General features: G+C 41.6%; 3 protein-coding genes across 11 annotated transcripts; 2 read left to right on the top strand and 1 right to left on the bottom strand.

The window, feature by feature from the left end:
* Nucleotides 1-47,289: 47,289 nt before the first annotated feature.
* ccdc93 (CCC complex scaffolding subunit CCDC93) lies at nt 47,290-95,790 on the bottom strand. The gene is made up of 23 exons (XM_033617314.2): nt 95,633-95,790; nt 95,083-95,196; nt 94,736-94,830; nt 87,283-87,394; nt 87,033-87,131; nt 84,204-84,260; nt 83,742-83,842; nt 69,687-69,723; nt 68,545-68,643; nt 66,870-66,920; nt 66,424-66,510; nt 61,664-61,780; nt 61,229-61,291; nt 55,456-55,529; nt 54,958-55,039; nt 54,770-54,844; nt 54,537-54,608; nt 53,629-53,737; nt 53,441-53,523; nt 52,290-52,327; nt 51,856-51,940; nt 51,445-51,558; nt 47,290-48,146 (listed from the first exon to the last, which is right to left on the bottom strand). The coding sequence occupies exons 1-23, from the start codon at nt 95,717-95,719 to the stop codon at nt 48,090-48,092; spliced, it is 1,908 nt and encodes a 635-aa protein (XP_033473205.1). The 5' UTR covers nt 95,720-95,790; the 3' UTR covers nt 47,290-48,089.
* Nucleotides 95,791-98,452: 2,662 nt separating this feature from the next.
* LOC117248342 (U3 small nucleolar RNA-associated protein 14 homolog A) lies at nt 98,453-101,153 on the top strand. Its single transcript, XM_033613345.2, has one exon. It carries the CDS (start codon nt 98,528-98,530, stop codon nt 100,874-100,876), a length of 2,349 nt encoding a protein of 782 aa, XP_033469236.1. The 5' UTR covers nt 98,453-98,527; the 3' UTR covers nt 100,877-101,153.
* Nucleotides 101,154-108,329: 7,176 nt separating this feature from the next.
* Nucleotides 108,330-122,731, top strand: insig2 (insulin induced gene 2). Of its 9 annotated transcripts, none has more exons than XM_078174256.1 (9): nt 108,341-108,485; nt 110,421-110,441; nt 110,539-110,592; nt 111,673-111,802; nt 112,398-112,570; nt 117,762-117,886; nt 118,207-118,373; nt 120,418-120,517; nt 120,729-122,731. In XM_078174256.1, exons 4-9 carry the CDS (start codon nt 111,681-111,683, stop codon nt 120,768-120,770), a joined length of 729 nt encoding a protein of 242 aa, XP_078030382.1. In that variant the 5' UTR covers nt 108,341-108,485; nt 110,421-110,441; nt 110,539-110,592; nt 111,673-111,680; the 3' UTR covers nt 120,771-122,731. The 9 variants fall into 9 exon arrangements, with proteins under 9 accessions (XP_033474195.1, XP_033474193.1, XP_078030380.1 ...); XM_078174253.1 differs by having other exon boundaries at nt 108,342-108,485; nt 111,590-111,802; XM_078174254.1 differs by lacking the exon at nt 110,421-110,441 and having other exon boundaries at nt 108,331-108,485; nt 110,502-110,592.
* Nucleotides 122,732-144,179: the final 21,448 nt, after the last annotated feature.

Below are 144,179 nucleotides of genomic sequence, written 5' to 3'. Positions count from 1 at the left end.
GAATGCAATCCAGTATAACATCTATACCATGATTTTTTCCCTGAAGCTTATACATTTTCGGTTATTGTTGACATCGTCTAGAAAGTGGTGACTCTACTTTGTTTATTATTGAGGTCATAGTGAATGGTGGTGGTGTACTGAGGTGGCCTCCTAATTTTGTCTAATTGAGGGGGACAAATATTAGGAACACTTTTAAATATATTGCAGTCCAGTACACCAACACCACCCACTACGACCTCAACAATAAGGTGGAATAATCACCTTTCTGACAAAAGCTGAAAAAGTAAAAGCTTTGTAACAATCAATGTGTGGCAGAGCTGTTGTACTGGATTGTACTAGATTGCACAGGTGTACCGAATAAAGTGGCCAGTAAGCCCCACATTTACACCACCAATCCATGCCTGCTCTGGATCTCCCTGCAGCCCCTGGTTGCTCAACAGCCTCAGCCCCTGAGACCATGCTGATCGAAAGTCATTAAAAGCTTTTCTCTATGTCAAGGGGCGTGGCCGCTATGGCGCCGCCCTCGCCACCAAATACGTTTGGCTTTTTGATGGCTTCAGTGACCTCATATCCTCACGAAATTGATACACAGGTCAAAAATGGCGAGCTCTTACATCTGATAGGGGCGTCGCCCATGGGGGGGGACAAAGTGCCTCTATAGTCCCCCTTGAAATTTTCAAAAACCCCTCTCCATAGGGGTTTTCTTGGAGTAGGAAGATGAAACGTCACACCACGTCAGGGTTAACTTACTTTGACTTTTCACATAACCGCTTCAGTAATGTGTGCTGCTGGCCCCCCGCAGTGGGGCAGGAGAGCGAGGGCCTGATCACAGCTGCTTGCAGCTTTAATTATTATTGTTATTGTTATTGTTATTGTTATTTATTGCCGTTTCTGGTATTTTTTTACTTATTTTGCATGCCTAGTTTTTTAAGTTTTAAGTTTTTAAGTTTAAATTTTGAAATCTTTAATCTGACTCTTTCCTCTTGACTGCTGTAACACTGGAATTTTGAAGAAAGCGCGGGGGGCAGAGGAGCATGTGAGGGTAGGGGGGGCAAGGGCAAGGGATAGGAAGAGTACAGACAGAAGTGAATACTATGAAGAGGGAAGCATGGACGCACACGAGGATGGTGATGATGATGATTAGCCTGCGAATGTATTACATATTGCAGTGGAATGCAAGAAGTTTAATTTCGAATGGGCAGGAACTTAAAAGATTTGTGGATGCATTTAAAGATAAACCAGAGATGCTGTGTATTCAGGAGACTTGGCTTAAGCCTTGTTTAGACTTTGTGGTGCCAGGATATGAAAGTATCAGACAGGATAGACATGAGAAGTCAGGAGGGGGGTGTGCAACGTTCGTAAGGTCAGATGTACAGTATCAGCAGGTGGAAATCAAGTCTTCACTAGAGTGTGTTGTAGTAAGGGTGTGGGAGAAGGATAGATGGGTGAATATTTTGAATGCAATTAATGCACACAACCCTCTGGGGGCAGCAGTGCAAGAGATGGTAATGGGAGCACTGTGGAGGAATTTATGGACAGATGTGTGAATGATAGCAGGCCTACTAGGTTTGAGATAAGAACGTGGGCAGTGTCATGTATAGGCTTAGCTCTAGCATCTAGTGAGTGGGCAAGGGTGGGAGAATGGATTCCATGGACAGGTACACATTGGGCAGTGATCACTTTCCTATTTTGTTGAGATCTGGGAAAACATTGTTAATTGAAGAGCAGATGAGGCCAGATTATTTTGACTACAGCAAGGCAGACTGGAAGAAATTTGCAGAGAAGTGTGATCAGGTCCTTGATAGTAAAGGGGGAAGGAACAATAGTGGAGTAATAGTCTTTGTGAAATGTTATTGCATAAAGCATATGAGTGTATCCCTATTAAGAAAAACCCCACTGCAAAAGTAAGCGTCCCATGGTGGAATAAAGAATGTAATAAAGCAGTCAGAGGTAGGAATCGAGCATATAGAGCTCTGAGAAAGGGCACGACAGAGAGTAATATGATAGAGTATAAAAGGTTGAGAGTCAAGGCAAGAAGAGTGATTAAGTCTGCCAAAAAGGAGTGCTGGAGGAAGTACTATGGAGGGTTAGGGGTAGACACTTCAGTGGGAGAAGTATGGGCAGCAGTTCACCGAATGTCAGGGGTAGTGAGGCAGAAGAGAATGCCAGTGTTAGAGAAGGAAGGGGTGGTTGCTACAAGTGATGTAGAGAAAGCAAAGATGTGTGAAAATAAGTTTAAGGCTGTCCATAGTGGTACGAACATTGGGGAGGAGGGTATAAGGAAAAGGAATGAGACATTGAGACACCACATATTCAAACTCAAAGTGGATGATGAAAATACTGATGCTGTCAATTTGTACTTCTCCATGACAGGGCTGTGCAAAGCTATAAAGAATGGGGGAAGGACAGCACCAGGAAAAGATGGGTTAAGTTTTGAAATATTTAAGAATTTAGGAGTGTTAGTTTTGGAGGTAATACTTGCTCTCATTAACAACATATGGAAGGAAGGAATTCTTCCTGCAGCCTGGAAGCAAGCAATAGTGGTCCCAATTTTAAAACCGGGGAAGGATGCAGCGAAGCCAGTGTCGTACAGACCTATTGCACTTACTGTAGTAATATGCAAAATAATGGAGAGAATGGTGACTGATAGGTTAACGTATAAATTGGAGAAGGAGGGGTGGTTCACTCCAAAGCAAAGTGGGTTTCGTAGAGATAGGAGCACTATGGACTCGGTGCTTTCACTTGAGTCTGATATAAAGAAGGCCATGGTAAATAAAGAGGGACTGATAGCAATGTTTTTAGATATCGAAAAAGCTTATGATATGTTGTGGAAGGAGTGGCTAATTGTGAAATTGTATGATGCAGGAATACAAGGACGCTTACTAAACTGGATCCAGGACTTTCTTAAGAACAGGGAAATTCAGGTGAGGGTGGGAGGGGCTCTATCTAGCAGCACAGGCATTGAGAATGGAACACCACAGGGAAGCGTAATTAGTCCAGTACTGTTCAATATTATGATTAATGACATTTTTAAAGATATTGGGCCTGGGTTTGGTCTCTCTCTGTTCGCAGATGATGGAGCAGTGTGGAAAAGTGGGAGGAACATAAAACACATAACTGAGAGAATGCAAGGAGCGATAAATAAAATAGTTGACTGGGGAAGCAGGTGGGGCTTTAAAGGGACATTGTGTAACATTTTCAGTTGTTTATTGGCAAAAATTGATGTCTGCATTCATAAATATGTCATCACTGGTGTACTATTACCTCCACCAATAATCTGACTTATTCTCATAAAAGGAGAATTTAGGACTTGTTTGTACATTGTGCGGGTAAGTCGTCTGTGGGGTTCCATTACGTTTTGCCATCTTGAGAATACACCCGCCAGCAAGGGACATACAGCACCGCCTTCTGCATTTTCGTTGAGAGCCAGGCCAGCGCTGCGTGACTGAGGAGCCGAAGGAGAGGAGCAAGAGGCGCTTCGCTACTACCCTGGCAAATTTGAAACACAGTCCCACTCTTTGAGCATAATGCAGGATCATGCATATGCAGCATCATGGGAGACGGAATCCTTGTCACCAAGAAAGCGCAAAAGGGAATAGAAAAGGCAACGTGAGCGGCGAATTAAAAAAACGAAGGCCCACATCGGGGTAGCCTTTCCCAGGTGGAGAGAGCTGCTGAAGGAGAATGGTAATGCAATCACAGGCCAGCGCCGCTGTTGGCTGTTAGCCGCTGTTAGCGACCAGTCGCTAACAGCCTCATCCCTCTCCTCGCATCACTGCGCCGCTGTTAGCCGCTGTTAGCGCTGGCCTGTGATTGTATTACCTTTCTCCTTCAGCAGCTCTCTCCACCTGGGAAAGGCAACCCCAATGCTGACCCTTGTTTTTTTAATTCGCCGGTCACACTGCCTTTTTGATTCCCTTTTCCACTTTCTTGGCGACGAGGATCCTGCATTATGCTCAAAGAGTGGGACTTTGTTATGCGGCAGCAGTGCCGCTGGCCACTAACAGCTGTTAGCAGCGCAGTAATGCAAGGAGAGGGATGAGGTGTGTGAGGTTGAGCCACTTGTCAGTTGTCAAAGGACAAGACGTGATTGGTTTGTTTCAATTTACATCCGCCCCAACAGTCCTACGTTGTAAACACAGCCAGCATGGTGAGGAGGGGGTTTGTCAACTCGCGTCGCGTGTGTCTGTGTAGGAGCCTGAATGAATACTCCATGTAGTATCGGATGACATGGTTTCATCAGTGTTATCATAGCTTTTTGGTACACAGCAGCTACAGTTGTTGCAATACATGTTTGAAACAGTGAGGCGCTAGAGTGCGCCATCTGTTTGAATGCAATATATGATTTCAACGTTAGATGGGAGAAATTCCTACACACTGTGGCTTTAAGATATCAACAGAAAAAACAAAGCATGTTGTGTTTGGTAATAAGAAAACTAAATGCCAATGTTTATCTATGTATGGACAGGCAATTGAGAGGGTAAAAGTATTTAAATTCTTGGGAGTACATTTTGATGAAAGAATCACATGGGGAAAACATATTGACAGTATTGTAGGTAAATGTGAAAAGGTTATTAATGTGATGAGGTCTCTCTCTGGAAGTACTTGGGGTGTTGGCAGAGACACGCAAATACTAATACAGGGTCCGACGTTAAGGTTTTTTCCTACTTGCCCTGCCGGGCAAGTACTTCTCAAATCTACTTGCCCCATCTAAATTCTTACTTGCCCTGCTTAAGAGGTTCTTTTTCTGGCTGTGTGGTGCATATTTTCGCTCATGACATATCTTACGTCAGCAGAGACGCTCAGCCAATGGAGGCAGCAGCACATAAAAAAGCAGCACACTGCAACTGGCCCCTCCGAGGACAGAAACAGGAGAGGAAATACAGGCCTGGAGTTAAGATATTTTTAGGGCAAGGCCACTTTGGCCTTTGATAAATACAAATTTATTGGGGCGTCACAGCCAAAATGTGAGGCACCAAGGCCAAAACCAATGGCGCAATAACAATATGTGCTAACTACATTGAATGAAGACAAAACAATATATGTGTTGAAAAACAGTACTGAGTTTATTAAAACTGGATGTGCATGACTGGGGATATATCTCGTTTCTTGTTGTTTTGATTCATGTCCCTTATTTTTTAAGTCTTTGAAATCTCTTTATTCTTTTGTTATCTCCTAGTTATTAAGAAATTATTATTAGAAGAAGATTCTTTATTGTCCTTTCTCAGCACATTACATATATTTGACCTCTGCATTTGACCCATCCTACTGTATACACTAGGAGCAGTGGGCAGCCGCAGTGCAGCGTCCGGGTACCAACTCCAGTTCTTTTGCCAGTGCCAGTGGTCAGGGTCACTGACAGGAGTATTCACCTAACATAGCCTACATATCTTTAATTATATAATTATTTATATGTCTCTATTGTAGGATTCACCTTAAGCAGAACACAAACCCCCATCCCCCAATACGCTTCACTCCTGAACCAGACGCCAGCACAGCAGATCAAAGAGGGACATCAGACAGCCAGGATTGTCACCTAGCTGCTAAACGACACTTGGGGAGCAGCCGGGCGGAGAACAAAAGAGTCCCTCAGAAGGACACTCCCTGCTGTGTGTGAAGGCAACATGTGGTATCCCAATTTGCTTGCTATCAAAATGGAACAGGAATATAAAATAAGACAAAGGACAACTAAATTCCAGTGATGGATCAACTCAACATACCTTCTGGACTCAGTGTGGTCACAATTACCAACTCAGCATAACACTAACAACTAACATCCTTCCCTTCCCCCTACAAACTAAGAAACTGTCTTGAAGAAACTGTAGATTCAGCTTAACACAGTCTCATGTCTTTTGTCTCTTGTTGTTTGAATGTTTGCTATGTGTAAATGTACTATAGGTGATTTAGACTCATCTAGAACGTTTGTAATGTGTGTTAAAATTTGATAATCCATATCTCCACAACCACTAATAGGAAACATATAATGTTTGGTGCCATTCTGATCCCCTGAACGCCAGGATATCATATTTTCAATCAGTTTCACTGTACTGGAACAATGTAATATTTTATGAGTGCTTTCATAATCTGCTAAGAAAACTATTCAGACACATTTACACATCTGGAGCTATGCTCACCAGGGGGGGAACCACCCAAAGACACTGCCCTTAAAGACTGGACATCTCCCCTGATTCACCAGGTGCCTCTGAGCAACTCCAGCCCCCAATGTTCCCTATAAATGATCTCCCATGAGACACTGAAGTTGGTTAATTTTTGGACAAGAAACCCTTTCTGTTTTCTCCTACCTCGGACCAATCTCAACAGCTTCATCTCTGCAGCTCCAACTTGGACTCAGGCCTCTCTAAAGCAGCAACTGCAGCTCACAGGAATTGCAGGTATAACTTCTTTTCTGCTAACCGGGTGAATGTCAGAAAACGAGACCAAACCTCGGTCCTGAATTCCCCGCCACAACTGCTGTTATCTGGGAAGGTCACTAGTTCCTTGGTTTCTGTTGCACATGTTTGCTGTTAACTCCAGTTTGCATTCGTCTTAATTATTTTGTCATAAGTGTATTAGTGTAGTGTTGTGTTTTTCCGTTTGTAATAAATGTTATGTGTAGAAAAGTCAGTCTTTTGTTTTCTATAGCTTGCATTCAGTCATTTTACGTCTCTGAGCCTGTTGTGTTTTACTGATTAAATTTAATTATTCCCTAAAGGTCATAATTCTAGCATCACAGTTACTTTGGCTGATCACCAATAGAAATTGTGTTAGTGTTGTTAAGTTAACTCTGAAGCTATCTTGGTGGACAAATAGTTAAAATTGGGTTTTCATTGCAATGCTGATTTGTGCTGAATTATGAGTTTCAAATAAGAGCTAATTTTTCTTACACTATGTATATTTTTACATAAATCCCCAATATTTTATTTGACTTTAAAAAAATCCTCTTCCTTCATTTAATTTGACAATGTTTATAGTATTGTATTATATGTATTAATTCTCTACAGGATCTTGTATGTTCTTTAATGTGTGTTCAATTTATTAAAAGAAAAAAACAAAAAAACATTTTGGTGAACCCTGCAGCAAAGTGAACCCTCTTCCTCAGAGAGGATCTTGGCCTCCCAGTTTGTTCCTGGCGGCAGAGCAGAGTGAACTGTCTTTCTTTTCAGAGGATCTTTGTCCCATGAGAGCAGGCAGTGTAAACAACTTTCGCTGGCGATTTGACAGTCACTAGAAGCACATTATGACCCTTTGTAAAAGTTTCTGTGTGGTACCTGTGTTGTACATGAGCTAACATTAGCGGCTAAGGACTGAGAGGCTGTCCGGTATGTGTATGTGTCTGTCTGAGGAGTGTCAGTACATTAACTTGTTAGCCGTAGCCTTGCTGTTTGTCATGTTAATGTTAAAAAAAACAGGACATGCTACACTGGCCATATGGGTAGGAGGGGGATTACGGCACTGGCCATTTGGCCGTGGTATCGTTCCTGCCCTGTGATTAGAAAAAAAAGAAAAAAAAATCTGAGTCGGTGCTGCTTGTCCAATCGGGCATGTCTGCGCAGGGTCTGCTGGCCCGCCGGCTATTTTTATTTGCCCCGGGCATTCTGGCAACCGTTAATGTCGGACCCTGTAATATATAGAGCAATGGTAAGATCAAGACTAGATTATGGATGTTTCTGCTATGGTACTGCAGCCAAAACAGCTCTAAAGCGTCTTGATGTAGTGCAAGCAAAGGCATTGAAGGTGTGCTGTGGGGCCCTCCGCACCACCCCAATCCCAGCCTTACTGGTTGAAATGGAAGAGACTCCACTGGGAATTCGGAGGACAAAGCTGGCAATGCAATACATAAGTAAACTAAGGGGATATAAAGGGGAGAATCCAGCAAAATCAGTCCTGGAGGATGCATGGGAGTGGGGAGGAGGAAGTGTCAAAAAGGAGTGCTTCATTTTTAAGATCAGTAAGGAAATGGAGGGGCCGGGGCTGGGGGAGGTGGGGGTTGCCCCTGTAGTGCACTGGCCAGTTATACCGCCTTGGTTATTACCATCACCGGAGATAGACCTCAGCATATTGGAATCAATAAAAAGAAACGGAAGTACAGCTTATAGTGACCTGGTGGCAAACAGATTAGAAAGCTCCTGGCAACATCGTCTTCATATTTACACAGACAAGTCCCAAGATTCAGAAACAGGGAAGTCAGGTTTTGCCTTTCGTATTCCAAGTCTGGGCATAGTAGTGAGCAGGAGACTGTCGGAGGGGGTTTCAGTCTTCACAACAGAGTTGATGGCCATAATATGGGCATTGGAGTGGGTGGAGGAGGTGCAGCCAGGGCAGGTTGTTATATGCTCAGACTCTACTGCTGTTTTAATGACTTTAGGGGAAGGCAAGTTGGGAGTCCGGTCAGACCTGGTGGTGCAGCTGTTGTTACAGCTATATAAAACTGAGAAGGCAGGAGGGGAGGTTGCGTTTCTCTGGGTGCCAGCCCATGTGGGGGTAGAGGGGAACGAGATGGCAGATGGGGCAGCTAAAAGGGCATTGAGGAGGGAGGTGGATGTGAAGGTGGCCATAGGAGTGAAGGAGTATAGGTCCATTATCAGAAGAAGAATTACAGCGGGGTGGCAAGAGCAGTGGGAAAAGGAAAAAAAGGGGAGACATTACTTTAGTATTCAGAACAATGTTAAAAAGGGGCAGAACTACTTGGGGTCAGAAAGGAGGCATACAGTGACCATGACAAGGCTGAGACTGGGGCACTGTGGGCTGGCCTGGGACCTGTTAAAGATTGGAAAACACAAAGACGGACTCTGTGAAGCCTGCAAGAAACAACAAACTGTGAGGCATGTCCTCATGGAGTGCAGCCAGTACACAGAAGAGCAAAAGAGGATGTATGAAGCAGTGTCAGGCCAGCCTGAAAGGGATGTTACATTAAAGGGCCTTCTGAATCCCACTGAAAACCAGCCAAGGGCTGTGAAAGCAGTCCTTGAGTTCATTGCCGCTACAGGATTATACTTGTGAAAATGGAATTAAGTGCATTACAGACTCGACCCGTGGGAGGCAGCAATGTGCCACAAGGCATCTAGACTGCTGGAAAGAAGAAGAAGAAGAAGAAGAAGAAGAAGAAGAAGAAGAAGAAGAAGACCTGTATCCCAAACACACACCATGTGAAACTGTACTTGGGCAACTGTGCACTCAATGGATATGGACTAGTTGATGTTTATGGATTTAGCTACCTAGTAGTATATAAAAATTAAAAAATTTTCCACCTTTACCAGGTGCAACATTATGGATGTTTACACATTAATGCACCACTTAGTATAGGCGTACCCTGTTTTATGTATTTTTCTGAAATGGGCCATTCTGCACAACCAGGGTTTCGGCAGGTATCAGACAATTAAAATTATTGCTTTTTAAGACATTTTGGTGATAATTCATAGCGAAATTTGAAACTGGTATTGGACAACTAATCTTTTTCTTAGTCATGAATTGCAGGTAAGTATAAAAATTAGTTTATTTGTGGCAGCTAGGGGTGTAAATATAGACGGGCCCATGGTGTGAGCCCATAGAAAGAGAGTGGGCCGTCTAACAATATGAAAACAGGCAGGAGTCAGATTGCCTCCTTAGAAATATGCCCATGTTTAAAGAAAAACTGACATTAAATTAAAATGGTGCTATTTGCTATATATGCCTTTAAAAAGGCAAACCCATCTCCATCATAGTTTTATTTGTTTGGTAAAGTAGTAAGCAGCAATCCATAAGAAAATACGTTTTAAAATGAATGATGAAAAATGAGAAATGAATCATTTCTTATTTTCTTTGGTATTTTTTGTCATATACATTTATGCAATGATGATAATTTCTGGGTAATAAGTGTGTTGGTGTTATCCAATATCAGGTCTCTATTTGATCATGTGAAAATAAGATTATACAGTAGCTAGTTTAGGTGGATAACTAGTAACTAGTGTGCACCAGGGCCCATCATAATAGCCTACCCATTCTCATTCCGAAGTCGTCAAATACCACTGCTTTGTCATTGATTTCGGTGTCATACACTGACACTAAAGTCATACGCTGACAGTCAGCATCAGTTTGCAACGCGGTTGGACGGAACCTTTCACGGTGTTATGATTCTCCACTGGTTGGCTGGGCAGCACCTGTTGTGGCAGGATGATTCGCCACAGGACAGCATCACTGTGAAACACTGCCGGTAACCATGTAATATAAGGAGCTGGAAAGTCCATATAGGGTGGGAGTGAGAGGTGGTTGATCGGTTCAACAAACCCGGGACTTTCACACAGGAGCCCAGTGTTCATTTGGTGTTTGTGCCTAAACCTGACCACATGTTAAATGCACTGCTGTTGAAACATTAAGTTTCTACGCTACATACAGTAATAATGTGCAAATGTAATGTATCTGTGGTTTGCACGAACAATGGCAAATTTTCTTTTAGTTACTGGGCTGGTATTCAGAGGCAGAGGTAGATTTTATGTAGTGTTGGGATTCACTGGACCATAGATGATTTGTCATTTGTTAAACTCTAAACTGGACATGTGAAGGCTTCTTCTCTGGGGTCTTGCCATCTGAAATGGTGACCGAGACCACATGTTCTTTGTTCATCAAACAAAGGACAGTGTAAGATATGGCCCAGTTGTGGAAGAAGGGGTCGGAGTCAAGCTTCACCTGGTTTTTCCATTTATTGAAGACACCATCTAAAGTGCAGGCACAGATGTGCGCAAATGTGCATTTGTAGCAAAAAGAAATGGCCAAAATACAAAAATAACAAAACAAAACGAAAGAAAAACTAAAAAATTACTCAAACTAGTGTTGTGTCGGTCGCGAACGTGTCGTTCAAAAGAATGAATCTTTTAAGTGAACGTACTGAACTGCATCACTTCCAGAACTGATTCGTTCCTTTCTCAGTTCAGTTGAGCTCTCAGCAGCGAGCGTACAGGCCGGGACTGGAACTGCCGATTCAGTCGGCGGAGACAGCCAGGCTGCAGGGAGAGAGGGACTGCCTCTCAGGGATACACTTTCATGGGGACCGTTTTCTCCAAGCTAACGGCTAATGTAGCCAGGAGTCAAGCCACATAAACATATACACACACCTCCCCGTTGTTTTAACAGATTTAGTTTCCAGATAAAAAAACTTAAAACGTTAGGCTGGCAGCAGTAATGAGAAGAGTGAGACTCACCAGTCAGAGCAGAGCAGCAGCTGCAGCAATGGAGACTGGGGGTGTGGTATGTTCAAGTGTAATAGGCACTTTATTGATCCCGGAGAGAAATAACTTTTTTTTAACTTTTCTAAATTGCCACAGCAAGCAACAACTCACGTACAGTATAACAAAGCATGTAACAAGTAGTGAATAAAACCCGCAGTTTGGGAAAGCGCGTGGCTGAGACTGTCAGATCCTCTCATTAAGAGGTAACTGTGCAAAAGTGTGCATGTTAAGTGACCGTGATCCGCAGTACGTTCGGTAAACGGATAACTCACTGAAAGCACTGGTACTGTAGCATGCCACGTTCGTTCAGTCACAGTGCGACTGAACGTACTGCACAGTGAGTGCAGTGCACGTGAGCCCTCAGCCCAATTTGCCGAGTAGACCAGTTAAAAAACCCTCATTCTAAACAGTGTTCATTTACGATAGCCTACTATATATAGGACAGGACACTTAAAACATCATGATTTATAAACGAGTTTATTTTTACAAACGTGTTTGTCAAAGCAACACAGCGCTCCTGGCCGTCTCCACTCCCGGAACTGAAACATGAATCGTTCAGTCGTGTATCAATTCAGTGAGTCAGAGTCGCAGGCTCCTCCCACCAAGCATTGAATGATTCGGTGAACGAATCTTTTGAACGAATCTTTTTAGTGAACTGATTCTAGTGATTCAGTAACATCTAAAGAACTGCCGTGCCCAACACTAACTCAAACTATCAAAAAGGTAACTGAAGTCAAACAAACAGAAGAAAACGACCAATACTAGGCCCCAGGCTATGGAGCCCTAGTATATGTTGCCTCTCACTAGGCTCAAACTGCACTGCCATCAGAGGAGCTTCTTCCTTTGCTTTTATACCAGAAGCTCCTCCTACAATACAAACCAAAGTAAGTTCAAATCAATCAACCAACATGCTACATTCATCCATTGCAACAATCCTGTAGATATCCACATTTCATCCCCTATAACCTGGCACAGATAAATAATAATTCATTTAGACCCATAAACAAGCCTTTATGCTGTATCATTTATCCTGGCTTCATATGAGCAGAGGAAATCTCCACTTGTCGCTACATTTATACAATGTAAAATGCCATAAGCTTGTGCTAATAATGTTAGCATATTGTAATTGTTTGGAAAACGTGTTTAGTATAACAGTTGTTTTGTCTGTGAACCTTGTGAGTTGTAATGGACCCAGATTATGTAACCTAACCTTTGTTTTATGTCGCTGTTGTCCTTGGTTTTATATGAGAAAAGGAAAAGATCGGCGGGAACTGGGCTAATTTTTACAATGTAACATGCCATAGGCTTGTGCTAATAATGTGAGCATGTTGTATTTGTGGGGAAAATGTGTCCAGATAAAGACAAGTGATTGCTAGTGAAGCTGATTTGTGCACTTGTTTGTGAAATTGTCTCTATTAAGCCATATTTATTGTGTGTTTTGGGTGTGTTTTGAATCAACTAAACTTCACAGCACTTCACAGAAACCTCTGCCACCAACTAGTGTTTTGGAGGTGTAACTGCAGAGTGACACAGGCACACCACCGCACAAGTATAAATGCACACAACGGCATATGCAACGTGTGTAGGCTACGGCGTAGGGTCTTCCACACAACTATAAATCCCCCTTAAGTGAGAGTCCGGCCCATAGACCCAGTTTTCAAACTTGACTGTGTCACAGTGACATGCGACTCTGTGATTCCACCAAGTCGACTTAAGGAGAAGTTTAGACTCTCCATCCCTCTCTTGCCCAAAACCTCTGAAGGGAGTTCTTGCTCCTGGGCCCTTCTCCCAGTCTCTCACCTCTGCATGCTCACAACAGGAGCTGCAGCTTTGCTCTGAATGGGGCCTGCTTCCAGCAGACACAGAACCTGAATATCAGACAAGTTAGTGTGCCAAACACAAGGTTTGCAATTCATTCTCCAGCGACAAGGAGAACCAAACCGAGTTAGCACCAAACTTTTAACTCTGCAAGGATACCCAGTGACATCTTTGGAACAAGGACACAACAAGGACTGCATGTGGAACCCCAGTAGTGGGGCGGCATAGCTAAATTATCGTTCATTTTGTGATGAAAGCACAAAATTTGGTACATGTGTTGGTGGACATATTTCAAACAAATCTGGATATTGGGGCATCGCAAAAACAATATGGGCCTCAGTAGAAAAGTAAATTCTAGGTGGCTGTACCTACACTAGTTGCCAACGGTTGCCAACTGCTAGTAACGAAAGAAGAAGAGGAAAAACTTCGAGGCAACAACAACTTGGATTTCACGGACCCGTAAGTTTCTTTAGTGGGGCGGCATAGCTATAAAATTGTTCATTTTTGTGATAAAAGCACCAAATTTGGCAGAAGTGTTGACAAATATATTTAGAACAAATCTGGGTATTGGGGCATCAGAAACTCTGTCATACTTTGTCATACTTCTCTTTGACAGAACCAGCACCTGCACCAAGGTAGATGATGCAAGAAGGAAGCTCTTTCCACGGAAAAACTCAGTACAGCAGTGCTGGTTCTGTCAAAGAGAAGTATGACAAACCTCTCAATAATGCTCATTGCATCATCTGGGATGTCCTTTGGTCCACTTGCCAGCATCAGTAGTGCATCTGTCAGTTGTGGCAGCGACTTCCATGTTGACCATGCTGCCTGTCAAAGCATGGAACATTGGAAGGGCACATGACATCTCTGGTCCGAGACATGCAGCCATTTGGTGGGCTCTTGCCTGTACCGAATGAAACTTTAACTGGTCTCTAAATTATATTTGTGGTGCTGAAAACATGGTAACAGCAGCTTGGGGGGGTGGGGGGGGGGGGGGGGGGGTGACCAAAGTGTTCTATTCCAGTATATTAAGCTATAAATGTACCAAATTTGGCGCTTTTATCGCAAAAATGAACAATTTTTTTAGCTATGCCGCCCAATTTATAAGTTTGTTAGCAGAATTATACAAAAACTGCCTGACCGATTTTCACAAAATTCGGTGGAGGGATGTAATACATGCCAACTTAAAATACATTAAATTTTGGTGTTGATCCAACTCAGGGGGCGTGTCCACGGGCCACCCACACATGCCCGCCCATTCACCTCCATTCATTTTTTGGATGAGGATTATGTGAAAACGTTCCAACCGATTTTCACAAAATTTGGTGGAGGCATGTAGCATGGTCCAACTTAGAAGCCATTACATTTTGGAGTGGATCCAATTAACGGGACGGGTCCATGGGCAGGTAGGATTCAATTGCCTGCTGTGGCCACCAGGGGGTGAGTTTCTGATGCCCCAGTATCCAGATTTGTTCTAAATATATTTGTCAACACATCTGCCAAATTTGGTGCTTTTATCACAAAATTGAACGATTCTAGAAAAATATTGAGCTATGCTGCCCCACTAAGGAGCAACACAGGAAGACAAGCCAAAGAGGAGGCCGTAAACTGTGAATGAGAAGCTAATAAAACATTTTAAAAAGCTCTTGTTCTGTTCTATTACATTTTTATAAAGCTTTTTCCACTTTAATATGCCTCTAAATTATATTTGTGGCACTAAAAACATGAAACAGCACCTATAGGATAGCCAAACCATTCCATGCCAGTAACCACTGGCAGCCATTTTTGGTTGGTTGATTGGTCGGTCGGTCGGTCCACAAAGCTTTTCTTGAATAATTCAAAAAGTACTTGACCAAAAATGTTCGAAATTTGCATACTGCAAGTAGAGACCATGAGTAACTATGCCAGAAAAAATGACCAGGATTCATTCATAGGTGGCGCTATACTAAGCATTTCAAAATGAAAATTTTGCTTTTCTTGAGGTTGTGTGTATGAATGTTGTGTGGATGCATGCATGTATGAGGTCGCAGCTATTGCGAATTTACGCTTGTTCTTAATTTAATGTGAACTGTGAGTGTGTCTAACTGTATTTTTCTTAATTTAATACATATGTACATTTTTAAAATATTGTAATTAATCATTTAAATATTTTGATTAATTTTATTGAATAAATGGTTGCTACGGCAACTAGGGTGCGTTTTTGCGATGCCCCAATATCCAGATTTGTTTGAAATATATCCACCAACACATGTACCAGATTTTGTGCTTTCATCACAAAATGAACGATTGTTGTGATATATTGAGCTAAGCCACCCCACTACAGTTCTTTCCAGCCTTCCACTGCCAGCTAACAAAAGCAGCATGCCACAGCATCATCTCTTTCTTCCCTCCATCCAAGGATTGGTAATGTAACCACCGGGTGTAGCATCATTACAGTTGTACAGGAGCAAGACTGTTTGACGTTGTCAACTGTGATTTAATGCTGTTCAGTGAGTTATTATTGCAATTGTTTGCAGTTGGGTTATTGGTTAGTTGGCTTCACCAAAGCTAAATGATGTTAGTTTTTTCTTTCCTTTCAGCTGACTTTTCAGGGCCTCTTTGTAGGTATTTGGCTGTGGCTGACTTTCTTGCGGCCTCCTTATGGTTCCCATATACTCACTTACAAATTGGCTTTCAACAGCGCAACACCCAAAGAGGGAACTCACACTTCCCACTTCTTTTCCATTGTCTTTGTCCTGACTGACCACACAGTCAGGCAAAAGCTTCCCTGGTCTGAAGGCATCTTTTATTTGGCCATCTTGTAGTTTGTGGTTGTCAGCCATTTTGTTTGTAGGCCAGATGGCCGGCCCCCTCTCCCTCTCCCTCTCCCCCTTTCTCCCCCTCTAGCTCATTGGCTGTAGACACTGGTCTGATTTAAATAGACCAGGAAAAGGCTTTTGACTGGGTTGAACACCAATATTTATGGCAAACTTTAGCTGCTTTCGGGTTCAACCCAGGTTTTATAGCCAAGATCCAGGTTCTGTATAGTGACACTGCGAGTGTTCTGAAAATCAATGGAGGTCTGAGTGCTCCTTTCAGTGTTCAGAGGGGGGTCAGACAGGGCTGCTCTCTGTCCGGCATGCTCTACTCTCTGGCCATCGAGCCTCTGCTCCATAAACTGAGGAATGATCTGACTGGTATTTGTTTTCCTGACTGTGATGCCTCTTTTAAACTGTTGGCGTACGCTGATGATGTCATTGTCCTGGTTAACACACAGAAAGATATTGATGTGTTAGTGAACACTGTTAATCTGTTTGGTTGCATATCCTCTGCTAAAGTAAACTGGGGGAAGTGTGAGGCTGTCATGGTGGGGGATCGGCTGAGGGATCGGCTCAGGTTATCTGGAGGTCTGGTCTGGAACAAAGGAGGACTAAAATACCTGGGAGTTTTTTGGGCAATGAAATGTTTTTACAGAAAAACTGGGACAATGTCTTAGAAAAGGTCAAAGGTCGGCTCATGAAATGAAAATGGCTTTTACCTAAAATGTCCTACAGAGGGCGTGTTCTTGTAATCAGCAATTTGGTCTCTTCTGCTCTGTGGCACCGGTTGGCCTGCGTTGATCCCCCAGCTTCTCTTCTGCCACAGGCCCAAAGGGTTTTGGTTGATTTTTTCTGGGGCAGGCTGCACTGGGTACCTCTGTGCATGCTGTTTCTTCCTAAGGAGGAGGGTGGACAAGGTCTGGTCCATCTGGCCAGTAGGGGCGCTGCCTTCCGCCTTCAGTTTATTTAGAGACTGCTCACTGGGCCCACAGACCTGGGGTTTGTCTCTGTTTCTGATGGACCCCAAGAAGTTGGACACTTCGTCCCTGCCAGCCTTTTCTAGAAGTGTTTTCTCAGTGTGGACTTTGCTGAGGAAGCAGAGGCAGGAGTGGTATGACTCTCTGCACTGGCTCCTACAGGAGCCTGTACTGTTTGGAGGACTTTTGGATTGTCCAGGCTGGGGTGGGCCTACTCTTTCCAGACTGCTTCACACTGCAGGAGTTTCTACTCTGGCGCAGGTGGTGGAGCTGGCGGGACCTCGATTGGATGATCCCGTTGGACTGGCTGCTCGGATGGGAGTGAGATCTACACGGGTCATAAATCAGTTACTGAAACATTGGAAACAGAAGCTGACAGGACATCAATGCCTTCTGTAAACTGACTTTTGTGATGGCGCGTTGCTGCCAAATTGTACGGACTCCTATCCCGCCATTGGTCTGTTTCCAGATTTTAAAAATTGTTCTGGTCCTTTACTCTGTTGACCCTGTGGGAGCTTCTTTGGAGGAAAGACTCTGTATAAGTTGATGGTTAAAACTTTGAACCAGAATAAACTGAATGGATGCAGTGACACCCTGTGGAGGACTTATCTGGACTTAGACCCTGACATCAAACCAGCATGGAGGTCTTTGTATAAATCTCCTTTAACAAAGAAGCATGCGGACCTGCAGTGGAGGATCCTACATGGCATTGTAGCAGCTGTTACTAATGCTGCTGTGGAGGAGAAATGCCCCTTCCGTAGCCAAAGAGAGACGGTGTTTCACTGTTTCTCAGAGTGCATGTAATAAGGCTGAAGTGTTTTTGCAGTATCTATGCATGCTTTTATGTTTTTATTGTGTATGATTTTATTTGTTTTTTAGTGTTATTAATTGCATGTTTTTATTATTTTCATGGTTGCAGTTTTTTTTATAGTTGTTTTACTGTTGGATTTTATTGATGCATGCTGGAGTTTGAATCTCTTACCTGCCTTATTTACTTGATTAAGATGTGCTGCACCTGTGCAGCCGCACTTGATGTGATTGACAGTTGACACGACCACTAAGAGCGCCAATCAGTGGCTGAGGGGAGGGCCAAAACCCCAGAAAAACTTTGAAGAACAGAGAGGTGAGTGAGAGGCGAAAGAAGACACAGAGAGGAAGGACGCAGAGAACAGCAGACGGGGCGAGGGTGGAAAGGCAGGCAGCAGGACAGGATTCCTGACGGGAAGCGCTCAGCGGGACGAGGTGTCCAGCGTGGAGGAACCGGAAGCCGACGTCGAGTGCTGACGCGGTGGCCAGGATCGAGAGCCGACATCTGGGTCGCGACAGAGGGGTTCCCCCGGATGAGGAGTGGCCACCTGAGAGCCGACGGTAGTGTCCGCCAACGCTGCATCACTCCAGCCTGGGTAGTTAGCTCTGCTACAGCCCAGGAAATACGTGAGTACACTAGTCCGTGGCGGCACTAGCCTGACTTACGAGGACATTTAAAGCCCACAGTGTTTGCACCTGTCACATAAAAACCGCACACTGAGACCTGTATAGTTTACCAGTGTATTTTATGTACTTTTATTCATGGACTTTTAACACACATCTTAACCTTGGGTTAAACCGCCTTTTTGAAAAGACTTTGTTTATGGTAATAAACCCAAGTTGTTGTACCTGCTACACCTGTTTGGTTATTTTAAAGCTCTGCTCTTCCTGATTTTACGAACCTGTTTTTAGAGTCCTAGGCTCATTAATTCTAGGTGGCATTGTCGGCCCTTTTTACTTATTTTATCTTAGTTTATTGTATTTTAGTGTTTGAATTAGTGAAATTCTTTTAGGCTTTTTACATTTACCATTTTAGCAATCTTATCTTAGTTTATTGCATTTTAGTGTTTTAATTAGTTGAATATTCTTTTAGGCTTTTACCCCAAGACGCTGTGCTTGGGCACTTTTTACATTTGGCGTTGTCGGCAGGATTAGGACTTCGAGCAGAGTTTTAGAAAACCTACAGAAATAACTGTGTAAAAATGATGATGCCTGTATACCCTTGTGCCCCTTGGCTGCCCAAGTTTAAAGGGCCAAGCGATGATGTAAAATACAATGATTGGAAAGAGCAAATACAAGGGTTACTGGGCTCACAAGAGTTAGCAGAAGCCAGGAAGGTGGAAATTGTGTTGGGTGCATTAGCTGGGGAAGCTAAACTGCAGGTTAGTGTTTTAGAAGGAGATGAGAGGGATCGGGTACAGAAAATCTTTGTGTATTTGGACTCACTTTACGGAGATATAACTCCCACCCCAGTGCTGAGGTCTCCGTTTTTTAGCTGTGTCCAAAGGCTTGATGAAATGGTGCCTTCATATATTCTGAGGTTACGCGAGCTACATTGCAGGTTGCGGCGACATGACCCAGATGGTGCCCCCTCCGATACAGTGCTGCAAGACCAACTGCTGCTGGGTCTACGTGAAGGCCCCCTGGCTCAGGCCCTTAAGATCTACGCCCGCCGCAATCCCGAGGAAACTTTTGCTGCACTGAGACAGGAGGCGCTGTTGCTAGATGCGGAACATGGGAACCTACAACCGGAGGTAACATGTGCATCTGTGAATAACCCCCGTGTGCCAGCTCACTCACAGGACGCCAGCTGGAAAGAGACCCTGAAACGAGAGATCATGGAAGATGTAAAATTGCAAATGACTGGGCTCACTCAGGAATTGCTGAAAGAGATTAAACCGCTCCTCCAGCCAGCCAGCGTTCCACCACAGCCTCCAACACAACCTGAGAGGGAACAAAGACGACCAACCCCACAGACAAACCACTGGGATGAGCAAGGTAGGCCTATTTTCCACCATTGTAGACAAGCAGGCCACATTGCTAGATTTTGTAGGTCAGCTGCCCCACAGCCGGCTTTAAACTAGCCGTCCCTGCTGCTGAGGTCCAGGGGGCAGGGGCTGGAAGTACACCAGAAAAGACTAGGGCCACAGAGGCATTTATTGGGAAATGTCCAGCGATAGGAGTACAAGTTGAAGGAGTCAAACTGTCAGGACTGTTAGAGACGGGGTCTCAGGTCACGTTAACGCAGGAAAGTCTCTTTGAGCAGCATTTCTCCCAGGCTAAGCTTGGTAAGACCCCTATAGTCTTTCAGTTACGAGCAGCTAACGGCCTAGAGATTCCTTACACAAGCTATGCTGTGTTAGATATGGTAGTGGAAGGTGTGGAGATACCTGGACGGGGAATTGTGATTGTAAAGGATGAACACTGCACACACCCACTCATAATTGGAATGAATGTTGTGACTGTCTGCTGGAATGCCCTTTTTAAATGGTCTGATAAGTCTGCTTCCCCCCCAAAGAAGTTGAAAAACCGGCAAATATGGAAGGATGCATTTGCTGAATGTCGACGCATTGAGGTCACCATGGCAGAGGATGGGCTGTTGGGATATGTACGGCCAACTGGCCGACGCACCATTAAAGTCCCCCCAAAGAGCGAGATGCTGGTGTGGGGTCGGGCTCGGACAGGCCCAGGAGGAGTGGACTACTGTGCCCTAGTGGAAGCCCTGCCTGAAACCAACAACGTAGGAGTAGCCAGGACACTAGCCGTGGTGAGAAATGGCAGAGTGCCTGTGAGTGTTTGTAACCCACATCCCTACTGTTTGACTCTAGGTCGGTACCAGAAGCTTGGCAAGCTGTACCACGTAAATGATGCTGACGTGCATGGCTCTCGTGACCTGAACCTGGCCCTTGGGGATGGCGATGTTGTAGAAGTGACATTGGTGGATTTGGCAGCTGACCAAGAGAATCAAGAGCTGCCAAAGGAGGTGAGTGATCTCACTAATCGACCTGATCTGTCTGAGAAACAACAGGAGGAGCTATGCACCCTGTTGTTGAAGTGGAAGAAGGTGTTTGCACTACACGATGAGGATTTTGGACGTACAGACCTGATACAGCACCGCATTCACACTGGTGACGCTCCCCCTGTCAGAGAACGGTATCAGCCTCTTCCTCCTGCCATGTATAAGGAGATGAAATCCCTACTCGCAGGTATGCTTGAGAAAGGAGTCATCAGAGAGAGCTGTAGCCCATGGGCTGCGCCCATAGTTTTGGTGAGGAAGGAAGACAGCAGTTGGAGGTTTTGTGTCGATTATAGGAAGCTAAATGCAGTAACCCATAAAGATGCATTTCCCCTGCCCAGGATTGAAGAGACGCTGACCAATCTGACACGAGTGGAGTGGTTTTCCACTCTCGACCTAGCCAGCGGCTACTGGCAGGTTGAGATGGACCCCAAAGATCGAGAGAAGACAGCTTTTACCACACCACTCGGGCTCTTTGAGTTTGAGCGCATGCCATTTGGTCTGTGCAATGCGCCAGCTACTTTCCAATGATTGATGCAACAGTGTTTAAGTGGTCAACTGTCTGAATCTGTGATGGTGTACTTGGATGACATCATAATATACTCTCCCATCTGCAACATCTAGATCAGGTGTTCCATAGGCTGTGGCAGCATGGTTTGAAACTGCGGCTGGACAAGTGTAAACTGCTGCAACAAGAAGTGAAGTTCTTGGGCCATGTAGTGGATCAGAAAGGGGTGAGACCAGACCCGAATAAGATCTCAGCTGTGCTAGACTGGCCTGTTCCTACCACCATAAGGCAAGTACGAGCTTTTCCAGGCCTAGCTGGCTACTATAGACGATTTGTGTCTGGCTTTGCTAAAATTGCACATCCCCTGAACCAACTACTGACAGGCGTTCCCATTGACAAAAAGTCTGAAAGCCGTAAAGTACAGTGGTCTCCTGAGTGTCAGGCATCTTTCAATGAACTCAAAATGGTCTTAACACAAGCACCTGTTTTGGCGTATGCAGATTATGCGCAACCATTCATCGTCTACACAGATGCAAGTAATCAGGGGTTAGGAGCAGTCCTGGCCCAGGTTCAAGAAGGACAAGAACGAGTGATAGTCTATGCCAGCCGCAGCCTACACCCGACTGAGCGGAATGATGCTAATTATAGCTCTTTCAAATTGGAACTTCTAGCCCTTAAGTGGGCAGTGACGGAAAAATTTAAGGACTATTTGACTGGTGCACGGTTTACTGTGTACGCCGATAACAACCCTGTTGCTCACCTGCAGACGGCTAACCTGGGCGCGGTGGAACAATGCTGGGTGGCACAGCTTGCTTCCTTTGACTATGACATCAAGTACCGCCCAGGAAAAAGTAATACTAATGCAGATGCACTGTCCAGATTCCCAGCTAATCCCTTACCCACAGAGGTGTCAGGCCGAGAGCTGGAAATGGAAGCTGCCACGGCAGCTGTGGAATTGGCCCCTGAGGGAGGTGAAGAGGAGTGGGCCAGTGGTGAGTGGGAGGTGGCACAGGCTGGTGACGTGAACATACAAACTGTCAAGAGGTATGTGGACACACAGGTAACCCCCCATAGTTCGGAGCGCCAGTCATTGTCACCCATAGTCCAGAAACTGTTACAACAGTGGAAAAGAACAAGAACAATCAAGGGCAAATTACTGTGTCGTAAAACGATAGGTCCACACAGTCATGAAGTGTGTTTCCAGATTGTGTGCTTGAGTGCCAGGAGCCAAGAAGTCTAGAAGAGTGTCCATGAAGCGGCCGCCCATGCCGGTGTGGAGAGGACCTTATCTCGGATCCGTCAACGGTTCTACTGGCCTGGTATGGAGGGGGAGGTACGTCGTTTCCACCAGGGTTGTGTCGCCTGCAGCCTGACCTGTTTACCCACTTTGCTTGGGCTATCCCCACACATGACCAAACTGCTTCAACCACAGTAAAAGCCCTTTGGACCCATGTAATACAGCCCTTCGGTTGCCCTGCATGGTTTCATTCCGATCAGGGTCCAAATTTCAAATCGGCACTAATGAAGCAACTTTGTGATACCTATGGTATAACTAAAAGCCGTACCACGCCATACCACCCTGTCGGTAATGGCCATACAGAACGTTTTAATCAGATCCTGTTAAACATGCTCCGCTCCCTTGAGACCGCTAAGCAAAACCGATGGCCTGAGTATTTGCTTGAACTGGTACATGCATACAATAACACCACACACAGTGCCACTGGTTATACCCCCTCCTTCCTCATGTTCGGGAGACATCTGCGCCTCCCAGTTGATGTAGGGCTAGGTGTAGGCCCCCAGCAGACGAGGCATGATACAGTTGGGTGGGTACAAGAGCACCAGCAGAGGTTATCTGTAGCGTATAATCTGGCTAGGCAGAAGATGGATAGTGCAGCCTCCCGAAACAAACAACAGTATGACAGGAAGGCAAAAGCTTTTCCATTGTTACCGGGGGAGAGAGTTTGGATACGGGACAGAAACAGACAAGGGAGGGGAAAACTGTGTACGTGGTGGAATCCCGAACCATTTGTTATTTTGGAACAGGTGGGGGACACAGAGGTGGTATATAGGGTTCTCTTCCTGATTTTACGAACCTGTTTTTAGAGTCCTAGGCTCATTAATCCTAGGTGGCGTTGTCGGCCCTTTTTACTTATTTTATCTTAGTTTATTGTATTTTAGTGTTTGAATTAGTGAAATTCTTTTAGGCTTTTTACATGTGCCCATTTTAGTAATCTTATCTTAGTTTATTGCATTTTAGTGTTTTAATTAGTTGAATATTCTTTTAGGCTTTTACCCCAAGACGCTGTGCTTGGGCACTTTTTACATGCACTCATCTGACTGCTCTGTTTGTGTTGTTGGAAACCCTTTTTAGCAGATATGGAGAAATTTTTATCAAGCAGGTTTTTGTGGTTTTAAATACACTCATCAAGAGAAGAACAAATGTCAGATATTGAACTTTGTTTTAGGACAGGCAAAGATGGCGGTGTATGTGAGCTGCAGGAGGAAGGTTGAGGAAGAGAAGAATATTGATGTGGTTCCTGTTTTTGTCAGAATGATGAAGTCCAGTCTTTACAGAGCTGCTCATGACCTGGAGAGTTTCCAGCTGATTTGGGGTTATGGGGGGGTGCTCTGCTCTGTAATGGATGGACAGTTGAGTTTTGGACTTGTGCTGATGTAATTTTGATACCTATGTAATAATATTATGTGTTAATGTAATGTATCATGTTTTTTTACAGTGTACATAGTGGTAAATAAATGTTGGGTTTAAAAATCCTCTCTCTCTCTCTCTCTCTCTCTCTCTCTCTTCCTGCTGGCCTGCTGCCAAATTTGACCCGTTCAAATTTCATCATCTAAAAGACCCAGAGCAGACAGCGAGGAAGAGACACAAAAACGTAACAACATTGTCATTCCTGATGTTGCAGGAGTGTCTGAGAAACACAGGAGGATTTTCAACAAACACCACATCCCTGTACACTTTAAACCCAGTAACACACTGTGACAGAAACTTGTCCATCCCAAGGACAAAACACCCAGACATAAGCAGAGTAATGTAGTGTATGCAGTTCAGTGCAGCCAGGAATATACCGATTTATATTCAGACTGAGAGGAGAAATTTCTGGAAAACAGCTGAGGGGCAACACATTTGTAACTTGCGAGTATGATCACATTTTTGATTCCACAAACACAAAAAATTATATCTATGCGTTCAGGAGAAGTGTATCTCTCTCACCATCACGTTATTTTGACGATTGGAACAACGGTTTGGGAATAGGAAGAACTAGTAGATCGAGGAGTTAGATTTCCACTAAAACAGCTCTCCTCTGTGTGTTCTGTGTGCCTGTCTCTCTCTCTCTGTGCTCTGCCAGGTGTGCCTCGTTAATCACCATAGCAACAGTTGCTGACACACAAACACAGGCCTGTGGGTGTGTGCATGTCTCACAATCTCAGAAGCAGAGATTAGGGCAGCAGAATCTCCATTTTAAATAGTATCTAAACATTATATATCAGTGTTTTCCATCAGCCTTTATTAATTATACTACTGTTGCTACTGTTGTGATTATGACTGTTGTTGGGATTCACAGGACATTTGGTAAAATCTAAACTGGAGATTTAAAGGCTTTTTCCTCTGCATGCTCTTTGTCTTCAAACAAAGAGAGCTAGGTGACAACTATCTCCACAGGAGGTCTCACCTCACACCTCCAGTGAGACACAAGTCTCACAACTTGATTGGACAGGACTTTTACAGTGACATATGACTCTGTGATGTCAGAGGCATGTAGAAGTTCTGCTTCCTCCAAGCCTTTTCTCTCTCTTGCTCCAGCTGTTGAACAGTGGACACCTCTTTCCGGCTGGGCCTGGAACAGCAGAGGCCCAGACCCTTGCTCCTTGCCCCAAACCACTAAAGGGAGGGCAATTGATCATAGACTCTCTTGCAAACACAAGGTTTGCAACTAGCTTTCCAGCAACAAGGAACTAAGTGAGTTAGCACCCAGCGTCTAACTCTGCTAAACCCTGAGCGACCAGCTTCCTCGGAGTTTCACCTTTGGAATAAAGGACCCAACAAAGACTGCAGCTGGAACCATCTTCCCAGCCTTTTTCTGACGGCTAAGAAAGCAGTACACCAACAAGTGACTCTTTCTCCCATCCACTCAAGGATCGGTAATGTAACAACTGGGTATAGCTTATCACAGCTTTACAGGCTAAGCAAGACTGTTTAACTTGTTGTATGTGATTTAATGCTGTCATTGAGTTATTGTTGTGATTGGTTGCAGTTAGGTCATTGATGAGTTGGCTTCGCCAAAACTAAGTGTTTAGTTTGCTAATACTGTTCACAAACAGATTCTTGCATGCAACTAAACAATCTCTGCACTAATCTATACTGTTTGCAACACAAATCACATTCACATAGACTCATTAACAAATAGGCTTTCAACAGAGCTACACCCAAACAGGCATCTCAAAGTTCCCGCTTCTTTTCCCTTGTCTTTGTCCTGACCACACAGTCAGACAAACACCTCCCCTGACCTGAAGCTAGCCTTGATTCGGCCATTTTGGTAGTTCTCTGTTGTCAGCCATTTTGTTTTGTGGTGCCCCACGAGGTGATTTAATGTTAATTAAGTCACATTATTTAACATGATTATTAATTATTAATAATAATTATTAATTATTTCTGATAGCCAATTAAATCCCTACATATTTGGTGCCTCTTGGTGAGACCTAATATATTGATCCCAACATATTTGGTGCCGCTGTGTGAAGCCTAATGTGTTGACCCCAACACTGTTAAATTGATCAGTGACAAATAAGGGTTGGCAAGTTCAGCAATTCAGAAATATCTTCAAAAATAGTTTTAAAAGCATGCATCAGATTTGTTAAAATGTACATTCTGTATTTTTGTTGGTTTTATGTCATTTGAAATGACATTTGCACCATTTTTTATGAAAAGTAAGACTGAATGCTCCTGAAAATGTCAAATGGTGTAACCACAAAACAATGATAAATATTAAATATTTTATCCACCTACAGTAGATTTAAGTGTACTTAAAAAAAATCTTTATTTCAAAAGCATTAAACTGAAATAAGATTTTTGGAGTATTTCTATATTTAAATTTTAATGCATTTTGGCAATACTGAGCAGGACATTTCCTAAAAACACCCCTTTTTTTCTAAACGCGTGACAAATTATGTAAAATTTGTTAAAAAAAAAAAAAAACACATTATTGCACTGCAAAAGTGGATTACATTTATTCCACATTTTACTCCAAATTTATTTTCCTGTATATAATCATATTTTTATGAAAAAATACCAGTTACACCAAATGACACTGGGTTGTGTCAATTGGTGTAACGTATACGTGTAATGATACACTGCCTGACCATGTTCCTTCTACAGTCAAACACCATTGTTTGTTGAAGAAATTGACACTGAAAATCAAATATGACAGTCAACAAGGTTAAGTGAACTTGTTTTTTTCATGTTATTTCAGTTCAGAAAAAAGAACATCTGACAACAGTGAGCTAATTTCTTCTACTGTAAATTCTTTGCTGAGAAAACATTTTACAATCATGTTTCATTTTAAAATTTAACTCATGTTTTGTATCTTAAGTTCTGATAAGAAAAAAGTCACCTGACAACAACTCATAAGGGTGAACTGGTCTACTATTGTGAATATGGTTGATAAAAATTTAATGAGAGAGAAAGTTCAGAAAAAAGGACATCTGTCAACAATTAGCTAATTTGTTCTACTGTAAATTCTTTGCTAACAACAATCATTAGGGGCCGGGCAGCCTAAGCTGCCAGGACCCTATTGTTATCCTGCATCTTCTTCTTCTTCTTCTTCTTCTTCTTCTTCTTCTTCTTCTTCCGAGGAAATCCTACTTCCCATGCGCGAAAAATCACCAAACTTTGCACAAAGGTCCAGTCCCATGCCAGATTGCCTCAGCTGCAAAAACAGGCCAATAGTCCTAATGGTGGCGCTACAGCAAGCCTCTAAAGTTCAAAATTTTGAAAATTCACAACAAATCAACCATATGTGCTACAGATTTGCAACTTTCACCAAAATGTAGCCCCAATACTGAAGAAACTTTTGTACATTTAAATCTATTGCAAATTATGAAGTCCATCACTCTGTTTTTTTCAAAACCTGTAAAACTTATATCTCCTCCCACAAGTTTTGCTCAATTGACACCAAACTTGCTACAGAGCATCTTCAGACTGTCCTACACAAACAATCCACACAGATTTTTGATTTATCAAAAATTGAGCCTACAGTGCATCAAAATGTTTGACTGTAAACGGTATTGTAAACATACACTTGCAAATTCTTGCTAAATACATTTTCAATGTTCATTAAAAAAATGACAAAATTTTGGAGTCATGGTAGATGATGTTTGGAAAATATCAGAATTTTATCTCAAAAACTGATTTTTTTTTTTTTTTTTACAGCATTTTGAATTTTGCTCTAATGCGAACAATTGGAGTCAATGCAAAAATGGCATTTTTAAACATCAGTTTTTCCCTTATGGAGCCAATAAATCATTGTTAAAAACAAATTACCAACATCTCCATGCTGTCTAGATGCAATTTTTGTATTTTCGGATTTTTGTCTTAATAACTGAATTTTTGACAGCCGTTTGAAATCTGCCTTTACACACTAACAGCTGCTGTCTTGCACACAGGTGACTGGCTTAGTCAATTTGTGAAGCTACATGTGACATTTCCGTTTGCCAATTAGCTCAGTGAGAGAGGATGGTTCTTGGTGTTGAAGATTGTGAGTTCAAGCCTCAGCTTGTGCAACATTTCCATATGAGAAATCTACCCAAACTTTTCATAAAGGTCCAGTCCCATGCCAGATGTCCTCAACTGGAAACACAAGACAATAGTCCTGATGGTGGCGCTACAGCAAGCCTCTAAATTTCAAAACTTTGAAAATTCATAACAAATCAACCATATGTGCTACAGCTTTGGAACTTTCACTTTGAAAGTGAAATGGAAAGCTTTTCCATGGCATGGATGGCTACTGTCTGGCACCCTGATGCTTGGCTTAGTCAATTTGTGAAGCCACACATGAACTGTCACTTGCCAATTAGCTCAGTGAGATAGAAGACGGACCTCAGTCTCAGAAGTTGTGAGTTCAAGCCTCAGCAAAGGCAGAACGGACATTCTAATGCGAAAGTCCTATGTTCAGGCATCATGCTATGTGGATTAGAGACTGCTAAGGTTAAAATAATTATGATCCAGGTAGTTTCGCGGTTAATGTGTCATTGTGGTTGTTTGTGCTGTTTTGAGACCAACAACAGGATACACTAGAGTTTTATTTTAATGAGAATTTAAACTACACATAGGGCCTAACATTTCCCAATAATGGTATAAGTGTTTTTTTCTGCTTAGCCTAATTTTATTTTATTTGTGCAGTTTTGCTGCTGAAAGGTAATGTTGATTTCCTTTTAAAATGAAGCTGTAATGGTGCATTTACAATTTTACAAATAGGCCTATCTCTGCTATGAATAATTTCATTATTGATTGGCATTCCAGTTATTTTCTATATTAAATGTTTGTCTATAAAATTATGTAAAATTCATATTACCTTTCCCCAATTCCAATCTGGCATCCACAAACATCTCACTTTGTCTGACTAAAGGTCCATCAGTGTTGGAGTTACCTTCGCAGATTTGAGGATATCCTCCTCCAACTCTGATGCCTGAAACAGTCAATCCATCATGAAATAGTTGTGGATTAATGTTTATTATGTGTTTGACTTATTGATTTATTGACTAATCATTGCAGCTGTAGAATTCCTATAATGAGATAGAAGAAGTTTTAAACATATACCGCAGAGTTGTCTCTTGCTAATTAGCTCAGTGAGATAGAGCATAGTCTCTTATGCTTAGAATGCCACCTTTTTTTCATCTTCCTACACTCTACTTGTTGCTCAGAATTGCCTAATTTTGCCTAAATTGCCCGGCCCCGACCATTGCTGAGCAGCAGCTATAATTTAATTTTAAAATTTAATTCATGTTTCATGTTTTGTATTTTAAATTCTGATAAGGGAATAAGTGACGTGACAACAACAACTCGTAAGGACGTAATTGGCCCTTGCTGCAGAATTAGCATTCATTTGCATTAGCACTCTATGACGAGCCACTTTTTCCTTGTTAGAAACTGGCATCTAATTGATTTCATTTATTTAGTTTGATTACTTTAGTTTTCTATAAATGTATCATATATTAGTAATTAAATAGCAGAAATGTAAATAATTGTATTTTACAGACAGAAATTTTAATGTTTGAGTAACACTTCTACTTTAAATGAATTATTGGATTTTTAGGTATTCTAAAGCTACTGTACAAGTTCAAAAGTAGTTTTTTTTATAATACATCTTTAATTAGCATCATAAACTACTGATATCTAACAAATTACTATCATAAACTGCTGATATTTGACATAATTGGCCTATAACAGAAAGGCTCTTAATAGGAGTCAAATGGTGTAACCGGTTACACCATTTGACATTTCATTTTAAAATCAAATTTGACAGGCATTACCATGGACACCTGTGTAAGCACATGGCCTTAGTCTCAATATTTAAACATAATTTTTAAAGTAAATATTCATTTTAATGATTTTTATGGATTATTAATGTTTTTCTAGGGTCATACCATTTGACATGTAAACTTACCAAACCTGACCAGAGTCTGAAAACGTCAATTTATTAGTAATTTTAGGAGATTCTAACCTTGTCATGCAGCAGTTGTGATCATCAGGGGTCCTTCTCTGTAATACCATTTCCTGTCACATGGCCTTCTTTACAGTATTAACAAAACGGCCTCTTAAATGGTAGTTACACCACTTGACACTTCATGTAGTTTACCTGACTTTCATGATTCCCCAAATTAAATTTCATATTTAGAACAATCGTGTTCCATTACCTTTATTGAATATAAAAAAGTAATAATTTAAAAATCATGCCTAACTAGTTGATATGGTGTTTTATTGAGAATTTAGTGTTTTTAAGCAAGTTTAATTATTTGGTGCAAGTTTTTATGGTTACACCACTCAGACATTTTTGCCATTATCCTCTTATATATTCTCTCAAAATGTATTAAAAGCAGAAATTTTATACTGGATCCACACAAAATTAAAGTCTGTAAGTTAATCATACATTTATTTTCAAATTTTAACCCTTTAACCCAATCTGACTAAACCATATGGACACAAAAAAAGTAGCGTCACGTCATTGACCCAAATACATATTGTAACATACTGTAATATTATACACACATACTGCTCAGTAATTGTAGCACATGTAGTAGACAGCATGACTGAAACCCTTACCACTTTTCTGACTATTCCTACTACTTCACCACCTTCTTAGACATTAAAGCAAACATTGCAGTGTAGCGTCAGCTTTTCAAGTACCTTGAAATATTCAACAGTATTGGTCTCATTCAACTATTCATTGACATTCATACACATTAAAACCAGCTTTGCAGTGTAGCATAAGCTTTTCATAAGACCTTCAAATATTCTTCACATTCATACATGCATGGTGTTCAACCTTTCAAGCTAGCATTGCAGTGTAGCGTAAGCTTTTCAAACAGCCTTCAAATATTCCTCATCATTCATGTGTGCATTGCATTATTCAACGTTTCAAGCAAGCATTGCAGTGTAGTGTAAGCTTTTCAGCACTCGCATTCACACCCACAATTTTTTCAGAAATTGCATTCTCTAGTTTGCTAATGCTGTTCACAGACAGATGCTTGCACACAACTAAACAATCTCTGCACTGATCCAGACCGTTTGCAACACAAGACTCATAGACTCATTAACAAATAGGCTTTCAACAGAGCTACACCCAAAGAGGCAACTCAAAGTTCCCGCTTCTTTTCCTTTGTCTTTGTCCTGACCACACGGTCAGACAAACACCTCCCCGGACCTGAAGCCAGCTTTGATTCGGCCATCTTGTAGTTCTCTTATCAGCCAGTTTGTTTTGTAGGCCAAACCCGCCTCTCTCTCTCTCTCTCTCTCTCTCTCTCTCTCTCTCTCTCTCTCTCTCTCTCCTCTCTCTCTCTAACTCACTCACTCACTCGCTCACTCACTCACACACTCTCACACACACACACACACACACACACACACACACACACACACATGCACACACACCAAGGTTGTATATAGTTTGTTGTTTGTTGAATTTGTATGTTTGGTTTTGCTTTGCTACTTTATGAATAAATATAATTCTTTGGAAACATACCTGCTGTCTGTTTAATTAATTATTAGTCAAAATTCCAAATGAATAGTTTAGCGTATTTTATGAGACTGATATCTTTAACTGGCTATCATTTTCCCTTTCTGGGAATGGTGCCCCACAAGGTGATTTTAATGTTAATTAAGTCACATTATTTAACATAATTATTAATTATTATAAATAATTATTGATTATTTCCGATAGCCAATTTACAACATTAATGGTGCCTCTTGGTGAGGCCTAATATTGTTGATCCCTACATAATTGGTGCCTCCGTGCGATGCCCTAATTTATGTTCCCTACAGCATATTTTTTCAATCTATCTTCTATCTAATATATAATGGAATGACACTAAATATACGATATTAACAACATAACCCATACATTGACGTGCTGACGTATTGCGGTAAGTGAGTTGTGTCATTTCCGGTGTTTCTGTGACAGCATCTCTGTACTGCTCTGGTGGATTCTACTAGCCTGCTTTCTCACTTCAGTTGCTTTAACGCTGCTTTAACGTCTACTTCAAGTCATAACCCACACTGGTTCTGTTTAAGCACTTATAGCTCTCCTTCTTTCTACGACTTTCTCAATAATCTCTTAGCTGTTGTTTGCACGCTCTTAGCCTTGTTAGCTACTTTAGCTTAGCCATGGCTTCTCCTTCTCCTGCTCTTTCTTGCCCGGTGTGCCAAATGTTCAGTTATGCCTCTGCCTCCTTTAGCGACAGTGGTAATTGTAATAAGTGTAGCTTATTTGCTGCGTTGGAGGCGAGGCTTAGTGAATTAGAAGTGCAGCTCCGCACCATGGAAAACGATTCAGTAGCTGCGGTAGTTAGCCAGCCCCCTGTAGCCGGTGCGGAGCCACATAGCATAGCCTTAGCCTCTGCTAACTGTCCTCCGGCAACTCCCGTTCAGCCGGGAGGTTGGGTTACGGTTCGCCAGAAGCACAGCTCCAAGCCGAAGCCCACGGCTCACCACCAGCCTGTTCACGTATCCAACCGCTTTTCCCCACTCAGCGACACACCCGCTGAGGATAAAACTCTGGTTATTGGCAGCTCTATTCTGAGAAACGTGAAGTTAGCAACACCAGCGGCCATAGCCAAATGTATCCCTGGGGCCAGAGAGGGCGACATTGAATCAAATTTAAAACTGCTGGCTAAAGCTAAACGTAGATTCAGTAGGATTGTTATTCACGTCGGCGGCAATGATACCCGGTTACGCCAATTGGAGGTCACTAAAATTAATATTGCCTCGGTGTGTGAATATGTAAAAACGATGTCGGACTCCGTAGTTTTCTCTGGACCCCTCCTAAATCTGACCAGTGATGACATGTTTAGCCGCATGTCATCATTTAACCGCTGGCTGTCCAGGTGGTGTCCAGCAAACGATGTGGGTTTTATTAATAATTGGCAAACTTTCTGGGGAAAACCTGGTCTTATTAGGAGAGACGGCATTCACCCCACTTTGGATGAAGCTGCTCTCATTTCTAGGAACCTGGCAAATTTTATTAGTAATTTAAATCCCTGACAACCCAGAGTTGAGACCAGGACAGAGAGTTGCAGTCCTAAACGCCTCTCTGAGCTTCTAGTTCAGTTACCCAGCCATAGTTTTCATAGTTTTATACAAACGATGTCTGTCCCCCGACCACCTAAATTATTTAAATCTAAAATTAAACAAAGAGGAATTGTGCATAACAACCTCATAAAAATTAAAACCTCTTCTGTGACAGAAAGACAAAACAGGAGAATTAAATGCGGACTGTTAAATATCAGGTCTCTATCGTCTAAAGCAGTGTTAGTAAACGAATTAATATCAGATAATCATATTGATTTACTCAGTCTCACTGAAACCTGGCTGTGTCCAGATGAATATGTTTGTCTTAATGAGTCCACTCCTCCCAGTCATAATAATACCCACATTCCTCGAGGCAGCGGCCGAGGAGGGGGAGTTGCAGCCATTTTTAACTCTAGTCTGTTAATCAGCCCTAAACCTAAACTAGATTATAATTCATTTGAAAGCCTCGTTCTTAGTCTTTTACATCCGGCCTGGAAAACCTCGCAGCCACTTTTATTTGTTATAGTGTACCGTGCTCCTGGCCCGTATTCTGAATTTGTATCTGAATTCTCAGAGTTTTTATCCAGTCTAGTTCTTAAATCAGATAAAGTTATTATTGTAGGCGATTTTAACATTCATGTCGACGTTGATAATGACTCCCTGGCTACCGCGTTTATCTCATTATTAGACTCCATTGGCTTCAGTCAGGGTGTACATGAATCCACTCATTGTTTTAACCATACCCTCGATCTAGTTCTGACGTATGGAATTGAAATTGATAACCTAAAAGTCTTTCCACAGAATCCCTCGCTATCGGATCATTATCTGATTACTTTTGATTTCTTTTTACTCGATTACACGCCACTCAGCAACAGTTACTATACTAGATGTTTATCAGATAGTGCTGTCGCAAAATTTAAGGAAAAGATTACTTCGTCGTTAAATTCAATACCAATACCTTCAGTAACAGAGGTTTCCCATGCCGACTTTAACCTCTCCCAAATTGATCATTTTGTTGATAGCGCCGTAGGCTCAATGTGAACAACGCTCGACTCTGTAGCTCCTCTTAAAAAGAAGTTGACAAAGCAAAGAAAGTTTGCTCCTTGGTATAACTCTCAAACCCGTAGGTTAAAACAAATATCGCGAAAATTTGAAAGGAATTGGCGATTAACCAAACTGGAAGAATCTCGTTTAATCTGGACAGACAGTCTCAAAACTTATAAGAGGGGCCTCCGCAATGCCAGAGCAAACTATTACTCAGCATTAATAGAAGAAAACAAGAACAACCCCAGGTTTCTTTTCAGCACTGTAGCCAGGCTGACTGAGAGTCAAAGCTCTATTGAGCCTTGTATTCCTTTAGCCCTTAGCAGTAATGATTTTATGAGCTTTTTTAATGACAAAATTCTAACTATTAGAGGCAAAATTCATGACCTCCTGCCCTCAGATGGTAGGCCTACCTATCTAACCTCAAACACAGCTGTAGAACCTAATATATATTTAGATTGCTTCTCCCCAATTTCTCTACAAGAATTGACCGCAGTGATTTCTTCATCTAAATCATCAACGTGTCTCTTAGACCCCATCCCAACTAGGCTACTTAAGGAGGTCTTTCCTTTAGTTAACACTCATATATTAGATATGATCAATATATCCTTATTAACAGGCTATGTACCACAGTCTTTTAAGGTAGCTGTAATTAAACCTCTCCTAAAAAAGCCCACCCTGGATCCAGAGGTGTTAGCCAACTATAGACCAATATCTAATCTTCCCTTTATGTCAAAGATCCTTGAGAAAGTAGTCGCAGACCAGCTGTGTGATTTTCTCCATGATAATAATTTATTTGAGGAATTTCAGTCAGGATTTAGAGTGCATCATAGCACTGAGACAGCACTAGTTAAAATTACAAATGACCTTCTGATTGCTTCAGACAAAGGACTTGTCTCTGTACTTGTTTTATTAGATCTTAGTGCGGCGTTTGACACAATTGACCATCAAATTCTACTGCAGAGACTGGATCACTTAATTGGCCTAAAAGGTTCAGCACTAAGCTGGTTTAAATCTTATTTATCTGATTGTTTTCAGTTTGTTGACGTTCGTAATGAATCATCCTTACGTACCAAAGTTTGTTTTGGGGTTCCGCAAGGTTCTGTGCTCGGACCAATCCTATTTACTCTATATATGCTTCCTTTAGGTAACATCATTAGAAATCACTCTATAAATTTCCATTGTTATGCGGATGATACACAGTTGTATTTATCGATGAAGCCAGAAGAAAGTAATCAATTAACTAAACTCCATAACTGCCTTAAAGACATAAAAACTTGGATGAGCACCAATTTCCTGATGTTAAATTCAGACAAAACTGAAGTTATTGTTCTTGGCCCCAAACAACTCAGAGACTCTTTATCTGATGACATAGTTTCTCTAGATGGCATTGCTCTGGCCTCTAGCACTACCGTAAGAAACCTCGGAGTAATATTTGATCAAGATTTGTCTTTTAATTCTCATTTAAAACAAACCTCACGGACTGCATTTTTTCATCTGCGTAATATTGCGAAAATTAGGCCTATCCTGACCCGAAAAGATGCAGAAAAATTGGTCCACGCTTTTGTTACCTCAAGGCTGGATTACTGTAACTCTCTATTATCAGGTAGCTCTAGTAAGTCCTTAAAAACTCTCCAGCTAATTCAGAATGCAGCAGCACGTGTACTAACAGGAACTAAGAAACGAGATCATATTTCTCCTGTTTTAGCTTCTCTGCACTGGCTCCCTGTAAAATCCAGAATTGAATTTAAAATCCTACTGTTAACTTATAAAGCTCTAAATGGTCAAGCTCCGTCATATCTTAGAGAGCTCATAGTGCCATATTATCCCACCAGAACACTGCGCTCTGAGAACGCAGGGTTACTCGTGGTCCCTAAAGTCTCCAAAAGTAGATCAGGAGCTAGAGCCTTCAGCTATCAGGCTCCTCTCCTGTGGAATCATCTTCCTGTTACGGTCCGGGAGGCAGACAACGTCTCCACATTTAAGACTAGACTTAAGACTTTCCTCTTTGATAAAGCTTATAGTTAGGGCTGGCTCAGGCTTGCCCTGTACCAGCCCCTAGTTAGGCTGACTTAGGCCTAGTCTGCCGGAGGACCCCCTATAATACACCGGGCTCCCTCTCTCTCTCTCTCTCTCTCTCTCTCTCTCTCTCTCTCTCACTCTCATCCTATTACTGCATCTTGCTAACTCGGCCATTGTGGATGTCACTAACTCGGCTTCTTCTCCGGAGCCTTTGTGCTCCACTGTCTCTCAGATTAACTCATATCACAGCGGTGCCTGGACAGCGTGATGTGTGTGGTTGTGCTGCTGCCGTGGTCCTGCCAGATGCCTCCTGCTGCTGCTGCCATCATTAGTCATTAGTCATACTTCTACTGTTATTATACACATATGACTAATGTCACACAAGTATACTGTCAGATATTAATACATACTTTCAACATATTGTACCACAGTAGCCAGAACTATAACTATAATATTATTACTTTCAATAATGTTGTTGTAAGCTACTGTCATTACCTGCATCTCTCTCTCTCTCTCTCTGCCTCATTGTGTCATATGGATTACTGTTAATTTATTATGCTGATCTGTTCTGTACGACATCTATTGCACGTCTGTCCGTCCTGGAAGAGGGATCCCTCCTCAGTTGCTCTTCCTGAGGTTTCTACCGTTTTTTTTCCCCGTTAAAGGGGTTTTTTTGGGGGAGTTTTTCCTTATCCACTGTGAGGGTCATAAGGACAGAGGGATGTTGTATGCTGTAAAGCCCTGTGAGGCAAATTGTGATTTGTGATATTGGGCTTTATAAATAAAATTGATTGATTGACTGATTGATTGAGTGAATATTCATCCTTTTTTTTAAAAAAAAAGAAAAATATTGTAAATTTATTATCTTTGCAGGATTACTTTATCCATAACAGCGCAGTTCAACCGTTTGTTTGAGGATGGCTTTATACAGTGAAAAATCATACTTGTGAAATTATTTCAGCATATTTAAAATCCCCCCAGCCATTAACGATTACCACTGGGACCACTGAAGCCTTTACTCCTCACATCTTTTCTAGCTCCTCTTTCAGTTCTTGGTATTGTTCCTTCTTCCTGATGTTGCTGTCACTTGGAATTGCTACATCTATCACAACTGCCTTCAAGCTAGCAGTTAAAGGTCCAGACTAGATATGTGTACCTGCCCTGACCGGAATTTGAACCCCAGCATATATAAACCGTCTATACCTGAGGCACTGGAGAATGCCAAGCAAAGGTTCACAGCTCTGGCTATCTGCCTAAAGAGATACACAAGAGAAGAAGAAGCCAGGAGAATTAATAGGATGTTCTTCACAGAACCATCCAAAGTGTACTCTCAGTGGCAAGGTAACAACATGAGTATAGATCTACCCAGGGCTGAAACTGAACAATACTGGAAGAGCATATGGGAGAAGGAGGCATCACATACACTGATGCTAAGTGGCTAGTGGATCCAAGAGCAGACCACAGCAATCTCCCATCACCAAGAGCAAGTTACCATTACGACAGCAGACATCCAAGAAAGAGTATCAGGTATGAAGAGCTGGACAGCACTGGGCCCTGACATGATCCACACCTACTGGCTAAAGAAACTAACTGCACCCCATGAATACGTGGCAGGACAAATGAGCCAGCTTCTGGTGGATGGGACCCATCCAGAGTGGATGACACAAGGACGGACAGAAGGGTGCAGTTCCATCTAACTACCGGAGATGGTAGTTACCATGGGAGCCAGCGACCAGCTACTGGTCAATAGAACAGTCACCCAAGACTGCAAGACCAGGCAGACCAACCAACCAAAGCCTATGACTCAATGCCACACACATGGATACTAGAATGTTTGGAAATGTAGAATAGAAATAGAAGTAGAAATAGAAAGAACTTTATTTATCCAGAAGTGAAGTGGTTAATCTACCAGAGGGCAGTATTGAAGAGTGGCTCCAGCAGATTCCAGGTACAACATCTGAGGTCTCTGTCCAGAAGAGTGCAGTCCTAACAACAGCTAAGATACTGCACAGAACCCTCAAACTCCCAGGCCTCTCTCTCTTTTATATTTATATATGCTGAAATAATTTCATAAGTATGATTTTTCAATGTGTAAAGCCATGCTCAAACAAACGGTTGACCAGCGCTTTTATGGTGAAAGTAATTCTGCAAAGATCATACAATGACAATGTTTATTTTTTTTATTTTTATTTTTTTTAAAAAGGATGAATATTCACTGTTGTTAATATTGTATACTTAATGGCATTCCATTATACATTAGATGGAAAAAAATATCAGTATGATTTTTCACCATTTCTGAGATGTTTTCAAAGCACTGTAATGGTAAACATTTAGAATGAATATGTGGGAAAAATACTAGTACTACTAATACTACTTATTCCATGGCAACAAATTGATATATGCATGTGTACCAACATATTTTAAGTGTTATAACAGTATGTGGTGAACTGGTTCAAAATCTACTTACAAGACAGGAAGTTTTCTGTCTCCATTGGTGATTTCTCCTCCAACAAAATGGACATTACATGTGGGGTACCCAAGGGTCAATTCTTGGACCACTGCTGTTTAACCTCTATATGCTTCCACTTTCACGTCATATGTAAACACAACTTAAATTATCATAATTACACAGACGATTCACAACTTTACACTTTTTTTACACCCTGCCTGAGACAGTGAAAGATGCCACATCAGTGACCATTTTTAAAAACAGGTTAAAAACGTTTCTTTTTACGACAGCGTTTGGTTAGTTGTGTGCATGTGTGTGTGTGTGTGTATGTGCGCACATGTGCGTGTTTGAGTGTGTGTGTGTGTGTAGAGATATGTGTTTGTGATTGATACGGTTTTCATTTGTTTACTCTGCACTTTGTGGTTATATTGTAATTATTTGTTATATGTTCTGTAAAAAACAGAAAAAAAATCCTATGTAGGCCTAATATAATCAAAAATATTATACTTGTAAAAATAGTCTCCAGACTCTGCTATCCTGAAATTTAACTGGAAAAACAAAACACCTAGAATTAGACTAGCCACCCTACAAAAATCCAAAACTATGGAGCTTTTTGAAATTTTCTTCATTACCTCACCGCCTACCAACTCCAGTACATTCACAAATGGATGGATCATAATCAATTCCACTACTCCTGGATAGACATAGAGCAAACATTTTGTAAGGAAATCTGTATCTCAGACCTGCCTTTCATAAGCTGCTCCATCACACATCATCCATGTTTCAAAAACCCAACAATAGCTACAACTCTGACAGCCTGCTGGGAATGTCACAAAATAACCAACAGCATAATGTCACCTACCAAACACACCCTCATCTAGAACAATCCTGACTTCAGGATGAACAGAAAACCACTTCTCGGCATGAATCAGTAAAGGTATCACGCACCTTAAACATATCTTCCATAACAACACTTTGGTCTCATTTCCTCATTTGGTTCATTAGTGTGGCATTGGGGAGAATCACTTTCTAGAATTTATTCTAGGGATGCACCGAATATTCAGTAACCGAATATATTCGGCTGAATATTGCAAAAAACACACATTCAGTATTCGGTGGAATAAGTGAAAAGCAAGGCCGAATAATAGCGGCGTGTTTTGATAACGCAGGCGCGGTGACGGACGGAGTAAAATGTCAGCAGTGTGGCGATATTTTATGCCGTCCGTCACCGCACTCGCATTTGCGACTAAAAATAGTTTTGTGCGAGCAAAATAAATCATTCAGCATGCTGTGTGAGTACAGATTTCAACCAGCAGCAAAAGCGAAAGGCGAATCCCGCCGGTTGTGGGTTGAACGGGGGTCACAGACACAGACAGGAATGTATTTCTGTCTGCTTCATGGCGCAAGATAAGGCTTACCGGCGACGGAGAAGTCCGGCTCCAATAATGTCCTCTTCTTGGCGTCATGACTGCCCAGAAGTACCTGAACAGCTGAGCCGTGGCGGCACACAGGTATGTGATGTGTCAGAGGAGAAACGAGCCGTTCACATTTCTCTCTTTGTGGCAGGTAACGGCCCACAAACCTCACCACACTTTAGGGACTGTTCATTACTTATGAAGGGACTGTTCTTTACTTGTCAGGGGAGGAGGGTGGCTGGTTGATTTTTATTTTATTTATTTATTTTATTTCAATCCCCCATGTTAATCACTTATTGATGCTGTTTTTGAAGTATGAATAAGTCAATAGGTAATTTATTCCTTTGAAATATCATTGATATATTATAGAAAAGGGATTTATCTTTTTATAAATGACAAAAGGCACATCTGCCTCATTTTCGCTGTGGTATCGTCATACTACTCAGAACCATGATATTTTCACTGGTATCGCACAGTGGGTCCCAATTTTGGTACCATGACAACACTAATCTGGAGGGTTCATCTGCAAAAACTAATGAAAAACTAAACAACAGTATTCGGTACTCGGTATTCGGCAAAGCGTTTAATTTTATCCGGCTTCAGCTTTGGCCACAAATTTTCATTTCGGTGCATCCCTAATTTATTCAGCTTAAATCCTCAGTTAAATAAAAAATCAACATTAGCTCTTCCAATTTAGATATCCCCTCCACTAACATCGGACCTGATTAACATTTCTACCAGAAAAAAAAACTACTGTCCAAAATTTACAAGATAATATCCACACCTGATCATTACATATCCACCCCCTCAGACAAATGGGAACATGACCTGCAGATCACCCCTGGTGCTGACTTCTGGATCCAAATATGCCTAAACATCTTCTCTATGTCCACTAATACAAAACACACAACTGATACAAAATGATTCATTGAGTAGCATACACCAGGGGTGAAATTAAACTCGTAGAGTCCGGTACTTCGTAACTCTTAAGGTAAAAGAAAGTAAATCAAGAGAACTTCTGTTAAATGACAGATTCCATTCTATAGTAAGAGTTTCCAGGTGCTTGCTCACCTTGTCCTTTCAATCAATCAATCAATCAATCAATCAATCAATCAATCAATTAATTTTATTTATAAAGCCCAATATCACAAATCACAATTTGCCTCACAGGGCTTTACAGCATACGACATCCCTCTGTCCTTATGACCCTCACAGCTGATCAGGAAAAACTCCCCAAAAACCCTTTAACGGGGGAAAAAAAAAAAAACAGTAGAAACCTCAGGAAGAGCAACTGAGGAGGGATCCCTCTTCCAGGACGGACAGACGTGCAATAGATGTCGTACAGAACAGATCAGCATGATAAATTAACAGTAATCCGTATGACACAATGAGACAGAGAGAGAGAGAGACAGAGAGAGAGAGAGAGAGAGATGCAGGTAATGACAGTAGCTTACAACAACATTATTGAAAGTAGGGTGTCCCTCATGTGCAGCTTCCAGAGGCTTCGCAGGCGAGTGCCATAGTCCTCAACCTCTGCTTCTTGCTTCTTTGCTCCAGCACTGAAAATCAGGAGCAGCACGAAGCCAGGCAGCAGCAGCAAGGAAACATTCATAGTGAAACACATCAGACACCTGCCAGCAGACCAAGCAGCAATGTCCTACAAACAGTCCTGGGTCCAGCGGGTGTGTCCCTCCAGCAGGTCCCGGTTAGGCCTCCTCTACTGAACTCAGAATACATTTGAGTGCCACTCTCTTCTCTACTCATCCCCCTCTACACACACTTCCTGCTTTATCTCCTCAATGCCTCTTTCGACAGTGAGGCACTGACTGACAGTGACATAGTCAGATACTCAACTGTACACTATCATTATCAGTAATGTATCAGTAATCCTACAAACAACAGCCTCAACACATGGGATGTTCTCTGAAGCTGCTGCAGAAGCAGCCTGTTGTATCTTCTCCAGTGTTAACCTGCTGTAACCGATCCACTTTATAGTTAAGTAACCACTCCAGTACAGGGAAAAGTACAATCATGTACACTTTGGCACTTTATTGTTTGGCTGCAGCTTGCGTACATGAACATGTTTTTATGTTGCCCATCAGGCCTCTGACGGCTGAGAGACATGCAAACTGTTTGTTCAGTATCACAATCAGTAAAATTGGAGAGCGAGCTGAGCTGATAGTGGGAGCACAAACACACTCATGATACACACATACAAATACTAGTTTGGGGATCTTGTGGGAAGTAACCTCAACTTAGTCACACCTTTACATTTTCACCAGTTTCTGGCCTGACAGATACAACACATGGCTACAGGTATGCAGACACCTGATACCTGAACCCATATGTGATGTCATGTCAAAACCATGTTCATAAATGTGACACCCTAACAGCCTCCACTTAAGAGAATCAGCAAGGTCCAACACTGATGTTGACTCAATCAAAGGTCCAGTTCATCCCAGAAGCGTTGGGAAAACCATTTCTTTATGAAGCTGACTTGTTGCACATCTGTCCATTCTGGAAGATGGATCCCCCTCATTCTGAGGTTTCTACCATTTATTTTCCCTATTAAAGGTTTTTTTGGGGAGTTTTTCCTTATCCACTGTGAGGGTCCAAGGACAGAGGGATGTTGTATGCTGAAACGCCCTGTAAAGTGAGCCTGGTCTCACTTCAAAGACGTCAAAATCCGATGCTTGGGCAGTGACTTTTGCGTCAGAAACCAACGAAAAAAGGTGTTCTTTAACATCAGCATGATACGCAGCTGGTCGCCATTAGCCTATAGTTTAATGGTGCCCAGCGGCATCAAGGGGAAACGCGGTGGGACCAATGGCGATTTTGAGGGGTGGCCTGGGGTGGCCGGGGCCACCCCTGAAAACTCATTGGCCACCCCTGTGGCCACCCCAGATCTGATAGGTAGTTGGTCAAGTCCGTCAACAAAAGAAACAAGAGAAATGCTGCCAATCAATGATGACAGGTAGTCAGCTGATTTAGGGCCAGTTTTACATTTTTAACTAACACAGTAATGGTCGTACTGAGGCTGTGAGAGCTGATTTCTGCTCAGCGGACATTTGGCCAATGGCCATACAGGTCTGATAGGTGAGCCATCAGCCATGAGATGAGCACGCCGCATCTGCTGCTGCTGCTGCTAATGAAACAGGAGGATGGTCACAGTGACAACGTCAACTGCAGAACTGCTTGATAAAAACGGCACGCTGAGTCAAAGCCAACGTTTCAATTTATGCCTTCATCAGGGCCCTGGACATGAATACTGTCTGGGTTGAAAACCACTTTTTGCACATTTTCATACAGTGCTGTAGCATTGTTTCGACCTCTCATTGTTCCGACCTCTCATTAGTCCGACGTCCCGTTGTTCCGATATGTGATTATTACTGTATTTGTGTACCATAGAGGATCAGCAACGCAACAAAAGTAGGCTACTGGTCGAGATACAAGTGTCATAGAGAGGAGAGAATGAAACACCATAACCTCCTGTTATTAACTCTGGGGTCGGGGTTGTGTGGCGAGCTTCCCACGGTGCTGAATGGCTCCCGGCGGGCGTATTTCGGCCTTGATGGTGCGCCGCGACCAGCTCTGGGTCAGCTGGGAAAGGCTTGAGGCGAAGCAGGCTCACGGCTTATGTGTTTGCCACTTTCTTTTTCATTTTAACCCACACCATGATCTTTTCCTGACCCTAACCAAGTGGTTTTTGTGCCTAAACCTAACCAGACCTTAACCACAGGGCATCATGATGATTTCGGAACAACGGGACTTTGGAACAATGGGTTTAATATGGTCGGAACAATGGGATGTCGGAACAATGGGCTGTCGGAAAAATGGGCAGACCCCTTTTCGTACATCATAAGGCATCCTATATAATGACATTATTCAGTCATCAGGCCTTCACCTGTGTCACCTGTATTGTTACCTATGTCTGCTTTATAATTTAGGCCCCATCTTGTGGTTAAATAAAAACACACCTGGCAAAGAACAAACCAAAAAAATCAGATTCCAGTATCTCCAACAAATTATATCTAAGCTAAATAGTACCATGAACTAAGCATGTAAAGAACAACAAATATTCCTTTTTTCCTTACAAGCTTATTTTATCTTTTGCTTACAGATAAACTTTTTAATAAGGCCTGTCTTTAAGTATTAAGCTTTGATTTGAATTTTTTGGTTTGTTCTGTTGCCTGGATTGCTGTGTTTTTATGTAACCACAAGATGGTGCCTCAATTAGTAGAGCAAACACAGGTAACAATACAGGTGACACAGATGATGAGCTGATGACTAATTAATGTTATTCTATAGGATGAGTTACGAGCAGTTGAATATTGCTACCCTAATCTAACTTGTGAAGAGATGAGGACTTTAATCCACTATAAGGAAATGGCTCTTAGAATATCTGTACCCTATCCTGAACATAATTACTGATTAAAAATCGACATGTTAAAATAACCAGAGATTCCTGAGGGCTGTGATAGGTGGAAATGGAATTTTAAAAAAAAAGGCTCTTTTTTTTTTTCAAATATTTTTTTACCTGCATAGACACCTTTATTTGACAGTTATGAGACAGGAAATCACGGGAGAGAGAGGGGATGTGACATGCAGCAATGGTCCTCCGGCCAGGATTCGAACCGGGGTTGGCTGCGTATGTGGCATTATACTTCGCTATGCCATGGCCACCCCACACTAGCTTTGTGTCCCATCTTGGCCACCCCAGTAAAAATGTTCTGGATATGCCACTGGGCAGGACAAGGACAAAAGTTAAGGCGGCGAAAGTCCAAGAGAGGCGGAAGGGGTAGTGGATGGGTCCAACAAACACCAACGTTCACCCAACGTTCTAAAGCCAAACCCTGTTCTTTTTTTCTAAACCTGACCACTTCCTTTTGTTGCCTAAACTTAACCATGTGCTTTTGTCCAAAAAAACCACTGACATTCACCATAAAGAGCGGTGTTTGTGTCATGTAAGATTCTGAAGCCAAACCCTATTCTTTTTTCCTAACCACGCACTTTTGTGGCCTAAACCTAACCACGTTTTTGTTGCCTAAAGCCAACCATGTGTTTGTCGTTGAAGGAAAAAAAACATCAATTTGCGGTGTTGTAGCGACAGTGCGTTTATTTTGAAAGAGACTGTATGTAAACCTTAAATCTGTGAAAACGGAAGTGTATCTTGAAAAGGGAGAACTTGACACGGTGTCCCAGAACGTCAACAACATGTGGATATAGAAAGTCCATGATCAAAACGTCAATAGGTCTATGTGACGAGATCGGAGCGAGAATGTGTTGGTAAAGTCTGTTTCTGCTGCAGTGATTTGGAACCTTAATGTTTTACAACTGTCCATCATGAGTCTGACAATGTTAGAGGAGTGCAACTCTGACTCTAAGGAGGACCATCTGGATGTATGCATGTATCATCTGATACAGTGGCAGGCTCCAGAGCAGCTACTTAATGGATCTTGTTTTGTCAATAGATGATGGTGCTTGTAGTTAACAAGCTTTTTTGTTTTCACCACTTAATGTTTACACTGAAGCCTTGAGACCTGTTCCATGAAGCATGCTAATAAAGTGGCAAGGAGGGCACGCAATTCCTTGTCTCCCCAGCTGGTCATCTTCAGGTGTTTCCCTCTTGCTACTAGCTGCTCATTCCTGCTATCAGCTGTTGGTCCACCGCCAGTGGGTTGCACGTGCAACATCATCATCAGCTCCTCCCACAAGTCATCAACAGCCAGGTAGCCTACTAGACTCACCTACCTGTAGTCCAGACCTGAACATGTGTGGAGCATTATGAAGCACAAAATACAGCAATGGAGACCTCGTACTGTTGAGCTGCTTAAGTCGTAAATCAAGCAAAAATGGGAAAGAATTTCATTTTCAAAATTTCAACAATTAGTGTCCCCAGTTCCAAAACACAGTGTTGTTAATATGTGATACAGTGGGAAACATGTCTCTGTCACAACATTTCTGTAACATGTTGCAGGCATCAAATTAAGAACGAGTGTAAAAACAAAACAAAATGAGACACAATTAAGTTTATGAGTTTGAACATTAAATATCATGTCTTTGGACTGGCAGAAAGCAGAGTTAAAAGCTGAGCCACTTATTTCATCCCAACTGAATTTTAATGACAGCAAATTAAGACTTTGAGCATGTCTTCAAAAAATAAAATAAATAAAATAAATATAATATGGCTGCTGCAGTTTAATAGCGTATTAATAGGTAATGTGACGTGATGTTATGTGATGCATTAATGTGTCTAATATACAGAAAATATAGAAACATTTTTTTTCTTAACGATGTTCATATATTTTAATGTAATTCGCTGTATCCCATAAAAGCAGCCCATTGCACCGCGGAAATCTTTGAAAATATTAAAAGTATTCATAAATCATTGCATAATGTATCCACGTAGATTAATTTTTTATTAACACAGACAACCCTGCAATTCTGTGGATTTACTCTTTGATGATCCTTTCTGATTTATGCCCAGGGAAAACCACAAAAATGGGCAAGTCTTTTCAGAGCCAGAGTCACTTTTCTCACAGCCCAACAAACTGTTGTCCTGCTGATGTGATCAGTATCTCTGATGTCATAAAGAAAACAGCCGCTGCTGAAGAGACCAAGGGCAATGCATAAAATTTGCTCCGATGATAATGCAAATCCACGATGTGTAATATTTGATATATCTGGGTGACACAGATTGTTAAGATAAATGATAGAGTGTGAGGTGAAATTGTATCTTTCACATAGACACTCCTCAGAGAAGACATCCAAACGGGGTCTAATCACCTTCTCCTGACGCAACAGCCCCCGAATAAATTCTGCCTCAACATCCACAACTTCATTCACTAAAGGACATGCAATGTTTCTCTTTCCTACTACACGCTCAGCGGGTGATCAGCCCCAGGCTTAGATGAAGCAAACCTGCCAGCCAGCAGGTTTGCTTCACAGAGTATGTTGCCATAGTAACTGACTCAGGGTTACGCTGAAATGGCTTTGTGAAACGAAAAAGTCAGAGTTTGCCTCATCGCAGGCTTAACATACTCAGAGTTTTCACCAGTCCTGCTTTCTGAAATAGGGCCCTGGTGTGACATTTAAAAACTGTCATGTTGTTGTTGACTCTGCTGGGTTAACCACCATCTAATTCACCATGACTGTGAAATGTTAGATTTTAAGAAATTATGGTCATATTCTTTGGCTGGCATACACTTTGCATGATTTTGTTGGACTGGTGAGAATACAGTTCACTGTTGGAACAGATGTTTATTTTGCCACCTTGTACATCTGCAACAGGAGATTTGAAGAGCTTTGATACATAGGATGTTTCCTTTCAAGAGTCATCATATGAGTTTTGACAACAGTCTGGTGACATGTGATGCACTGTCTTTAGTCAGCACACAGTGTCTGACAGACCACATCTTACCTGAAATGAGTAACAGTGAAGGCATTTCAATTTTTATTCATGAAACAGTAGTTGTTGGATAGTGACAAAGGCAGATCTAAGAATGATGTGAATTCAAACTTAAGAGGCACATAAGAATAGCATTATTGGCAAAGAACTTAATATACAAAGAGCAATATTTAAAGCTGCAATAGGAAACTCCATACATCGAATGTGATGATGGAGTGGGGATAGGTCTCTGTTCTCTGAGTGAAAGCTCCACTTTATGATCAACATGAGAACAGGGGGATGTTTTACAGCTAGCACAGCTGCCTAGACAGCTCTAAAAGGTGGAAAGTAAATGTTAGTCAAGTTATCATTAGATCTGACATTTAAGCTCCTTTTGGTTCAGTCCCTAAGTGCAACATTTATCATTCATTCATTAAACACACTGTTATGATTTACAGGATTATTATGGGGCTCCTACATATTGTTCTTTTGAAAATTCAACAATTTTTGAGAGGACAGACTGACTCGATGCTAAGAAAGTGAGGTACAGTCATTTGTGATCACTGTGGTGAAGCTTAAGGTTCAGCCAACATATGTGAAGCACTTATGAGCCTCTTTTGACTTAATCAATTTAAAGCCAGTTCTGTTTTTCAGTTGGCAGGATTTAGCACATGTAATGAGCACCCTCTCGCAGGGTTTTAGATGCAAGTCATAAAGAAGAATGATGAAACAAAGTCTGGAATGTTAATAAAACTCCATACATTTAAAATTAATCTGTGATCAATTTGTCATCATCATACAGATGACATATTTCCTTTCAATCAACAACAGTTTAGCAACAGCGGTTCCAGGGTTACGAGGCTCCTTTCGCTCTGAGTTTGGACAACAACATTTCATTTTTCCGGCACTCCTGGTGACACACACACACACACACACACAAAAAAAAAAAAGACATTCATCATTACTGTTACATCATGTTACATCACCATATGTCATACACAGACTTTTATCTCAGGTCAACAAACCAACAGAAATGAGGCAATGCTTAATTTTTTAAGTAGTGTGATAATAATCACGATACATGTTGGCTGATATCTGCTCACCAATAAATTTTGTGCTCACTCACATTTTCACCAGTGGAGTCAGACTGCTAGACAGTACAGAGAACAGGCAGTGATGTCATGGTGCATTGCATTCTGAGCAGTAAGCTTGTTAGAAAATATCGCAAGTTATGAACTTTCAGAGATGTGCAATAATCCAACTTTGATCTTCTTTTCCCCTCTCTTTATCTCTGCCTCTGTGTCTCTCAGGCAGCAGCAACTTTATCATCAGTGCTCAGGGTTTCAATTATTCAGCTTTTGAGCAGGAAAATCTGTTTAAGTGTGACATAGTTAAATCTCTCCGGTCATAATGTCCAGTAAAAATATTTCTCTCTGCTAATATGTAGGCCTAATAATGTGTCCTAACGGCAGGCAAGTGCCTCTCTGTCCACACTGAATCTTTTAAATATGCAATTCTGTTTTGTCATGTAAACAAACCACTGTACCGGTCAGGCTGTGCGCTCATGGAAACAAACCACACAGGATATCAGCTGTGCGCATGTGACCATACTTCAGATGTAACCACTTAAAAGATAGGTGAATACTTAATGTCTTTCTGTCATTTGTACTTTTTAAACACAAATATTGTTTTATATTGTGATAATTCCTGGAAATGACATTCAATATAACCACCAGCAAGTAGGCTGTCAGTGATGGTCATTACAGGAAACTTTCAGCTCTGGTTTGTGGGTTTACGGTTCATCTTTAGGTCATAAATTAACACACATTTATGTGCCAGGCGGAGAAAAGTTATGACAGTTTGTAATGCAGAAAACATTTACTATTCCACTGAGTTTTCAAGCTGGATAAGATATAGACTTAACCCTGTTGTCTAATACCAGTCAGGCTCTATTGTAGTTGCTGTGTTCTAGAGTCCTTCAATGCTTTGTGTTGCTCACTACAGCTCATGTCATGATCCTTTTCTCTACAGCAGAGCTAACATTACTCAACACCATTAGCCTAGGTTTTGACGATGTGCTATAACATTACCATGCAGGGATTTGCGACCTCAAGAACTACAGCTCCAGTTTTTACCAGTGGCTAAACAATCAAATACTGTTTGGACAAAGTGTTAGATCCTTTTTGTTTAACAGGAAACAGCCACAAAATTGTTATCACAAAACCTAGCAGAATCCAAATAAACAGTAATTTAAGCGTGTATAGAGCCAGCATATTTTCACATGTGAATTAAAGGTTTATTAGACCAAACCAGAGTTAAAGATTTTCAGAAGTGTGGAAAGTCAAACCAAGATGACTTCTGTGAGTTTTATTTTGTTTCTGTCAACTTTGAATTAAGTTTGTTTTCTGCTGAAAGGAAATTACTGATTATTTAAAAGGAGTCTGGTGGGTTTGACGATGGCAATTTTGGGGCTCTTTAACAAAAAGGTCTGGCTCTGTAGGGACCCTTTAATAATGTTGTCAGACACTTAGAATAACAATCTGAGCCAGTCAGAGGCAAAAACAAGTACTTTTAGTGGATGTACACTGACGGTGCAAACATGCCTTGAGTGTTTCCTTAGCATGGTCGCTGCTCTATCAGTATACTGGACCAACTTCAAAAAATGTTGCTCCCATTAGTCACTTAAACACAGAAACATGGGAAAATATAGGCCAGGTTAAAAATACCCTTTAACTCTGGATTCGTAAGTTAATTTGTCCTGCAGACACACAGCAACTCTTCAGCATGGTAGCAAACATTTTGTTTTTCCCCTCGGCGTAAAAGGATGTGACGTTTTGTGGGCATTTCCATAAATACAGACTGTATCTATGGTAATAATCCAGCTATTTTTGTATGTCCTAATCAGACGTTGCACTAGACTTTTTCGTCGCCGGTCATTTTGACCGACAGGGTCATAAAAATCCGGTCATAATCTATTTTTACCGGTCATTTTAATTTTCGTTTTTAAATGATAATAAAGATATTCAAAGACATTTAGTTTTCATTCGTTCATTTTTAATAAATCCAACAAGCAAGTTATAAAGTGTGCATTAATAAGGACATGAACGAAAAGATGAACAGACATCCACACACTCGTGCCATTAGGCTTTCGCCCTGGACACACCGGACGGCACTAACGCGGCACTAACGTGTCACTAACGCGTCCAGTGTGTCCAGGGCGTTATGTAGTTATGTCTGTAGGCTCGGTGACACAAAATTAAAATTGTAATGAAATGATTAGGGTATTGAAAAATGTGTTCGGTTATGCACTGTTGTGTTATTTTAAATACCTCAGTGCGTGCTGTTGTTTTATTTTGAAAATTGGCCGGATTCTCTCGTCTTTTCTGTGTCCGACTTCCTGTTTGGTACGATCCGCTCTATCCAGCTTGACAGAAGCGCTCGCGGCTCGCATGAAAAATAGACCAGATGCCGAACTGAAGCGCTGCCTCCGTGGGCACGCCGCTCCGCTCTGCTCAGCGGCTTGTGTGGACAGTCAGATAGGTTAACATGGGCGCCGATTGAAAACTGCCTCCGCTGCTGGGCGCCGTGCCTCGGTTCTGCGTCCGGTGTGTCCAGGCCGTTATGTCAACAATGCTACATGAAGCAGATGAATGACTTTTTCCTCTGCAGTGTGAAAACGCCAGCCACTTAAACCAATGACTGTGCACTCCATCGCCAAGTGGGCAGGGGTGGTAATTGCAACCGGTCAAAATGACTGACGGCCTTCAGATTTTCCGGTCATTGATGTAAAAAAACGGTCAATGACTGAGAATATCCGGTTAACGCGACCCCTAGTCCTAATATACAACACTTCTGTTTCAAAGAGTCTGCACCAGTCTACCTACCATATCGCATTGTACTTAAATTGTTAAAATGTTAGAGCGGTGTTGATTCAATGTTATGATGATTTTGGAGGCTGCAGTTTATATTGTGTTACAATAAGTGTGTCCACCCCATTCAAATCAATAAGCTAACCAATATATATAGAATATATCCTTAAAATATGTTAAGTGATTGGTTGCCCTCTACTTTTATTATAAAAGGTGTGCTCTTGGAAGTGTGAAACAGTGTGACTTTAAACAGCCTCTCATTGTACCTTTTAGTAACCTAACCTTCTTTCATTCTTCCATATCTAATGAAGCACAGCTAATACTTATCTTTTTTCTCACCTCTTTAAAGTCCTTGACAGTTTTGAAGTAAAGCCTCTGCTTGTCCAGCAGCTCCAGGTACTCGTCATTCAGCTGATCTCTCCTCATTTTGTTTTCCTGCTTCTTCTTCTCCATCTGGAAAAGCAGATGAGCAGGAAGCAGGTGTCACACACATGCTGCAGCAGCTTGTAAAAAACTGATGAAAAGACTGTTAGAATTTGGTCTCTAGATGATTCCATTTTATTATGCTAGAACAATTGTTTCATCATGTGACTGCTCGAGTTGCTCCGTTCCATTCAGCAATGTCACAATCTTCCCACATCTCAGCATTTGACCCGTTGAGTACAGTAACCACAGAAATAATAGCCAATTTATAAAATACATTAAAACCCAAGTAGTACCAAACGGAATTATTCTTTAATAGAGTTGTACCTTGATGCGACTCTGTTTGATTCCCTCCACTATTTGCTCCATCTGTCTAAGGAACTGCTCCTTTGCTGCTGAAGACGACATGGCCCTGGACCATAGCACAGCAGGTTAGAGCTTATTCACTCAACGGAGCTGAGAAACACACTGATGTATTTTATGTGATCGCGTAGCAGAGACAGTCAGTGTATCATATTACAAACATACAGTAGACACACCAGTATTTTATATTTTGTCTGCATGTATTTTCTTTTCATTTTAACCATGTTAACTTTGAAAAAAGCCTCCTGAGGACAGGTTTTGTAAATTAGGGTTTTGCTACAAATGCTAAACACAGCACATCTGATTCTTGTGCATAAATGTACAGTTCTAATGCTACTGGCATGTTCATATCAAATAAAACAAAAGAAACTACAGCAGACAAGTGTATTCATACTTACTGCTGGAAGTTGTCGTGAATGGAATTCAGCAGATTGACCTACAGAGATGAGAGAGATTCCCTCATAAATATTAAGAACACACATTTGTCTGCTGGTGACTTTCACCTTAAAAGGGGCAATAAGCGGAAATTCATCATTTCATGATTGAAGGAATTAAAAAATCGCTATGTGAAGAACTAGAGGTGTAATTTCATCTGGAGTATAGCATGACGTCGCACACCCTCTCTCTGTGTTGATCTCCAGCCCTTTGTTTACAAGCTGGTCCGGCTGCACGTTCATGTACGTTCATGTGAATCGGTGCCTCCTCCCTCCTCTCGGAGCCCTTGGCCCTCCCTCCCTATAAAAGGCTACAGCCAGTGAGCAATGGAAGCGCATATTTTCGAAGCGAAATGGCAGAGAACGGAACAAAACGTTCACCTGAAGACGACCAGGATCCGACATTACCTCTAAAGAAACAACGGTCATGGCGAAGAAGTTGTCGGATAAAGAAAGGGACAGAACTCGTATTAACATTGGCCTTGCATTTCCAAGGTGGAGAGCACTGCGAGAGCTAAAGGGGCTACAATCTGACTCGGAGCTAGCTCTTCTTCTCCTGGACAGGTAACAGTAAACAGTAACAAGTAACAACATAAAGTCAAATGTCTGTTTTAATTAATGTTACAGTAACGTTAGCCACATGTTGCTATGTCGATTCAGTTAAATTTAATGTTACAATCGTAGCATGGGTTAATATCCGGAGCTTGAGTTATTAGCGGCTCGGTCCCAGCAATGGGTCAGGCGTTACGGTTGTGTTAGGTGAGTAGCCCGGCAGCCCAGCTAACATTTGCAATTAGCATTGTAAAATGTAGCCAGGCTGAAACATCGCTCTCACTCACAAAGAGGAGGAGGAACGTTAGCGTTAGCTCCCGGAGAGCAGAGGTAGAGGGAGAGGGAGGTGTGGCTCATGACACACTTTGTTTTGGTCTACAGGCAGTGCACAACAGCAAACCTAGCGGTGAAACGATTTTGCTTTTTGCCCCTTTAAATTTGTAAAGTAGATAGATAGTCAAATAGGTCAGAGTTGTTAAAGTCACAGACAAATCTAGATTTAAAGCCAAATTCAAGCAGAATTTGGGATTACAATGGGAATGACGACTGCTGTGGTGATTTACCTCCTTCTCCAGATAAACTTTCTTGTCGTCTAACGTGTTATACAGTGTGAAGAACTGCTTGGTCTCTTTATGTGTTGCAGAAACTGGAGGGCACAACAAGAATTAGCAGAGATTTAATGTCTTTGTTTTGGCTTTTTGCAGACATTGATCACAACCCTGGTTAGACCAGATATTAAGGAGGATCCCACCTTGGCTGTAGAGTTCAATAAATCTCTTCTGGTACTGGGTCAGCTCAGCCCGGCTCGGCACCTCGTCAATCTTCCTCTGCAGGATGGCAATCTCACGGTTCCTCCGAGCCTGAACAGAGTGAAGTCCTGAGTGATCTCCATGTTCAGGCCCCACAGGGGAGCCTTGTCACCAGAACAGGGCAAAATAACTGTGAAACCATTTAATGCTGAATGTCTATGTGCTGTCTTGTGAAGGGTTTCATGCCTTGGTCAATATATGATTTATCCAAAAATCTTTTTAGTAATTTGACATCATGTCAGGGGCTCTAATACTCCTTTTCCACCAAAATTAGCATGTGGATGTGGTCTTTTTCAAACATGTAAAAACAGGATCAACCCCTTTCCCATTACCAGTAGACTAGTATGTCTTTCAGTAATTTTTTTTTTTTTTTTTAACTGGTGTGTCACGATCAAACGTCATGGACAGGCCAAAGAACAGGTTAGTAAACAGTAGAAAGCAGCATGGAGACCAGTGAAAATGTTATGGTTGTTTCTTCTTTTTATATATTTATTACTTATTTAGTCTCTCTTTCAAACTCTGTGCGGACTCATTTGGAACAATGTTTGAGTGCTGCTTTGGCAGAGATGGATGGTATTTTGTGGTGACCTCTCATAGCATCTCGTCAGTAAATGGGGTAAAATTAGTGTGTTCACTCAGGTGTTGTATGTCCGTCACAGATAATATTTGACGGAATTACTTCCATCTCTCAAGGACATTGAAATCTTCCAAGATATGTAAACCAGCAGGAAACCCTGCAGTATTTGTCTTGTTCTTATCTGTAGTCTGTTATCTGCTGCCGTGACCTCGTTACCAACAGAAATCACTCCAGTTCCATCTAATCTGGTGTAATGTTATGTTAAGTAGTTACCATGAGCAGACGGATCTTCAGTAGTTTCTCTCTGTCTGTGTTGTACTGTTTGTCTATCAGCTGGTTCCTCTCCTACGAAAAGAAAAAGAAAGGAGGAGAAAGTTAAATTATTACAAAACCAAGGGGAAGCTACACTCATTAAGAATCTGTACATGTTTTAATGTGTATAAGACAAATGCTAAAATACAAGTTGCATTAGTGAATGTAGAACAGAATTCTAACCAGATACGAACCTTCTCCTCCTCTGTATTTTGTCCTGATGCTGTCTTAAGTTCCTCAATGTTCTGCTGCAGACGGGCCATCTCTTCCTGGACTCACATTTAACAGAAAATTAGTACCCATTTACTGTCAAGCAGGATTTCAAAACTCATTGGATATAGATTCCCGGTCTGTTTATGTGTGTGTGTGTTGATGTACTCACTCTGCAGTGTGTGCGGAACTCTTGCTCCTGCTGCTTCAGGTTCTCATTCATTGTCACCAGAGCCCTCAGCTTCTCCAGCAAGCTGTTCAACAGAGCAAAACATAATTAGATGGACTGTCCCATTAATCAAAGATCAGAGGTTTCTTTCCTGAAATGGCCTGTGTGTACAGCCAATATTGCTCAAGTGTCCATAAGCAAGATGGTCAACATCTCAGAGGGCACAGCACTTGGCCTGATCCCAACTTTCGACCCAAATTCGGACTGTATAACTGAATGATGTAAAATTATTTTATAACACTGAGAGCTCAATGATTCTTTGAACTCTTAAACTGCAGAGATTCCAGGGTCTTAAACAATTCTAAAGACAAGCAGGCAGCTGTTGGGGATGGAGGAGGAAATAAACCCTGAGGACTGACACTAATCACAGAGGGAGATCCACTGTGTCATGAGGATTAAATGACACAAAGAAGTCAGAGATAATTAGCCTCCACCACTCACCTGCTGTCAGCCTGCTCCTCCACCTCATCTAAAGACTTCAGCTCTTTCTCCAGTTTCTCCGACTGCTCTGTAGCCTGGGGAGACACACAAATGCTTTTGTTTGGCAAAAAACCCTCCAAAAAACTGGTAAACAGACCACCTGCACTTGTATAGTGCCTTTCTAGTCTTTGGACCACTTAAGGGGCTGTAACACAACATGTCACATTCACCCATACACACACAAATTCATACACTGGTCACTCGCACACTGATGGAAGAGCCATCAGGAGCATTTTGAGGTTCAGTATCCTGCTCAAGGATACTTCAACATGTGGACTGGAGGAGCTGGGGATTGACTGCTGATATTCTGAATAGTGGACAACCCGCTCTGCTCGTCCTTCACGTTCAGTTATAAATAGTTCCATGTGTCTGCCAATATAATACAGATGATAACAAATATGAAACTGTCTCGTGGGCTTCAGATATTTTAAGATGGGATCAACCTTTAGGTCTCCCTTAGGAGAAATACAGTTTCTCACATAAGTGAGTACACCCCTCCCATTCTTGCAAATATTTCATTATATCTTTTCATGGGACAACACTATAGAAATGACACTTTGATATAACTGAAAGTAGTCAGTGTACAGCTTGTATAGTAGTATAGATTTACCTTCCTCTGAAAATTACTCAAAACACAGCCATCAACATCTAAACAGCTGGCAACATAAGTGAGTACACCCCACAGTGAACATGTCCAAATTGTGCCTAAAGTGTCAATATTTTGTGTGCCAACCATTATTATCTAGTACTGCCTTAACCCTTTTGGGCATGGAATTCACCAGAGCTCACAGGTTGCTTCAGGAATCCTCTCCCACTCCTCCATGATGACATCATGGAGCAGATGGATGTGAAGACACCTTGCACTCCTCCACCTTCAGCTTGAGGATGCCCCACAGGTGCACAGGTGAGTTTAGGGCTGGATACATACTTGGCCAGTCCATCACCTTCAGCTTCCTCAGCAAGGCAGTTGTCATCTACTAAGTGTGTTTTGGGTCATTATCATGTTGGAAAACTCCATTGCGACTCAGTTTCCGAAGAGGGGCGATCATGCTCTGCTTGGAATTCATGTTTCCCTAAATGAACCGAGCTCCCCAGAGCCGGCAGCACTCATGCAGCCCCAAACCATGATGCTGCCACCACTATACTTGACTGTAGGCAAGGGACAGTTGTCTTGGTGCTCTTTCAGCATGTGTGGCACCTTGGTGAAGAGCACCAAGACAACTGTATGTATCCAGCCCTAAACTCACCTGTGCACCTGTGGGGCATCCTCAAGCTGAAGGTGGAGGAGTGCAAGGTGTCTTCACATCCATCTGCTCCATGATGTCATCATGGAGGAGTGGGAGAGGATTCCTGAAGCAACCTGTGAGCTCTGGTGAATTCCATGCCCAAAAGGGTTAAGGCAGTACTAGATAATAATGGTTGGCACACATAATATTGACACTTTAGGCACAATTTGGACATGTTCACTGTGGGGTGTACTCACTTATGTTGCCAGCTGTTTAGATGTTGATGGCTGTGTTTTGAATAATTTTCAGAGGAAGGTAAATCTATACTACTATACAAGCTGTACACTGACTACTTTAAGTTATATCAAAGTGTCATTTCTATAGTGTTGTCCCATGAAAAGATATAATAAAATATTTCCAAAAATGGGAGGGATGTACTCACTTATGTGAGATACTGTATGCCTTTGGCATTTATGAGAAACAGGCGACATATCAGCACACACAGCCTCTTCATATACACTAGATATATTCATATACACATTGAACAAAAACTAAAATGCAAAACTTCTGTTTTTGCTCCCATTCTTCACAGACTTAAGTTAAACATCTAAGACATATTTTATATGCACTCAGTAAATATATTTCGCCCCAAATTTGGCCACGAATTTGTTAAAATCTGTGTTAGTGAACACTTCTTCTTTTTCATGATAATCTATTCACCTGGCAGGTGTGACATATCAAGATCCTGATTAAGCTGCATCATTACTACACAGGTGTGCCTTGGGATGGTCACAATAATAGGATACTCTAAAATATGCAGTTTGGTCGCACAACACAATGCCACAGATGTCCCAAGTTTTGAGGGAGAGTGCCATTGGCTGACTACAGGGATGTCCACCAGAGCTGTTGCCCATGAAGTGAATGGTCATTTCACTACCCTAAGCTGTCTCCAGTGTTGTTTCTCTGAATTTACAATAACACCACAGTTAATCAATTTTGTTTATTCTGTGGGCCCACTACAGCCAAATGTACATTAGCCTACAAACGTTAGCTACGGTGGCTTAGCAGTGTTCACTTAGCTGATGTTACTTGCTCCATGATCAGTTTTTTTTCCAAATTTTACAGTTTGCCACTACTGTTGGAACAGTTGAGAACTGCACAGGTTCTTCCTGATGTTGTTAAAAGTAATGCTACATAGAAACACCACCCTTTAAACTGAAAGACCATAACCTCTAGGTTTTATAGGAGTGATCTGGAGTATAGCATGACCTCACACACCCTCTCTCTGTGTTGATCTCCAGCCCACTGTTTACAAGCCGGTCCGGCTGCGCGTTCATGTACGTTCATGTGAATGTGTTACGGTTCTGTTAGGTGAGTAGCCCGGCAGCCCAGCTAACATTTGCAATTAGCATTGTAAAATGTAGCCCGGCGGGCAGCCTGCTGGCTGTGTTTAGTTATTTCCCTGCCTACTTCAATGATGATGGTACCTGTAATAAATGCAATATATTTGCTGAAATGGAGGCGAGGCTCAGTGACGAGAAGAGCTGGTAGAAGCGCTCCATAGCTGCAAGCTACTCCAGTAGCCGTAGTAGCTCTAGTGCTAACTCTGGGAGCTAACGCTAACATTCCTCTCTTCTTCGTGAGCCGGGAGCGCTCACGGTCTCACAGAGAAGAGTAGGAACGTTAGCATGGCAGCCGACTAGTGCTAACGCTAACAGGAAAGCAGGGAAATAGCTAAACACAGCAGAGACCGAGACATCACTAACTGCTAAACTAAGCCAAACTAAGTTGGCTGTTTAGGTTTTATTTCCTCGCGCCTGTGGCGAGTGAATCTGCCTGCAGTGAAAGCGGGGCTAACCGGTGCTTCCTCCTCAGGCTCCACTTCACTCAGCTGCCAGCACAGCCAGCTAGCGGGGGCTAACCGGTGCTTCCTCCTCAGGCTCCACTTCACTCAGCTGCCGGCAAAGCCAGTTAGCCTCCGCTAGCTTCCCAGCTAACGTTAGCTCCGGCTCTCCGTTTGGATCCAACTGGAGCACCGAGCCTGTGGGAGAAACACCGGGACCGACTGGACGTAATAGTCCGTGGAGATGCTGCGGTGCTTGGCTGCACAGACGATGCGAGTGGGGTGGAGAGCAGAGGTAGAGGGAGGAGTGGCTCATGACACACTTTGTTTTGCTCTACATGCAGTGCACAACAACGAACCTAGCGGTGAAACGATTTTGCTTATTGCCCCTTTAAGTGTTATTTCACAGACAGTCAATGATGTCTACATTTTATGCCAAGGTCTGTCATTACTTAGCTGAGTAAAATGAGATGATTGCGATCGCAGTAATGGTGGTGCAAGATGGCGGAACTCACAAAGCAGTCATTGGATTTGTGTCTATAGTAGTGTTGCACGGTATACCGGTACTAAAATAGTACCGTGGTACTAGAGTATTCCAAACGGTACTATACTGCATTTGGAAAATACCGGTACTTTGAAATTGATTCACTTCATTATTAGTTAATTTATTTTACTCAATTATGCACACAAACGCCTTTCTTGTTCCTATTGGAGCACAGATTGCACAAGTGGTGTGTATGACAACACCTGTATCAACATTCGCAGCTGGCGCATGTGAAAAAAGACAAGAGAAAGTCTGCCTCGCAAAGGGAGACAACACAAACTTGGTGGAACATTTGAGTTACCAAACTGTGACGTCCGTACCGAGGTACTTACCGAACCATGATTTTTTTGGTACCGTTACACCCCTACTATTTATTGTTCTAAAGGTTTGTATCCAAAAGGACTTTTCCTTAGGAAAAGTACCGAAGAGTATCGAAAAGTATCGAAATTCATATTGGTATTGGTACCGAAACAAAGATTTTGGTATTGTGACAACACTAGTCTATAGTGGCATGGATGCAGGTCCCCCCAAAAAATCCCATTCAGCCCAAAAAGCATTTTCCCCATAGACCACCATTATGAAAGAGACATCTGTAAAACTGTTGACATGACCCCTAAAACCACAAACAAGGTCAATGGTAAGTGTTTCTATGATGTTTTTTTATTTTTTTTATTTTTTATCCAATACGGTTTTATATGTTAAACGTTCCTGGAGCCAAGAAAATGGATTTAAAAATCTGTGACATCCTGCTAATGTAAAGTCTATGAGCTGGGTGGGGACTTGAGGGCAGGGCCAGCAGGAGAAACACTACTGCACAGATTCAGTGGGCCACCCACCACAGATGTAAACCCAGAAGCTAAAAACTTTTTTTGGCGTATGCATCCAGTGAGCAACTCTATTGGAATGAACAGGCGCCATCTTGGAATCTAGTATCTAAGTATTATTATACATCTATGCATGGATGTGATACCATGTATCAGGCACAGCACCAAGATTTCAGTTTTGGATGGGCCAGACCAATTGTGGGTGGGCCTTAAATTACAAACGTTAGTACATGACTGTTTGACTTAATAATAATGACTGACTGATATACTGCCATATTACCTGTGCTTGCTTTAGACAGACTTTAATTGCTTGATGCTCCTTAAATATTTGATTGCATTTAATGACGTTTCAGTGCATAGGACGGACCTACCCACGATTGCTCTCCTTGGTTCTGACCAAAGAAGAGCACTAGGCGGCGCTGGGGGGAGCTTGGAGGTGCTTCATCACCCCCAAAGAAGCCCATAGCACCCCCAAGAAATGCACAAACAAAATTTCATTTTTTCACTGTCACTGAATAAAATTGTTTTTGTTCAACTGTGTGACATTATCTGGTGGTATTATTATTTATGTATTATCGGGTGCCGATAATACATTATTTACGGTAGGTCCTGCCCGAGCGCAGCACCTCTTGCCTTCGACGTTTGAAGACATACCTGAGGAACAGCAGTGGTGATACACGCAACAGTAACCTGGCATTCTTGACCATAAACACCAGGAGGACCAAAGATCTGGACGCAGATAAAATCATCGATGCCTTTGCCAGCAATCAGAATAACAGACGCACATTCTTCTGTAAAGATGTCTAGTGGTGAGTAACAATATATTAGCCTGCTATAGGCGCAGTACAGGGATTATTTTTTATTATACTCTGGCATAGTCGATAGTATTGTTGTATTGTGTTAATCTTTTAGACTACATTAGCACAAATTATGTGATTATTAGCTGATTTTGAATCATTCATGACAAAATTAAAATATTTTAAAAACTTTTTATTTTTTTGAAGAAAAGTTTAGGGTGGGCCTGTCGAAAAGTGGGTGGGCCTAAGACTGTCAGGCCCACCCATAACGCCGTGCCTGCAATGTATTAAATATCCGCTCAGTAGGCAGCTTTATTTATTAACAATAAGCACAATACAACATTACACGGTGCAAGATACAGTGGCATGTAAATGATATTTATTGATAAACAAGCAAAATAACCCCCCGTGATTTTCCTGCAGTGGGACGCAGATGGAACATTCACACCAAGTATATTGCAAAGATACACCCCATCCACACAATTTTAGCCTTGTCCTACCTCAATCAGTTTTCTCTTCGCATTGTCACAGCCGGATTTCACCTCTGCATGGTTTGCTTGTAGCTGTCAAAAGAAATAAATTGTGTTATTGATAATTACCACACCTTCCCTTTTAACTGCTGTACATTATAGTTCATTACACACTACACATTCTAAGGTGTTCATTTTGTGTTACAACAGCTAAGTGATGCTGACTGCATATGGAAGTGCTGCATTTATCGTCTTCTCTGTAAGAAGTCTTCTGCCCTTTGTTCTACATGTGGATCCTGTAGTTACAATAAATGTATAAAAACTACATGCTTGTTTCTGTGATGCCACCAACAAATTCCTGTATAGATAGAACACTTCAGGATCACAGAGGCTCTAGCTGTAATGAAGTGTTTGACACAGCGTGGTGTGAGTGGACTACACAGTGAACCACAATGAGCTGCTGACCTCATCCAGTTGTTTAGTCTTCTGCTGGATCTGTTTGTTGAGAGAGGCCACAGCCCTGCGGTGCTGCTGCAGTGGGCCGTAGCGCTCTGAACGCTCTTCTGATGACAGCTCCGACTGCTGCAGGGACATTTGGGAGATATAATATTACAACAAGGAAATGGTAACAGGAAAGAATGGTAGCATAAAGGGTTTTCTTGAAGTGCTGGACCACCACAAGCTGCTTGAATGAGTGCTGTGTTTTGTACATGCCTCTACAAATGTCTAAAGCAAACAACTTGGATTTATACCTCTCTGTATTATGAGTTAATATTGGGTAGGACCAAATCTGTCCAACTTCCCAAAAACACTCACTTAACTCAGACTTCACGTGGGCTATTTGACAAATATAATGTAATAAAGACAATAACATGAATTGAACATGTCCATAAGCACTATTGTTGGTTGGTGGGTTAGTTTGTGGCATATTACAGGTAACCAAGCTACGATAGCTGACATTAGTATTGGTTGATTGATTAGCAATCTCAAATTGCCCTGTTTTCTCCAAAAATCCATGCAATTACTGACCACCTTTAGAAAAATATAACTGATTTACACAATTAACGTGGCAGTTCTGGTACAAATAATTGGTATGGTGTTACAAAAATAAGTTTCCCATCAACAAGTAAGAGGGAAGTTAACGTATCTTAACTTTACGCAAAGCTAGCAAGTGTGACATGGTCAGAATATATGGGCTGTTTGCTAGCTAATGCATGGAATGTATGCTTGCTAGCTAGCTGTGACAGAAATCTAGCATAACATTGCAAGGAGATAACCATTCAAAAAAAACTATTATTTCCACACTTAAAAAAAATTATCACAGTCAACAGAGAAATTGCCTTTTATCTATACATTTGGAGGGGCATTTAAGCATATTTAAATATTGGCGGGAATTAGGGGGCTGTAGTACTATGGTATTATTATATACAATACTAAAAACCTTTTTTTTTCCTTTTCTTTTTTTTTTTTATTTAAATGTGTGTGTGTGTCCTCTCTAAATTCAGAAGTTTTTGCAGGTCCATGAACGCAGCCGGGCAGAGCTCTCCATTAATTTGTTTCTTTCCTCAGCAGTATTTTGTGAGTTACATGGTGGATAACTGATTTGTTAATCCATTTAGAGCTGATCAGATCAGTTCGACGGAGAGGAGAAGCTACTGCAGAGGCAAGTTAGACCCAGTTTAGACCCACTAGAATAAATGATTAAGCATCTATTGAGCCTTGTATTCCTTTAGCCCTTAGCAGTAATGGTTTTATGAGCTTTTTTAATGACAAAATTCTAACTATTAGAGGCAAAATTCATGACCTCCTGTCCTCAGATAGTACCTATCTAACCTCAAACACAGCTGTAAGACCTAATATATATTTAGATTGCTTCTCCCCAATTTCTCTTCAAGAATTGACAGCAGTGATTTCTTCATCTAAATCATCAACGTGTCTCTTAGACCCCATCCCAACTAGGCTACTTAAGGAGGTCTTTCCTTTAGTTAACACTCATATATTAGATATGATCAATATATCCTTATTAACAGGCTATGTACCACAGTCTTTTAAGGTAGCTGTAATTAAACCTCTACTAAAAAAGCCCACCCTGGATCCAGAGGTGTTAGCCAACTATAGACCAATATCTAATCTTCTCTTTATGTCAAAGATCCTTGAGAAAGTAGTCGCAGACCAGCTGTGTGATTTTCTCCAGGATAATAATTTATTTGAGGAATTTCAGTCAGGATTTAGAGTGCATCATAGTACTGAGACAGCACTAGTTAAAATTACAAATGACCTTCTGATTGCTTCAGACAAAGGACTCGTCTCTGTACTTGTTTTATTAGATCTTAGTGCGGCGTTTGACACAATTGACCATCAAATTCTACTGAAGAGACTGGATCACTTAATTGGCCTAAAAGGTTCTGCACTAAGCTGGTTTAAATCTTATTTATCTGATCGTTTTCAATTTGTTGACGTTCATAATGAATCATCCTTACGTACCAAAGTTTGTTTTGGAGTTCCGCAAGGTTCTGTGCTCGGACCAATCCTATTTACTCTATATATGCTTCCTTTAGGTAACATCATTAGAAATCACTCTATAAATTTCCATTGTTATGCGGATGATACACAGTTGTATTTATCGATGAAGCCAGAAGAAAGTAATCAATTAACTAAACTCCATAACTGCCTTAAAGACATAAAAACTTGGATGAGCACCAATTTCCTGATGTTAAATTCAGACAAAACTGAAGTTATTGTTCTTGGCCCCAAACAACTCAGAGACTCTTTATCTGATGACATAGTTTCTCTAGATGGCATTGCTCTGGCCTCTAGCACTACCGTAAGAAACCTCGGAGTAATATTTGATCAAGATTTGTCTTTTAATTCTCATTTAAAACAAACCTCACGGACTGCATTTTTTCATCTGCGTAATATTGCGAAAATTAGGCCTATCCTGACCCGAAAAGATGCAGAAAAATTGGTCCACGCTTTTGTTACCTCAAGGCTGGATTACTGTAACTCTCTATTATCAGGTAGCTCTAGTAAGTCCTTAAAAACTCTCCAGCTAATTCAGAATGCAGCAGCACGTGTACTAACAGGAACTAAGAAACAAGATCATATTTCTCCTGTTTTAGCTTCTCTGCACTGGCTCCCTGTAAAATCCAGAATTGAATTTAAAATCCTACTGTTAACTTATAAAGCTCTAAATGGTCAGGCTCCATCATATCTTAGTGAGCTCATAGTGCCATATTATCCCACCAGAACACTGCGCTCTGAGAACGCAGGGTTACTCGTGGTCCCTAAAGTCTCCAAAAGTAGATCAGGAGCCAGAGCCTTCAGCTATCAGGCTCCTCTCCTGTGGAATCATCTTCCTGTTACGGTCTGGGAGGCAGACACCGTCTCCACATTTAAGACTAGACTTAAGACTTTCCTCTTTGATAAAGCTTATAGTTAGGGCTGGCTCAGGCTTGCCCTGTACCAGCCCCTAGTTAGGCTGACTTAGGCCTAGTCTGCCGGAGGACCCCCCCTATAATACACCGGGCACCTTCTCTCCTTCTCTCTCGTATTCTATTACTGCATCTTGCTAACTCGGCCATTCTGGATGTCACTAACTCGGCTTCTTCTCCGGAGCCTTTGTGCTCCACTGTCTCTCAGATTAACTCATATCACAGCGGTGCCTGGACAGCGTGACGTGTGTGGTTTTGCTGTTGCCGTGGTCCTGCCAGATGCCTCCTGCTGCTACTGCCATCATTAGTCATTAGTCAGATTTCTACTGTTATTATACACATATGACTATTGTCACACATGTATACTGCCAGATATTAATACATACTTTCAACATATTGTACCACAGTAGCCAGAACTATAACTATAATATTATTACTTTCAATAATGTTGTTGTAACCTACTGTCATTACCTGCATCTCTCTCTCTGTCTCTCTCTCTGTCTCATTGTGTCATGCGGATTACTGTTAATTTATTATGCTGATCTGTTCTGTACGACATCTATTGCACGTCTGTCCGTCCTGGAAGAGGGATCCCTCCTCAGTTGCTCTTCCTGAGGTTTCTACCATTTTTTTTTCCCCGTTAAAGGGTTTTTTTGCGGAGTTTTTCCTGATCAGCTGTGAGGGTCATAAGGACAGAGGGATGTTGTATGCTGTAAAGCCCTGTGAGGCAAATTGTGATTTGTGATATTGGGCTTTATAAATAAAATTGATTGATTGATTGATTGATTGATCACTTTCAATGCGCCTGATGTTCTGCTGCTCTGACCAACACGTCTTACCAAAAGTGGGCTCTGCACTCATACAGTGTGGTGCTATAAATAACCGAAAGGTACATATATTTTAGCAGCGCTCCTAATGAACAGTCTAGCTTCAAAAAACAGAAAATCTATATGTGGTGGAAGATGTTTTGATCATGGCAGAACCCCACAAATAAATGAATGTGTGGGAAACGCTGGTTCAGTTGAGGTCAGGATGTTGCAATTCTTCCTTCAACTAGGATCATGATAAAACTGTTTTTAGGTGCCAAAATTATTATCATGGGGTTTGGAACTTGAAGAATCATACAGTAGACTGAATCATCTGTCAAGCAGCCAAGAATTACTGCAGACAGATGAGGAGCTCAATAAGACAGAGTGAGTGAGACAGTATGTGACTGATAGAAAAGCGACACAACGATTGTAACTTTATGGGATCATTCTATGATTTTCTGTTTTTGGACATTTTCCCCATTTTTTTTTTTTAATCACCCAATAAGCAGCATTTCAAAGTCTTCTTTAGTTAGGGACTTTTACAGAGTGAACATCTTTTTAGCTTTTTACAATGTCATTTTAGAACAAACATATAACATGGTTTGGTTTTCATTTGAGAAAAATAAATACAATAATAATAATAATAATAATAATAATAATAATGATAATAATGTTAATAAAATGATAATAAAAACTTATACAAATTTAAACAAAAGATGGGTATTTCAAGGGAATCTATTTTTTCCACTGCTTCCAAATTTAATAAGCCCTATTGAAAAGGTAACTGTTTCCACTGCAAAAATTTCCTAAATGATATCATACCAGTTGGGATAAAATATCTACAAACAGCAGGACCAGTGAGAAAGCTTAAAAAAGTATCTTTCTATGTACAGGTGTCGGAAAAGGAGGGAGGAATTAGCTCATAAGGGAAATCAAATATTCATGCCAATACATGACATCATTATTACCACTGACTGTTGCTCACCTTCTCAGCATACTCAGAAGCAATCTGCTTGATCTCCTCAGACTGCTGTCCCACTATCTGACCCACTGCACTCGCTGTCAGCTTTCCCTACACAAGAAAAAAAATCTGACTGAAAACCACTGACTAATGTACAATTCACAGAAATGTTTTAGCCAATTAGCTGTTAAGTTTACAGCTAATGCAGTGATACAAAAAGATTCAATCACCAGATCACTAAAAATGAACAGAGCCTTGATAACTGAACAAAACAATAATACTGTACATGACAGAGTAATGCTTAAAATAGAAAAAGACATGAAAACGTAGAGCTAAGTGTTATTAATATCATTGTAGGTAAGTTTGTGAGGTCTGACCCCAGATTATCAGGGGAGTAATGTGGTGATTCAATTCTAAACAGTTCATGGATGAAAAGAGAGAGAACAAGACAGTTAACAGGTGTTGTCTACCTCTTCACGTGCCATGGCAGCCATGCTGGTCATGAGGGTTTTGATTCGCACCTGAGAGAAAAAATAACCACAGGTTTCATCCCATTTTAAGGCCGAATAGGGAGTTCAAGGTCAAGTTTTTATATTTAGAGCATAATCTCACAGCTTTTCAATGTGCTTTACAGAGGAAAGAAAGAGTAGAAAATAAGTTACAATACACACACACACACACACACACACAGACACACACACACCAGATAGTTTCTTGTCTTGTTTCATTAGTGTACAGTGCCTTCACCCCCTCCTTAGCTTTTTATCTGTTTTGTTGCGTGTTATTTAAACCAATTTGAATTTCGATTTTTTGTAATGGACCTACACGGAAAAGTAAAAACAAAAAACAAAACAAACGTGTTTGAAAACATTCTGGGGAAAAAAAACAACTTAAAAGTTGTAAGTGCATATGTATTCACCCCCTTTCTTATGAAGCCCCTAAGTAAGACCATTTACCTTCAGTGGTCACATAATAAAGTAGACCTGTGTGCAATCTAAGTGTCATATGATCTCAATACATATACACCTGTTCTGAAAGGCACCAGAGTGTGCAATACCACAAAGCAAGTTTATCACCAAGCAAGTGGCACCATGAAGACCAAGGAGCTCTCCAAACAGGTCAGGGACTGGAGTTCTGGAGAGGTACTGATCAGGGCTGGGTAAAAATATACCTGAAACTTTTAACACTGAACACCATTAAATCCATTCAAAATGTGGCACCACAAATGGTGGAAAATGTGGCACCACAACAAACCTGCCAAGAGAGGCCCATCTACCAAAACTCACAGACCAGGGAAGGGGGACATTGATCAGAAAGACAACAAAGAGACCAACAATAACTCTGAAGGAGGTGGAAAGCTCCACAGGTGAGACTTGAGTATCTGTCCATTGGACCACTTTGAACTGTACTCTCCACAGAGCTGGGCTATATGTAAGGGTGGCCACAAAGTAAAATTTTAGTCTCATATGACCAAAGTGCCTTCTTTGTAGAGTCTCCTACATGCCTTTTTAAGAACACCAAACATGTTATTTCTTTCTTTCTTGTTACTTCTTTCATGTTATTATTTCTTTCTTTAAGCATTGGTTTTTCTTCTATATTTTTAGTACTTTACTATTTTTTTTTCTTTTTCATTTTTTTCATTTCACCTCACCAATTTTGACTATTTTGTGTAGGCCTATTAAAAAAAAATCAATTAAAATGAAAGGTTATAATGCAACGGAATATGAAAAACACACTGTTTGTGGGGGAGGGGGTGGGTATTTTTGAAAAGGCACTGTACATCACGTTTATGTTTTGCCTGGCAATAAGTATCAGAATCAGAATCAGAATCAGAAATACTTTACTGATCCCTGAGGGGAAATTATTTGCGTTACAGGTGCTCCTTGCAAGAGTGGAAAGATATATATATATATATATATATATATATATATATATATATATATATATATATATATGTATATATATATATATATAGTGCACAGGGCATTTATGTGTAACTGCAATAAATATGTTTCATTTATAAGGGTTTTTTTCCGCTGTTTGTAGGTGTCTTTGTTGTCTCTCCCTGCTCTTTTTGCGGCTACCTGACTGTATTAAGGTATTTTTCCTTCCATGTATAATGCACTCACTGTATAAAGTGCTCACCTCTTCCGCTGCCCGCAGGTCGTCTTCCTCTGACACCTCTGCCATCCCAGGTGGCGCCGCCTGAGAGCCACCAGGCAGTGAAGCCTTCCTCTCATCCACCTAGAGGAGGGAGACAGGACTAAGGAGTTAAAAAAGGAAGAGAAGTAAATGCTGGTGCAGACAAAAAGAACCAAAATCTAACTTCTGCTCAAGTCATTTCACTGTTACAAGAGTACTCTACTGAATCAGCACTGCACTCCTATAACCTCAAACTCATGATGGACTGTTTCAAAACCGATGCTGCAGTACCAGAGATGTTGTCTTTTTTATTGCATGCATTCAATGACAACAATGACGGTTTGGTCCGGCTTTTCTGGTGTGTTATGCTAGCAGTGGCTAATGTAGGCTCAAGCCTGCACAGGGATGAGAAGCGGGTCTGGTATAATCACTTCTTTCTAACACCACACCTCTAGGGGCCTCATTTCTAACCATTGCATACGCACAGAAAAGGGCTTGAAATATGCCTATGACATTTTTTAAGCATAAATTGGGATTTAGGAAAAAAAAAAAAAAAAAACTTGACGAGGAAATGTGCGTAAATTTAGGGAAACTCTGACACATGCGTACACACATTTTGGAGACGTGGAAATTGGCGACACAGATGGTGTGGTACTGAATTGAAGCCAAATTTTACATGTGAGATAAATCATTAAAGGTGTAATGATGTCTCTCACACATATAAATTCACCTCATATCACATTTCTTATAAATCCAATTCATAAACACTCAAATGCAGCAGTGATATTTGTACTTGTGCTAGCAAAATTGTGTTAATTTGGAATTTATAAAAGGAAATTGCACACTGGCAGGCATACAAAGGGTTTTATAAATCAGAGTATCTTCTGGCTTACATGCATTTCCTCATTTGTACATATGAAAACAGACAATGTGGAATCTCTACAGAGTATTCTAAATGAGGCCCCTGATCTTTTTACTTCTCGAGCATGTAGTCTTCAAATCAAACTCCCATTCATAACTGGACATTTATCTGACTTCACACAGCTCCCTCTGGAGACACTAAATACTTCCAATTTTCTTACATATGCAGTAGTACTAACTGTTCCTAACTAAGTGTTCCTTTCACAAATCATTTAAGTACCTACCTTGTCTTGTTTGGACTGTTTGCTGAATCCATATCGTCTAGATGGAGAGAGAGAGAGAGAGAGAGAGAGAGAGAGAACTCTGTCACATAAATAAGGTAAAATAAGCATTTCCTCTGCCCCCCAAAAAGGAGTTTTCAAATACACCATGCCACATTACAACATTAACACATCAAATGGCAGTAATCCAGCATGATGAGAAACAGCCCTCTGATTAAATACATAACTAAATACAAAAGGACATCAAAGCAGCACCACAGTTCGCATCCATCATGCCTGAAATAATGTGTGTGAAAACTGCTTGCATTCTCTAACAGACACATTCAACCAAAAAACACAGTGCTGTGAGAAGAACCTTGCAGAAAAAAACAAAGCTTCACATGTTCATACAATACTTACAGGAGGAAATGTGACATTCTAGTACAAAGGTGGGGAAAGATGGATGAATGGATAAAAAAAAAACATGTCAGAAAGATAGGAAACTGTGTGAGGATTAATGACTACAACAGTACATGACCAGGGTTCAGGTCAACAAGGCAGGGACCAAGAGAATGTATATGTCTAAGAAAAAAAGGGAATATGTTTGATGTTGTAAAGCTGTGGTTTTCACAAGAATTCAGCTTTGAGCAAAAGCTTGCTCTTAATGCTCAATATGTATTTTACTGATTTCTGTTCCTGTATTAAACACAGACTAATTGATAGAAACTGGACAGAGGAGGGTCTGGATGTGCAACTTAGTTTTTTTTTCATTATTAATTATATAATTATTAATTCGTGAATATTCCCAGTAGAATTTGATGGTTCCAAAGCTTTTTTTTCCCGAGCAACAGTCCAAATTCCAGAGATATCCGATTTACTATCACGTTAGACAGACAAAAGCAGCATGGCAGAAATGGTGGGGTTTGCTCTCTAGTGCAGCTCTTCTGGTTGGCAGCATGCTGAGACCAAATTCTTATATCGTGATGGATGCTTATCTGGTTGACCCATACATTATGGTGTGTGGTCAAACGCTGCTTACAATGTTGACTGTGTTGACATTCATGATACATGTACATGGAGATACAAATAAATGACAGTGCCTTTAAGGAACTTGGACAAAAGATGAACTACAGAGAAACTGACAAGAGCACACACGTGCGCGCGCGCACACACACACACACACACACACACACACACACACACACACACACACACACACACACACACACACACACAATTTTTTTGCCCCTGCCATTTCTGTTATGAGCCCAGTGCCTCTGGTGAGCTAGCTAGCCTTATTCTGTCTGATGGCTGAAATAGAGAACTGCGATGGAGATGGCCATGGAGAAGAGAGAAGGAGAGGAGGTGCTACTATGGTGTTATAAGATCAGGTAATATTACTATGCAGTTCAGGAATGCTTTTTAATTCGGCATGTTCAAACACATTGGAGTTTTCGGATATTAGTAATTTTACACATTTCATGTAGGCTGCAATGGATAGCATGTCATTTTTGCTGGATTTGATTTAAAATGACAGCTGCTCAATGAAAGCATTATGGGTAAGTAGTTTCATGTTCATTATCCTTCTCAGAGATTCTGAGTCTCTAGCCTTTTTTCAAAAATAGTGCTGTTTGTTGCTGCTTGTGTTGTAGACCCCCGTGTTGACTTGGCTATTGTATTGGCACCGGCAGGCCACAAACTGCTTGCTCGCTTGTATTTTTTTTGTTGTGTATGGCTTAATTAAAGCTAATGTATATGGCATTGTGGTTGTAAATTCCGGGCAACGCCACACGCACACACGCACGCACGTACAGTACAGGCCAAAAGTTTGGACACACCTTCTCATTCAATGCGTTTTCTTTATTTTCATGACTATTTACATTGTAGATTCTCACTGAAGGCATCAAAACTATGAATGAACACATGTGGAGTTATGTACTTAACAAAAAAAGGTGAAATAACTGAAAACATGTTTTATATTCTAGTTTCTTCAAAATAGCCACCCTTTGCTCTGATTACTGCTTTGCACACTCTTGGCATTCTCTCCATGAGCTTCAAGAGGTAGTCACCTGAAATGGTTTCCACTTCACAGGTGTGCCTTATCAGGGTTAATTAGTGGAATTTCTTGCTTTATCAATGGGGTTGGGACCATCAGTTGTGTTGTGCAGAAGTCAGGTTAATACACAGCCGACAGCCCTATTGGACAACTGTTAAAATTCATATTATGGCAAGAACCAATCAGCTAACTAAAGAAAAACCAGTGGCCATCATTACTTTAAGAAATGAAGGTCAGTCAGTCCGGAAAATTGCAAAAACTTTAAATGTGTCCCCAAGTGGAGTCGCAAAAACCATCAAGCGCTACAACGAAACTGGCACACATGAGGACCGACCCAGGAAAGGAAGACCAAGAGTCACCTCTGCTTCTGAGGATAAGTTCATCCGAGTCACCAGCCTCAGAAATCGTAAGTTAACAGCAGCTCAGATCAGAGACCAGATGAATGCCACACAGAGTTCTAGCAGCAGACCCATCTCTAGAACAACTGTTAAGAGGAGACTGCGCCAATCAGGCCTTCATGGTCAAATAGCTGCTAGGAAACCACTGCTAAGGAGAGGCAACAAGCAGAAGAGATTTGTTTGGGCCAAGAAACACAAGGAATGGACATTAGACCAGTGGAAATCTGTGCTTTGGTCTGATGAGTCCAAATTTGAGATCTTTGGTTCCAACCGCCGTGTCTTTGTGAGACGCAGAAAAGGTGAACGGATGGATTCCACATGCCTGGTTCCCACTGTGAAGCATGGAGGAGGAGGTGTGATGGTGTGGGGGTGTTTTGCTGGTGACACTGTTGGGGATTTATTCAAAATTGAAGGCACACTGAACCAGCATGGCTACCACAGCATCCTGCAGCGACATGCCATCCCATCCGGTTTGCGTTTAGTTGGACGATCATTTATTTTTCAACAGGACAATGACCCCAAACACACCTCCAGGCTGTGTAAGGGCTATTTGACCAAGAAGGAGAGTGATGGAGTGCTGCGGCAGATGACCTGGCCTCCACAGTCACCGGACCTGAACCCAATCCAGATGGTTTGGGGTGAGCTGGACCGCAGAGTGAAGGCAAAGGGGCCAACAAGTGCTAAACACCTCTGGGAACTCCTTCAAGACTGTTGGAAAACCATTTCAGGTGACTACCTCTTGAAGCTCATGGAGAGAATGCCAAGAGTGTGCAAAGCAGTAATCAGAGCAAAGGGTGGCTATTTTGAAGAAACTAGAATATAAAACATGTTTTCAGTTATTTCACCTTTTTTTGTTAAGTACATAACTCCACATGTGTTCATTCATAGTTTTGATGCCTTCAGTGAGAATCTACAATGTAAATAGTCATGAAAATAAAGAAAACGCATTGAATGAGAAGGTGTGTCCAAACTTTTGGCCTGTACTGTACTCATACACACACACACACACACACACCTGAGGGCTCTACTATGAAGCAGGATTTGGAGTTGACAAACTTACTTCAGGTTAACTCTGGGTTTCCAGTGTTACAACGATGGCTCACTTCTTACCTGAAAACCTAACCTGCTCCGCAGCAGGGTATGTTCAACAGGTATTATGGCCCCACCTACTGACCAATAAATTCTCTTGGAAAATGGCATCACCATTTGAAGGAGATCCCATGGAGCTCAGAGCAGATCCTGAGAGGGCAGGAGAGTCCAGAGACCAGCAAAGCCCCTTGGCTCCCCCCCCCCAACCACAGTTTATATGAAAGATATACCTTCTTGTCGGAAGGACAAGAAAGATAAAATCAAAGATTAAGAACATGGAAAAAATGGCTCAAATGTAAGCCAATTAAAAGAATGATCAGGCATAGGCCAAATAATTAATTAGGCTAAGCCTAATTAAGTTTATGAATGCACCTACAAGTAATATTTAGACAACACTGTGTAGACTGCAAAATAATAACATAATTGCTAATTTCAGCACACCTACAAACAAGGCCCAACTCTATATCTGTCACTGTGTATTTCATGTCCCCCTTATCCCATTATTCCCACTCTGTCTATCTGAATTATGTTGCATGAACACAGTGGTCCAAGGAGTTATCAGGAACCACTGTTCCTGAACTACTGTCAGTGTATAGTTAGCAGTGGTAAATGTAAGTTAAATTGTGTCACTGATGTAACCAGTTAGAACTCGAAGTGGTGATGAGGTCTTAAAATGTAGGCTATGAAAAGGTTCTTGAAAAAGGTTTACTTCCGGATTTCTACATGAAGCCTCTGCTGTCTTGCTTCTTCCAAATTTACCAAATTGTTTATTATTTTCATCCTTAATATAAGTGATACAACATAACTATAATTGACTTTTTTCTCTGTTACATTCATTTTTAGAGTAGCGAAGACTTTGAACTTGATAAATAAATTAAAAACACAAATTGTGTGTCTGACACTCAAAATCTCCTGGGGAGGACCCACAGACCCCCCCCTCTTGATTTCTGTCCCCTGGGCGTGGGGCCACTATGAAGGTGTCCCTTATTTTTACACACTGAAGGTGGCAAGTAGACGAGGGAAGGACTTCCACATGACATCACATACTAATCCTTCAGTTTATTCTGCTTGCTGCTTTCGCTATTGGCTTTTCTTGGCAAAACCCGCCCTAATCTGCCTCTGACTGGCTACATTGCACTTCTTGATGCGTTTCTCACATGCCTTGTCCCTTAAACTAAACAGTTAAACTGAACATTCTTTTGCCTGCCTATTTGTTTGGCTGATATTTTTTCTCATCACTGAGTTAATGCTGATTTGACATAAAATAAAAAAGATAAAAGTAGCTGTGCAAGTGGCAAGCTACTTTTCCCATTTTCTCGTAGCTTAGCTTGCTACATTTCTCTGGGGATAGCTTCAATATAGTGAAACTTCGTTAGTGTTAAAGTTACTGAATTGTTTGCATTCTTTGATATTGGCACAATGTTTGCACAAGCCACATTTATAAGTACCCTTCACAGGTCGATGAAGCCAAGTTTTTTTATCTGAAGCAGAGAGATGGCTAGGCACCAGCCTGTCACGTAAAGTGGGGGCCCTTTTAAAACTGATTTGAGGAGGAACAGGAAAAACCTCTCTGAGCAGAGGGTCACTCTTGATTAAACTCCAATTAGAATGCACAATCTTTTTCACAGAGTTTGCAAAAGAACTATATTGTGTGACAGTAGTAAATTTAAGTAAAATAAGTAAATTTGCTCTGGTTTTGAAAATTTTTGTTTATTTGTCATCAAGAGCTCAGATCTAGGTATAGATTAGGCTTTTTTTGTAAGCACTCTGAACAATCTTAGCCTGGGAGCCTCTATTTGCAAATCTGTTTGACATCATTTTTGCCTGATTTTCAAATTCGGAGTCTCGTCTCGTCTCGTCTCGTCTCGTCGTCTCATCGTCCTCCGCTTATCCGGGTCTGGGTCGCGGGGGCAGCAGCCTCAGCAAAGAAGCCCAGACAGTCCTCTCCCCAGCCACCTCCGTCAGCTCTTCCAAGGGAACCCCGAGGCGCTCCCAGGCCAGGCGGGCGATGTAATCCCTCCAGCGTGTCCTGGGTCGGCCCCGAGGTCTCCTCCCGGTTGGACATGCCCGGAATACCTCCCAAGGGAGGCGTCCGGGAGGCATCCTTACCAGATGCCCGAACCACCTCAACTGGCTCCTCTCGATGTGGAGGAGCAGCGGCTCTACTCCGAGTCCCTCCCGGATGTCTGAGCTCCTCACCCTATCTCTAAGGCTGAGCCCAGCCACCCTGCGGAGGAAACTCATTTCGGCCGCTTCTACTCGCAATCTCGTTCTTTCGGTCACTACCCAGAGCTCATGACCATAGGTGAGGGTTGGAACGTAGATCGACCGGTAAATCGAGAGCTTCGCTTTCTGGCTAAGCTCCTTTTTCACCACAACGGACCGGTTAAGCGTCCGCATCACTGCTGACGCCACCCCAATCCGCCTGTCAATCTCCCGCTCCATCCTACCCTCACTCGTGAACAAGATCCTGAGGTACTTAAACTCCTCCACCTGAGGCCGGACGGTTTGCCAGAACCTCTTTGGAGCCATCGATAGTCTTTCTCCATGGCCTCACCGAACTCCTCCCACGCCCGAGTTTTTGCCTCCGCGACTGCCGCTGCTGCGCTCCGCTTGGCCCGCTGGTACCCATCAGGTGCTTCTGGAGACCCACAGACCAACCATGCCCTGTAGGCCTCCTTCTTCAGCCTGACGGCTCCCCTCACCTCTGGTGTCCACCAGCGGGTTCGGGGGTTACCGCCGCGACTGGCCCCCGCGGCCTTGCAGCCACAGCTCGCAACAGCCGCCTCGACAATGGCAGAGTGAAACAAGGCCCATTCAGACTCAATGTCCCCCTCCGCCCTCAGGACGCGGTCGAAGGTCTCCCGGAGGTGGGAGTTGAAGATCATCTTGACAGGTTCTTCCGCCAGGCATTCCCAGCAGACCCTCACTGCTCGTTTGGGCCTGCCAGGTCTGCGCGGCGTCCTCCCCTGCCACCTGATCCAACTCACCATCAGGTGGTGATCAGTTGACAGCTCTGCTCCTCTCTTCACCCGAGTGTCCAGAACATATGGTCGCAGGTCAAATGACACGACTACAAAGTCAATCATTGACCTGCGACCTAGGCTGTCCTGGTGCCACGTGCACCGATGGACATCCTTATGCTCGAACATGGTGTTAGTTATGGCCAAACTGCGACCCGCACAGAAGTCCAATAACTGCACACCACTCGGGTTCAGATCGGGCAGGCCGTTCCTCCCAATCACGCCCCTCCAGGTCCTGCTGTCATTGCCCATGTGAGCGTTGAAGTCCCCCAGCAGAACAATGGAGTCCCCGGTCGAGGCACTGTCCAGCACCCGTCCCAGGGACTCCAAAAAGGGCGGGTACTCTGAACTGCTGTTCGGCGCATAAGCGCAGACAACAGTCAGGACCCGTTCCCCGACCCGAAGGCGCAGGGATGCAACCCTTTCGTCCACTGTCGGCTATCAGAAAGCCCACCCCAGCCCTCCGCCTCTCACCCGGACCAACTCCAGCAAAGGAGAGAGTCCAACCCCTCTCAAGGACTTGGGTTCCAGAGCTGGAACTATGTGTCGAGGTGAGGCCGACTATATCTAGCCGGTAGCGCTCAACCTCTTCCACAAGCTCCGGGTCCTTCCCCGCCAGAGAGGTGACATTCCATGTCCCAAGAGCCAACTTCCGTAGCCGAGGATCGGACCGCCAAGGCCCCCGCCTTGGTCTGCTGCTCGATCCACACTGCACCGAACCCTTCTGGATCCCTCTGCGGGTGGTGGGCCTGCAGGGGGACGAGCCCATGTAGCCGGTTCGGGCTGGGCCCGGCCGGACCCCATGGGCGAAGGCCTGGCCACCAGGCGCTCGCCCACGGGCCCCAACCCCAGGCCTGGCTCCAGGGCGTGGCCCCGGTAACCCTCCGGGCCAGGTACACCAACTCTTGTTATCTTCCATCATGAAGGATCTTCTGAACCGTTCTTCGTCTGACCCTTTGCCCAGAACCAATCTGCCATGGGAAACCCTACCAGGGGCGAAATGCCCCCGACAGCACAGCTCCTAGGGTCATTAGGGCACTCAAACTCCTCCACCACGATAAGGTGACGGTTCTCGGAGGAGCAAATTCGGAGTCAGTGTCACAAATACGTCGCAGACGTTGAAATTGTCCAAAAGGTATATTGTCCTTCAGCCACTTAGGGTGGAAGCTGTCAGCCCTTAATACTGTATTTTTATCTGTTGTTTTTCGATATACTGTGGTATGCAATTTGCCACACTCACCTTTGGAGATGGTCAAATCCAAAAAATTAATGCTGTTTTGAGAATATTCAATGCACAGTTTTATGTTTCTATTGTTAGTGTTTAAAAAATCATAAAACAATAAGAGTTCCTCCTCAGAACCTGTCCAAAACAACAAAATGTCATCAATATACCTCCCCCACCATTTTATCTTGTCATTATATCTGGTGTGAACGACTTCTTTTTCCCATAATCCCAAAAAAAGAGAGGCATAATTAGGAGCAAAACAGGCCCCCATAGCAGTACCTCTATCTTGAATATACAATTGAACTTTTTTGACTGAGAACATACAGCACAAGGGACGTGCTCTTCTGGAGTAGCTCTGCTCTTATCTTATGAGCATTGTGAAGGTCGGCTACAAGTTCAAGATGGAGAATGAAAGATCCAGTGAAGCATTCTCCTACACAAGTGAGCAAGGCAAAACATCATTGAAAGTCAGTCTTTATTTGATGGCATTTCTGATTCTCCTGATGTTGAACCAGATCTGAAAAAGACTTATTTTAAACTGAAAAAGATGGCAGAGAAAGAGATAAAACTTCACTGGAGTATTGTCAACCTGTCTGACTACTGGTGAGAGGGACATATTCCAAGAGGTCTAAGAATAAAGAAATTTCCCTCATTTGGAATGGAAGACACAAGAGTTTAAATCTAAATGGGAGGCCATCTTGAATAAACGTTCATCAGATCTCATCCTGTTAATTACTGAACAAAGCAAGAGAGAAAAAGAGGCACTTCAAGTTAAACTTAATGAGATAAAAACACAAATCTCCCAAATGAAAGATGACCAAAAGAAACTGCCTTTTGAAAACAAGCTTAAACAGGATCTTGAAGACTTAACCAACTGGGTGAAACAACAGAAAATAAAGAAATTCAAGCGAGACGAGAATGATTACAAAGAGGGCAAGGTTTACAAGTGGACCAAACCAGCACAACAACACAAACCACGACAGAGATCTGTGTCCTTTAACATGACCAGCAGTGATGAGGAATCTATCTCCAATCCCACTGCATCCTCCCCAGCTGCATCATCCACATCTGATTTTTTAGGCGAGTGGCCCAAACCCACAAGATCCATCATAAAAAGAAAAAAACAAGGAGGGGGAGGAGACGTACAAGAAAACTGACGTCAGGTGGAGCAACAACAGCGGCGGAGCCTGAGGAACAAAAACACACGGTAATCAACATATCTAAAACATCTCTCACCCCGGATATGGTCAATGTGTTGTCTAAAAGGCTTTCTTTCTCACCCACCCATCATACCGATGAATTCAGTACCAAGGTGGATCTATTCAAGTTCTACGGTAGACTTCATCTAAAAGTATGGTACCATCAAAATACTCCAAGAAATGTTACAACAGCCCCTAGCTCTCATTTCAGGCCTAAATCTCACTTCATGCCACCTAGTTCAAATGCTACTTTGACAGCTTTCACTAAAAAGGTAGATTTTGACATTGAAAATTTGTTCTCAAAACATGAAAAAACTGTTCGAGAAATTGAACAATCTGGAGTATTATCACAAACTGTCCTCTAATCCTTTGGAAAACATGCAGAAGAGAATGGGAAAGATGCTGTCCACAGCAAAGGAGGCTGGTTGGATTACCAAGCAGGAGCATGATTTCTTGTGGTGTGAACATCCTAGGATACCCACTTTTTACATGCTCCCTAAGGTTCATAAACATCTTGAATCTCCTCCAGGGAGGCCTATTATATCATCCAATGGATCCCTTACAGAGCCTGCTTCTCAATTTGTGGACTTTCATATCAAGCCTTTCGCCCAACAACTGCCCTCATATATTCAGGACACTACTCATGTTTTAAAGGCACTTCATGAAATGATAATTCCTCCTGATTGTTTTTTGGTAACTTTAGATGTAGAGTCCTTGTATACCAACATTAACCATGATGATGGACTAAATGCTCTAGAATATTTTCTACAGAGCAGGCCTATGGACTCTTTGCCTCCTTCTGAATTCATTCTACAGCTCACTGAATTGATTCTTAAAAATAATGTATTCCTCTTCCAAAATCAATTGTATATTCAAGATAGAGGTACTGCTATGGGGGCCTGTTTTGCTCCTAATTATGCCTCTCTTTTTTTGGGATTATGGGAAAAAGAAGTCGTTCACACCAGATATAATGACAAGATAAAATGGTGGGGGAGGTATATTGATGACATTTTGTTGTTTTGGACAGGTTCTGAGGAGGAACTCTTATTGTTTTATGATTTTTTAAACACTAACAATAGAAACATAAAACTGTGCATTGAATATTCTCAAAACAGCATTAATTTTTTGGATTTGACCATCTCCAAAGGTGAGTGTGGCAAATTGCATACCACAGTATATCGAAAAACAACAGATAAAAATACAGTATTAAGGGCTGACAGCTTCCACCCTAAGTGGCTGAAGGACAATATACCTTTTGGACAATTTCAACGTCTGCGACGTATTTGTGACAATGACTCCGAATTTGAAAATCAGGCAAAAATTATGTCAAACAGATTTGCAAATAGAGGCTACCAGGCTAAGATTGTTCAGAGTGCTTACAAAAAAGCCCAATCTATACCTAGATCTGAGCTCTTGATGACAAATAAACAAAAATTTTCAAAACCAGAGCAAATTTACTTTGTCACACAATATAGTTCTTTTGCAAACTCTGTAAAAAAGATTGTGCATTCTAATTGGAGTTTAATCAAGAGTGACCCTCTGCTCAGAGAGGTTTTTCCTGTTCCTCCTCAAATCAGTTTTAAAAGGGCCCCCACTTTACGTGACAGGCTGGTGCCTAGCCATCTCTCTGCTTCAGATAAAAAAACTTGGCTTCATCGACCTGTGAAGGGTACTTATAAATGTGGCTTGTGCAAACATTGTGCCAATATCAAAGAATGCAAACAATTCAGTAACTTTAACACTAACAAGGTTTATGACATCAAGTCATTCATTAACTGTAATACTACGTTTGTGGTCTATCGATTGTCCTGTACCTGTGGTTGTTTTTATATAGGCCGCACTAAGCGACGTTTAAAAGACTGAGTCTCTGAGCATAAGTATGCTATTAGAAAAGCAAACTTTGATTACCCAATGGCTAAGCACTTTTATGAAGCACATGACAGCAATCCTGGCTCACTCATGGTTGAAGGCCTAGAAAGTATTCAAAAAAACATTAGAGGTGGTGACAGACTCAAATTACTTTTGCAGAGAGAGACTTTTTATATTTACCAAATGAAAGCCACTATCTATCCAGGTCTAAATGAAGACACTGATTTCAGTCCTTTTTGTAACTTTTTTCTATCATTACAGATGCAGTGTTTTTTCTTTCTTTTTCTCTGTATTTAATTGTTTAACAATTGGTGGAGCCATCTATTGGTCATGATCTGTTATTTCTCATGTTTTTATTGTCCTCCTACCTACCCAGGTGATTCCAATCATCCTATGTAAGGAGCTCCTCCTACCTACTCAGGTGTTCCTAATCATCCTTTGTAAGGAGCATTAGTGTGCTGAGGGTTACACCCTGAAGAAGGCTTTTGTGCCGAAACGTGTGGGCTGTAACCCACTTTCATCATGTTTTAACCTTTTCTATATGAAACAGTCATTTTTTAAATAAAGGCTTTCTATACATTTAAAGAAGAGTGCCTTGGATTTCCCTTTTTTGATATCAACATTCCCACCAAAGAGCACCTTCGTCACATGATTAGATGAACCTTCTGAGCACTCTGACTGACACTTTTGACTGATAGTGAAATTTCATTTTGATGTAGAGTGACTGGTAGCTTAACTCACTACATTCTCCAAGTAGCTTGCCCAACACTGATTGCGATTTTAAATATGTTGCCATATGCTGAGTATTGTGATACAATATATTGCAATATATTGCGATTTATCAACTTTTTTCAACTGTTAATTATGCCCCTAAAGAAAACTTTGTCAACATCTGTTTTATCTAAATAGATAAAGTTTTCAGTCTGTTCATGATATTAATAATTTATATAAAATAAAATAGAAAATATTGTGATACTATGCTGTATCAATTTTTCCCCCACCACTACTACTTGTCTCACAGGTTCCCTCGAATCGTGGCTATGCCTGTGTCATGGGTACTCAACTCAACTCAACTCAAACTTTATTTATAAAGCACATTTAAAACAACCAAGGTTGACCAAAGTGCTGAACAGGTCAATAGAAATAAACAAGCAAATACAATGAGGTACCCAATAGTACACCACAATAATAACCATAAGATACATAAAATACAATACAATAAAATAAAATACAAGAGTTATAAAATAAGATCAAAATAAGATAAAATGTTTGGGTGTCCAGCTCAACCTGAGTTAAAAGCCTGAGAGAAGAAGTGGGTTTTAAGAAAAGACTTAAAAACCTCTAGGGTCTGGGCAGACCTAATGTGCAGGGGCAGGCTATTCCAGAGCCTAGGGGCAGCCGCCCCAAAGGCTCTGTCACCTCTGGTCTTCAGCCTAGTCCTAGGAGTAGCCAGTAATAGCTGACTGGCTGATCTCAGGGCTCTGGAGGGAGCATGAAAGTGCAGGAGTTCAGTTAAATAAGGGGGTGCCAGCCCATTTAGGGCTTTAAAAACAATCAATAAAATCTTAAAATCAATTCTAAAACGCACTGGAAGTCAGTGGAGCGAGGCCAAGATTGGTGTGATGTGTTCGTGTTTACGCTTTCCAGTGAGGAGGCGGGCTGCTGCGTTCTGGACAAGCTGTAGACGGTGTAGCAGTGACTGGTCAATACCGACATAAAGCGAGTTACAGTAGTCCAGACGTGAGGTTATAAAAGCATGGATTACCCTCTCTAGATTTTGGGGGGAGAGATAGCCCTTTACTTTAGCTAAGAGCCTGAGTTGATAAAAGCTGGTTTGTATTACTGATCTAACTTGTTTATCGAATTTAAAAGCACTGTCAAAGGTCACACCGAGATTTTTAACAGAGGAACGGATGTTAGGAGTGAAGGGGCCCAGAAAATCAGCGGAGTAATCGGAGGGGTCACATCCAAATATAATGATCTCTGTTTTATCCTCATTGAGATTTAAAAAGTTAGTGTCCATCCAGGATTTGACATCTTTGACATCTAAACATTCTAGCAGTGGCTGTACAGAATCCTTGCTAATGGATTTAAGGGGCAGATAGATCTGTACATCATCTGCAAAACAGTGAAAAGGTATGTTGTGTTTCTTAAAAATCAACCCTAATGACAGCATGTAGAGCAAGAAGAGGATGGGGCCCAAAATGGAGCCTTGGGGGACACCGGAGGTGAGAGGAGCCGTAGCTGAGTTGAATTCCCCTAAGTTAACTGAGAAGCTCCGATCAGTGAGGTAGGACTGAAACCAGTGTAGTGGTTGTGCTGCTGCTGTGGTCCTGCCTGATGCCTACTAGTACAGCTGTTATTATTAGTCATACTTCTATTATCATAACAAACATGATTGGTATTGTCACATATTTATACTATCATACAGCAATATATACTTTAACGTATATGCTATCATGAACTACTATTGATATTATTCATATTTCTATAATTATTGTTATTGTTGTTACTGTCATTACTGTTGTTGCTGTGCATCTGTCTGTCTCTCCCTCTCTCTACAAATCATTTTGTCATTGTTATTATGTTGATCTGTTCTGTACACAACATCTATTGCACATTGGCCCGTCCTGGAAGAGGGATCCCTCCTCAATTGCTCTTCCTGGGGTTTCTCCCATTTTTTGCTTCATTAAGATGTTTTTTTGGAGGGAGTATTTCCCTTATATGCTGTGAGGGTCCAAGGACAGAGAGATGTCATAGGCTGTAAGGCCCTCTGAGGCAAATTGTGATTTGTGATATTGGGCTTTAGAAATAACACTGAATGCAAGTGAACTGAATTAAACAACTCATTAATTGAATGAAATGCACCAGTGTAATCAAAGTCAGATATACTCTGGCCCTAATGATAGGACATGGATATTACAAGCCTATGAACTTACATATTCACAAAGTCGGCATTGTTTTCGCCAGCTGTCCACCCTGCCTTTAGCAGCTGCAAATGTGTTGCTTTCAGACTGATTATGTGTAACCTGTTCATATTTCTATGATATTATAGTTTGCTCTTCCAACATAAAACATGCCACTCTGCTGCCAGTGGACTTGTTGATGTTTGTGACTGGTCATATGCTACATGCACTCATGGCTAGATTGGGAAAACGAAAAGATCTCCTGGGTATGTTGAAGTTGCTTCTTAGTATAGGCCCCTGATGTGAAATCTTACCTGCCATATTCCAGCAGAGTGGAGTGAACCCTAGACTCCTCGTCCAGCAGCTCCCCTGCATCCCTCTGCCTCCTGTACTTCCTCTGGGGTTTGTACACTTCCTGTAATACACCACATTGCTCATTCAGGTCATAGGAATTTTTATGCAGTGTAGAAATAAAGTAACGGATGAGCTGGAAAACTTCTCAGAAACTGCTTGTACTCATTGCTTTTAAACATGCAGTATAAATAGTCATCCTAGTAATTCAAATATGCTTTTACTTAATTTTTTTTTTTTTTGAAAATTACTAAAATTCAATTCATCCATTTAGCAAATTAGTTGGTGATTAATTTAAAAGTTGAAGATTAATGGATTAATTTTCAACTTTTAAATTAATCGCCAACTAATTTGCTTTAGTTACATAATTAAGTAGTTACATTATTAATTCAATGTATATGATGCCTGATGGTGTAGCAACTCACCAATACATCCAGAACTGCTCTCACAGCCTTGTCTTTCCTCTGGAGGAACTCTTCATCCTGGACCACAGGGTTTCAGCATATGTCAACACCAGCTCTACTTAGAGAACAATTTATGTCATACAGCCTAACAACTTTTTGGTTTTCATGGTAAACTGCCAACCAATGTGGGAAATTACTACCACATAAATAATACAAAATAATTTTGACTTTTATTATCTTTGTATCTCATAATTTTGACTTAAAAGGGAACTACACCCATTTTCAAAATTCATGTTATTCCTATGGTCTTAGACAGTCCAAAAATATAAGCCAATATGAATATCTCTCTCCTAAAGCCAAAAACGAGAGTACTAAAGTAGAAAGTCTGGAGCTGCTCCATAGACAATGAATGATGAAAAATGTTTTAGATATCAGTGGTTCCTTACTGATGGGTCGCAGTCCAAAAGTGGGTCACAGGCCCATTCAGATGAACCACAAGGGACTTGAAAATGTGTCAAGTTTGTAAAAAAAACACATTTTGTTTTTAAGTACAGTGAATGTCCAGCACAGAGCTTTTATCTTGAAGTGCCATTTTCTGCTGTCGAGTCAGTGACTAACTGACAGCTACTTAACAGAGACAGCAAACTAGCTCAAAGACATAGCAGAACGCAAGTATGATGCTGAATGTATTAAACTGTGGGACCTTGTACTAATGACTAAGAAGAAATCTGGACCCATTGGCTAGACCTGTTGGGAACCACTGTTCTAGATGACACTGAGAGCACCCAGGGAAATGTTCTGAGTGTATGAGTACATTTCCTGTTTCACAACTGAGAACACTTCAACAATGTAAAGCTCATTTGGGTATAACAAAGAAAACAAACATTCTGTGGGTCCACAAAATCAGTCCCATTCATTGTCTATTGACCAAATCACCGTGACTTAGCACTAACAACAACAATCAATTCTGGGTAGAAAACTGGCAGTTGATTAAAATTGCAGAAATATGTAAAATCTGCAAACTTGTTGTTCTGTAGTCATTTTCAGCTGTAACTGTAATGTTTAAAGATATATGGGTAGACATGGTGGTCCTACCTATGTGACGTTTCTGCTGTGCTTATTATATGTACTTTGTTGCTTTGTTCTACCAGCACATAAGCTCAGCAATGTTCTGCTGTGGATAGGACTGCAGCAAATCATATTTTAGCCACCTGAAAAAAATCCATATTAATGAAAAGTGTACGCTATATTTGAATGTTTGCTCCGCTTTTACCTAACACTTTGACAGATCGGCACAGCAGTAGACCAGTATGGAGCTTTATCCCTATCTTTATTCAAGAGAGTGGTCTATCAGTTTGAGAGCATTATTTATTGATTTCACATTCAAAAACCCTGCCTTCGCACTCAAATAGTCTCTGCTTGCACTTGGATCTACTCTGTTTCTGCTCAAACTGTGTGCTCGCACTCAGATACCATGTTGCTCGCACTCAGATACCATGTTGCTGGCACAGGTTTCCTGCTCGAGCTTCGGCTTTTCTCCTCGCGCTCAAACTGTTTCTGTGCGCTCGCGGAATTTCTGCTCTCAGATTTCTGCCCTGCGCTTGGATTTTTTTGTGTAACAACCCTGTCAAAATCCCCCAACCAACAGAACGCCAGATTTACTGTTGACCAGTGAAATGATCCCTGCCTCTTTGTGGGCACGCTCACTTTAGTTTTAGAGCGTCCCGTCCGGGCAGGTACTCTTTAACCGGGTTCATCCACTCCGACCCTCCAGGGCTTTATTAAATGTTCTTCCCTTGCTTTCTTTACCACTTTTGGAATAAAGGGCCTGTTAATTTACACACATGCGCCATATATAGCGTTGGTGTCATGACTGCCCAGAAGTACCTGAACATCCGAGCCGTGGCGGCACACAGGTATGTGACGTGTCAGAGGCGAAACAAACCGTTCACATTTCTCGCTTTGTGGCAGGTAACGGTCCACAAACCTCACTGCACTCAAGGGACTGTTCTTAACTTATCAGGGGAGGAGGGTGGCTGGTTGATTTTTATTTTATTTATTTATTTTATTTTGACCTCCCCCGGTAGCCACAAATATTTTTTCTTAAGGTTTTTGATGTGACTGGTGGAAAATGCATGACCCTTCACCATGAATTAGATTTTTAAAATTTAGTTGAGTTCATCTGATGAACTCAGCTAAGTGTGCCAGGTGACCCAACATTTTGTTGTTTTCCTATTAAATGTGTTATGTAAAATTTTCACTGCGCTCTTTCTGTGCTCCTAAATCTTTTCAAAATCTTCATTTTTACTTTAAGTAGTTATAATTACATGTTAATCACTTATTGATGCTGTTTTTGAAGTATGAATAAGTCAATAAGTATTTATTCCACTGAAATATCATTGATGTATTATAGAAAAGTGATTTATCTTTTTATAAATGACAAAAGGCACATCTGCCTCATTTTTGCTGTGGTATCGTGATACTACTCAGAACCGTGATACTTTCACTGGTATCATACCGTGGGTCCCAATTTTGGTACCGTGACAACACTAGAAGGGGTACCAACAATGGTAACGGTTAGGAATGGTTCCATCGGTACTATCCACAAGTTTTCGAAGGGGAAACGGAAAAATAGCGTACCGAACTGAACCGTACCATACTGCTCAGTGGAAATGGAGTTTTAAGTTCCCAAATCAGACAAACTGTACCTATCAATGTTCCAGCATTCAAATAACTGATCAAAATAGTAATTTCTCTTGTTCTCTTTAACTTGTCCATCATCTAGATGTCAGTCCATTAACAGCTTCAACTCAGCTTTGGCTCTATGACTGACTGGTACTGTATAGTTACCTCTGGGAGGCTGTGGGTCTTCTGGAACTGAGAAATGGAGTAGGCTCTCACATAATCACCCATCTCCTCCCTGGTCTCTATGGCTCGCTTCACCAACCACTTGTAGGGGGCACAACATACAGCTGATCAGATACATGAATAAATCAGTATGAATTCTGTACACTTCACACTTTCATAACTTATAATTTTTTTATGCTGAATGTTAATATGAAGAGTCTGTATCTTGGTTTAGGATTAGAAATTCTCTCACCTGTATTACTGGAAAAATGTGGATAAAATCCAGCCCTTGGATTTGATGAGGCTCCAGGCGATGAGGACACTTCATCTTCGGTAGCACAGACACTATTTTTTCTGTCAGAGCTCTGCAAAGAGAAAGACAACGCAAAAGCAGAAACGGGATATTCAGAGGTCCATGTAACAAGAGAGAGCCAAACAGGCCTACCAAACAGACCGAATTTCGGTAAAGTTCAAACAAGAAGACTAAAAATGCAGGACGCAAAATATCAGTATAGATAAATACAAATTAAAAGACCAAAAACAACAAATGCAACTAAAGCAATAAAACAAGATGAAACAGAAATAAGATAAATAAATCTTAATAAAAAGACAACATCACATAAAAGCAGGTCTATAAAAATGGGTTTCAAGAAGTGATTTAAAACAAGTCACTGATTGTGCGAGCCTTATCTCCTCAGGCAGGTCGTTCCAAATCCAAGGGAACGTGATGGCAAAACCCTCTTAACCATTAGATTTAAGCCTCTACTTTAGAACGGCCAGAAGGGCTCCACCTAAGGATCTAAGGCTATGAGCTGGCTCATATGGGGTCAACATTTCTGCAACATAGCTTGGGGCCAGACACAGATAAGCTTTAAAAGTGATCAGGAAATTCTTAAAATCAATTCTAAAGCACACAAGAAGCCAATGGAGAGGAGCCAGGATAGGGAGGAAGCCTAGCTGCTGCATTCTGAACTAGCTGGAGGTGAGAGAGTGACTTTTAGTTAGGGGTGGGCCATATGGCTGAAAAATATATCACAATATAGCTGGTTCATATTGATCGATAACGCTAGTTATTGATATTTTCTTTACTACCTATTTAAAATAAGGACCAGGAGAAAATAAATAAATTTTAAAACATCTATTTTAAACTCAATAGTTTTCTTCTGATTTCAATCACAGTCATCAGTCAAGGCACACAGAGGAAAATGTAATGTCAACACAACCATTAGAAAACACTCAAATAAATGACCATACACAAGATGGTATAAAAACTACTACTCGACATTTTCGTCGTTAACTGCACTCATTCTTGCTACTCACTCCACTCTGTGTTGTGTTCCAGAGTGTTGCCAGATCTTGGGCAACCAAGACCAGCAACCAAAATTACTTTACAAATACTTTATATTTATAGCCCTTGAACTCTACCAAACCAACTAGCCTACCAAAAACGTGGAAAGAATAAATGAATGAATGAAAATGAAAGTAAAGAAGTTGCATATAACGAGTCATTTTACTTTCACTGTAATAGTGCTGGTATGCTGAACAAGATCTGAATGATGGGTACATATTTCACACAGAATCTGAATCTGCGCACTGCCTTTGAATCACCCCTCTCTTGAAGTTGAATCTTTTAATCCTCTTTCTTTCTACAAATCTTTATTGTATTCTTTCCATATTTCGCCCACTTGTTAGCGAAATCCATCCATCCATTTTCATCCGCTATCAGGGGCCGGGTCGCGGGGGCAGCAGGCCGAGCAAAGCACCCCAGACATCCCTCTCCCCGGCAACGCTTTCCAGCTCCTCCTGGGGACCCCAAGACATTCCCAGGCCAGACGAGATATGTGATCCCTCCAGCATGGGTCTGCCCCGGGGCCACCTACCAGTGGGACCTGCCCAGGACACCTCCAGCGGGAGGCGCCCAGGAGGTATCCTAGTCAGATGCCCGAACCACCTCAACAGATCCCTTTTGATGCGAAGGAGCAGTGGCTCTACTCCAAGCTCCCTCCGGATGTCCGAGCTCCTCACCCTATCTCTAAGGCTGAGCCGAGCCTCCCCACGGAGGAAACTCATTTCCACCGCTTGTATCCGCGATCTCATTCTTTCGGTCACTACCCAGAGTTCATGACCATAGGTGAGGGTTGGGATGTAGGTGGACCAGTAAATCGAAAGCTTTGCTTTCCGGCTCAGCTCCCTCTTCACCACGACGGACCGGCGCTGCGTCCGCATCACTGCAGAAGCCGCACCGACCTGTTAGCGAAATAACCTCCATTAATTGAGCAATTTAAATGTTAAAAGTCTCACTGACTGACCATCACCTGTAGGGCTGTCAATGAATATTCTAAATTCGAATTTGAAAAAAAAAATGGACCTTTGAATGTGAAAACTGATATTCGATTGTGGAGGAAAAAAAAAACACCACCGCAGCTGTCCTCTTTGCGAGTGGGCGTTGGCATCAGACACGCATTTCTCCACGCTGGTCGACAAGCGGTCCTGCTCCCAGCTGTTGTCTCCGTCACCCGGCTTGACACATTCGCTCGTGGCTCGCGCAGAAAATAGACCAGACGCTGAAGCGATCGCTGCAGGGCGTGAGCTGGTCACGGTCTGGCGCTTCGAGGCTATTCGCAGCGCTTCCACAGGCGGTGTGGCCATGGGTCAGAGAGGGGGGGACGAGCGAGAGGTCCGCGGTCGTTTATAACGTAATGTTATAATTGTTTTATGTGTTTTAATGTGTAGGTATGTAAATGTTTTCAAAGACGTTTATGTTGAAATAAAAATACCTACAAGTAGTTATGTTTCCTTGTATTAATACATACAGAAGTATGTTTCCTTGTATTAGTTTGCCCTCTTGTGGATATAATGCGGAAAAAAAAATTTGAATGGTTCGAACCTATGAGTTATTTTTAGAAGGAATATTCGAACGTCATTTTTGAGCAATTTTGACAGCCCTAGTCACCTGTGTGTATGTGGAGAGGGACGGAGGGAGCGGAGCTGTGGAAACATCCTACAGTCCGACATACTATCATGAGTTTAAAAAACTTATTAGATGGATATATATAGCGAAAAGGCGACGTTTAGAGAGCAAACCCAAATAAGCAACTCCACTTTAGAAACAAGCCCAAAAAAAACCCCCTGCAACCCGCGACTACCAATATTTGTAAGCGACTTTACAAAAAACAAGCCCAAAGTCTCAGGCTTATAAGCAAACCTGGCAACCCTGGTTGTACACGAGGATGGCGCAACCAAACCTGACGTTGTTAGCTGTTTGCGTGACACCGTTGCTAGGTTACCAGGGAGCAAGTGAGTGTGTTCATGCAACCAACCTTGCACAGTCCGACTCTGACCCCCAAATTCCACCAGATGCGTGTGGGTTGCGTCTGCGCTCCAGAATGGCAGTGGAGCTGATTCGTCTCAATTCTAGTCAATGTGTGTGCTTCCACCGGCTGTGGCTGTGCTGCGTTCCGGCTTCGTCACAGCTGTGGCGCTCCGGAACCCTCCGCAACAGATACACAGGACTTCTATTTTTGCCGGACGCCGGAGCACAATGCAGCAATTCAGCACAGAGCAGATCGTGCGGGGCAGGAAGTCGTGCACAGAAACAAAATAAAACATCTGGTTAATTTTCAAAATAAAATACACAGTGTTCACAGCGGATCATATTTCACTGCACTACACCTTAAAAACTACATAATGGGCGGAGGCAGGCCTGAAGTCAACAGGCCAGAGGTTTTCAGACATCATTTCACCCCGCTGACACCATGGACGAGGAAATGTTAATCATGGAGGTGCACCGAGATGTCTTCCTACTACTCCTCTGGTTTTGTGGTTCTGTTTATAGAAACTACATCTTGTTATATCGCGCGATAATGTGTGAATTCGCAAGATCTTGTGGGTTCTCGTGACTCCCGCTGTCCGGCGGAGCTGCACCGCTCCGCACAGCAAACGCAGCCGTTGGGTGTTGATGGACGGCGGAGCACACAGCGGATAATGAGCACAGCCATTCCGCAATGGACACACGTCCAGTGGAATTCCGGCGTAAGGGTAACTTTCCTCATGTTTTTTCCCGACAGAATACAGTAACATTATCAAACGTTATATCGAACGTTTTTTCTATCGATGGCGCATAAGTCTTTATCGCGAGATGATATGTTATCGTTTTATATGCCCCGTCGTCCCTGTTCATTGTCCCTGGGCCCCGCTTCCGTATTTCAATGGCCTCCCTGATCCAGCGCCGGTATTTGTTGTCCTCATTGCTCTCCCACACCTGGAGCAGCATCCTGGAGAGGCGGCGGACGGACAGCAGGTGGAGTGACCGTCCTGTCAGTTTTTGACAGGACGGTCACACCTCCCTAATATCAGCTGATTGACAGATCAGCTGATAAAGACGCATCACAACCACCACCAAATGACACTTCTGAGGAAGGCGGAAGTTTCTGCCAAAACAAGTCAAGGTATGTAATATCCTAACATGTCTGAGAAAAAAAGAACAACTAAAGTCATTATCATAAACTAAAGACATAATGAACACCATTGAACCAAACTAACTAAAGATTGTGAAAGAGTACACTGGGGCTGCGCTAGATGAAAAAAAAAAAAAGTAAAACAATATGATAAACATACTGTAGTTTGATAAATGATCCCTTTTCAATGATTATATTCACTAACAAGTAAAACTGACTACATCATGTAACCCCTGCACAGCTGGCTATAAAGCCAGTTCAGTCAGGACCACTTCAGTCAAAGAAAACTTTATCCCTAGTTGCAGTTTGATATTTGGCAGTATGGTTCTGTTCTGGGACCTCTCTGTCCTTCCACGAGCCTACATGGAGAGCTACAGGAAGAGAGAGCACACCTCTCCACCCTCCCTGTGCCTATGTGGAAAGCCGAAGGCAGAGAGAGCACACCTCTCTGCCCTCCATGCACCTACACAGCAGCCTAAGGCAGAGAGAGTAGCAGCAAAGACCCCCCCCCCCCCCCAAAACTACATGTCTTGACCAGTTGGGTGTCGATATAGGGTCAAGTTGCGCCACATAACGCATACCAGTGTGTATCTCTCTTCTCTCATTCTCTCCGCACAGCTCCGCCCCACTCACTCACAGTTTCTCCATCAACGACAGAGAGCTGCTCCTCTGTTTAATCTGTATCTGTCTCTATATCGATTCAAACAGTATCGATAAAAACGGTATTGTCTAAATCAATATAGTGCTTGAGCATATATCGATATATTGTAAAAAATCGATATACCGCCCAGCCCGCGTCAAACACAGCATAAAAACGGAGGAGCTGGGGTTAAGTAGGGCACCTGCAATGAGATTTGCTAATTGGTTGCATAGAAAGGAATCACGTGATCCATCAGCTGACTTCCCTCTATCAATCAGCTGATTGAGCTGCTTGAGATCAGCTGATGTACAGTACAGGCCAAAAGTTTGGACACACCTTCTCATTCAATGCGTTTTCTTTATTTTCATGACTATTTACATTGTAGATTCTCACTGAAGGCATCAAAACTATGAATGAACACATGTGGACTTATGTACTTAACAAAAAAAGGTGAAATAACTGAAAACATGTTTTATATTCTAGTTTCTTCAAAATAGCCACCCTTTGCTGTGATTACTGCTTTGCACACTCTTGGCATTCTCTCCATGAGCTTCAAGAGGTAGTCACCTGAAATGGTTTTCCAACAGTTTTGAAGGAGTTCCCAGAGGTGTTTAGCACTTGTTGGCCCCTTTGCCTTCACTCTGCGGTCCAGCTCACCCCAAACCATCTGGATTGGGTTCAGGTCCGGTGACTGTGGAGGCCAGGTCATCTGCCGCAGCACTCCATCACTCTCCTTCTTGGTCAAATAGCCCTTACACAGCCTGGAGGTGTGTTTGGGGTCATTGTCCTGTTGAAAAATAAATGATCGTCCAATTAAACGCAAACCGGATGGAATGGCATGTCGCTGCAGGATGCTGTGGTAGCCATGCTGGTTCAGTGTGCCTTCAATTTTGAATAAATCCCCAACAGTGTCACCAGCAAAACACCCCCACACCATCACACCTCCTCCTCCATGCTTCACAGTGGGAACCAGGCATGTGGAATCCATCCGTTCACCTTTTCTGCGTCTCACAAAGACATGGCAGTTGGAACCAAAGATCTCAAATTTGGACTCATCAGACCAAAGCAGAGATTTCCACTGGTCTAATGTCCATTCCTTGTGTTTCTTGGCCCAAACAAATCTCTTCTGCTTGTTGCCTCTCCTTAGCAGTGGTTTCCTAGCAGCTATTTGACCATGAAGGCCTGATTGGCGCAGTCTCCTCTTAACAGTTGTTCTAGAGATGGGTCTGCTGCTAGAACTCTGTGTGGCATTCATCTGGTCTCTGATCTGAGCTGCTGTTAACTTACGATTTCTGAGGCTGGTGACTCGGATGAACTTATCCTCAGAAGCAGAGTTGACTCTTGGTCTTCCTTTCCTGGGTCGGTCCTCATGTGTGCCAGTTTCGTTGTAGCGCTTGATGGTTTTTGCGACTCCACTTGGGGACACATTTAAAGTTTTTGCAATTTTCCGGACTGACTGACCTTCATTTCTTAAACTAATGATGGCCACTCGTTTTTCTTTAATTAGCTGATTGGTTCTTGCCATAATATGAATTTTAACAGTTGTCCAATAGGGCTGTCGGCTGTGTATTAACCTGACTTCTGCACAACACAACTGATGGTCCCAACCCCATTGATAAAGCAAGAAATTCCACTAATTAACCCTGATAAGGCACACCTGTGAAGTGGAAACCATTTCAGGTGACTACCTCTTGAAGCTCATGGAGAGAATGCCAAGAGTGTGCAAAGCAGTAATCAGAGCAAAGGGTGGCTATTTTGAAGAAACTAGAATATAAAACATGTTTTCAGTTATTTCACCTTTTTTTGTTAAGTACATAACTCCACATGTGTTCATTCATAGTTTTGATGCCTTCAGTGAGAATCTACAATGTAAATAGTCATGAAAATAAAGAAAACGCATTGAATGAGAAGATGTGTCCAAACTTTTGGCCTGTACTGTAGCTGGGGTGTGAGCTGAGCTTGACATCATGGCCTGCCTTAACAAACGGTATGCTCAATTTATTGTAATATACATCTGTTGTCTTGATTCACTGCCTGTCACACTGTGGATCACATTCATTTGTGGTCACTCTGTGTCAGACTGTACAATATCAAATTTGAGGCAAGTCAGTCTGTGTGATGAATGCCTGATGAATCAGCACATTATGTACATAGAGAAAAATGATAGCAGACACACATCATGTGTGTTATGTGTGAATGTCATTCATCTGTGCTGCTCTTACTTTTGAAAATGCAGCAAAGAAAAATCAAGCTTTGGTCAAAATGCTGTTTCACTTTTTAACTGACATCAAAGTGGTGCTTACATTGCTTCATCAGCATATTCAGTATATATTCAGTATATTCTATGAATACGTCTATGAATGTCATATTCTGATGGTTGGTTAGTAGACTTGGGCTGTAGCCATAGTCCACATGTAAGAATTTGTTTTCAAATTTCTAACACTGGTCGAGTTTTTGTCCTCACATTGCAATCTAGGGTCACTGTTTTGGATTAATGATCAAAGACTTCACCACACTTCTCTCCAAACTGTCATCGTTCATCTGGGAAAGCTCAAAATTACAGTGTATGGGAACTTCAGGAACAACTAGCCAACTGAAAAACGACTTACATTTTCTGACCAATGGTTGAGTTTTCCTGAAAAAGAAGATCCACATCAATGTCAAAGTTACATGTGGTGATGCACCAGGTCATACCCCCGACCACCTAAAGAGGAGACAAGTAGGAAACAAGTTGAGTGAGTGTGGAGGTTTAAAAATCAGTGGCACTGTTTACTGCGTGAAGCTTCCTGAACTCATTGATCTATTGGAACTTGAGTTCACAGTTTAGCAAAACTTGTATCTTAATCATCTGGTCTAACAAAAGTAACAAGTAATGCCCTCTTTCGCATGAATCAGGGCGTTTTCATACACATGATGGGACCAGCAGGGAGAGAGCTCAAAAAGGTCCTGTGTGTACCTTATCAAAAGGTGACAAGCCTTTAATCCGTGCTCTAAAGTATCCAGCCACCAGCAGGAGCTCCAGGATCTCCGCCAATTTGACGCTTTGCTCCTCATCCTCTCGGGTTTCCACCTGGGAGCCAAACACACACCGTCTTTATCATCACCATCAGCATCATCATCATCATGATCATCTACCTCTGAAGAAAACCAGTGTCCACCCGGGCCGCTGTAGTGCTCTCGGGCAAGACACTGAATCCCACCCAGCAGCAGACGTGCAGTTTAATAACTCAAGATAGCTAACGTAACTAAATGTCTGAGGAAGAAGCCAAGTAGTGCGGTGGGGACGTTTCCGTCAGCCGTCACGAAGTTGCCTTCCGACTATTTTTTTTAAACTGTTCTTGAATTGACTATGGAGACAAAATTAAACCTCACCCGTTATGAGCTAACAAGTACCGTCAGCTCCATCGTTAGCTAACCAGCCTCCGGGTGGTTACAACCCGTTACAGGCGGTTTTTACAGTCAGAGCCTCGTCACTCTGTTGGAATTCTGATTTAAATACTCTTTACCTGAATGAGGTTGCCTTCTTGGTCATACTGAGCACCTATTTTAGACCCAGTTCTCACTTTGTGGAAAACAGACGCAGCCGCCGCCATGATGAACTAAAGTGTTGACGATGACAGATCACATGACTTCTTCTTCTTCTTCTTCTTCTTCTTCTTCTTCTTCTTCTTCTTCTTCTTCTTCTTCTTCTTCTTTTTCTTCTTTCTTTTTATGGCGGTTGGCAAACAACTTTTCAGGTGCATTACCGCCACCTTCTGGACTGGAGTGTGGAACAGAATTATACTATGTATTAAATTTTTTTTAACAAGCCCTGTTGCTTCCAAAAACCTAAAAATCTCTCCAAATACAACATCCCCTGAGTTTCTTCTCAATATATCTGCTACATTAAATGGTATCTTATTTCTCTGACATGCTGCTTTGAGTGTGTTTCTCTGTGTTTGGTACTTTGGACACTGAAAGAGGATATGTTCTACTGTTTCTCCTGACTCACAATGTTCACAATTTCCTGTTTCATGTTTCTGTATTATGAATAATGTGCTATTTAACCCCGTATGACCAAATCTCATGCGTGATATGATGTCTTCTTCTTTGCTGCTCCTTTGACATTCTCTCATTTCTCCAACATTCCTTTGTATATTGTAAAAATGTCGACCTCTGCTCTCTCTGTCCCATTGCGTCTGCCATTTCTTCTTCATCTCTGATTTTACTATACTTTTAATCTCGGCTTTACTGTATGTTACAACCATTGATATTTGTTCTTTTCTTGTTGCACTCTTGGCATACTTATCGGCCAGTTCATTCCCCTCAAATCCTATATGTGCTGGAACCCAAATGAACTTGATCTCAACTCCTGCTCTCTTTATTCCCTATAATATATGTGCTATCTCGAATATTATATCTTGTCTTATATCTGACTGAATCTGTTTTATACTGACCAATGCACTACTGGAATCTGATGCTATCAGCACTTTACCTGGTCTGACTTCATGTACCCAGTTCAATGCCATATGAATGGCCAGTAGCTCTCCTGTGTATATTGCTAAATCATCATTGACTCTTTTATTCAATACAATATTTAAATCTGGAACTACAAATGCTATTCCCACTCTGTTTTGTCCTGATTTGGATGCATCTGTATATACTTTAATAAACTGACTGTATTTCTTATTTATATATTTGTTCACTTCACTCACACTCACACTTTTCCCTTTTTCTTTCTTTAGTAATCTCAAATCGATAATAGCCTCTTCCAGTGTCCAAGGTGGGACAATAGAAAGTGGAACTGTTTTGCTCATATTTTTATCAGCTATCCTACTTTCTTTAACCCGGTTTTCAATTGTCCATCCAAAACTTTGTACCTTTCTTCTTTCTTTCTCTTGACACGGCTTTAAAATATTCTGAGCTGGATGGTTTTCTCCATGTCCCCTTAAATGTGCCCAATATATCAATGATATCTGCTCTCTTCTGATTTCTAGAGGCATTTCACCCATCTCTACTTGCAAGGCTGACACTGGAGTGGTTTTCTTTGCACCATAACACACTCTTAGTGCTTGATACTGTATGCTATCCAGTTTTTTAACATTGTTTTTGATGCAGATTCATATACTATACAACCATAATCTAATACTGACCTGATTAAACCAATATATACCGTTTTCAATGATGCTCTATGTGCGCCCCAATCTCTTCCTTTCAAACACCTAATAATATTCAATATCTTTTTACACTTTCCTACTACTTTTTTAATGTGTTTTCCAAGTAATCCTTTTGTCAAACCACATCCCTAAATACTTAAAACAATCCACTATTTCTAAATCTTGCTCATATAACTTAAGATTGACTTGATTTTGTATTCTCTTTTTGGTGAAGACAACCACTTTTGTTTTATTAACTGAAAATCTAAAGCCCACTTCAATGCCCAAGCTTCTGCCTTTCCAATAGCCTCCTGCAATTTCCCAACAACAAATGCAATATTTCGCCCCCTTTTCCACATAGCCCCATCATCTGCAAATAACGAAACACCAATAGAACTGCATACGTTACTAAATATGTCATTTATCATGATTGAAAACAAAATCGGACTAATAATACTACCTTGAGGGGTTCCATTCTCAACTGTGTAGTTTTCACTCAAGTTTTTACCCACCCTTACTGATATCTTCCTGTTAGTTAGAAAATTCTTGATCCATCTAAATATTTTCCCTCTTATTCCCATATGATATAATTTAACAGATCACATGACTGTAACATGTGACAGCCAAATAGTCTTTGTCATTGACCCCTAATTTTGAATGTGGCTCCACACAATAAATAGTATTATAATATGGATAATATTATGTGATATTTGAATCTATAATTCATGTTTTAAGCGCGTGATAAATGTAACGAGGAGCACACACATGGAGACAACATATCATGCACGCGCACTACCAGCCAGCAGAGGGAGCACCGAGATTACAAAAAACAACACAGATAGGAACTAAAATTCATGCGTGTTATTATGAAATATACATTTTAGGATGGTACACATATATCATTCTTCCAACACATAGGCCTATACATATTAAAACATATTATCTCCCCAGCCTGCTCCCTTCCAGGGTCCTCTACACTGCCCTCTTTTTTCCTTTATTTTTACACATTTGAATTTATTTGTAATTATAAGTCTCATATTTTCGTTGTCAGTCGTTGTTATTTACAAACATCTCTGCACATTTATATTTTATCATTGTTGCATTTCTTTTAAATATGATCAATAGAGAAAGATGAAAAAAGATAGAGGATCAAAGAGATATTTTACGACAGTGCTGCTCATATTACGGCGATTACTTTACGATAACGGCTCGGTTTACGGCACACGTGTGTACACTCCTATCCAGTTCGACGGTGTTTACTCCAGCATGGCTAAAGTTTTCAAGAAAAAAGTGAGTAAAAAGAGTCTCAAGATGAGCTCCGAGGGTACAGATGAGGTCGCAGCAGTAAGGCAAGATGTAGACTACGACGACGACGACGTGAATCTAAATGAAGTGGATGAAAATATCACCAGTGAAGAGGAAGAGGATGGCGGCGAAAATGAACGAAAACGCCAAAAGCTGCTGGAAGCCATCAGTGCTCTCGGTGGCAAGAGAAAGAAAACGCTGGGAGAGAGATCAGAGGCGGGCGTCCAGATGTCTGAGTTTACTGTCAACGCGGAGAGGGAGGGCGACAAAATCGACCTGTTGGACCTGATCGGGACCGTGGAGAAAACCCCCGCTGTTCCAGCGAAGACAAAGAAGCAGCTGAAGAATCTGCAGCATCGCAAAAAGACCATTGAGTGCCCTCTCAGCAAGCAGGAGAGTGAGAGGATCCAGAGAGATGTGGCATTTCAGAAGGCAGCCACAGAGGTGACCCGATGGAAAGGTATCATCAAACAGAACCAGAGGGCCGAGCAGCTGGTCTTCCCCCTGAACCAGGAGCCCTCTTCCCCTAAACCCATAGAGAGGGTTGTGACCAGCTGGAAAGCACAAACTCAGCTCGAACAGGAGATCTTTGCCCTCTTGTCTGCAAACAAGCAGCCCATCAATGACCCCATCCTAACCCCTGCTGAGGAGGCTTCAATGAGAGCAATGAGCCTGGAAGAGGCCAAGATCCGACGCGCAGAGCTGCAGAAGGCTCGGGCCCTGCAGTCCTACTACGAGGCAAAGGCACGAAGAGAGAGGAAGATTAAAAGCAAGAAATACCACAAAGTGCAGAACAAAGCCAAGCGAAAGGAGTTTCTAAAGCAGTTCGATGAGATGGTGAATATGGACCCTGGCGCTGCCTTAGATGAGCTGAATAAGATGGAGCTGGCCAGGATGCAGGAAAGGATGTCGCTGAAACACCAGAACAGTGGCAAGTGGGCCAAGTCGAAGGCGATCATGGCTAAATATGACGAAGGGGCTCGTAAAGCCATGCAGCAGCAGCTGGAGATGAACAAAGAGCTGACGCAGAAGCTGGTGACCTCGCTTAATAATGAGGAAGAGGGAGAGGTGGAGAAGGAAGCAGGTGAAGCGGAGGTTCTGCCTGATTTTGTAAATGATGCAGAACAAGGACTGGATACTTCAAATCCCTGGATGAGAGGCAAGCTCTCTGAAGATTCCACAGTAAAAGAGATAAGTGACACTGTGGATCTAACATCAGAGGGGCCTGGAGCAGCCGAAGAAGAAGAGGATGAGGAGGAAGTTGAGGAAACAGAAGAGGAAGCGCTTCTCAGAAAGTTTGACAGCAGGAGGAAACTGCGTCAGGCTCAGGAGACTGACACAGTATCTGTGATAGCTGAGAATGATGAGGAGACTGAAGCTGCAGCAGAGGACCCAGATATATCAGACAAAGAGGAAGAAGAGCGTTCAGAGTTTACAGGCCTTTTCAGAGGAATAACAGACAGTTGTCGGGAGGCTGAAACCGAGAAGGCTGAGGCAGCTGCAGATGCCAGCCAAATGGACACTGCAGCTCAGCTGGAGGAAGGGCTGACGAGGGTCAGGACTCTGGAGGACATGGAGCTCCTCAGTCAGGAGAAGTCAGCCACTGATGAAGCACCTGTTCAACCCCAGCAGCCCCCAGCCACAGAAAACCTGACATCTGCAACTCAAAAGGCAGGAAAAACCAGAAAAAGGAAGAGAGGGATCGAGCTGAAAAAAATTCTCACCAAAGAGATAAAAGTCATCCAAGTTCCGCTCGCCCCAACCATCGAGGAAACTGAGGACCCAGATGAAAAGGTGGACCAGAGGGGGCTCATTAAAGAGGCCTTTGCCGGAGACGATGTCATCTCAGACTTTCTTAAGGACAAGAGGAAGCAGGAAGAGGCAGGGAAGCCAAAGGTGGTGGACCTGTCGCTGCCTGGGTGGGGCGAGTGGGGAGGGAAGGGCCTCAAGCCGTCCCGCAACAAACGCAGGAGGTTCAGGATCAAAGCAGCACCGCCTCCACCCAGGAAAGATCAACACCTGCCCAGCGTCATCATGTCAGAGATGAGAAACAGCTCTATCAGCCTCCACCAGGTGAACTCTCTGCCCTTTCCCTTCAAGAACCATGCACAGTTTGAGAGCACCATCCGCTCCCCACTGGGCCGCACCTGGAACACTGAGCGGACTGTCAAAAAGATCAGTAAGCCCAAGATTGTCACCCAGCTGGGCGCCATCATCGAGCCCATGGCTCGGGAGGAGCTGACAAAGGACAGGAAGCAGGTGGCCACTGGGAATAAAAATAGTGTGGACTCGTGGAAAAGAAAACATTAGTAACAACTAACACTGAAATGCTCCCTGGTTAAAAGTCAATAAAAAGAAACCACTGCAGCAGGTTGTTAGTAATTCTCCTGTGTGGCTCTGTGTGTGATGCTTCAGTTCATGTTGTGAGAATATTTCAATATTTACAGAGCTGAAATTATGTGTTTGACAGTGTTTTTTTCCGGAGCCTTTCATATTGTATATTTGATAATATAATATGTTAAATCAAATTTAGAAATCAACTAAGCAGTGAAGAATATTTGAAATAAATTCTATCTTTGGAATTAAAGATATGGTGACAAGTCTGTGAGTTAAATTATTAATAGCTATTCCTTATTTGTCCTCCATTTAAATGTATTACACTGTGAATCTGTGTTCATGCATATTGTTGCAATGTACTGTACACACACACCACATTCATCTCACCTATTGCAGTCATATACTATATTGTTTAGAGCTGTCTGCAGGTGGTGCAGTACATTTACACCTAAAACACTATCTCCTCCTCTTTTTTGTGCTCAGCACACATGCATCTCCAGAGCTAAAGGTTTCCTATTGTAATGCTTAGAGCTGGTGACATTTCCAGCCCAACAAACCCTATGCTAGGTTTGAGTGGACCATGTACAATACTCCATTATAAGTAAGACTGCTTCATTCACATTAATTAAATAAAAATGTGTAAGTATTAACAGCAAAATGTTCCAGAGTATTAGAGAACTACTTACTGTGTAGGATGGCTGCTTTTAAAAGGTTGATTTTCTGTTACTGAAGTACTATTATTGATACATTTATGTCTTACCAGTATTTTAATGTTGCTGGTAGAAATTCTTATTTCACCTACATTATATACTAGGTAGTTCAATGTATGGTATAAATATTGTACATTGTAGTAATGTATATTTTATATTAGTACCTGTAGCTGTTAGAGAAACCATGGAGAAAAAGTATAATATTTTCCTCTGAGATATAATTGAGCAGAAATATGCAGCTGAATGTGAGAATATTAAGTACCTCAAAACTGTTCTTGCATTTACTAGATAGAGTGAATGTACCAAAGTAAGTTATCAAAAAAGTATTGCAATACTCACTATTGGTAATGAAACTAAGGCATTGTGTTGGCACTAACATAAAAACATTTCAAATAATACTCAGCTGTATTACCAAAAATGTATAGAGCTGAAATGGTTGGTCAGTTATTTGAAAAGTCAACCAAAAGAAAAGTTGATTAATTGATTTCATTGTTTTTCAAGCAACCTTGCACGACTGTACCATGGTACAACTGTAAGATTTTTTGCTTTTCTTTATTATATGATAGTAAAATACATATCTTTGGGTTTTGGATTGTTTATCGGACAAATGCTGAACGTTAGGAAATTGTGATTTTCTGACCAAACAGTTTGTCTAGTAAATAATAAGTAAATAATAATCATAATAATAAGTGATTATTTCATCCCAACTAATCTGGAAATAACCTTAAATCGCAACCCTAATATCAACAATAAACAATCATTCCGTTTGGGGAAATATTCAAAATTTGCTACTCTGTTTGCATTGCATTCACATTGCAGTTAAATGCTTTTTCAGTTACACACACACGCTTTTTGGATCACTTTACATTTAATATTTTCCTGCTGTCAATCAAAAGCAAAAATTAACTTGAACAACCTGGTATTTTGGCATTTTTACAGGTCGCTGGATGAAAATGTGTCATTGAAACCTATTTGAATGATGTCAAGTGCCACAGCCGGCTGAGCACCAGGTCTGCAGACATGCTGCAGCCTGGTCGCCCTTAAGTCAGCAGCACCACACTGCCTGTCCTGAAAGAGGGTGACGATCACAGTTAGGAGTGATACAGCATCCAACAACAGCATTTTCCAAGTTTGTGCCTCACCTCTTCTCTCTTTCTCTGTTGGTTTTCAATACATTTGTGAGGTCATTCAGCAGTGTCTAAAAGAAAAGCTGTTACAGTTGGGTTAAACCTTCACACATGGGTGAGAGTGCATGCTTTGGCACCTGACATCTCTGTATTTCACATGATAGACACTCTATTAAAGTGGGGGATCCCGTAATGGACTATGCATCAGTTCAGGTAATGGCTGTCAGCTTGAGTGCCCAAGAGGCAGTGGAGAATTCCATTAGAAACCTTATAGTTACTAAATCAGTCATTCTCCATCTTCTTCTCTATTGAACCACTTCTTTGGGGCAATTACTACAGCTTCATACAGCTCTCAACGATGAAAAGGGACCTAGTCCTTGGACTTAGTCCTGCCTGCTGGACTGCAACGAGATCAGACAGTGATTCTCACTCAAATATATGGAGGCTTCTATGGCTGTAAATCAGACAGCTGGGGGTATGAATGGCCTACAACTCCCTGTGATGGAACATGTTTTTCTCCATAATGCCCATTTGTGGGATCTGCTTAAATATTTGTTTTAGGATGAAGGAGCATTTATGCCCATCTTATTGGTTGGCTGCAAGGCATCGAGGATACAATACTGACTTATTTTCTGTTCCCTGATCAGTTTTTGCAGTGTGTTTGTGGAAGACAAGGTTTATCTGTCTATATTTATCATCATACACACTAATTCCAAGCTGACTGAAGAACAGTAACATGGAGTTAAATGCCCCTAGCAGTTACTTTCCCACACAGCAGCAGATGTTCAAAGCTGCAGGTTTATTTGCCACTGCTGCTTCACTACAGTCCAATTGGCTTGGAGGTGTGTGAAACAATCTGAGAGAGGACTCTTATCCATTCCCTCCGTAATCCAAGGCCCAACACCATTCCCACCCTGACAGGTGTAAGATTAACTTAGTTAGGTGCAGAGGCGCTCATGCGCACCAAATTAAATTAATGGAACAAATTTCCCTCCTAATTAAGATGAAAATACGTGTCAGTTGTAACCTTGCTGAGCACTAATTATGTACAAATGATTTATCATCTGTTTCATCCTGAATAGCAATGGGCTCACCTCTCTGATAGCCCTGGCTGGCTGTTAAGAGATGGCCCTTGATTAACAGTGACAGGTTGTGCTGCGGAGAAGCTGCACATCGCCAGCCAGCCAATCGGAGGTGGCCTGAGCTCAGACTCTCCTCCCTTCCATTAACCTACATTGAGTGTGCAGCTGAGCATCACTGTGCCTCGGCTCTCCTTCTTGTTTCTCTCCTCGGAATGAAAATAAAGTACATTCAAAGAGGAAAGGTGGGGGGAGAGAGTGTGACTGATTCAGGCTGATGGAGCAGGGGGGATGAGAGTGGAAAAATCTGAACCTAGGATGAATCCCACTAGGTGTGTGTGTGTGCCTTGTATATTGAGACTGGATTAGCACATGCCTGTATGATCTAACCAACAGACGAAGATGCGACATCTTTAACATGCTCTCCCCCTCAAATAACAAACTGAATAACGCAGAATACCAACAAGCTCATACATCAAAATTTTCAGCTGGTGACGGATAATTGCATCTAGAACAAAATAAGCCTGTATCACCCTGGTACCAGCCTCAGGCCAGCAGGGGGTGCAATAGGTTAAGCCTGCCAAAAGCCACTCCAAATTCCTGTGGGCTAAAATATCAAAATAAGAAGGGCTTCATTACACAGTTGCAGCCTTACTGGGATATTCCATCTTATTTCCTCTTGCCTTGCAAGTACAGATATATTTCAATGGGCAGTAGCTCTGATTAGCATTAGAATCAGAGTCCCTTGTGATGCTAAGGACACACCGGCCAATCTGTAATCATTGTTCCGCAGGCTTGCTCACAAGGGATACAGCCTGCTTTGTCATTATCATTCAATATGCCACACACATGCTGGCATAGCTTCCATGCTGCTGCCAGCAACAGGGCATTTGCATTTCCTACTCCAAGTCCCAAAAAATTGCACAGACAATCGTGCACCACAAATGACTCCTCTCTGTTTTCCACTGGCTGAAGATGAGAGCTGCCTTTTACCCAGACTGCTGCTAAAGACAGAGAACGCCCAAACCCCCCCCCCCCCCCCCCCCCCAATGTCTCATTTCCTCCTTGTGTGATTCTTCTCCTATAATTGTCTGTGTGTGCATCCTCAAAATGTCATTATGTACAGGTGTCAGCTCTAGCCATTAGGGATCATTTGACTTTCTATTGTGATTTGGGGTTATTTAGCCAACACCTACCGTTGCCACACTTTGCTTGTTGGATGCTTCATTGTTGTGGTAAATGTCAGTATGCCTGCACACGGGAGGTACCTGTGTTCTCCAGATCATTCCTCTTTTCTCTTTTTAGCCAAGCTTGTCTGTCTAGAACGTGGTTATTCCCCTGCTGCTGGAGACATGGTACAGCTGTGGTTAATGCAGATTCAGAGGATGTCAAGCACACACACAGACAGAGAGGGAATGTCAAACACTCAATGTAAGAAGGAACTCCACATTTCTTCTGAGTGCCCTGTGGGTGGAGGTTGTTGTAAGGTGCACAGCTGAAATCAGATTCTCCATTCTAACAAAGAAGAATTTGGAAATTAGTTTTTATTTTGATTTTACCATAAAAAACAAAGATTTCACATTCTTGTATGTCATGATGACCCTGACTCTAATCTTTCTCAGGTCCTGTCAGGGATACATCTACATTTTTAAAAGATTTAATTTTAGGCCTTATAATGCAGAGTGCTCAGGTCATCCAAAATATGTGACGCATTCACTCATTCATTCATACAACATACATTTTCTTTTGTTGCTCCCACACCCTTTTCCCAATTTATGCCTCGTGTGCCTAGTGCTTAGTGAGAGAATCAGGAGCCGAGGTATAAGAGGCTTGGCAAAAAGCATCTCCCACATCATGGCTGCCTGGGGATTGGTGGATGAGGCCGGGAGGGAGGGGTTAGAGGTTAATTATAGACAACAGAGAGGTCACAGGGCCTATTATTTTGGAGCCGGGACCTGCAACGGTCCAATGGGGATGACATTTACGATGAGGGCCTGGCACCACCCCTCCATCAGCACCCTGCGCACGCCATCATTCACATTTATACCGAAGGAGACGACAGTGGGAGTCAGTGGTCTGATAATGAAAAGGCCCTTAGCATTTGGCACAGGCAGAATGATGAAGTGAATCCCTGGATATTCTCTGGCTGTGTCAGGGGGCCTCCAAGTAGCCCTTGACAACTAATCGAAAGCCCCCATACCCTCCTCTTACCTACCAGACTTCCTTTATCACTCTAATTATTAGGGTTAAGTGAGTCTCCCATGGGACTGTGAGTAGCACAGTACATAGAACCTGCTGAGTCATCTCATTACATAAAAAATAAATGTCAGAAGCATAAATTAATCACTGTAGCTGGCTGAGTCTGGGGATAATGAGTTGTAGCCATGTTTCAATCATTTTCTCTGGCCGTTGTCTATTGTTGTTGTGCATGCGGGTTAGTTCCTGCAAATGATTTATTTTTTGCTAAATTTTAAATGATACATAGAATAAAGTAATTTCTGATGAAATATCACTATTTTAAGCTCAGATTTGGTTATGTTTTTTTTTTTTTTTCTGATGGAAGCGTTTGTAGCACATGATGTTTCTAAGAACTGTCAGAAATGTTAAAATCCAACGGTAATATGGGTTTTTACAGTTTCTGACTATGATAAATGGTGTAATGCCCTAAGACATTTTTTCTTTAAAAATCTGCTGTAAAATAAATACAAAATACAACCATTTAAAATTGTATGCTCCTCCCCTAAGTCAGAATAAAAAACAAGTCCCTCTGCAATGCTTTAAAATTTATTCAACATGCCTCCCCCTCTTTGCACCACCCCCTTCCCCCTCATAAGTAATGAACTGTCCCTAAATGTTAGTGATCCTTGTAATGTATTCTCTCTTTGTTGTTGTTTGGTTTATGTTTTTATAACTTTTTAAAACTAGTTATGGTTTGCAATTTTATGGCAAATGCATATCAGTTTGTTTAATTAGGAAACTCTGCACAAATTTTTGACTGGTCACCAACAAAACTTGAGTGCTGACAAAACCACAAAATTTTACATTTTAATTATTCATTCAACTATTTCATTATATGTTCTGTAAATCACATCTCCCTGAGGCCCCATGATCTAAATGTATCTCTTTGAATGTAAGCTGTCTGTTTTTTTGCAGAATAACAGCTTTTTTCTAAAACTATTAGGCTCAGCCCAGCAGACTGAAAACAATGCACAGTCCAGTTTTATGTGCTGAAGATATGCTTAAATCTAATTTACTTTATGCAAGACTTTAAATAAATATAGGCTAAATAATTCAAGGTATGCTGTGCAGGAGTTGTTGGTTGCTGATTGTAAACAATATCGCTACTGAGAGTGAAGCCAACCCTAGATTGGCTGTTGTTCGTTGTATTTGCGTTGTTTTTTGTTGTTGTTTTTGCGCTGTGTCTTCAGTTTTTTGTAGCTTTCGATTGGATGCCTGCTGCTTGCAGTCTGGCACCTGGTCGCTACTTTTATGAAGCTCTGACCTTACCTGAGCGCTGTGCCCAGGAACGTCCCGAACACAGCAAAATAAGAAAATCCAGGCAGAGGGTACCGCCACATGCTAAGAGTGGGTTATAAGTGATGATTTAGAGACATTGCCATTTTTTGAGTATTTACTTGTTTTATAAGGAAATCCTGCATAGTATTAAGAAGCCTAGTTCTAATTTGTTTTGATCTTAAGAACTAGTAGCCCTGTGTCACCCTTTTTCGTCTTTCCTTCCACCTTCACTTGTTTGGCATCATCACAGGCAACAACAGCAGCTTGCTCTGAGTTTGACATCTGTATCATGAAAACTACAGTTAACCGTGATAAAGTTAACTGAGCTATGGTGAAATGGGAAAGCATGGATAGTCTGTTTATATTCAAACTATTGTGTAGCCAGATACAATCCCTGAAACCCCATCGTGAGCAGCAGGCCTCAGCATGCTGAATACAAAATGGAGTGTAAATGGGACTGAGGATTAAGAGTGATCCACTCCGTACTGTGACTTTCTCACATCTGCATCTCTGTAAGCCTGTTAGACCACGAGAGCACATCAAATGTGCTGCGGGGAATCCCCCCCCCCCCCCCCCCCCCCCAAAAAAAACTATGTTTGTGTGAGAGGAATGACTGCAGCACACAGCTCTTTATATTTGAAAACTGAGACTTTACACTAGTCTTTTTAAGTGTTTTAATCAATTTCACATCAATTTTACAAGAAGTCACAAAGGACATTGTTCTTTAAACTGCTAGAAAAAAATCATATAGTTCTCTCCAGTGTACTACTTTAAACATGATATTTCCACTATCACTTGATTTTCAGGTTAAATTAATGACTTTATATTTGACATTTATGGGCCCTGTCTGTGACTTCTGCAGGATTCTTTTTGAAGTTTGGTCAGCTTTATCTAATATCTCTGGTTAGGTCAATCCTTCGACGTGAACTCACGTGATACATCAGTTTTGTGTAACGTGGTTACGTCATGGTTTTACACGCCGATTGGGTGTTCGGTGTTCATTCATCTTACAGCCGGAAGTAGTCTCAGTAGGGAGAGAAGCTGGAGGTCGATGGACATTTTAATGTATTGCAACCTAGTGTTATAAGATCGGCTATGTAAATGTCATATGGAATGTCTAATTGTATTGGAAGCTGTCTTTCAACATAAGGTAAGGGTTATCTTTGACCCCAGTCAGTTCGCTACGACGGCTGTTAATGACAAATGCACTTTAGCTAGCTATTCCACATAATCAGGCTAGCCAACTACCGTCGGGATAACTAACCTAGCACATCCGCCTCGTACACGAGTGCTTGTTCGTTATTACTGTTTACCATAATTCTGGTGTTTCAATGTCCATTTTAAACGCATTCATCAGCAGTCGGTAACGTTAGTGAAAACAGGCAAATGCTGTTGACGCTGCTTCATGATTAGCGGTTAGGCTAAGTTCGTCAGGTAGCTAGTTAATTGCTGCAGCAGCCCTGTTGATAGCTAAGTTATTAAAACATCAAAGTTAGATTGTAATTGTGTTTTAAAGTTCTGTGTGAGATGACAGCACAGAGACACATGAGGTAAACTATTCCCAGTGTGTTCCTCTGAGGTATTGTCACTACCAGAGGGGGCACACTGGGGCCAATGGTGAGTGCAGCCCACCACAAGCCCGCTGAATGCAATCAGTCATCTAACGCTACCTCATCATTAATTTAGTCAGGTACAAAGTGTCTGTTGTTGCTGGAAAAGTGGTGCAGCTTGGTGGCATCAGTATCATCTATCAGTGCCACAGTATTAACCAATTAACAGCACCTTCACGTATTGAGACAAGTGTGCTTAATGCCCTGCATAGAAAATATTATTAATTATTTACTTCTCTGATGGTATTGAACAAGCATCTGCATTAGCTGAGCATCAAAACAAGAGCAGGTGGAAATGTTATATTTTCGAGACACATCCTGGAGCTACTTCATTAATGGTGACTGAGGGAATAACGGCAAAGACAATGTGACAACAGGCTTCAGAATCAGAATCAAAGTTCCATGATATGAGTATTGCATGTTTAGAGGAATAGGGTGGATTTTTTTTTTAAAGTGAGGCCAGATGGGGTACTTCTCTAAAGTCAGTACATTACATACAGTAGATGACAGTTGGCACACCCCTACTTTGGAGAAGCAGGCTGGAGTCGGACACAGAAGCTAAGCAATGTGCTGCTGTGGAGGGGTCAACAACAAAATGCATTTTAGCCACCTAGAAGTCCTACCCAAAAAAAGTCACTATCAGTTTAATTGGATGCTATATTGAGAATATTTTCACCTTTGACAGCCGGCAGCTTCAGTTCGCCATCTATGCTCTTGTCAAGTCACCAGACTCCATGGACAAAAACAGTTATTTTAGCTTGCTGAACACAGGAGCTTCTATTATTATTATTTATTAGATTTTTTTTATATATATACTTTATTAATTAAAAAAGTAATGGAGTGAAAAATTTAATTTTTTAATTAATAAATTTAATTTTTCACTCCATTGTCATTAACACACAGGTCCAAAATACACACACATGCACAAAGTGGAGAGATGTCAGAGTGAGGGAGCTGTCATGGACAGGCGCTCTGAGCATTTGGGTGGGTTAGGTGCCTTGCTCAAGGACACCTCGGCAGTGTCCAGGAGTTGAACTACCTCTCCAGCCACCAGTCCACACTCCGTATTTTGGTCTGGACGGGGACTTGAACAGAAAACCCTCCGGTTCCCAACCCAAGTCCCTATGGACTGTTTCAATGCCCATTTTAAACGCATTCATCAGCAGTCGGTAACGTTAGTGAAAACAGGCAAATGCTGTTGACGCTGCTTCATGATTAGCAGTTAGGCTAAGTTCGTCAGGTAGCCAGTTAATTGCTGCAGCAGCCCCTATTTAGTTAGTTTGTGTTATTGTTTGACTTAAGGTAATCCAAACTAGCCCTTTTAAACGCCAAAGTCAAGCAACAATACAAACCAAATATCTGTTTGAGGCAGCGGTAGGCCAGCAACTCCTGTGCTCAGCAACGTTAAATGACTGTTTTTCTCAAAAGAGTCTGGCATTGATGAGAGCAATATAATGGCTTCATTTTCCCATCAGAATTCACTGTCTGACATTAAGGTAAAGCAGTGAAACCACTCTCAATATGGCTTACACTTAAACTGATATAGATTTTTTTAGGTGGCTAAAATATATTTTGTTGCTGACCCCTCCACAGCAGTACATTGCTTAGCCTCCATGTCGGACTCCAGCCTGCTTCTCCAAACTGAGGGTGAGCCGATCACATCTACTGTATGTAATATACAGACTATGGCTAAGTATCCCATACAGCCCCACTTTAACAAAACTGAACTATCCCTGTAAGCAAATGGATAAGTTCACTTGGATTCTCAGTAGCTTTTAATATACACAGTGTGAAGAACATGTACAGAAAGATCCCCACGGACATATATCTGAATAAAAAAAACACTGACATTAAGCTATTATGTACAGACTTGTAGGAATGAAAAAACAACAAAAAAAGGAAACCCAAAGCAAAACAAAAAATGTATATTGACAGAATGTAATGTTGCAAGCTTTAATGAAGGTAGGATGTGTTGCAGGATTGTCTGCATTAGTTTAGGAAAGTGGACCCAATAACTGGCAACAGAGTGTATATAGCCTTCACACAGAAAATAAGAGGCAATATCTATATAAAGGTCAGATTTTTACTGTTAACTGTAGAGACAGGGTTACAAATAGTACCAGAGTGCATGGGAGAGCAAAGACTTGCAACAAATACACTGTATGGATAATGTAATACATTATGTACTTATATAGTAAGTATAGTAGGTTGTTTATTTGTGGATTGCACAGTGTATCTACATATATTATATTTAATGTTTTGAAACAATATTTTGCAAGTCTTTTGTAGATAATACAAATGCATTCATAAATTCACATATTTTGTTATTGATAGTTTTACTCCATAAATCATACATACTGAATTGAGGTGATACTGCTCAAACCTACTGGAAGCCTTTATTCACTTCATTTGGATGAAATATCACCCCATTTTCAGCGCCGCTACTCCAGAACTGTCACTTGTGTCAAAAAGTATTACCTTTAAAAACTGATGGTCTGACGCCGCAGCTAGGATGACAGATGTATGTATATTATATGTGGACACAGGTTGTCTAAGGTCATTGAAATTAAAAGCAAGATGTTAGTTGTGTTTTAGGGTGGATTCTTTGGTCTTTCTTGATTCCCTGCTTGTTCTTGTTTTTCAGCTTGGTCTGTGATGTCAGGGGAGGACATTAAAGTCACTGGTGGATAAAGACGTCACACACTGTTCTGTATTTTCCTGACCTAGGCTTATGAATGTCCCGAACACTGACAGCTATGAGCGACAGCACAGTGACCAGTGGCCAGCAGCAGTGGTCGGGGCCCGGGCAGATGTCACAGCCTTTCCGGGGCCCCTATATCTCAGTCATCACCAACAGGTTAGCTGCATGTCTTCTCCCTTAAACTCACTGTAAAAAGAGCAACATGATGACCAAAGGCAGGGATGTGTTTTTTTTTTTGTTGTTTTTTGTTGTTGTTGTTTTTTTTTAAACCAGTGTAGAGCAGTGCAGCGGATGTGGCATGGCGGTGCAGTGGTTAGCATTGTCATCTCACAGCAAGAGGGTTTCGAGTTCGAACGCAGGGTGGGGGGCTCAAACCCAGGGTCGGGGAGCCCTTCTGTGCAGAGTTTGCATGTTCTCCCCGCTGTCTCTGTTAGCCCTGTGATAGTCTGGTGACCCATCCAGGGTGTACCCCGCCTCTCGCCCAATGACAGCTGGGATAGGCTCCAACCCCCCTGCGACCCCCAGTAGGATAATCGGTTACGGAAAATGAATGAACGGAAATGTTGTTGTCATAGCCATATGTAAGATAACCATGGGAGGATATGTAGGAGTCTGCATAGGATACAGTACACTGTATTAATGTACTTTGAGGCCCTGCATTCTTTTTATCATGTTGTGCGAGTTTTCAGTATAAAACTAATCACTGCAGGCATTTTCCTAGTCTCCTGACTCCTTTTCCTCCGTATTGTAGGACTACCAACCTGGTGATCCGAGGGGTCATGCTGTTTACCGTGGGTGTCTTTCTGGCCCTGGTGCTGAACTTACTTCAGGTGCAGAGAAATGTCACCCTCTTTCCACCTGATGTCATCAGCAGTATCTTCTCTTCAGCCTGGTGGGTGCCGCCCTGCTGTGGCACAGCCTCAGGTATGTGAACCCCCCTCACATAATGTGAAAAAAATCCTGTCTGCTATATTTTCGTCTGTAAGATGAAAACAGATCATCAAAGCTGTCATGCAGTGTACTGTATGACATGTGTCAAGGATGGGGCTTTCAGCTGAGAGTCAGCTGAAATGAGAGGTAGTGTTGTTCTGCCACGCGTTCTTTTCAAAGTACTTAATAACTTCGAGTACTTTTCTCAACCAATTAAAAAAAACTGCTTTTGGAAACAGTTCCTCATTTCAGACAGTCTGTTTTTAATGGCGGTGCCATAGATGTAATATTTTTCTCACAGTGAGTTTGGATTCTAAACTGTATCTCAAGAACTACATGTTTTGATTCTTATTGATTCACAGATTCCAGAAATGCCTACGTTGTTGACAATGTGATGTTAGCAGAACAAAAAGGGTAGAATTGTATTTTGAAGGCACAGTGCAAACAAGCCAGCCAGCCAACACACACTGCAGCCTTTTACAGAACTTAAACCAAAACTTCAACTGTGATTAGGTGAAGGAAATAACTCAGTCCAGTTTAATTTCAAGGGACCTGTGGCTCTGGCACAGTATTGTGGATTAGAAGGGACTTCTTTTGTGCTAGCATTGCAGGGAAGGGTGTGTTTTCCACAGCTGGAGACAATGTGGACAATTTAATTAACAGCACAGTTGAGCTCTCTGACACCAGAACACACAGACAAATTCTGTAAATTACACTGTTCTCTGCTTTTTTTGTTCATTTCTGCAGTATCCCTTATCGAGATCAGTTAGCAAACTACCAGTTAAGTTTAATAATGCATATCAGTAGCCTAAACACGAGCGCGTGATTTGGCACCTAGTGCACTAGTCTAACAGACAGAAAATAATGCCCTTTTATATCAAGAATCAAGAATCAATTCTGAAGTGCAAATCGATTCTGAATAAAATCATGATACCAAGAATCAAAAACATACTGTAAGATTTTCTAATATTCCCACCCCTATCATAAATCTCATTATAAATAACTGTAACCATAACTTTAATCAAAGCTAAAATTCTAATCCTTACTATTTGACAAGGCCTTAAAGGCGCTGTATGTAAGAATGTGGCCAAAACGGTTACTCAGTGTTTCCCATTTATTAACGAAACTATGGCGGCCCGCCATAGTTTAATTTGACCCGCCATAGTTTAATTTGACCCGCCATAGTTTCTAAATAAAAGATTTAGGCTGCCGAAAGTATTGACTTCTCATGATATAAACAATATCTCGAACGCCGTAGCGTTTTGTGCCGATGTGCTCAGGCTGTCAGATCCAGCGCTCGACAGTGCGAGCGTTTCACTCGACTAAAAATACGTGTGTGCGAACTGTAAAAAATATTTAGGGGCACATGTGCGCATAAAAAAAATCAGCCGAAGCAGCCTATATTTTTGTCAATAAAAATATATGATAATCTAACCGCAAATGTTGGAGGAACTCCAGCCGCCTTCCCTCTTCCCTCTTCCCCGTTTGACATGGTTATGGGCGGTTTTCCAAGCCACTGTCGGCACAATGAATATAAGTCCCACTGTCAGCTGGGTGGAAATAAGTCAAAGGGCTCTAGTTTCCCGGCGCAGCGCAGGGTGGCGAACCCCACACAGAGCTAGTTTCGAGCAGCGCAACCCGAGGCATGCTCAGTTTGGTAGTTTGGCAGACCGAGGTGCGCTGAGATGGGTGTGGTGGCGCAGCAGGGGGAGGTGTCGACAGATCCAGCTTGGTGCAGTGACAGTTTCGTGCCAAAAGGCTTCGCCGAAGGTGCGCTAAAAGCTCGCCATCTGAAACCAGGTCTACTGTCAGCGCAGGGGGAGCACAGCCGGTGTAAGCCGAAGTTTGGCTGACCGGCGGACAGTGCGCACACGTCACCAAAACCTCACAGGCAGGTTTCCAGAATGTCAGGCACATTAACGATGCAATAAATACCCAAAAAACACTATTCAATGCAACTATCTGCAATCAGCACATAAAAATATATCTATACCGACTGTCCCATCACATCTGATGTCAGATCAAAGGGGATTGGCACCGTTTGGCACGTTTGGCATGCGTAATGGAAACCCAACCTGATTTGATTAACACAGCTGCAAACTAATGAGTTCACATCCCTCTCAGCCAACCACACACAGCCACAGCATCAGATAGGGAGTATATATTCAGCATCTGTCATCTTAGAAAAGTCAAAAGAAAAGAAACAGAGTGAGACTGCGAGAGAGAAAGAGAGAGCGTGTGCGCGCACGAGAGAAACTCAACATTGATTTACAATTGTGGTGACCTCCTCCCAGGCTACCTTTGCATCATCAGCCCGTGGAGGTCTGCTCTGCTGTGAGCAGACCTCCTGGACCAAAACATCAGGTTCCTCCTGGGAGAAGTTTGGCCGTCTGACGCTGCTGCTCTCTTCTGCCATGACTCTCATTACGCCTTCGCGCGGCACATTTAAGGGGGAGGAGAGGGGCTCATTTGATTGGTGTGATGTGTGTAAAACCCACTCCACACCTTCTCTCCTCCCTCTTTCCGACTTGCGCAGGTAGGAGGGACGGAGGTGGGACAGACGAGTAGCTGTGCCAGCGTGCACGGTGTGCCAAACTTGCAAAATCCGCCTGGCCACACCCAGTTGGCGAAGTGCAGGTGCGCTGCGCCCTCGCCTCGCCCAGTCTGCGAAACTAGAGCCCAAAGTGTGGAGAAGAGGGACCGGGAAAAGCGGCGGACCTCCGGTGAAGCCTGCTCCGTTCTCCCCGCAGTTAGGGACCGTTCGCCACGGTACTGCTGCTGGGCAGGGTGGAAATAAGTCCTGCAGAGTTTCAGAGGACCTGGAGAATGTTTTAGGATAGTAATAACATTCTATAAGATAATCATGTTACAAAGATAATATAAGATAATAACATTAAAGACAAAATGAAATTGCAATACTTTTTCAAAACTTGATGATTTTACCTTTCTGTACATTTTGTATACAAATCCATTTCAATTTCAGTTTACAATGTTCAAAATTCCCCCCCCCCCATAGTTTCCCAAAATCCTGTGGGAAACACTGGGTTACTGCACTCAAATTCAAAATACTGCCGCGAGTCGTGTCTACCCCCCCTCCCCTACAGATTCGAGGTTGCTGGACAGCGGCACGCTGGAGACTGATTTGTTTGCCCACGGGCGGCTGCCGTGGCAGGGCCGCGTCGCCGCGTCCTTGATCTTCGGTTTTCCAGCGGACCGTGAGCAAGTCCGGTTTCTCTGCTGCTAACGCTGCTGCTGGGATACAGCGGAGGAGGAGCCGGCTGCTAAGCTATGTACCGGGACACTGCGAATGCTGCTTGCCGTGCTGCTAACGTTTGTTTCTCAAAAAAATCAGTCGGGTCGATGACCCACCTGCACATGGGCTACAATGTATGATCGAAAATGAATAACAGTTGAAAGTATTCGAAATGTCCATCCCCGTCTAGCTATGATGCTAGTTAGCCAACTTTGGCTAAAGCTTACCTGTCAAGGAAAAGAGTAGCCACTTCGACATCCAATTTCAAATTCTTCTCCGCTTTAAACCGTCTTCACCGTTCAAAAGCATTTCCTATATAGACCCTCGCTTTGCCTCGAGTTTTGTCTTGGTGTTTTTGGGAATCATAACGAGGTCGTTTTGGTTTAGTCGCACCGTCAGCCATTGTAGCTCAGTCGTAACTACTGGCAACCCGGATGCTGCGACTCTACTGACTGCGTGACTGGTAGATGGCAGTGGGTGGCACAACAGGCCAAAACACAAATTCAGAACATAAACATGATTTGCAGACCGTAAAGTTTTTTTTTAAATGTGAATATTCTGGCTGTTGTTGTCGGTGAGATCAGTATGTTATATTAACATTATTCCTTATTCTCTGTGACATATTAGATTTAGATTTCTTACATATAGCTCCTTTAAGAGTGCAGAGCTGTATTGATTAACTTTATCTATGTAGACACTACAGTTAATCAAAGTGCAATGAGATATTTTTGATTTTCCTGAGATGAACAAATAGAAACTACAGAATTATTCAATGCAATTGCATAAGAGTATACATGCAGGAGTATAACTGCACACACATATACGCATATATATGCTTATATATGAATGCACAACATGCCCATCAGGCTCAACTAGCCAGCGTTATTGAAATGTTGTCCCTTGGGTGTAGAGCTGTGGATGGAAATACAGCGCAGCGCTGTCTGTTCCCAAGCGGCTCAGCACAAAGCACAACAGCCCTAGGCTCTTTTCCTCCCCAGACACACCATGCCTCCTGCAGGAGCCTGTTGCTTCCACTTGTTGCTAGTACACATACTATGCTTTGTCCCCCAGAGTAGGGCTACTGCTTTTTGTTGACAGTGCAGAGGTTAATTTGTTTTGGAGCCACATTAGTTAGGCTAGAGGTTATCAGCATGTGAGCTGTGAGCAAATCACTGCAGTCTTTTCCTGTTTTTCATGATACCAATGGCAGTGTGTGAAATTAGCTTTTTTTTGCCAGGAAATAAGATAATTGGCAATTTCTTTTTAAGTATATTAGACAAATTCAGATTCATTCATTCATTCATTCATTCATATAAAGCATTTGAAACTGGCCGTGAAGTGGGGAAAGCCATGCTTTAAGTCAGCTGACCTTCAGTAATGACTCATCAACTTTACGTGAAGTAGCATGGAGCAGCCGTCCAGTCAAAATCCTGCTTTCATATACAGCCACAGTTTTGCTTGAATTTGATTGGCTGATTGGCTCACTGTCAAAAGAAGCCTTGACAGCAGTGACCGAATGTAAGAACAGACGCATATCAGTTTATGGTGTATTTAACAGAGGCAGTGAAGTGTTATCATCTCAAACATTTTTGCCTGTGTTACCTGTCTCTGCCTGTTACTCTGCGTCTCTCCGTGGCTGTTTTGAACCTCTTTGTGGTTGATTAATTTCCAACAAGAAATGTTAACAGTCACATCAATTGGAGTCTCTGGTCTGGGGGGCCATGAACCTTTGGGCTTGGTAGGCTCATTCAATAATCCTTCCATGGCTGTATGTGTATACTGTCAGAATAGCATGTATGCTATCTGAATTCCTATTCTCAACAAAACAATACCAGCGTACATGGTGACCGTACCACCACAGTAGTGAAAACTGCTGGGGTGTCCTCTTGTTTTTCTGTTCTGTTTATTCTCCGTCCCTTTCTCCCCTTGCAGCGATGATTGGGTTGTTGTACCCCTGTATCGACAACCGTCTGGGTGAGCCACACAAGTTCAAGCGGGAATGGTCCAGTGTGATGCGCTGTGTGGCTGTGTTTGTGGGTATCAACCACGCAAGTGCTGTATCCTTAAAGTTTGGAGGCTTTATGCATCTGTTGTAGTTCTGTTCAGTTGGCGTAAAAACAATTAGTCCGTCTAAAACTTTGATAGACTAGACATTTTTTCCCCTTTCAGTGTAGGCAGTGGTTTGTGTGTGTACTGCACACCAGTATTTAATGCAGTGCATGCTGTGCTTTTTTTCCTCAGGATTTGCTGGCTAATGGGTCAAAGGTAAAGTTGTACATACATCTCCACAGCACCACTGCACTCCAACACAGCTATTTAAATGAAGTTTTTAACCACCAGCTGTTGACTGCCTGGTCCTTGACTATACCTCTGTCAGAAAGTGGACTTTGCCAACAACGTCCAACTGTCTCTGACTCTGGCGGCGCTCTCCATTGGTTTGTGGTGGACGTTTGACCGCTCCCGCAGCGGCTTTGGCCTGGGAATCAGCATCGCCGTGTTGGCAACACTGGCCACTCAACTCCTGGTTTATAATGGAGTCTTTCAGTAAGTTCCTTCCCAACTAGTTTGCATATTGATATGGTGTAGAAGCAAATGGATAAAAAACTGGAACATGAACAGGGAGGACGAAGAAGAGGATGCAGGTGAAAAAGTATTCAACCCCCCTGGTGTTTTTCCTATTTTGTTGCATTACAACCTATAATTTAAAAGGATTGGTTTTTGGACTTTTTGTAATAGGCCTACACAAAATAGTCACAATTGGTGAAGTGGGAAAAAAATAAAAAACTAGTTTTAAATTTCAAAAAAATGATTAACTTAAACGTGGTGGTCAAAGTGGTCCAATGGACAGATACTCCACTTTATGCTCTGGAACTTTCCAGCTCCTTCACATATAGTTATTGTTGATCTCTTGTCTCTCTTTGACTGGTCCTTGAGTTTTCGTGGGCAGTTCTCTCTTTGCAGGTTTGTTGTGGTGCCATATTATTGTTTTTTTTTTTGTTGTTTGTTTGTTTAATTTTTTTTAATAATGGATTTAATGGTGTTCAGTGAGATCTTAAACTAAGTTTCATAACTTAGAACCCCAACCTTGATCTGTATTTCTTCACAACTTCGTCCCTGACCTGTTTGGAGAGCTCCTTGTATGCGCTGAGTCAAGCCACGCTGTGCAGATTTGCATTTCCATTATTAGGTTAGATGCGCTGTGCCATGTCAAACGGAGAACAACCATCTCCAGATTAGGTCCAAAAGCAGGGCAGGTAGCGGTGACGTCTTGCTGACCACAGCCAACCCCTGACGACCCTGCTTCTCCCCCACAAACAAACCGCAGGAGACCAGAGAGAAAGGCTTTTTAAAAGTCTCTGTGTATTCAGCTCTCTGTAGCTTCCCAGTCATCTCTTTGTAGCTTCTAAATGAATCTCTGTGGTTTGAACTATAGTTTCTCTCCTGCATCCTTTTACTTTAGGTGCTTTATTTTACTGTTTCATGTTCGCTTTCAGTTGTATTGTAAGTTGTGTGAAGTTGCTGCTTGAAAACTCAACATTTCCTGATTTTGCTGCTTAACAATAAAAGTTTTTATATAGCAAAATAACAGGGGACTTTTATTGTGAAGAATCTACAGGAAATGAAATGTGTATCACTGAATAAGTGGAACTTTTGGCAGCCCTGTAGTAATGGAAATGCAAATACCTGCCACACTGGGCTGATGGCCCAAACCAAGCCAAGCCAGCCCATGACTGTCGAAAAGGGGTATTGGTCTTCATGTTGCCACTTGCTTGGTGGTAAACGTGCTTAGTGGTGTTGCACACTCTGGGGGCCTTTCAGATCAGGTGTATATGTACTGAGATCATGTGACACTTTGGGTGTTTTCACAATTGGTCCTTTTCAGCCCTCTAAATGGACTCAGAGTGGTGACTCAGCATTTTTGCACATATGTGAACTGAGTCCCTTTTCCGTCAATTCACTTTTTGGTCAACTTTAGGGGGAAAGAATTAAAAAGGACTATATGTGAAAACACCTTTATTCAGGGGCGTCATAGCAAAGTGGGTGAATATGAATGTATGCACCACATTATAGTTTTTTATTTTTCAAAGTTTTTTAAAACAAGCTTTTTTTCACGTCACTTCAACAAATTTGACAATTTTGTGTAGGTCCAATGCAAAAGACTCCAAATAAAAATCAACTTAAAAGGTTGTGACTCAACAAAATAGGGTGTCAATACTTTTGCAAGGCACTGTACATCTTCCACCAGCGATGCCTAGCCTGGCTAAGATTCCTCAATCAAAGTGTTTGCAGGTTAATACAAAAATAGATTAAAAAAAAAAATGGTTTGCCAAATGAGTAACAGGGATTTCAGTTTGACTTTAAAAATTGCTGGAGTGCATTTCTGATGACAAATCAATGTTTTTCACACAAAGCTGACACAGTTTCTTTTTGGTATTTGAAAACTTGATTCCTTCTGCTTAAAAATGTATGGTGAATTTGACCCTATTGTTAAATAGTCAGTCGGAGCAAAACACTGATTAAAGTTAAGTGTTTGTATGTATTGTTGAAAGAGTTAGGAGTTGCTGTCATGTGCTTCCTCTCTGTGCAGGTATACTTCTCCAGACTTCCTGTATATTCGCTCCTGGTTACCTTGCATCTTCTTTGCGGGGGTTATAACTATGGGAAACATAGGACGGCAGCTTGCCTTGGTAAGACCTTATGCTTTGCAAAAAATTATGTTGAATTAGTATTAGTTTCACGCTCCTTTCTTCAAATGGACAGTAAATTGATAAGAACAAAAGTATCAGATAGTGTTATATACTCAAAGAAACTGGCCATCAATGTGGATTCAGCTGTTCAGTGACTGTTTCCTGCACTCTTGTTTTTGTTTGTTTGTTTGTTTGTTTGTTTGTTTTTCAGTACGAGTACAAATTCATTCAGGAAAAGACCCATCAGGACTGAGGGATCTCTCCACCAGGCCTGTGCTCAGAATGGCATTGTCTTTGCACCACCTCAAAGCTAGAGGCTGGCTGCTGGAGAACATCTGCATGCAGCATAGGCCAGGACTGGCTGGCCCCCGAATGAGCCAGACAGTCTTGTCAGTGAGACCTGAGCTCCTGATTGGCTGCCTGGTGGTTTCCGCTGGACAAGACAGTATTTTTGATTGGCTCTTGTCAGGCCATTCAGAGCTCGAGGTGGCTACTGCCCGGTGACATTTTAACCTGAGCTGAATTGAACAATGAGCGCAGGGTTTGTTGTGTTTTTTTTTTCTTCTTTGGTGCAGTTTATCTCTTCTTACCTGCAGGGGGGATTAGTGGCGAAGCATCTATCGTTCTTCAGATCAGCTCCAGTGTTTGAAGGCTTTGGCTCCTTTGTGCCAAACACAGTCACACAGGAGATCAGTTTTAAAGCCTGCTCTTATCTCCTGAGTCTTTCACATCCTTCACGAATCAGTGGGAAACACACAGCCTAGTTAACGTATATCTAAAAAGATATGCATCTGTATACCACACCTTCTATTCGATGAAATTAGCTTATATCTACAGTGAGGTTTGATAAAGGAATGATGATGTGTACTGCACTGGCTGTGAGGACACAGGGTGTTTGATGTTCACCTGTAGTGGATCTCTGACAGCTACACCTGCCCTGTCTGTACAGTATCAGATATGAAGGACAGTGCTTTTTTATTGAATATGTAAAGCTCAGAGCGTTTTGGTTGAAAGTGAATGGTACAGTTGGAATATACGCAGGCTTAGGAAATTAAGGTCATCCATACCTGAACACAGTCTTGAATATTAAGCACAATCAGACTTTTTTACTTTGGTCAGCTTCTGTTGTAGGACCATTTATGTATTTGATTAGTAGTCTTAATTTCAGGGGACAAGATTTATCCAAATACACATCTGTAGCCTTTACAGCTTCCTGGTTAAAAAATAAAAAAGGGCAACAAGTGGTGTTTGCTTTCCCCAGAGCAGCAGAAATGCCAAATTTCCCAACTATTGTCTTCTTGACTGAAACTTGATGGGTACCCTTTATGAACCGTAGCTGTTGAATACCTAAAATATATGACAGTGGGTAATTGAAATCATTAGGTACAACTTAAAGTAGGACCAAATAAAGCACCTTGGGTGTGTGTTAAGATAGTTTGTATGATCCTATGTAACTCACTGCGTTATCTTAATATTTACAGATTAGCATTGAACTAACACAACGAACTGACAGTTTGTTATAGACAATTTGCATTGTGTTTTCACTGGGTTACGTATAGTGTTATGAGTGTGAGGAATTTTCAGGAAAAAAATCCCTTAGGATCCTGTGTCTGATGCACACTGGTCTGTCATGCATATATTCCTTTGTTCTTAGGTTGGTTTGATAATTCACTGTTGGTTTGGTAATTAACTAATTCACCATTCAGAGCTGCTGTCCACAAAATACACCTACACATCCAGTTTAGCAGTGTTAAAGTCCTCTGTGCATGCAGTAGGTGGTATTTGCATGGGTGGATTGACAGCCCTCCTGGTAGAAAATTATTCAAAATACAGAATACATGGGTCGAGAATTAAAACAGGGAACCCTTGCGTATCTGGAAAAGGTGGAGCATTCAAGGGACATTTTTAACATTGGTCTTATTAGAGTTACAGCACTTAAATAAACTATAAAAACAGTGTTATGTTATATTCCATGACACAGGTTAGATGATGTGAAAAAAACATGATGGAGAAACCTTTTTAATGCATTCTTAGAAGAGTAGTATATTTTATATCAGCATTGTAGCAACTGTAATTTTTGAGAAATATGATAACTTGTTTTACTTCCTTTAGGATGAATTGTGTAGTGGTCAAACAGTTCCACTCACTGAAGCAACCTCTGAAACCTGAACATGTGCAATTTGTTGGTTTAATAAAGACTTAATGGCCATTTGGTAACTGCCTCTGATGTCTGTTTACCTGATACAGGCTACATGTCTCATCCAGACAGTAACACAAGCAGTTTAAAGTGCAGTGGAGGATGCATACCTGATGATGGAAGAGGAGGTCTGCAAGAGTAGAAATCTGCAGGGAAAATATACTGTAGAAATGGATAAAAGATTATTGTAAAAGTATTGTCAGGGAATCCAGTGAGTTTAACAAGATTCCAAGAGTGTCCTGGCCAAGATAGCAGCAATACAAGTTCCTACAACTCATGTAAGATAGCTAACAAAAACACTACATGTAACAAAATCAGAATTAAACACAAATCATATTGTGAATAATGAATGAAGTTGGATTTCATCATAGAAAAAAACATAATGCCCTTAAACAAAACAAGAGCTATTAAAAGACATTGAAATAAGCTAGGCCAATCTAAAATATAAAATTAATGAGACTGACAAAACAAAATAACCAAGACAGAAGAAAGAACACAATGACTGGAATATAAAGATATAAGTTCCCTCTATGCTTGTGAAAAAAGAATACTAAGGGGGTGGTGCAAAAAGGGAGGGGCACATCAAATATTTTTTTAAGCACTGGGGAGAGACTTGAGTTTTTTATTTTGGCTTAGGAGAGGGGCATACAAATTTAAATTGTTGTATTTTACCGCCCCATTTTTAAAGACAAAATGCCTTCCAAACCTGCAAGACCTGTTTTTGTTTGTTTTATTTAGATTGGCTAAAATGACACAATAAGCATCATAGCCAGAACCTGTAAAAACAGAAATTGTTGGATTTTTAAATTTCCAGCAGCTCTTCATGTTTGGCAGGAAAAACACAACCAAATGTGAGTTGAAAAAATGGTTATATTTTATCAAAATCATTTTATTCTACATTTAAGAGTGAAAAACTGAGGCTTTTTTCAACTGCAGGATTTCATCTTCCACTTTTAACTTTTAACATTTAAACATAAAAGGGTAAGTTTTAAAAATCTAATAACTAATTTATGGTGGAGCATTATACATTTTCCCCCAGACACTCAGGGGGACTCAAGGAAAATATTTGTAACTTCAGGGAGAGTCAAAAACAAAAACAAAACTAAATAAATATAAATAGATAAATAAAATTAAACCCACAAAGTCAGGGCGCTGAGTAGCTCACCTGGTAGAGCAGATGCCCCATGTACAAAGGCTACATCCTTGCCACACTGGCCACAGGCTTGATTCCAACCTGCAGCCCTTTGCTGCATGTCATCCCATCTCTCTCTCACAACCTTTGATACTACCACTGTCCCATCAAATAAATGAGGTCACACCCCAACCACTTATGATTATATACATTGATACATCATGGCTTAGAGATATGGACTGTATGAATACCTGTAAACTTACACTCAGCATATTTATTAATCAGAATGTATGTTGTGTTTTGCTTGACTACATCTGTATTGAATATTTCTTTTAAGATCTGGAAGGCATCCCATGTCTATTAATTTATACACAAATAGTGCTACTGTGTGAAAAGTAATAGTTATCCTGAAAAATGCAAAGATTCAGGCCACCTGCAGGATGGCGAGAGCAAGAATGCTCAACATCTGCATGACACGTAAACCACCTTACCACTTAACTACAGAGGAAACAGGTGATTGTTTCAGGTCATAGTAGGGTTTGACAAGAGGAATTATAAATTGAATGAAATTCTTTTTACTTGAGTTGAATATATTGGATATTTGCAATTTCTCAAAGGAGATTGGGAATTTTAGTTTGTGAATTAATAAAGTAGAAGAGGATATGGCATGTCAACTTTTAAACCACAAGTGTTCACAGCAGATGGGCAGAAACAGGAGATATACCCAGGTACAGGTTGCTTCCTGATGACATCACCAACCCCACCCAGCAGCTCCAAAGCCAGGAGGCCAACCAGTCTCACAAGCAGAAAGCAGAGAGAGGGACGTCACAAAACTTATAATATTCAGAACAGTTTAACAGTTGGCGATACAATCATAAAAAAAAAACATGCTGGTTCCTGGTGTAGTACTGAAGACTTCACTGAAAGTTGTTTGGTAAGTGTGGTACATCTCAGTGTGGAGGTTCAAACCTTAAACCTCTGTGTGTAATTTAGCATATTCTTAAAAATATAGAGTGAGAGACTTCTGAAGTGACTAGCGGTTGCAATCAATCAATCAATCAATCAATCAATCAATCAACATTTATTTCTATAGCACTTTACAAAACCCAAAGGTACCCAAAGTGCTTAACAACAGTGTCAAATAACAATGAAAGTACATGAAGTACCAACAAAACAAAAACAAACAAACAATAAGACAATACAGAAAAGAAAAACAATGGAAAGTGTGACAGTGCTACAGGGTATTAAAAGCCTTTTAACATAGATAAAATACATTAAAACAGAATAAATAAACAAAAAAGGATAGCCCTAGTCAGAATTAAAAGCCATTCTAAAAAGGTAGGTCTTCAGCTTAGATTTAAAAAGGCTGACATCAGTAGTGGTGCGAATATCTGGGGGGAGCCTGTTCCACAATCTTGGAGCAGCAACAGCAAAAGAACGGTCACCCCATTGTTTGTATCTCGACCTTGGGACTTCTAACAGAAGCTGACCAGACGAACGCAGGGTCCTGCCACTATTGCGGATAGTTAAAATCTCTGACAAGTAGAGAGGAGCCAGGCCATTAATGGCATTAAAAACAAACAACAGAAGTTTAAAATCTAAGCCACTGACACCCCTGGTCATTTCCAAATATAATGCATCAACTGAGACATGACCTGACAGGGTGCAAACGGCATTTCCGATTACCTGATTATGAGATTTAAACTTATCACATTTGTGGCAGAATATCCCAAAACTGCTTAGTGAAGCTTGAGCAAACCATCCGCAAATGTGCATTCAATTTGGTTACAATTGCTTTTGCCATTTTTTATTTATGAGTATTAATGTAAAATTCAACTTAAAGACAAATGTTTGAAAAGAGCAGCAATGTCTGCAGCTGATCCTGCCAAAGTTTCGGAATGACTGGACAAATGGTCTGGGATGAGTTTGCAAAAGTACGATCTCTTTTTTTTTTGTGCCTAAGTAGTGGGTGGAATTTGCAACCCACTTGCCAATTTTGGTGAGTTTTTGTTGTATGGTTTTTGGTGCACAAACACTTTTAGAAGAAGAAGAGGAAGAAGAAGAAGAGGAATCTGAACAAAAAACAATAAGACTCCAAGAGCAGTCACTGCTTGGACACTAAAAATAAGTCACACCCCAGCCATCCCCCTCCTCTGATAAGTAAAGAACAGTTCCTAAAGTATGCTGTATTCACAGTTATATGATAAATTAACAGCTCTAATTTCAAGGATTATAATCATATTTAGGGTTTAAAATTGGGTTAGCAGAACTGGAAAGACTATAAAACCTTTATTTATATGAGCTAGTGTGTAGAAATTGTAACCTAATATGGAAAATACAATGGAATTTAAAAACAGTGATGTATGCTAAGATACATGCTGATTAATGTTGAGTGTAAGTTTACAGGTATTCATACAGTGCATATCTCTAAGCCATAATGTATCAATTTATATAATCATAATTCTGAAATGTAAACAACCTACATGAGGGGCTGTTCTTTATGTACAGTACAGGCCAAAAGTTTGGACACACCTTCTCATTCAATGCGTTTTCTTTATTTTCATGACTATTTACATTGTAGATTCTCACTGAAGGCATCAAAACTATGAATGAACACATGTGGACTTATGTACTTAACAAAAAAAGGTGAAATAACTGAAAACATGTTTTATATTCTAGTTTCTTCAAAATAGCCACCCTTTGCTCTGATTACTGCTTTGCACACTCTTGGCATTCTCTCCATGAGCTTCAAGAGGTAGTCACCTGAAATGGTTTCCACTTCACAGGTGTGCCTTATCAGGGTTAATTAGTGGAATTTCTTGCTTTATCAATGGGGTTGGGACCATCAGTTGTGTTGTGCAGAAGTCAGGTTAATACACAGCCGACAGCCCTATTGGACAACTGTTAAAATTCATATTATGGCAAGAACCAATCAGCTAACTAAAGAAAAACGAGTGGCCATCATTAGTTTAAGAAATGAAGGTCAGTCAGTCCGGAAAATTGCAAAAACTTTAAATGTGTCCCCAAGTGGAGTCGCAAAAACCATCAAGCGCTACAACGAAACTGGCACACATGAGGACCGACCCAGGAAAGGAAGACCAAGAGTCACCTCTGCTTCTGAGGATAAGTTCATCCGAGTCACCAGCCTCAGAAATCGTAAGTTAACAGCAGCTCAGATCAGAGACCAGATGAATGCCACACAGAGTTCTAGCAGCAGACCCATCTCTAGAACAACTGTTAAGAGGAGACTGCGCCAATCAGGCCTTCATGGTCAAATAGCTGCTAGGAAACCACTGCTAAGGAGAGGCAACAAGCAGAAGAGATTTGTTTGGGCCAAGAAACACAAGGAATGGACATTAGACCAGTGGAAATCTCTGCTTTGGTCTGATGAGTCCAAATTTGAGATCTTTGGTTCCAACCGCCGTGTCTTTGTGAGACGCAGAAAAGGTGAACGGATGGATTCCACATGCCTGGTTCCCACTGTGAAGCATGGAGGAGGAGGTGTGATGGTGTGGGGGTGTTTTGCTGCTGACACTGTTGGGGATTTATTCAAAATTGAAGGCACACTGAACCAGCATGGCTACCACAGCATCCTGCAGCGACATGCCATCCCATCCGGTTTGCGTTTAGTTGGACGATCATTTATTTTTCAACAGGACAATGACCCCAAACACACCTCCAGGCTGTGTAAGGGCTATTTGACCAAGAAGGAGAGTGATGGAGTGCTGCGGCAGATGACCTGGCCTCCACAGTCACCGGACCTGAACCCAATCCAGATGGTTTGGGGTGAGCTGGACCGCAGAGTGAAGGCAAAGGGGCCAACAAGTGCTAAACACCTCTGGGAACTCCTTCAAGACTGTTGGAAAACCATCTCAGGTGACTACCTCTTGAAGCTCATGGAGAGAATGCCAAGAGTGTGCAAAGCAGTAATCACAGCAAAGGGTGGCTATTTTGAAGAAACTAGAATATAAAACATGTTTTCAGTTATTTCACCTTTTTTTGTTAAGTACATAACTCCACATGTGTTCATTCATAGTTTTGATGCCTTCAGTGAGAATCTACAATGTAAATAGTCATGAAAATAAAGAAAACGCATTGAATGAGAAGGTGTGTCCAAACTTTTGGCCTGTACTGTATATGATGAGCAAAGTGGTTGGGGTGTGACCTCATTTATTTGATGGGACAGTGGTAGTATCAAAGGTTGTGAGAGAGAGAGGGGATGACATGCAGCAAAGGGCTGCAGGTTGGAATCAAGCCTGTGGCCAGTGTGGCAAGGATGTAGCCTTTGTACATGGGGCATCTGCTCTACCAGGTGAGCTACTCAGCGCCCTGACTTTGTGGGTTTAATTTTATTTATCTATTTATATTTATTTAGTTTTGTTTTTGTTTTTGACTCTCCCTGAAGTTACAAATATTTTCCTTGAGTCCCCCTGAGTGTCTGGGGGAAAATGTATAATGCTCCACCATAAATTAGTTATTAGATTTTTAAAACTTACCCTTTTATGTTTAAATGTTAAAAGTTAAAAGTGGAAGATGAAATCCTGCAGTTGAAAAAAGCCTCAGTTTTTCACTCTTAAATGTAGAATAAAATGATTTTGATAAAATATAACCATTTTTTCAACTCACATTTGGTTGTGTTTTTCCTGCCAAACATGAAGAGCTGCTGGAAATTTAAAAATCCAACAATTTCTGTTTTTACAGGTTCTGGCTATGATGCTTATTGTGTCATTTTAGCCAATCTAAATAAAACAAACAAAAACAGGTCTTGCAGGTTTGGAAGGCATTTTGTCTTTAAAAATGGGGCGGTAAAATACAACAATTTAAATTTGTATGCCCCTCTCCTAAGCCAAAATAAAAAACTCAAGTCTCTCCCCAGTGCTTAAAAAAATATTTGATGTGCCCCTCCCTTTTTGCACCACCCCCTTAGTATTCTTTTTTCACAAGCATAGAGGGAACTTATATCTTTATATTCCAGTCATTGTGTTCTTTCTTCTGTCTTGGTTATTTTGTTTTGTCAGTCTCATTAATTTTATATTTTAGATTGGCCTAGCTTATTTCAATGTCTTTTAATAGCTCTTGTTTTGTTTAAGGGCATTATGTTTTTTTCTATGATGAAATCCAACTTCATTCATTATTCACAATATGATTTGTGTTTAATTCTGATTTTGTTACATGTAGTGTTTTTGTTAGCTATCTTACATGAGTTGTAGGAACTTGTATTGCTGCTATCTTGGCCAGGACACTCTTGGAATCTTGTTAAACTCACTGGATTCCCTGACAATACTTTTACAATAATCTTTTATCCATTTCTACAGTATATTTTCCCTGCAGATTTCTACTCTTGCAGACCTCCTCTTCCATCATCAGGTATGCATCCTCCACTGCACTTTAAACTGCTTGTGTTACTGTCTGGATGAGACATGTAGCCTGTATCAGGTAAACAGACATCAGAGGCAGTTACCAAATGGCCATTAAGTCTTTATTAAACCAACAAATTGCACATGTTCAGGTTTCAGAGGTTGCTTCAGTGAGTGGAACTGTTTGACCACTACACAATTCATCCTAAAGGAAGTAAAACAAGTTATCATATTTCTCAAAAATTACAGTTGCTACAATGCTGATATAAAATATACTACTCTTCTAAGAATGCATTAAAAAGGTTTCTCCATCATGTTTTTTTCACATCATCTAACCTGTGTCATGGAATATAACATAACACTGTTTTTATAGTTTATTTAAGTGCTGTAACTCTAATAAGACCAATGTTAAAAATGTCCCTTGAATGCTCCACCTTTTCCAGATACGCAAGGGTTCCCTGTTTTAATTCTCGACCCATGTATTCTGTATTTTGAATAATTTTCTACCAGGAGGGCTGTCAATCCACCCATGCAAATACCACCTACTGCATGCACAGAGGACTTTAACACTGCTAAACTGGATGTGTAGGTGTATTTTGTGGACAGCAGCTCTGAATGGTGAATTAGTTAATTACCAAACCAACAGTGAATTATCAAACCAACCTAAGAACAAAGGAATATATGCATGACAGACCAGTGTGCATCAGACACAGGATCCTAAGGGATTTTTTTCCTGAAAATTCCTCACACTCATAACACTATACGTAACCCAGTGAAAACACAATGCAAATTGTCTATAACAAACTGTCAGTTCGTTGTGTTAGTTCAATGCTAATCTGTAAATATTAAGATAACGCAGTGAGTTACATAGGATCATACAAACTATCTTAACACACACCCAAGGTGCTTTATTTGGTCCTACTTTAAGTTGTACCTAATGATTTCAATTACCCACTGTCATATATTTTAGGTATTCAACAGCTACGGTTCATAAAGGGTACCCATCAAGTTTCAGTCAAGAAGATTTTTGATGATTTTTATTTTTTTAATTTTTATGTTTTGTTTTGTTTTGTTTTTTATTTTGATCCTCCCTGAAGCTACAAATATTTTTCCTTGTGCTGGGGAAAAATGTATGACGCTCCCTCCACCACAAATGAGTTATTCGATTTTTAAAACCTACCCATGTTTGAAAGGTAAGAGTTAAAATTTGGAGATGAAGTTAGTTCATGCAAACGTAGTTATGTATTTTCAAAATACAAGTATTTGAATTTGTATGCCCCTCCTTTACACCAAAATGAAAAATTGATTAATGATTAAAAAATTATTTGAATTGCCTCCCCCTTTTTCACATCGTCGACATCTATGTGAACAGTCCCAAAATAAAACTATTTGAACTTTGACCAGAATATACTTTGTGTGGGATATCTCATAAGATAAACTGAATTGTCTATTTGAAGCTGCAGCTAATTAAGTGGAAGTACTACGTATCTGGCACAAACTCTGAAACACAAACTGTAGTGCCACTGCAAAACTGCACACATCAACTGGTACAGTGTTCACTGCTAATGTGGATTAATGTGTCCTGTCTTGTAGCAGCTCCCATAGACACAAGCTCATATAGACAAAAGTAATTAAGATGAATAATCAGGATTTAAAGAGCCTTTGTTTGCGTTATTGCTAAATTCCAGGATAAGGACACTGTTTCTCTGCGGTTTACATGAGCGTATGAGGCAATTTGCTGTGTGAATGTTATTGTTCAAGGCTAACTAGGTAGTAAAACAATAGGCGTGATGTGTCATAGCAGTAAGTGCTGCTCTGAAGAGCTAAACTCCCCACCGCTAATGAATTCATTAATCTCTTTATTTATTCCTGACAAGCAATTATCTCCTCTCACAGAATGAGGGTCAGGAGGCAAGGTTGAGAGCTCTCACATATTTGCTGAGGAGGAAACATTCAAAGGGAGCCAATTGCTGCTGTCCACATACATCTTCTCCCACTAATTTTTCTGTTTTGGTCAACACTTTGATACACCTCTTTAAAAATCCTGAGTATGATGATTCAGGTTGGCCTACTGGTTAGGTACTTTCATCCAAATCTAGATTTAAGTTAGTGACATCAGTGGCCACATTTTGTCTTAGACAGGGGCGTATCTATGGGGTGGCAAGAGCTGCAATAGCAGTTACCACCCCACCTCACTTGCATCCAAACCTATTTAGCAACATATGCACTATTGCATTTAAAGATTTGTCCACACGACTTCAAAAATAATTGTATGTATCCCCAAGCTTCATAAATTTGTTTAACCCCGTGGAAAAAGTTCAGTTAGAGGCTGAGCTGCCACACACACTTACACAGACACATTCTGTCCTGTCTCGTCTGTTTGGTCCAGTCTGGTCCTGTCTCGTCTCCGCCCAGCAGTAGGCCCTTCAATGGACCCACTGCAGTTTGCCTACTAGCCTGGCATTGGGGTGGACGACGCTGTCATCTTCCTCCTGCATAGAGCTCTTTCCCACCTGGAGAAGCCCGGAAGCTCTGTGAGAATCATGTTCTTTGATTTCTCCAGCGCCAACACCATACAGCCTGCACTTCTGAGGGACAAACTGGAGCACATAGGGGTGGCTAATCACCTCACATCCTGGACTACCTCACGGACTGGGCACAGTATGTCAGGACCCAGGATTGTGTATCAGACTTGGTTGTCTGCAGTACAGGGGCCACGCAGGGGACAGTGCTGGCACCGTTCCTCTTCACCCTCTACACTGCAGACTTTTCATACGACACCCCCACCTGTCATCTGCAGAAGTTCTCTGACGACTCTGCCATCGTCGGCCTCATCACAGATGGGGACGACAGGGAATACAGAGAACTGAACCAGGACTTTGTGGACTGGTGCCTGAGGAGCCACCTTCAGATCAACATGGTGAAAACCAAAGAGCTGGTGGTGGATTTCCGCAGGCGCAGACTCCTCCCCCCAACACCAGTGAACATCCAGGGAAAGGACATTGAGATGGTGACATCTTATAAGTACCTGGGTGTTCATCTTAACAATAAACTGGACTGGACTAATCACACAACAGCACTATACAGGAAAGGCTAAAGCAGACTCTACCTGCTGAGGCGGCTCAGGTCTTCTGAAGTGCAGGGGGCGCTCCTGACGACCTTCTTTGACACTGTGGTGGCATCAGCCATCTTTTATGGAGTGGTCTGCTGGGGCAGCAGCGTCTCGGCTGCAGATAGGAAGAGACTGGACAAGCTGATCAAGAAGGCCAGCTCTGTCCTGGGATGCTCTCTGGACTCTGTGCAGGTGGTGGGAGAAAGGAGGATGACAGCCAAGCTGTCATCTCTGAGGACTAACGACTCCCATCCCCTGCAGGAGGAGATAAACGCTCTGGAGAGCTCCTTCAGCGATAGAATGATTCACCCAAAGTGTGTGAAGGAACGCTTTCGCAGGTCCTTCCTGCTGCTGTCAGGCTACATAACCAGCACTGCTCACAGTAAACTGCACCATGGACACTTTAGGGACACTATGGACACTTTATGGACACCACTATAAGCATTGTTGTCCCCCATGTTGTTGTTTATTTGCACATTCAATATTCACTTTGCACTAAATTTGTTCACTTTAATCCATTGCTCGCTTTTTATCCACTGCTCATTATCATTATTATTATTATTATTATTATTATTATTATTATTATTATTATTATTTTTATTTATTGTTTTTTTAAAATATTGAAATCTTTAATTTGACTCTTTCCCCTTGACTGCTGTAACACTGGAATTTCTCAGTTGTGGGATCAATAAAGGTGTATCTTATTTTATCTTATCTTATCTTATCTTATCTTTTCTTATCTTATCCTATCGTATTCAGTGTGTCCTTTGCAAGTGGCAGCCTTGGGGGCTGAAGAATGAGGCCAACACACAAGTGCCAAAAACTGCAGTTCTTTGAGTATCCACTTGAGGCTGGCTCCAGAAGCCAGTCAGTCCCCACTAGTCTCGCCACCAGACAATCAGAGATCTCCGCCTTCTGATAGTCTGAGGACACTCCTTTCTAAAGTGTGTTTAACACACTGGAGAAAACGGCCAGCAACAAAGCAACGCCTCTTGCATTTTTGAAAAGGACACGCCCTCCTGGAAATGTGCCCTCCCCCTTTTCTCATCCACAAGGAAACAAGTTCTATCAAACACACAGTCGGACTATGTTTACGAGCACAAGAGTTCAGTGAGCCACCGAAGGACCGCCCTGCAGATTTACTATTGGTTCTGCAACGTAGGGAGTTTTTTTAAACTCTGAAATTGTATCCGCCCATCTAAACACAAAATCAGGGAGAAAGACATCAGTCTTTAGTTAAGCAAAGCGTCTAAAGACTGACTTGTGAGTCTAAGTCCCCAGAGACCCCCATGTTAAAATACACAACTTTACAGCAGAAATAAACATGTTTGCAGCCTGGTAAAAAACAGTTTTTGTCTCTATAGCTAATTTCCCACTCCATTAAACTGTACAGGTAATGATTTTTTATATAACTCACCCATTTTTATTATAATAAAATTATTATTAATCACTCACATTTTATTAAGGCTTAAAGTTACGTGTAATTAAGGGTGTGACCGCTTTGAGTGATGGGCCATCTGCAGATAGTGTCATCGGTCACAGTTAGATCCATCCCTCGCTCCTCCACAGCTCCACCTTCTCACTCAAATATGGTCTCTTCTGGCTTTAAAAAAACAAGAAGGTGACAGCCAAAATGCTGAACTTAATAGCCTGGTTCCAGACCATAGACCCCGCCCACGCAACTGAGTAGGCTTGCATCTCTGGTCTGGCATACTTCAATGAATTTGCGATTTATCTCGTCCAAATGATGGACGGACCAATGAACACCGGGGGTCTAGCGATTAGCCAATTAGCGCCACGCTGAAGGCAAGCTGTACGCCAGTAGGTAACTGGTGAGGATAGCAACAATGGCGACCGCTACAGATCCTGCAGACCACATTAACTATGCTATCGAGGTATTTCGCCACTACTCGCGTTAATGGAGGACCAAATTAAGGAAGCTGCTAAACTGGATTTAACGGCGATGCAGCTGGGCGTGCACGATGACGGAGACATTTTAAACGGGCAATGCTCGCTTGTTTTCGGCACCCCCGAGGCATGGATACTAATGACGTCAGATTCTGGGTGAGTCGTTGATCTCTACTGATTGGTTAGGGAAAAAATCAAATTCCCTCCCCCTTGTAAATCGCCTTCAATGGAGGCAATGTCAGACTGAAGGTTCTGCGAGCTTCAGTCTGATACTCAGGCTATGAACTCAAGGCTTCAGAATGAGAGTTCACAAACCAATGGACGGCGTCATGGTAGCTACGTCCATTATCTTTTGCAGTCCTTTGCTCTAGCCTACAGCTAACATCTGTACAGTTGGCACAGCAGCAGTACATAAAACGCACAGCCCCCTTCATTTACTCAGTATTGAGGTTCTAACTCAGAGGGCTCTGGTAAGAATGTTGGGTTTTTCAGTTAAAGAAGTCAAACCTAGCCAACTAAGGATATTTTGTGTTCATTTACCCATGCCTTCTCTGCTGTTAATGAACCCTTCTCGACCACAAATAGTCAGAAGTATTGATGACTGCTATTTATTTACAGATGTTCAGAGAAGTTGGTGCATGTTGTTTTAGAAGTTACCTGGCTAACTAAGTAATTCAGAGGCCTGTACTATGAAGCAGGATTTGGAGTTAGCGAGGTAATTTAACTCTGGGTTTTCAGCACCACAAAGGTGGTTCTCTTTTTACCAGGATAAATCACCATGTCAACATCTGGACCACTGACCAATCACATCACTGAAGAAAAAGTGTCCATGGACAAAAGTCCAGAGTCTCAGGTAAAATAGAGTAGTCTTTATATTGTTATAGGCGGCTGTGGCTCAGAGGTAGAGCGGGTCGTCCACCAATCGAAAGATCAGCAGTTTGATCCCAGGCTCCTCCAGTCTGCACGTTGAAGTATCCTTGAGCAAGATACTGAACCCAAAATTGTTCCTGATGGCTGTTCCATCAGTGTGTGAGTGTGTTAAAACTGAATAGCAGGCGGCACCAGTGTATGAATGTGTGTGTGTGTGTGTGTGTGTGAATGGGTGAATGTGACTCATAGTGTAAAAAAAAAAAAAAAGCGCTTTGAGTGGTCAGATGACTAGAAAGGTGCTATAGAAATGCAGGTCCATTTACCCTAGGTCAGTAGAATCATTTCATTGTTTCAGGGCTCTGTTTCCACTGGTTTTAAAAAAGAGCTTCTAACAAATGAAGAGATCATTTAAAACACTAAAAACATGATTTTAGTGGTATTTTAACTTATGCACAGTTTACTTTTTGTGATAGTGTTGCTAATTTTATACTCAGATTCAATCACTGCAGCTTAAATGACATGATACACCTGTGTGACAAGAACTAGGGAAAAAAAGTTAATATTTTATCACAAACACACTGTTAATTGGCTCCCGTAGTTATAAATGCAACATTTGGGTCAGATAGACCTCATCAATCATTACCTAGGCTCCTTTTCCAACCTTTATTTACTTTGGTGGCAGAAAACAGTCTGGCATCACTTTTAAGTATTTTATGGGACATATATAGAGAAGTTTTGTCATCTTCCAACTAAATAGCAAAAAGTACTATATGTCACATTTAGCCTTGTGACACCTACAACATGTAATTTAACGGTAAATTTTTGGGTAGTATTTTCAAAGTCGACGTCTGATGATGTCGCTCATAATGAACACCCCTGCCTCTTTCACAAGAATGCACTTATGGCTGGATAGAAAAACCCAGAGTTGATAACGAACTAGTTGATATGAACTAGTTGATAACCAGTTTTGGAGTACTGCTCATCCAGACAGCCAATGTGATGGGTTAGTCAAGCCAGATAACGAAAAAATATCCTGGGTAAGTTGAACTGGCTTTGTAGTACAGGCCTCTGTTTAAGGCAGGTGTCTGAATGATGGACACTATATACAAAACTGAAGCTGACATTCCTGCACCTTTCCATGAATAGTGGGGCATTGTATTTTTTTGGTTTATATATTTATTACCTTTGAACTACTGGGCACTTTTTACAATAAACTTAGTTGAGTGGCATTTTCTGCTGATATGTGACTTTTGTATTATATTTGTTATATTTTTATATTACACATACATTGTAAGTTTGAAGTAGTTTTAACTACTTTTTCTAAGTAGCGTCAGTTAACCAAACTTAATTTCTCCCTATGTTAGCTCTGCTGTTGTTTAACCAGTGTGAACTAAATGGTAGTTGCAAAGCTTCAAAGCAACTCCTCTAGCACTGCCAGGTTATTGTAGAGACTGAAGATAAAATGTTTACCGGCATCATAAATATGCAGTTTTAAAATATGAGTTGTAAAAAATGGACAAATTACCAAGAACAGTCTGGTATTTCATATGACACAATGAGACAGATGTATGTTGCATTTAAGAGAGTACAGTATGAACAGTGTAATATGCATGTACCTGCATGTACAGGTAAGGCTTGTGTAATATTCAGCCTGAACCGAATGCCTATTGGGCTTCCATAATAAACATAACATAGACATAATATCACTGATGGAATCTCTGTGTTCATCAGATAAGTTGATTCTTTGGAGAAACCATAAGTGGTTCATCACCAACAGACTGACACTGGAAATCATCTCTGAAGACATTGGCCCTGTGGCCAACTTTTAAAGGGAGTCAGGTGGGTATGTGTGTGTTTTACTTTGGGGAAGGTTCAATAAAAATGAAAGTTGTGCTACATTTGCACACTTTATATCTTAAAATTTTAATGGTGCAGACCTAGCTATAAATAAAAACAAACCAGCATTCAGTGGTGTTAAGATGAACAATACACTGGCCTGCTCCAAACCAGCATGAGTTAACAGTGCTCATTGATCTTCTACTTCTACAATAAAACTGAATTGTAAACTGTCTTTCAGGTCCCACACCTGTGCGTAGCTGTGTGTAGAGTCAGTCGAACCAGATTTAACTTAATACACTGATTTACATTTTTATTTGCTCCTTTTTATATAAGCACCACCAGCAGTCTGTGCCATTCTGCCAAAACCTCCTGCCACCTTTCTGACACCTCATGTAAAACTTGTTCAGTCTGCCACAGGTGCTAGAACTCATAAAGTTTGACCTTGCAATCGCTTACGTGTTTTTCACACATAGCAGGGCACAAAACCTATAAAAGGCATGCAGTAATCGCTGAGGACAGGCCGAACACAATGAAATAGGTCTTAGCGGGGAACCACAGCGCTCCATCTCCAGCTCATCTCTGGGGGATGACCGTCTAAACTGGAATAAAACCCTGTTAAACTGTGTCACAACATGAATCACTGCCCCAGGAGACATCCATCACTGCTTAAAAGGTGACCACAAATGATCTGTGAACCACTAGATATTGATTACTCATGTGCTGCAAGTGTCATGTTTAATGTTGCAGCGGCTTGATAGTGTCGCCTCTGACAGTTGCTGCCCTAACTCTGCTCTGATAGATTTTAATGGTGAAATATTGATTTCTTTCTGGCCAAGGTCTGCCAGCAAGGGCCAGATCATTTGTTGGGGTAATGCAGGACACTCTGTGCCCTGGTCCCAATCAATCATTTTGACAGGGAGCACCAAAGACAAAGGAAAGACGGAGGAGAAAAAAATCAGAACTGGTGAAGTTACAGCAGATACATCCACCATCAAGACTTACATGCCTGCAAAGCAGAGAGACACAGAGCAGTGCAGATATCTCCAAAACTGGCTCCATTTAATATGAATACTAATGATGTGTTTATTGAGTGGGAATGCTCAGCAAATCACAGCTGACGGGATAACAGTCAGAGTGCCTTGAGCGGGGAATGAGGATCTCGGAGAGAGGGTCTATATTTTATTTAAGGGCTGGGGAGACAGACTCAGGTAATGTGTTGTGTTACAACTCAGTGGTTGTTCCCCCCAAGCCAGAGCGATAACAGACTTGCTAATGGGAAGCCATCAATCACAATCAGCCTCCTATTCCACGAGCGTCTCCACTCTCCTCGGCTCTGTAAGAGGGAGCTGGAATCGAGGTAATAATGGAGTTTTGTGGCTTAGCTGCAGCAGCAGCAGCAGCAGCAGCAGCCTGTCCTGGAGTCATATTTCCAGCCAAAGCAATAGATTCTTTGCCATGTCAGCATGTCTTTTAATAAGAGAGCACAAAACGGCCATGAGAAGCAGTTACAGTCTGGACAAGTCCTTGGAGAGGAGAATTAACACAGAGCTGGTCTCAGGTGGGATGAGTGTGTTGGGTGTTTGGTGCCAAAAGCAGCTAATTGGTTTTTCATTACACTGTTCAGTCTACTGTTCTATCCACAGAGCACAGGCTGCAGACAAAGGACAAGAGACTGAGAGAAAAAATGAATGAGTGTAGTCAAAGTTATACATGTGTGGTTCATATATTTCTGACCATTGAAATGATTGACTCCCCTACCTTAGCTGTGGTATATAAATCATTGTATACATTGTACATGAATCTGTGCTGAAGGTCAGTCGCAAATAGTTTACAGGTGAAGCATTTTGTACCAAACCCTACCAAACAAAACTTGACCGCAGAGGGCTATGATATGGTATGATCTTTTTTGACTCTGAACATTTTGACTCTGAACATTATTATGTATTATATTGATCTATACCTGACTGACCCATCTTCTGGGGTGTCGTCCGGTGTCTTCTTAGCAGCCTAGAAAACAGAAACAGCTTTTTATTATGGGAGATAGGCTATGGCTTAAAAATAATATTATGATATTTTTCTCCTCTAAACTATAGACTACTAAAATACAGTAGTCCATAAACCAAATTTATGCAATACAAAGTCAACGGAGAGTGATGAATTGAAAAGAAAAGGAAATTGGAAAGGAAAGGAAAGGAAAGGAAAGAAAGCCAACTGACTTTGAAAAAAAATGTTTTTAATAGTTAGCAGTGAGAGAGACATATCGGGAGAGGAAGGGCGAGGGCCCTCAGAAACTGCTTATGCACTGGGCGCAGAATTTGGTGCTACTCCCCTGCCACCAATCATTTATATGTATGATTACAGAAATAAAGAGCGTGGATGACCAGAAGGGGGCACAATACTACACGTCTCCTAAAGCAGCATCACTGATGTGTCACAACCTCTGTTGCATTGTCACCAGCCTGACTGTAATGGATAAAGTGATTTTGACCAGGGTGAATAAATACATGGGTAGTCATGTTATGAAATACACCACTGATCCTTTTCTGTGTGGTTTTTTTTTTAGAATAAAGTTACAATAACATATAAAATTTTATAATATAAGGGATATAATCTTTTAATATAAGGCTATTTAAAAAGCATACTGTCATTGTCCTGTTCCTTACTGATGAGCCTCTATGTAATGTCTAATAAAACTCATTACACATAATGAAAAAAAAAGATAGCTGGTGTTTGATATGACTGATGCTTTGTAATGTGACTGATGGGATGTTCACGCACACACACACACACGCACACACACACACACACACACACACACACACACACACACGCACACGCACACACACACACACACACACACACACACACACACACACACACACACACACAGCTTCCCAAGAGGGATCAAGTGGAGGTTAAAGACTTGCAACCAGACTAATGGCTGACTTCCGCCTTGTATTGTTTCGTTGTCTTCAGGCTGTCTGTGTGGAACATGCATGTCAGTCAAAGAGGTGTCTGCATGTGGCACCATGTTCCCATGGCAACCTGGTAGCTTCAGAGCAAATGCAGCCAGACAGGGGCCCTGACTCACATACCCTTGAAACCCAGTACTGTATTCTTGGTCATGTTTACTTTTTATTGATGTATATTATTTTGCAGACATCTGTTTCATTTTAGAAATATATCAAAGAAGTTTGACCCTGATGCTGTATGTGTTGAACCAATAGAAAAAGGTTTGTTTTGGCAAACTGCATATTAGTAACTTGTATTTGACATGGCCACATCCACAGACAGCAACAGTCACACACAACAAAGTGAGGACTTTGTGTGAGAGGGAACAATGGTCTGGTCACACATGAAGGGCTGTGTTTTGTGGCAAACGTTCAAGTTCCTGAGTCTCCATAGATGTCCAACCAGTGGGGATCCAACAGGCTGAGGCCACTGCAAAGACAGGTCAAGACCAATGTCAACAGACTGGGATCAAACTTGGCCTCACAGATACAGACTTACTTTTGAAAAACATACAATACCTGTGAAGTTTCTTAATGTCCTGACAATAATACTTGATGAATTAAAAGATCTGCGGTGTGAAAATGCTGCCGCCTTTTTTTGGTATCCAATAAATGATAGCATATACTCATAAGAGCAACTCCCAAGACAACCACTGTCACCTGGACAGACAACAGAGCTAAATCATCTCTTAACAATTTCAAAAACGAGTCAGGGGAGCAGTGAAGGTCTTTCATCAAGACACTCGTCACCATGGCCATGAAAACCCTCCTCAGTGTCAGGGGCCCGAGTACAAAGGCAGACTGTGCTCCTCCTCAGGCAGAAAGTGAGTTTGTGTCTAATCACATATGGCATTGTCATCATACAGTGATTTCCTGCCCTGACACAAACTCCACAGCCACTCGGTCATGGAGGTCAAACCGAATTTTCTCAGAGAGGGTCTGAAGATTCAAAGGCACTGTCACGGTCCCCTTGGTGATTTAGACTCGTCCCCCCTCCCCGCCCCGTCTCTCTTCTGGGAATGTACAAAGCTAAATTTCAAGCAAAGATGAAGTTTGTCACTGTTGGGATATGTGTGCAGCAGCAGTTTGAGAAGTTTGCAGGCCAAAAGGTCAACATTTTTTGGGACTGCACACTCAGGACATGGCTTACAAACTGCACGGTGTGTGGTTGTCCCTGGATTTTTACATGAGACATTCACTGCTCGGCTTTCTTCACTGCCACTTCTTTTTGACGTGTCCTTGGTTGCATTGCCCGGAGGTATATTTCAAACACACATTTCACTATGGAAGCTTTTGATAGTGATTCTGTGTTGGTGATGTTGTAACAGGTAGATAGGTAACCCATTTCATTTCATACAATTAAATAGTACAATGTTTTTATCCCTGTCACATCTGATTAGGTGATTTTCAGGTCAAAAGTCATCTCTAGATTACAACTGAGCAAAAATGTGACTGTTTTATGTTGAGTGCAAAGGCATAGCACCAAATTCTGGGCCCTATGCATAAGCAGTCTCTGGGGGGCCCCGCCCATCCTTGCTTGATCCATGTCTCTCTCATGCATGTTTTGAATTTTTTTTCTTGTTTGCTTTCCTTTTTTCTTTCCTTTTTTGAAATCCCAATTTGCTTTTCGTGGGGGAAGACATGACAGTGTATGCTTGTGCTCCAACAGCATAAGATGAAACCTTGTGCAGGGGTTGACCAAACCATTTTTCTGGGGTGGAGGTACAAAGTTCAGTTTTTCAATCAATTTATTTATACAAATTCAATGTATTAAATTAAATTAAATTTAACTTATGGCTCTAATTATTAGAAATGCAAACAAAACCCAACTTTTTATTCCAGGTTTTTCATGGGCCCCCTTCCCACAGGGGCCCTAGGTGATCAGTCCCCCCCCCCATGCTGGCCCTAATCAAGGGTATTTACAATCATTGTTTCTACAGCAAATACACGTGTTCTACTCTGAACACGTCATAACTCTCCTTGAAATAATGTCATCAAAATTTTAAACTTCTATTTTTCAACTAAAATTTACAGCATCGAGGTCAGACACTGAGGTCATGTCATCTCTGGAATTTGGGGGTTTTAGTAACATGGGGGAGATACATTCTACAGAAAAAAAATAATGGATTTTATTGGAAGAATCCAGTATTTTTAGATTTTGACTTTTAAAAAAAAGGAGTAATTAAATAATTCAGAATTTCAACACCAAGATTTTATTTGTGGAGAAGGCTCTGAAGCGCCACTGAGACCATGTTGGGAGATACAAAAAGAACAGAAAAGTAATCAACCACTTAACTGAATGAATTTGACTAAACCTAATTCAATTCAGTTCAATTTTATTTATAAAGCCCAATATCACAAATCACAATTTGCCTCACAGGGCTTTACAGCATATGACATCCCTCTGTCCTTATGACCCTCACAGCGGATAAGGAAAAACTCCTTTAATGGGGGGAAAAAATGGTAGAAACCTCAGGAAGAGCAACTGAGGAGGGATCCCTCTTCCAGGACGGACAGACGTGCAATAGATGTCGTATAGAACAGATGAATAAAATGTTTTCAAGACTTAAGTTTTAGTGTCTGGTCAAGCTATTTATGGGATGCATTCAGCGGATGGACTCCTGTCCTCAGTATATTTAAAATCTTTGCTACAGCTCTGGTAGTTTTAACTTGGGATTTTACATGTCTTTGGACCTGTAAATAACCCAAATGGAAATTTAATGGAGAAGGCGGCATGATTTGACTGGTTCCAGTATTTTTGTAATATAGTATATTTGTAACATTAGCATGATTTAAATTTAAATTGATTTATATACCCAAAAAGTACAAAACATATTTAGTTGTTCTTTTCAGAGTTATTTAGACAAAGACAGGACACAGACACCCAGACTACTGGAAATCTTTCACAGCAGCTGACAGAATGATACTGCAGCTTTATACAAGGGGATGGATTAATACCTTGGCATTATTTAGATAAAAAAAACACATGTAACAGTCAAATTCATAAATCTGTAAGTCAGTCGTGTCATTGGTCTGCAGTGGAGGAGTGAGGAGCCTCCATGATACTGGTATGTGGCTGTTCCATGTCTGACAATAATAAAGGGCCGAGTACTGGTGTTTGGCTGCATCTGGTGTCAATGAGAACCAGAGACCTGAAACCTAAATTAGGAACCTTACTTTCTCAGCTCTCTCCCACTGTTTGCTGCTATTTATCCACTTGCTTTCCTCTTGTACACTCTGTACACAGCCTTTTTCTTGTCCTTTTAGCTTGTATGCTGACAGACATATATGACATGCTAAATCACTGATGCCATTAGACATGCTTGCTGACCAAACGGATGACATGCTAGGGTCCTAATCCTTGGTTTGAATTGCTGTGCGCGCCGTGACTAAATGCTTTTGGTCAAACACAAATCATCAGTGTGTAATCCACTTAGCTGTGTGTGTATGTGTGTTCATGAGAGACACAGACAGAGAAAGAGAGAGAGAGAACGACAAAGATAGTTTGTGTGTGTGTGTGTGGTCAAAAATAGCATAACAAACTGTAACATAGCAGCTTTTAAGCTGTACATGGCCTGCAGGTCATGAAGGAGCTGGGGATTAGCTAATATTAAAGCTTCTGTTTATGTAACACCTGGCACTTTGTCTGTGCCCATTCTCTAACCTTTTTCATCCGATCACATTCATTCTTAGGTAGTAACCACATGATTAAACTACCAAATATTTGGTACCTTAAAACTGTAAAGGAAGAAAGGAAATATTCTCTAATTTATCTGCATTATTTCAACAACTGGAATGATAAGCTCTGCTGCACTGAGCCACAGAAAGATGCAGTTATGATGTCGCCTACAGGTGTTTTAATATCACTCTGAAAAAGTAGAACATTTTAAATGACAAATAAAGTTAGCATAAGGGTAACAACGGTATGAGATTTTCACAGTATGATAACCGTCTCAGAAAAAATTGTGGTTTCACGATATCACAGTATTAGAGAATTATTATTATCATTATCAGTCAGAATAACCCTTAAAGGACTGAAAACAGATGGATTATATATTTTTTTTTCTACATTTGAATCTCTGACCCTTTTTTAATAGAAGTATGTGTAAAAAGACTTTTCTTTTAAAATAACTAAAATAAAGTTGATGTTTCCTGTCCAGTTGCATTTTTTTATGTTATAGATAAGCAAATGTACATGGTATGATAACCATTAATTTTAATATCACAGTATACTTT

This window comes from Epinephelus lanceolatus, chromosome 14 (assembly GCF_041903045.1).
Source record: "Epinephelus lanceolatus isolate andai-2023 chromosome 14, ASM4190304v1, whole genome shotgun sequence".
Classification (NCBI taxonomy): domain Eukaryota; kingdom Metazoa; phylum Chordata; class Actinopteri; order Perciformes; family Serranidae; genus Epinephelus; species Epinephelus lanceolatus.
This window is presented reverse-complemented; position numbering and strand designations above follow the sequence as displayed.

Coding starts and splice junctions, on each gene's coding strand:
- ccdc93 (XM_033617314.2), bottom strand. CDS start 95,719: ATGGCGGCGGCTGCGTCTGTTTTCCACAAAGTGAGAACTGGGTCTAAA. Junction 55,530..61,228: donor CGAAGAGAAAACTGATTGAG/GTAGGACAAGGC, acceptor GTGTCTCCCCAG/GCTACAGAGCAGTCGGAGAA. Junction 51,559..51,855: donor TCAAACAGAGTCGCATCAAG/GTACAACTCTAT, acceptor CTGCTTTTCCAG/ATGGAGAAGAAGAAGCAGGA.
- LOC117248342 (XM_033613345.2), top strand. CDS start 98,528: ATGGCTAAAGTTTTCAAGAAAAAAGTGAGTAAAAAGAGTCTCAAGATG.
- insig2 (XM_033618304.2), top strand. CDS start 111,681: ATGTCCCGAACACTGACAGCTATGAGCGACAGCACAGTGACCAGTGGC. Junction 111,803..112,397: donor ATCTCAGTCATCACCAACAG/GTTAGCTGCATG, acceptor TCCGTATTGTAG/GACTACCAACCTGGTGATCC. Junction 112,571..117,761: donor CTGCTGTGGCACAGCCTCAG/GTATGTGAACCC, acceptor CTCCCCTTGCAG/CGATGATTGGGTTGTTGTAC.